At 44.8% G+C, this 126,523-nt stretch overlaps 1 protein-coding gene across 2 annotated transcripts; it reads right to left on the reverse strand.

Moving 5' to 3' along the window:
• Window positions 1-212: 212 nt before the first annotated feature.
• On the reverse strand, window positions 213-63,813 carry LOC129814094 (zinc finger SWIM domain-containing protein 5-like). Of its 2 annotated transcripts, none has more exons than XM_055866880.1 (13): window positions 63,236-63,813; window positions 15,336-15,692; window positions 14,225-14,373; window positions 13,281-13,431; window positions 10,232-10,357; window positions 9,754-9,930; window positions 9,141-9,287; window positions 8,744-8,881; window positions 6,534-6,791; window positions 5,660-5,795; window positions 4,438-4,595; window positions 4,096-4,259; window positions 213-3,973 (listed from the first exon to the last, which is right to left on the reverse strand). In XM_055866880.1, the coding sequence occupies exons 1-13, from the start codon at window positions 63,732-63,734 to the stop codon at window positions 3,029-3,031; spliced, it is 3,405 nt and encodes a 1,134-aa protein (XP_055722855.1). In that variant the 5' UTR covers window positions 63,735-63,813; the 3' UTR covers window positions 213-3,028. The 2 variants fall into 2 exon arrangements, with proteins under 2 accessions (XP_055722855.1, XP_055722854.1); XM_055866879.1 differs by having other exon boundaries at window positions 10,181-10,357.
• Between the last annotated feature and the right edge of the window lie 62,710 nt (window positions 63,814-126,523).

Here is a 126,523-nt window from a genome sequence, read left to right on the forward strand (position 1 = left end):
CTGGAGACGTGCTGCCTGCCTCTCACACACACTTAGGATTCTTTATGACCTGATTCACAGGTTTAGCTGCATGAATGCCCTAATGAATGAGAATTGCAATGAGATAGATGAGAGAGAGTCTTATTAGAGGATAAATCACAACTACACTGACAGGAATAGAGTGGCACCTAAAGTGAGAGAATTCAGTTTTTAGAAAGTAGCAGGAGTCAATATACGTGTTTCACACTTTATTCATAGAAAAGCACTGAGATTCCAACACAAATGATATAAAATGGTAGTAGCGTTACATAAATAGTAATAAATTGTTTTATAGACATTAGCTCAAGAGGTTGCACAAACAAACTGTTGATAAACTATACTTCTGTGGCAACAAATACTGGATACCTTTTTTTATTAATCAGTAGCACAAAGAGGCAACAAACACTTTCCCTTAAATAAAAAAAAATAATCAAACCGTAGATGAACTAGTGAACAATCTACCAGCGATTATTATTACTTCCTTCTAAATTCTAGTGACAGGTCAAAACACTGGTACAGTTAACACAGACACAGAGTATGGGAGAGAGAAATGAAAAGCCAGAGGAGTTTCCCCCCCCACTTTTTTTGCAATGCCGTAGAACCAACTTCTTCAGCGACAGAAAATGCTTGTTGTTTAACGTGTGTATATAACAGACAGGTTTACATTAAACTGCAATCTTGTTTTGTCCACTCGTTGTAACTCACAAATCTCAGATTCAAGTAGTGGTTAATATTTGTGGCAGCTAGTGAATGACAAAGCAGAGGAGACTGCCGTAGGTTGGTTTGGAAAGCAGGTGTTATGTCGTGGTGCATATGGCACTGGTACAGGCAGTGCTGCAGTCTTACTGAATCCTGGGACTAACGTTTGGGAGGAAGTTAACAAAATCTTTTTAAAAGAGAAGGAATAAAGACCGGCGATGGATGGAAGGAAGGAGCAGAATAACTCAGCTGCTCCGTAGGGGTTGTAGAGAATGGTTAAGAGCATGGCCATGGTCGTTCAGGTGAAGGGAACTGAATAGGCTTAAAAGCATGAAGAAATACAAGGGAGGACGATGGGGGTTGGCAAAACAGACTCCCCCATTCATATTATCTGCCAGTTCCTTATTTTGCGTGGGGCATGCAGGGTTTTTATTTTCATTTATTTTGGACCATTGTTCTCCTTAAACTCTCGTTACCATGTCAAGCGCTGACACGGGTACTTTGAGAAGACACTAAAGGCTTAAGTCCAAAGAGAGAAATTGTACATTAAAATTGGTCAAAGGCAACGTCCGTCCCAATTTGCAGCATGTGCAGGCTACTTACAAATACAAACATGCCGTGTCTTGCCTCGTCTGTTCTCTTTAGGATAGTGGCTAGCCCCCCTCAGACATTCGTCTGGGTGACTCCAGAGAAGGGGACCAAACCACCAAGTGGTTTCTGCATAGTCAGGTTGCTTTCTGTTCATAATGGTATGCCTGCTTTTCTAATTTCGAAATAACATGCTTCCTCTTAGAAAACACTGCAAAAACTAAACAAAACATACAAATAAAAAAATTGACTCAAAATTCAGAGAAATGTACACAGGAGCACCTGAGAAATGTATTTCCATCTAACTGCCCTCACATTCCCAGCCCACAACACATTCAAGTATCCCACAAAAACATACAGTTATCATAAATAATTATAACTTTACAATTTTCTTAATTGACACTTTCATATTTACAATATCTTAAATGCTTATGCTACTACTTTTTTGTTGTTTTTGTTTCTTTAAGTGATTCCCTGAGAACTGAGTTCAGCGTCTCTTTTCTCTTTTCTGTCATTGTTTCTTTACTGTACTACGTCAAACAGACGTACTTCTGTGGCCTTAGGTCACCTGGAATGTGGAAGCTGACATGGAACGCTTTTCATAGCCTCAACATTTATCCTCAAATGTTTTTGTCTAATATTCCTATTTTTGCATGTTAAATATAGTTATGCTGTTTGTATTCCTAGTATTCATTCACACACAGATTATTCTAATGATCGATAAATAATTGCTCAAGCAGACAGAATGGTGTTGAGTACATGACATTTTTTTAAGTGCTTGTATAACAATAGTACTACGGCTAATATAAAACTTTTCCCACAGGGTCTGAGAGGTTGATAGTTATAGTTAGGCCTGTATGTGGAATACTAACCCCAACCGGCTACACCAAGGCATGTTGTCAAAAAGTACACGTTCATACACGTTTTGCTTTGAAAGATACAAGATGTTTTTCAGCAATGGTATTTCCACATGTTATAAACCCAAACTCTGACAACACAAGCCACTCCTCACAGACCCAAACCCACAGTGGCAGTATCACTCTCAGGCCAGTCAATCCAGCTTTCCGTGATCGAATCCAAATACCAATCTGCCGCAACCTGTCTCTCTCTCTGTACATCTGTCTCTTTTTGAAAGGTACCTTCACTAGAAATAGGATATACCAGACAAATCGATCAGGCTACACTCAGGAAAGGTGGTAGAGAATATGTGAGAGTGTGAGTGGCTTGGTCAAGTCAGAGGACTCAGTATGTACCTGATGAGTCTGGCATATTTAGGCTTGGCTTCTGGACCTGACACACCCAAGTTCAGCATTCCACCTCCCCCACACATAATGCCTTGAAACGAGACCTTTTAACAGGAAAAGTTTAAAGCTGACCCTTGGAATACGATTGCGGTATAACAGTAAGTCAACGCTATGTGCGTCAGTGTTTTTGGAATGACAGGTTTTCTTTCCTTCAAAAACCACTAGTATCTCACCACAGCAGACATCATTCCCTGGCTCAAAATACCCTATACATCATTTGGTTTTTCATTATTTGCCAATGTTTTTTCATCATTATCATAATCTTTTTCAAACGCTTTTGTATTCGGATCCCCCCCCCCTCCGGACAAATATAGAATTTGACACGTAAATGACAAATGAAATGGAAACTTAAATAATTGATTAAGTGGAAATAAAAGGAGTTCCCCATATTGCGTGTCCTGTTGGGGCAATCCCAGGGGTCAGCCGAAGCGTTCCCGTACCAACATCATGAGTTTCTTCTTGCCCTTGTAGATCTGTTTGAGGTTGTCTATAAACTGGGCAAACTGGATGTGTCCATCCTGGGCCAGTAGGAAGGTCTCTCTGGCCTTACTGAGGAACTCTATGAACTCTCCGTAGTGTCTGGGGCTGATGTGAGTGAGGCGGGAGTGGGTGGTGTTGATGTAGGCGCTGATAGTGGCGTCCAGCAGCTGCCGGAGCGGAGCCTTGTCCGTGGACATGAGCTTCCCAGAGTTCCGTCGCCCGGGGATACCGGCTAGGCCCGGGGCCGTCATGGTGCAGCGGCGCAGGATGTCCGAGAGCACGGTGGCGCAGTGCACGCTCTTCACCACCAGGGGGATGATTGCGGCCAGCTCGTTCTTGCCCAGCGAGTGGGACAGGGCGCAGGCCCAGAGCACGTCGTTGATGGCCGGGTGGGTGTCCTGGTTGTAGGCCAGGTTGAGGTGGGTCATGGCCAGCGAGGCCAGCTTGAAGGCTCGGAGCGGGTAGCCGCGGTGCTCCATGTAGCGGGCGATGGTGAACAGTTGAGAGTACGTCATGCCTGTTGATGCTGCGTCGATAACGATCTGGTAGGCCGTCTCGAAGGCGATGTGGTCCTTCTCGCAGAGCGTGAGGGCCGAGAGGGCGCAGTTCTGGGGGTCCTTCATGGCACACTGCAGGGCCAGCGTCCGGGCGCAGCTAGCCAGCTCCTCTCTCTGGGGGTAGTCCAGGCTGAGGCGCAGGATGGTGTTGTGGGACATGACGGTGGCTGCGACGATGCTGGTGGCCTCGGTGGGGGTGAACAGGGTGTACCAGCTCTGGAGGATGCTCACCAGCGCTCGCAGACCCACCTCTGTAGCACAGGTGACCAGCCAGCGCACCATCTCCCTGCGTCTCCAGTTCAGAGTGGACAGAGTCATCCTCATTACCTGCAGAGAGAGACATGTTGAAACATGTCAGACAAGGCAGAGTGCACAGTAATTCAACACCCACCCACCAGCACATTTTTTCAATGTCACACACTGCTTACTATCCATCTAGCCATCAGTACCTGCAGGCCCAGCTCCAGAGCTACATTGAGCAGGGTGATGTCTGGGGGGTTGTCAGCCGGAGTGGCGATCTTGAAAGCATCCTGGGCCAGTTTGAAGATGAGGGAGGAGGAGTGGATGTTCTTCTGGATGGCCTCCAGCACCGTCCTCAATCTCAACATATCTCCTGGAGGTACAAACAATAGAGTACTAGATTGAAAAACAACATTTGTCATCCAACAGTTTGTATGTGTACTGTGGTGTTCTGTAGTGGTGGACAAGGCCTTGGGAGTGTTTATCTGGTAGTGGCGTGGTTAAATGTTTTGGGTGTCTGTGCGCATTCTGGTAACTAGAGCTGAGCTAACCTTTGGCTGCGGTGAGCATGGTGGAGGCCAGTTCACACTGCTGAGACTCCAGGTGGCCCAGGGTAAACCAGCGCGGGTAGCGGCTGGGCACCATGCTGATGCCATGGTGGGGGTGACCCAAGTCTCCCGAGGGACCAGTCGACTCTAACACAGGGAGCCTAGCGGACACACACAGAGAGAGACAGGGAGTGATGAGATGAGTTATGATAAAGAAAAAGTTTCCTATTCAAAATTGAACTGAAAAAAGGTTTCCAAGGCTACAGCATTATTACACTGCCTCGTCCCATCTCAAGTCTATATAGCTACATTAGAGCTTTCTGAAACACACACCAGTCTGTATAGCTGCATTAGAGTTTAGAGAATGTGTGTACATCCGAGCTTGCACGTGTGTGCTTGTGTGCAGCCCTAAGCCCCGTGATGGATTTTGTATTAGCCAGGACCCTGAGGAGTCTCAGTAGAATAATCACACTGCAGTACAGATGGGGATTATTCAGTCATAGGGATTCATCATCCAGCCTCTCAATATATAGATACAAGTAGAGGGAGGGAGCCCCCAGTGTCCGGTCTGGTGTGTGAAGGCACGGGCTCGGCTGGTCGGCTAATGCGTAGCAACCTAGCGGTGCCAAAAGCCCTGGTCTGCCCTAAAAAGCCTATATAAATGATGATCGCCAGAACGGCCCAAACAAATCATTTTGACGGCAGTTTTGGGCTCTAAAATATATTATTACGTTTGATGCCCACGGTGAAGTTTCTACAAATGGAGATATTTCATTAAATAGTGATCCATTCTGACTACTACATTTGTCGTCACACAAGACCACGTGCTGACACAGACCAATCACGGGCCAGGCAGGCTACGAGGAGGCCCCCGGTTGACCCCGGCAGGATTAAAACGACTACGTCGACCATGACTCTTTGCTAGTTACGATCAAATTCAAATCGCCCTCGGGACTTTTCTATAGGAGTTGATGTGGATGACGTCAGCGCTATCACTATCTACTGGTTTAAATATCTATGACTCTGACACTGTGACGCAGCCAGATAGACGCATCACATTATGTTGACAATAAAACATGATACGTTTCTAAGTGTTAATAGTAAAATGGTGTGTTCTTTTTGTAATAGCTAAATGCTTTTGAATGCCGGAGTCACATACAGGTGCTTGAAACAGAGCAATGAGCCTGAATAGGGTTGGATATGAATGTAGGTTGGGGGATCTTACCTCATGGCGCGCAGTGCTAGTTTGTAGGCCAGGTCTGTGTCATGGGGCAGCAGGGCTGAAAACAGGTACTTGGCAAAGGTGTGCATGGGAACGCTTTCCCTGTGGATGACTTCACCCAGGCCACTGAACGGACCACCTGAACACACAGAGAGTTGTCACTGTTTGATGTCACAAAGTACATCAGAATTGTCACTGTCATTCATATCTTGGAGTCCAGCCACACACACTTATGATTTGGCTCAGTTTTTGGTGAATATTCAAAGTATACCAGTATAAACAGCTAATGGCTCAAAGTAGAGCAGTGAATAAAAGCAATATTAGGTTATACCTCTTCCAACCTGATGGGGGCGACAGAGCAGACAGGAAACCATACACTCACTGCCCATTGGGTATTAACCAAATCTCTCCTCCCTAGCAGCGACAGATGTCTGCTCTAGGATTACACAGCTAACATTCCCTAAAGCCCCAGATGGGGGAGGGCTATAGCATAGCTAGCATGGGGAAGCGGGAGAAAGAGGGTTAGACAGTGTTAAAAGGCCAGGGTTGAGACCCCTTTTCAGCTGGGTGTTGCAAGGCAGGACCAGTGGAGGGGAGCCAGGTGGGAGAAAGGGATGGGATGGGACAGCTAAAGAGAAAGGGTGACATGAAAAGAGATAGAGGCAGGGAGAGGCGGAAGGAGAGAGAGAGGAAGGAAGAAATAGAGTGAGGCAGCAAGCAGGGCAGATAGAGAGAGAGATATGGAGGGTGAAAGAATAGAACGGGACAGCGAGGGAGGATAAGTTAGTCAAAGAGTGAGAGAGATTGAAGGCAACAGAGAAGCGATAGACAATGAAATGAGACGAGTAGAGGACAATAATATAACTAGCCTTCATACCTTCCAGTAGGAGGATAGCCTGTTTCCTCAGCGTCTGGACCAGCAGATCATCCAGTTCCATCTCCTGCAGCTTGGCCACGATCTGCTCCTCATTGCGACACACCTTGTCCTGGGCATAGAGGCCTTCAGGCATCACCCTCTGCTGCCCCATGCCCATCAGCGCCACCTCCAGGGCCAGTGCCAGGTAGGACTCCCCACCATCCGGGCAACCCCATACGGGCACATGATGGTACACAGGTGGCTTGGGCTCTCCAGAGTCTGAAGAGACAAAGAGAGATTTTTAGTTTACACGGATGGTCATGGAAGTGAGACTTCATTCTACTAAACCTTTATTCAAACTTTTAGGTCAATTAGAACCAATTCTCAATTGCAACAATGATCTAGCGGGATTATGAGACATTGCTAGAAGCTAACACTAATTCAAAACGGCTGTCTGGTTTCACATTTTTTTTGCCTGAAAGGTGCTGGGTGTGGAAAGCAGCTGCCACAGACAGGAACCTCTCTCTAGCTCCACATCTACAGGAACCTCTCTCTAGCTCCACATCTACAGGAACCTCTCTCTAGCTCCACATCTACAGGAACCTCTCTCTAGCTCCACATCTACAGGAACCTCTCTCTAGCTCCACATCTACAGGAACCTCTCTCTAGCTCCACATCTACAGGAACCTCTCTCTAGCTCCACATCTACAGGAACCTCTCTCTAGCTCCACATCTACAGGAACCTCTCTCTAGCTCCACATCTACAGGAACCTCTCTCTAGCTCCACATCTACAGGAACCTCTCTCTAGCTCCACATCTACAGGAACCTCTCTCTAGCTCCACTTCTCCCCCCCCCAGGCAGCTGTGGATGCCAGGCAGCACCAGAGGGAGAGGTGTCCCTGAGGTCCCAGAAAAACACTAACATCTGCTGACAGGAACTAAGATCCAACCCACGGCCAGCTTACGCTTAAATCCCCCAGGCAAATTATCCCTCCCCCCTACGACAATCCTGTTTATTAGAGAGGATATCAGTGATTTTCCCCTTCATGCCGCTGGATCAAAACAACCTCTAGTCACCAATGGAGAGTCCAGGAGCTTTTCAATAACACGCCGCTTTGTTGTCATACCTCTGGAAATATTTGACCTCTCGTACTACATGTAGGTCTGACCCATTTACGCTGTATATGTACTGTACCCCTCTACTTAAAAAAATATACAAACATGTTTTAGGCAACACTGGATAGATGCTATAGAACTTCTTTGTCCGCAGGAGTTGCTAACTAGATGTGAAGGAGGTTTGATATGAGTGGACGTAAGCCTTGGGCTTCTAGGTTTTTTGGCATGTGTTGTGTGAGGTCAGTGCCAAGGTGTATTTAACCATGTGGAATCCCGGGCGACCTGGGTTAGTTCTCATACGGCAACCACAGTAGTTAGCCTCCATGTTTCCCTCCCTCCACTGTTATGGCTCAGGCTCTGCTGGCCAGCTGCTTCTGCTGCTGCTGATGTGTAAAGACTGTGGACAGCTGCTCCCTGATTGGTCAGAATTCAAGTTAAGTCCTGCCTCCATACCAGATGTTTCCAGCTACTCACCAGAACCAAACAAAGGACTGTGATGATGACGGCCCTATAAGCCATAAACCACACACTTCCTCGCTCCCTCTCTTGGTCTCTCTAACACTCTCTCACTCTCTAACACTCACACACTCTCCCCCTCTGCCCACCCAAATCACCATACCACTCGCCAGGATTGTTCCGGCACACAATGCCTCCCTGTAGGTTTGTCACAATAGGCCGTATCAAATCCCTGCTCTCTGTTTGGCTGGGCAAAAGAATGTATGGAATGCAAATGTTGTTGGACTTGATCCATTTTCCACCACTGTGTAGGCTGGATGACCTTTCTGCAGCACAGCCATTCATCTCAGGGCTGCTTACAACAGGACTATGAGGGGGGTTATAGACCAGGACTGGATTGGATGGGTGACTTTACAATCTGATGGCCTTGATTCGTTTTGGGACAACACGAGATGGTTGACTGATACAAAAAATAAAACATTTTGACCGGTTTGGTTTAAGTTGAGTGAAATGGTTGCTGGTTGCCTTGGCCAAATTGTATGTGACTGTACTGTATGGGTGATCAGTTATGGTTGCTGGACTGACACCATGTTGACCAGTTCGATTGAAGTAGAATGTAAACGTTGCCTGGGTAGGCCTGGGCCTGGCCAGATGCGTACCTCCAGTGTCCATAGCGTTGTCGTCCTCTACCCGGCACGTCTCAGTGAGGGTGGTGAACAGACAGCCGATGGGATCCAGGGGGTGTCCCACCCAGCCCTCCAGGTTAGTAGTGCTGGTCATCCCCTTCTGGAGCAGCTCTGACACACACAGGAACAAGATCAGACCGCATCATACTATACATCTTATCACATGAACAAAAGTAGAACAGTATTCAGGTAGGGCTAGGATATTTTCCTAACCATATTAAAACGCAGGGCCCCAATAATAGGCTACACAACAAGATGACACCAACATACTGTACATTGTATTTTAAAACACATTAATTCTGTTACGTATGGCCCAGAGGCTCACCTAATGAGAACAGTGAACTGTCTCCAGGCAGACAGGGGGCACTACCTTTCTTTTGGTGCTTGTAGATGTCCAGCTGACGGTGCTGCTGCAGCCGGAGGGTGTTGATGATGGCCACGCCCAACCGCAGTGCCTCGCGGGGGTAACCATGGGAACGCAGGGCATCGACCCGCGCGCACGCCGTGGGGACGTGATCTACGGCACAAATCACATGACACGGGCTTAGCACAACACAATGTCCAGGCAGGCTGACAGGCAGGATGCAGCCTCAGCAGAAAGAAACCCACTACTCTGATACCCAGGCTTAAGTTGCATAATGAGGACAAATCTTCCCCCGGAACTTGCTTACTCCAGCTCCAGGATTCAGTGGAAGTGGAATTAAAGGAGGCTTAGAACACTAAACAGGGGTGGTGTTCAGAGAGGAACATTTGAGCCCCAAACCCAAGAACTGGCACTGAACAAACGGACCACTATCATGGCACAGAGCTTAAACTGCCGGGAGCTGGGCCTGTGTGTGAGGTTGTATGTGCGTGTCTGTGTGTATATGGTTTAAAAACATATACTGAGAGGGCCTTCCAGTACCATCTGGAATTGATATAACATCCAGTGCTAAGACTGTGTACTGTGCAGACCAGATTAAATCTGGTCGTGTAATTCTCACCTAGCCATAGAGGCAGGCCCTGGGGGTTGAAGAGCAGACTCTCTCCCTCTCTCTGGTAGGCTGGGGACATGTAGTAGTCACAGCTGATGATCCTCTGCAGGTGGCTGTCCTGCCAGTGGAGATCACAGGCCTCCATGGCCCGCTTGAACACTGTCCGTCTGGGTCGGGCCAGGGAGTCTGGAGGGGTACATGCAGGGAGGGAGACAGAGCACAGTGCAAAAAAATACCTTTTATTAGTCATATTTTGAGTTGAACTACTTTTACTAGAGACAACCAAATCAGAAGACAACAAAAACAGTGCATCAGAACCATGGTTTGGGACAGGGAAGGGATGTAGCTGTAACTCAAGTGGAAGTGTACAGGCCCAGTGTGAGTACTCTATGTGTAGGTATACCAGTGTGTGTTATTGCTACAGACTGCGACTGACCCTGGGCGAGGTTGCTCTGTGGTAGAGCGTTGGTAATGTTGGGCAACTCACTGCCGTAGTTGCCGTCCTCCAGGGGACAGATGTCCATGTCGCCCCACTTCTTCAGCTGCTTCAGCCAGCCGCTCTTCTCCTCGCTCTTACAGTGCGGGTTCAGCACGATGCACACCCACAGGGCACCTGGAAAATGACAAAGGTCAGGGGGCAAAGGTCAATGGGAGAATAATCATTGTTTGACTACCTGGGTATGGAGAAGGAGCCATAACTGCAGTTAATTAACCTATGTTAATGTATATTTGGGTATGGAGGAGTGAGGAGTCGAGAACCTATACAATACAGAAATCATATTTAATCCAGCATAGAGTCCTCCTATGCTAATATTGCACGTGAGCCATAAAAGTAATTTGTAACCCAGGTAGGACTGTATTAAAGTCTCATTTTTAAATCAAAAGGCCCAGGGTATATTGGGACATGTGACAGGTATTTAGTATAGCCTAAGGAATGTGAGTGGTAAACTAGTTTAGTTCTTTTCACTACCCCATCACCAGGTAATACATGACCAGAATTCTCCCCCTTCTGTTTGCTTCCTTTTAAACCCTCGTTTCACAGCACTTTGTTAGGGTGCTCACTCCTGATCACACTGACAGCTTCTGGCACTAACAGCCCGTTACTGCAGCACGGTCGCTTTAAACCCTCCAACACCACCACCACCTTTGATTGGGCACTTTGGTGATCATGCTGACAGCCTGTGGCAGTCCTAGCCAATCAGAGAGCCCTGTCCTGTCGCTCCCCGGTAACTAAACATAACCCCTGAGCCGGGGTTTATCCTGCGGAGGAGAGGGGCACAGCAAATCTCTCTCTGCTCTACTGTTGCTCTCCAATGAACTTCCTCAGGATGTGTAGTGTGCAGTCATCGACCCCTTTAAAATGCCCCGATCAATACCAGGGAGGTTGAAAACCCCATTGATCCCAGCCCTTTTTCATGCAATCCCAATCGAGGTGAGTGCTTGGCCATGATGTATGCACTGCTGCACAGTCACCGACTGACCCACTGATGTGGCCACACGCATGGGGATTTAAAGGGCAGGTCGCAGTGCACACGCACACACACACACACACACACACACACGAGAGAGATACCTCACATCACATGTACCATGGTGGCTTTACAGTTAGGTAATACACTGCTCAAAAAATAAAGGGAACACTTAAATAACACAATGTAACTCCAAGTCAATCACACTTCTGTGAAATCAAACTGTCCACTTAGGAAGCAACACTGATTGACAATAAATGTCACATGCTGTTGTGCAAATGGAATAGACAAAAGGTGGAAATTATAGGCAATTAGCAAGACACCCCCCAAAACAGGAGTGATTCTGCAGGTGGTGACCACAGACCACTTCTCAGTTCCTATGCTTCCTGGCTGATGTTTTGGTCACTTTTGAATGCTGGCGGTGCTCTCACTCTAGTGGTAGCATGAGACGGAGTCTACAACCCACACAAGTGGCTCAGGTAGTGCAGTTCATCCACGATGGCACATCAATGCGAACTGTGGCAAAAAGGTTTGCTGTGTCTGTCAGCGTAGTGTCCAGAGCATGCAGGCGCTACCAGGAGCCAGGCCAGTACATCAAGAGACGTGGAGGAGGCCGTAGGAGGGCAACAACTCAGCAGCAGGACCGCTACCTCCGCCTTAGTGCAAGGAGGTGCACTGCCAGAGCCCTGCAAAATGACCTCCAGCAGGCCACAAATGTGCATGTGTCAGCATATGGTCTCACAAGGGGTCTGAGGATCTCATCTCGGTACCTAATGGCAGTCAGGCTACCTCTGGCGAGCACATGGAGGGCTGTGCGGCCCCACAAAGAAATGCCACCCCACACCATGGCTGACCCATCGCCAAACCGGTCATGCTGGAGGATGTTGCAGGCAGCAGAAAGTTCTCCACGGCGTCTCCAGACTCTGTCACGTCTGTCACATGTGCTCATGTGCTCAGTGTGAACCTGCTTTCATCTGTGAAGAGCACAGGGCGCCAGTGGCGAATTTGCCAATCTTGGTGTTCTCTGGCAAATGCGAAACGTCCTGCACGGTGTTGGGCTGTAAGCACAACCCCAACCTGTGGACGTCGGGCCCTCATACCACCCTCATGGAGTCTGTTTCTGACCGTTTGAGCAGACACATGCACATTTGTGGCCTGCTGGAGGTCATTTTGCAGGGCTCTGGCAGTGCACCTCCTTGCACTAAGGCGGAGGTAGCGGTCCTGCTGCTGAGTTGTTGCCCTCCTACGGCCTCCTCCACGTCTCCTGATGTACTGGCCTGTCTCCTGGTAGCGCCTGCATGCTCTGGACACTACGATGACAGACACAGCAAACCTTTTTGCCACAGTTCGCATTGATGTGCCATCGTGGATGAACTGCACTACCTGAGCCACTTGTGTGGGTTGTAGACTCCGTCTCATGCTACCACTAGAGTGAGAGCACCGCAAGCATTCAAAAGTGACCAAAACATCTGCCAGGAAGTATAGGAACTGAGAAGTGGTCTGTGGTCACCACCTGCAGAATCACTCCTGTTTTGGGGGGTGTCTTGCTAATTGCCTATAATTTCCACCTTTTGTCTATTCCATTTGCACAACAGCATGTGAAATTTATTGTCAATCAGTGTTGCTTCCTAAGTGGACAGTTTGATTTCACAGAAGTATGATTGACTTGGAGTTACATTGTGTTGTTTAAGTGTTCCCTTTATTTTTTTGAGCAGTGTAGTTACATAGCTATGCTGATCGAAGTGGTGAGGCCACATTCCGTTTGGAATTGCTCTTTGAGTAGCAAGGTTTTCCAGCTGTGTTTCAGGACCTGCCAGTACCCACAGTGCTTTGGACAAGGTTTTAAACGGAAGCAAATCAATAATATCCAAGCAGCAATAAGACAGTTGGTCAGTTACCATTTCTATAAATACCCTCTTCATAACGCATTATGTATGCATGTATAGTCTTCTGCAATGCATTATAATGCAAAACATTGGGGCTAATAGCCGCTCATAATCATCTAGAACTGTGTTCTGTGTGATTTGACCTCTACACTGTACATTTAAGAAAGTGAGAGGGACTTACCCAGTTCGTCCCATAGCTGCCGGCACTTGTCCGTCATGCCTGTCCCCTGCTGCCGCCACAGAGCGAGGCGAGGGTCGGCCATGAACTGTTCAGTGATCAGGGTCAACATCCTGGCACCGTTAGAGTCACGCATCCGCAGCATCTCCCGCACCTACAGAAAACATGAATTAATAGACAGTAATATACAGTGATATTTTTGTTTCTTTACCCCCTTTCTCCCCAATTTCATAGTATCCAATTGGTAGTTAGAGTCTTGTCTCATCGCTGCACCTCCCGTACGGAGGCAAAGGTCGAGAGCCGTGCGTCCTCTGAAACACAACCCAGCCAAGTCACATTGCTTCTTGACACAATGCCCGCTTAACCCGGAAGCCAGCAGCACCAATGTGTCGGAGGAAACGTAGTATACCTGGCAACCGTGTCAGCGTGCAGTGCGCCCGGTCCGCCACAGGAGTTACTAGTGCGCGATGGGACAAGGACATCCCTGCCGGCCAAACCCTCCCCTAACCCGGACGATGCTGGGCCAAATGTGCGCCACCCCATGGTTCTCCCGGTCACGGCCTGCTGCGACAGAGCCTGGACTCAAACCCAGAATCTCTAGTGGCACAGCCAGCACTGCGATGCAGTGCCTCAGACCACTGTGCCACTCGGGAGGCCCCATCCGGGATTGATTTTGATACTGAATGTTCAGACAGACAGCCAGACAGACAGGACAGCCAGGACAGACAGAGACAGACAGAGACAGACAGAGACAGACAGAGTCAGACAGAGACAGACAGAGTCAGACAGAGTCAGACAGAGTCAGACAGAGTCAGACAGACAGAGACAGACAGACAGAGACAGACAGACAGAGACAGACAGACAGAGACAGACAGACAGAGACAGACAGACAGAGACAGACAGACAGAGACAGACAGACAGAGACAGACAGAGACAGACAGACGTACCTTGGCGAACATGGAGTTGAGCTGCTTCCCAGAGCCGTAGTACCCTCCCTGAGACAGGAACAGTTTGACCTGCTCCCTGACCTGCTCCTCGTCCAGGTGCCAGCAGTTGTCATCATCGATACTGGCCCCTGCCGTGGGGTCCGGGGCCCCTGGGAAGACAAACAGAAAGACAAGGTCAGACCAAAGAGTAAATTAAACACATAACCAGAAGCTAGGCTCCAAAAACATGCCTTATATCAATCCCACCTCAAAACTAACCTCATAAGACATCAAACCAGGATTTTGTTAAATATTTTTCTAATTAAGCAAACACCTAAAGAACAGGAACAGAGGGTGAACCCTAGGTGTGTTGGCGTCCTATAGGTAACCCCAACACCCATTTGATCTGCCTAGAACTACCAACTGAAGTCCTGCCAAGGCACTGTTGCATCCGAACGTTCACATTCCACAATCAAAGCCCCAACTCATAGCATTGTCATGGGGGGCTCCCACTTCAACCCACTGACTCCCCACAGCAAACAACCTGGAAACTGGGAGATGGACTTCTTTGTTAAGAGGCTGGGGTTGGTAAATATTTAGAGAGTGATGTGGAGAGATGGCAGACTGCAGAGTTCCTCTGTTTTCCAGACTAGAAGGATAACAGGGGGGGGGGGGGGGGGGGGGGGGGGGGGTCATGCCAAGCTAGAGTAGTTAGCAACATTAGAACGTTGGCTCGGGGTCTGACTGACTTTCTTCATTTGACTCTTTTTCAGATTTTCAGAAATGCAAAGCACCAACAGGCTGGGAGACTCAGACATCAAACAGGCTGTTTGAAGCCCCGGAGTCCTCGCTGCTGCTTTTGGTACTGCAAATCAGGGCTCTGCCAGACTGGGCCCACCTTGCTGTTCAAGCCCACCAGAGGATGATTGGGGTAGAAACTAAGGAGTGTAAGGGATTGGCAGAGGCTCTGGGTGAAGCACAATATGTGGCCATCTTGTGACTTGTAGGTCCTATAGGCTCTGAGACCCTGGCGTTCCAGGTCTACACACCGGTGCTAAATGTGAACAAACTGGTCACCAAAACGTGAACAGAGGGACCTTACGTTACGTCCAACAACATGTGTCTTTCTTACCGTGGACCTGGTTGATCTCAGAGTTGGATGAGAGGATCTCGTCGGCCAGTTTCTGGGCGGTGGGCAGCACCTCTGTGTGGTGGGCTGTGATGAGGTACTGCACCAGCTTCTGTAGCTGGTCTCTGTTCATCTGGAACAGGGTCTCTGAGATGGGCAGCCGCAGCTTGACCTGCTCTGGCTTCCTGATGCGGTACAGGGACAGTGCCACCACATGGGCGCAGTAGAAGATGTCGCGGTTACCGCAGCCGCAGGTGACCGAGGTGATCTTGCAGCGGTCGAAGCTGATGGCCACCTTGTGGGTGACCTCAGGCTCCGACTGGGAGGCGGGCTCCATGACCGTGCCACTGAGGTGAAAACCTGGAGAGACAGAGAGAGAAGACTGGTGTCAGCAGACTTGATCAACATTTAAATGACAGCTGTGATTTCACACCTTCCCCTTTAGTTCAGATGAAGGACAGTTGTGACTCAGCACCCTAAAAAAAGTCACATGAGCAATGAAGGGGTTATCAAACCTGTCTGGCAACGTACCGACAAACCCATAGAAAGCATCCTGCGTAGCACTATGTGATAGTTAACCTTTACAAAGAGAGCACCAATGGAAAAAAAACAATCTACCCCAAAGCACTCTGGGATTGAGGTAGCAGTATCACAATCAGTTCACGGGAAGGTAGAAGTTCAAGCTACGTAACACAATGGTCTTAGAATAATAAAAAGAGTGTGGGCAGGTTACAGTTCATAAAGGGACTCGAAAAGAAACGTTGGATTATCTTATCAGTTAACTACAAAAAGGGAGTAGATAAGATAGTGAAGTAGAAAGCTGATACAGTAAAATACGTCTGGACCACATGAAAGAGCTTTTCAAAAGGAAATGCTCCTGCCTGCTAGCTGGTGAAATGCTCCTGCCTGCTAGCTGGTGACATATTTGTGGCTTGAAGTCAGTCATTGGGTCTGTGAGGGCCAAAGGGAGGGGAGAAAGGGAGTGCATGCAGCAGGGGGATGGGAAGGGGAAGTGTGTGTCTGATAGAAAGTCTGGCAGCTCACTTTGACTGGTAAATTATTAATGATGGAGGGAGGCCCAGAGAGGGGGCTGGGAGAACAGAGATGGATTACTATATCACAGTACCACACTAAACCATAGCAACCAGGCCTGCTACAGTCACACACACACTTCAGGGGTATGTTCTGACCTTAAACACACTCTACTCATGTCATTTCTATGCTCACTGGCTGCATGGCTATGGTAACATACATGACTACCCATAGTACACACAGGACAGAGGGTACACTACACACACCATTGATGATTTTATATATATATATATATATGTATATAAATAACTTAGTGAGGACAGCAAGTCGAGGCTTAGCTAATTAACGCCAAATGGGTTCCTGTCTGTCTGGCTTCAGAAGATCACTGCTATCATAGCGAGTGAACTGTAACAGACCTGGAATGGCTAACACACACAAACACACACACACACAAACACAATTCATTCTAGGGTTAGAGTAGTGAGACAGGGGTGCCTAATAAGCATGAGTAAAGCCTGCCGTTCTCTTGCCAAATCCCACAAAAGGCTTTTCCAGACGAGTTCTTCTGAGAAACTAGCCCCCCTCTTACCCAGTTCTTTTTTTCTTCTCCGGGGGAAGAAACGTCCAATTTACTGCCAAGCCCTTTCAGGCAGAGCCAAAACCACAGGCCCATCTGATTAAGGGGAGTTTATGGTGATGTCTGTTTTCATTTTGATAAAAGAAAAGGAAAGCAAAGGGGCTACCCCTATGTGTTGCAAATTACTCGCAGCACAATGCAGAGTTCAAAGTGAATTTGGGGAAAGACAACGATGCATTGAAACTTCCCGGTGGAGAAAATGGCGGACTTGTGTTTACCGCGTACATTTTTCTTCGAGGCATCAGCAATCAAATCTTGTACTGTACAAGTATGCTCTTGTCTATTTCCAAGGCAGTCTTGTAAAATTGGTGCCGTATATCAGTGTGACAGAAACAAGGTACAAAGGAACAAAGTAGCGAACTAGTAAGATGTGGGACACTATTCTTTCTGATACTCTGCGTTTTTCAGCAGATGAATAGACTCAACTGGAGAATGACAGTTCTCCAGTTGTAAGGATGTGACTTATTTCACAGCAGACCTACAGCATGTATGTCATAACCTTAACCTACCTAATAATATTGGAAACATATGCTAAAACATTGCAACAATCCTAATGAACCCACCAGAGACTAAGGGGAAAAACTTGTCATCTCTGTTACTAACAGGACTTTGCTCTCCTCATGTCACCCCTCATGTCAACTCCGTTACTGCTCATCACCATGCTCCTCTATGGCAGCTCTGTTTGATGTAACAGTGAGCAATCGGAGTGGACAACACAGAGAAGCGAGAGGTGGCGACTAATGCGTTTTAATTCTCTGTCGTACAGCTCTGAAGAGATGGGATCTAGCTCCCAGATAGCTGATGAGAGGAAAGAACCTCTGCACTGAAAGGTTTTGTTTACAGAACAAACGTGATCTTGTGAATTGAAACACGTACATGGAATACTGCTGACGGCCATCACTGTCTTTGGCAGTTGCACAAGAAGAGACGTGCATGGGGTTCAGAATCATATCAAGAGGTCTCTTTAACTAGGAAAAAAAACAAGGCCTGACAACTATAAGTAGAGTACCGCTACAATGTTCCACCTATGCAGGTCTTCTACAGAGTCATTAGTTAGACCCAGAGGCCTCTCTCACCTCTGTGGTCAGTCAGTGTATGCAGAGTGGGTGCAGACTGCAGTAAGGGGCCTGTGCTGGGGGTGATGATTAGGAGGCCCCATCTCTGTTCTGCAGTGTGTCTGAATCTGACAGTTGCTGCAGTGCCACAGCCTGCTGCTGGGGTTATGAGGGGCAGGTAGGGTGGCTCCTCATCTCCTTTCACACTTCTCCCTTCAGTAGAGAGCCAGGCATCTGTCGCTGATGGACGTGAAGGGTCCTCCTCGCCTTTCAGCCAGGGGCTCCCGTTCCAACCCAGCCACCCCAACCCCCGCCCCCTCGGCTCCTCTTTTGTTGGCCAGCCACGATGCTGAATGTGATCCTGCCGTCCCTTTCCGCTGCTCTTTTCTTCATGGTCCTTCTCTAGAAGCTCAGAGAAATGGAATCCCCCTCTTCTTTCAATCCTCCTTCCTTCTGCACTGTGTGTATGTGTACTTCCTGTACCTGGCCCAGACCTTGTAAACACTGATGCTCTTCTAGATGAGGTGTGTATGTGTATGTGTATGTGTATGTGTGTGTGTGTGTGTGTGTGTGTGTGTGTGTGTGTGTGTGTATGTGTGTGTGGCCTGAGGAGGAGGGTCTGAGTATCGTCAGCAAAAGGAGTGTAGGTGACAGTTCAGTCACACGGCAAGACACTGCTGCTGCATCAGTCAGTCAGTCAGTCAGTCAGTCAGTCAGGGAGTAGTAATCAACACACTGCCACTGCTAATATGGGTCAGACTGTCACTCCGCAGCAACTATCAATTGGCTCCTTGAAGAGTCCCAAGCAGGATGCCATGGCCAGCCAGGCATAGAAGAGGACAGCTGATTTTGGAGGTTGGGGAGGGCGGATGAGGAGCGGGAAGAGGTGAGGGGGAGGAGGGACCATGTGCCAAAATGTTTAACGTATACAAGCTTGTGCGGGCCGGACCAAAACAGCCCGGAGAGAGAAGTGGCTATAGAAAAACAGGCGAGGCCTGCGTCAGAGACCGGGCCAGGGGTAGCAGAGTGCAGATGAATTAGCGTGGCACCCGCCCTAGTCACTGCAGCACTAACTACAGTAAGAGGCTCTTGGCACTGCAGTGTAAATCACCAGTTCCCTGAACCTCCCTTTTCTCTTTTCCAGAACACTACTGGGGCTGTGATATCACACGATAGACGTCCCTACCCTTCTCACCACACTGGCTTTGTTCATTATGACAGCGATATGCAAAACCATCACAGCAACACAGTTAGATATAGCATTTTTTATCTTTAGTTATTCGGTACTGTTGTAATCGAGGGGCCGGGTGGGTAACGCTCCTAAACAGATAAATTAATGTATGGTTCTGGGAGCGCTGCCAGCCCCACAAAGCTGATTTGATCCTGAGCAGAAGCACATGGCTGTCTGCCCCTGGGGAAGAGCTGTGAGGTGGGGGAGGAGCTTGTAGGATGCAGCCTGCATGGATGCTACATGAACAATATGACTGAGCCAGGAGAGGGAGGGGGTTCCTTTCATGAATCTTACTCTACACTTTATACTATCCATCCATCCATCCATCCATCTCAAGCGACTTGTTTTAAGCCTCTATAGGTAAAACGAGTCCTGATATGTCTGAGTAGGAACTAGGCGGAGTTAGGCAGTAAGACATTGAGACGTCGGAGATCAGCTCATTGATCCGTATGCTGCAGTGTCTAATAGTCATAATTAATCTGAGGGGATGCTGCTACTGCAGCTCCCTCAGCCTGGGCTAGCCTGGGCTTTTAGACTCATCCACCAACCATCTGTCTACTGCAGCTCCCTCAGCCTGGGCTAGCCTGGGCTTTTAGACTCATCCACCAACCATCTGTCTACTGCAGCTCCCTCAGCCTGGGCTAGCCTGGGCTTTTAGACTCATCCACCAACCATCTGTCTACTGCAGCTCCCTCAGCCTGGGCTAGCCTGGGCTTTTAGACTCATCCACCAACCATCTGTCTACTGCAGCTCCCTCAGCCTGGGCTAGCCTGGGCTTTTAGACTCATCCACCAACCATCTGTCTACTGCAGCTCCCTCAGCCTGGGCTAGCCTGGGCTTTTAGACTCATCCACCAACCATCTGTCTACTGCAGATCCCTCAGCCTGGGCTAGCCTGGGCTTTTAGACTCATCCACCAACCATCTGTCTACTGCAGATCCCTCAGCCTGGGCTAGCCTGGGCTTTTAGACTCATCCACCAACCATCTGTCTACTGCAGATCCCTCAGCCTGGGCTAGCCTGGGCTTTTAGACTCATCCACCAACCATCTGTCTACTGCAGATCCCTCAGCCTGGGCTAGCCTGGGCTTTTAGACTCATCCACCAACCATCTGTCTACTGCAGATCCCTCAGCCTGGGCTAGCCTGGGCTTTTAGACTCATCCACCAACCATCTGTCTACTGCAGCGATGGCTGCTCGCTGGATGCAGCGGTGAGGTTACACGCGTAGGCCTTCCATAGCAGGTGAGCAAGGAAGGGAACGAAAGAGATGAGGGAGAGAGAGAACCCCCTCGTTTGTATATATTAAGGATCCTCATCAGCTGCTGCCAAGTCAACTCTTCCTGGGGTCCAAACAAATGAAGGCAAAAACAAAAACAATAAAACAGTAGATAACATTATTACACCACAATCTAACATACAACATTTGTAATACGACCATTCATATGTGTGCTCCCTCCCTCACCGCTCCACTCACTGGGTCTGCACCATCTGCCACTCCGCCGGCCCTCCCACGCGGGACCCGCCAACCAATCAGAGGGCAGTCCCTCCCCACTCTTAAACCATTAACCTCTAATCAGCCATGGAGGCTGAGCTGGAGATCTATATGGCAAGCAGGCAGGCAGACAGGGAGCTGGGGCAGGGCCAACAGCACACACAGTACAGCCTAGGACCCCCCTCTCTCTACCCAGCCTACCCCAGCACCCCCTCCATCTGTTCCAGCAGCAAGGAGGTTAACACAGCCACCCCTGCCCCCCACCAGTCCATCTCCACATAACACGCATGTATATGTACATTCAGCATGACACAAGGCCCCGGCTCCGCTGATCAGATAAAGGCCTGATTGATTCATTTGTGATTTCCCAACAGCACTATCATGGCCCCAGCACTGGGAGCCATGTGGGGAATGCTCTACTGGAAGTGAAGATGGCGTGTGTGTGTGTTTTATGATCATGTTTTGTAATTGAAGTATTTTGTGATGATGTGTGTGTTTGTATTGTGCAGGGCTCATTGGGGAAAAAAGAGAGACTTGGTCTCAATGGCACCCTGTTCAAATAAAAGGTTAATATTACAACTTTGTCATGATCACATTCAATTTATTTCTGACTCGCTGCAATTATATGGCATGGAACAGAGGAGGGAAAAATGTTTCATCAACTCCCTTTCACTGGGCGTCCCTTAAAACATAGGCACTGACGTCTATGGAAATCTAAGATAAGATGCCTCAGCCAATTTCCAATTACCTTGTGATGTGTATTAAGCTTGTAGGCTAGTCGTTGTGTTGGTAGCATTAGCTAGCAACGCAGCACAGGGGAAGATCAGAACAATTGTTCAGCACCTGATGCCAACCAGACCTGGCTAAAGTCTATTCTACTGCTGATCATTCATAGATGCAGGCAGGAGAGAAGTCTTAGAGGAAGAGAGAAATATGAGAGCTAGAGGGAGGCAGGCAGCCTAGTGGTTAAAGGCAGGTAGCCTACTGGTTAGAGGCAGGTAGCCTAGCGGTTAGAGGCAGGTAGCCTAGCGGTTAGAGGCAGGTAGCCTAGCGGTTAGAGGCAGGTCGCCTAGCGGTTAGAGGCAGGTCGCCTAGCAGTTAGAGGCAGGTCGCCTAGCGGTTAGAGGCAGGTCGCCTAGCGGTTAGAGGCAGGTAGCCTAGCGGTTAGAGGCAGGTAGCCTAGTGGTTAGAGGCAGGTAGCCTAGCGGTTAGAGCGTTGGACTTGTAAACGAAAGGTTGCAAGATCGAATCACTGAGCTGACAAGGTAAAAATCTGTCGTTCTGCCCCTGAACAAGGCAGTTAACCCACTGTTCCCTAGGCCGCAATTGAAAATAAGAACTTGTTCTTAACTGACTTGCCTAGTTAAATAAAGGTAATTAACTTTCTTTTTTTTATAAGAAAAGAGCAAGCGAAGTTCAAGGTCTTCATGCCTGCCATACAAAATGCAGAGTTGAGAAAGCATATATTCAAACCCCTTTCCCCAACCAAGTTAAGACACTGTAGTGGGGCAACAACAGTGAAGGTTCCTTGTGTGTTGGGGGTAAATTTAATTCCCCTTGAATGGCGCTGTGCAATCAGAGAGCAAAAGGGGAAAAAATGCAGTTTATCCAATGTTCCTCGGAAACAAACACCTGGGTTGTTCCAATCAATGCACAGTACAGCACTTCCAGGGCCTTGGTGGTGTGTACAGAAAGCTGGCCAGCCTTCTCCTCCTCCTGTGTGTGTGTGAGCAAACCTCTTACCCAAGGCCAAAATAAAAAGATAGAGATCTAGTGTTTTGCAGCCTTTGTTTGCGTACCTCGCATTGTGCCTTGGCCTTGTGTGTGGAGGGACGGAGCCGCGGTCAGCTGAGGGGCAGCTAGGGTGCAGAAGAGAAGCTGACAGCTCCCAAAAGGTCACAAAGCTGCATTTATCCCCCAATTACTGATAGATCAGGCCAGCTCAGCCCCTCAACACTACCCTGCCACAATGCTCATGTCAACCGCCTCTAGTCTCTCCAATCTCTACAGAATGGCCGCTAAAGCACCCATCTAACGCTGGATTGCTCATCTTTTAAGGCACGTTGGCCTTCTGTCATGCATTCCCTTAAAATGTAAGGATTCCTGTTTACTACACAAGCACGCACGAAACCATCTGCCGCCATCTTGTTGTGATTGAAAAGGAGCAGTCAGAGCGGCACAATGCCTCTTTTGAGGCGTGTTTGTTCTTGAACCACGGTCTGCAGAGCTAGATAACTGAGCATTAAGAGGCTTATATTTCATAAAACAAAAGCAAAACATTGCCGTCAACGATGTGAAAATGTGCAAAGAATGGCAAGTGACTAAAGACAGAAACAGGCTCTGAAGTTAACATTTGTTCTGTTGACAAAGCAAAACATTTGTTGCGCAAATACACAGAGCAAAAAACGTAATGAACACCTTCCTAACATTGAGTGATGAACACCTTCCTAATGAACACCTTCCTAACATTGAACACCCCCCCCAAACCCACCCCACCCACCCCCACCCCATTTCGGGGCATAGACTCTACAAGGTGTCGAAAACCTTCGACAGGGATGCTGGCCCATGTTGACTCCAATGCTTCCCACGGTTGTGTCAAGTTGGCTGGATGTGCGTTGGGTGGTGGACCATTCTTGAAAAACCCAGCAGCGTTGCAGTTCTTGACACACTCAAACCGGTGCGCCTGGCACCTACTATCATACCCTGTTCAAAGACACTTGAGTATTTTGCCTTGCCTATTCACCCTCTGAGTGGCACACATACACAATCTATGTCTCAATGGTCTCGTGGCTGAAAAATACTTATTTAACCCGTCTCCTCTACACTGATTGAAATGGATTGAACATCAATAAGGGATCATAGTTTTGACCTGGTCAGTGTATGTCATGGAAAGAACTGGTGTTTCTAATGTTTTGTACGCTCAGTTTTATCGTCTCCATTTCTAACAAAAGTTAGTTACCTTGAGTTGTAAACCAGTCTCAGATGGAAACAAACAGAAGTAAACTTCAAGGAAGGACAAGAACCTTATAAGAAGCTTAGAAAGTCTAAATATACCGGGAGATTGTCGAGACTCCAACCTCATCCTCACCTCACACGCCAAACCATTTCTCTCGCACAACAACGGCCATAATGACACGGCAGTGAAGAACAAATGTATGACTGAGGTGAGATGACATCTCCATTGGTCCAATAACAAGCTAGCAATCTCCGATCCGCAATTGGGCTTCTGGTCGAATTCATAAAATGCTCATCAAGCCAAGCATAGCATATGGACAATGACAAAACCAGAGGGCCTGAAAACAAAGGACGGAGCTTGATGTGAAGCTTTGTCTTGCATGCATTATGATGCTGCCTGGGACCTTGAAGGTAAGTTGTGTTCTGTAAAGACAGGCTTCAGATCAGCAGAAGCGAGGCAATGTAATGGCGGCATCTCTAATTACCACTCCTCCCCTTATTCCCCCTCCAACTCAAACCCCTCCATTGTCTGCCCCCTTCTCTAGGCCGTCTTCTTTCACCCCTCCCTTCCTTTCTTTCTGGGGACTGCCTTGCCTTGTGAGCTGGCACGCACCCTGAAAAAAGCCCAATGATGCGCTCGCTCCCCGCTCCCCTCCACATGCACACAGTGCAGTCTTAATCTCACTGTGACCTGCTTTATTCCCCCTTCACCGGCTGCCCACTGGGCCCAGGATTCACAGGGACCCTTTGTTCTCGCCGGGTCTGTCTAGGCCTCAGGCAGAGGCCTGGCCTGCCATTGTTGCCCACAAAGCCTAAACAGCGGTTAGCAGGCGTCAGCTTGGAAGCAGGGCCCTGGAAACCACTGCTGCTGCCACTGAGATGCTGCATAGCAAAGAAAGAGAAGGAGGAGGAAGAAGAACAGAAATAAGATATGAGGTGCCAAAGGACATTGATGGCGCTCGGAACACAATCCCCCACGGTTACCTAGCACTGCGGTGAAACATTCCAACAGTAATTCCGCAGTCACTACACCGCCCTTACATCTTGTTGGTATGACGCCAGTTTAGGTAAGTGAAATATCAGTCTCTCTTCGGCAGAAAACACGGAGTCCACAATGTAAAAATGAGAACAGCGAACTTGTCTCTTGTCAGTTTATTTTAGAGTCCAAAAAACAAGTCAGCTCAATAACCTGGGGGACACCAGCTCATTCAGGCCCGCACCAAATAATGTCAAGCGTTCACACATGCGCATGCAGCCAGAATAAAAGGCTCAGTAAACAATACCACAATGCACTTTGGCTCTGCTATGTTTACAAAGAAAAGGCCCAATCCCTAGACAGCCATGATTCATTCACATGGCCCTGACACTCTGAAAAGAGCAGCTCACCAGTGACAGCCCCTCTAAGGCAAGCGCTGAGAGACACATAAAGCCAGCCCACTCAATGGACCCAGATTCTAAAGTACCAAATTCCATCCAGACAGAGGGACGGCCATTAGTAGAAACTAGCCTGCATGGAGACAGAATTCTCTGTCTACCTTTGTGTCCATCTACAAAGTCCTGTGGAATCTTTCCTTCAATTTACCCATTTTCATACTGACCCAACATTCAGAAAACATTGTGAACCAAAGTACATGAGACATGGATGAGGAACCTTACAACACCCACAGAGCGCGTGAGCCTGAGCCATGACACGAGTGTTGGGTGGTATGTTGTCTAGGTTCTGCTTACTCTTTCGTTCTCTGTCCTCCTTTCCACATAGGGCGCCTCTGCTTTGTAGGCGGTCTATGGGTAAATAGAGGCTTTCCATGGCACTCCATTCACGGCAGACAGAGGCATCAGGGGTGGCAGACCGAGAGTCAGGGGGTGGTGTGCATTCAGTGCCCATTAGGCTGCAATGCCTGTATTGATAGGCACACCCCAAAAAACAATAGGCCAGTGGAGAAAGACAACTTCAGACTAAACCAACAATAATGCAAGCTTTATAATTATGGATGTATAGACAATGGGTGCCAGTAAAAACAAGCATGGCCAGTGTTGAAATCCAAGAGCTGAGCAGTGTGTATCATGCTGCAGTGTGGAAGGGAGGGACGGAGGGAGGGAGGGAGGGAGAAACATCATTAGAAAAGCTAGAACAAGTGCCTTTTATCATTTGAGTAATTCAAATATGCACTCTCGACAATACACACCCAGCACCTACCATTCTCCATTCTCTCCACCCGTACTCCAATGTACACACAAGTATGTGGACACCCCTTCAAATTAGTGGATTTGGCTATTATTTCAGCCACACCCATTGCTGACAGGGGTATAAAATTAGACACACATTGGCAGTAGAATGGCATGTACTGAAGAGCTCAGTGAGTGTCAAAGTGGTACAGTCATAGAATGTCACCTTTCCAACAAGTCAGTTCGGCAACTTTCTGCCCTGCTAGAGATGCTCCGGTCAACTGTAAGTACTGTCATTGTGAAGTGGAAATGTCTAGGAGCAGCAACGGCTCAGCAGTGAAGTTATAGGCCACACAAGCTCACAGAACAGGACCGCTGAGGGCTGAAGTGCTTAGCACATAAAAATCATCTGTTCTCTATTGCAACACTCACTACCGAGTTCCAAACTGCCTCTGGAAGCAACGTCAGCAAAATAACTGTTTGTCGGGAGCTTCGTGAAAGGGGTTTCCATGGCCGAGCAGCTGCATACAAGCCTAAGATCACCATGCGCAATAACAAGCGTCGGCTGGAGTGGTGTAAAGCTGGACTCTGGAGCAATGGAAACACGTTCTCTGGAGTGATAAATCACACTTTAGCATCTGGCAGTCCAACCCGACGAATCTGGGTTTTCAGGGATGCCAGGAGAACGCTACCTGCCCCAATGTATAGTGCCAACTGAAGGTTGTGGGAGGAGGAATAATGGTCTAGGGCTGTTTTTCATGGTTTAGGTGATTCTGTGCTTCCAACTTTGTGGCAACAGTTTGGGGAAGGCCCATTCCTGTTTCAGCATGACAATGCCTCCGTGTACAAAGCGAGGTCCATACAGAAATGGTTTGTCAAGATCAATGTGGAAGAACTTGACTGGCCTGCACAGAACCCTGACCTCATTCCCATCCAACACCTTTGAGATGAATTGGAACGCCGACTGCAAGCCAGGCCTAATCACCCAACATCAGAGCAGTGGTGGAAAAAGTACCCAACTGTCATACTTCAGTAAAAGTAAAGACACCTTCATAGAAAATTCCTCAAGTTAAAGTCACCAAGAAAAACACTACTAAACTATTTGGTTTTAAATATACTTAAGTATCAAAAGTAAAAACTAATTTCAAATTGCTTATAATAAGAAGATCAGACAGCACAATGTTATTTTTTTTACTGATAACCAAATTAAAGTATTTTGTGTTCAGAGAGTCCTCCAGATCAGAGGCAGTAGGGTGACCAGGGACGTTTTCTTTCCTGTCCTGCTAAACATTGAAAATTGAACTTTTGGTGCTTTTGGGTGTCAAGGAAAAATGTATGGAGTAAAAAGTACATCATTTTGTTTAGAAATGTAGTGAAGTAAAAGTAGCCAAAAATATAAATAGAAAATATACCTAATTTTCTATTTTTTTTAACGTATTTTCACGCCACTGCATCAGTGCACGACCTCACTAATGCTCTTGTGGCTGAATGGAAGCAAGTTCCAGCAGCAATGTTCCAACATCTAGTGGAAAGCCTTCCCAGAAGAGTGGAGGCTGTTATAGCAGCAAAAGGGGGACCAACTCCATATTAATGTCCATACTTTTAGCCATGTAGTGTATCTCATTTAAACTGTACGTGAAGAGAATGGACATTGATACAAGTGCTTTAAAAATGGCCTTTGGCTTCATCCAGCAGGAGCGTTTGAGTAGCTTTTGGACCAGCCGCAGCCTTCTCTCACAAAGAGAGCTTGATTAATAAGCATGGCTCCTTTTCCGGAGAGCAACAGAAAGGAAAAAGCCGTCTGAAAGGCACTTAAAGACAAATTATGTAGATTTAAAACACTGCCTTGGTCACCAGGGATGCTGGGGTGAATATTCATAAAGTAGCACTCCAGACTGGTTAAAGAGCCTCGCCTACCAGAGGACACCGCACAGAGAGACAGCCAACCAAACAACTCCTCTGAGTTGGCTTGAACCCGCCTCCTCTCCACTGAATAATTAAATAGACAGAATGGCAGGAGAAAAGTTTGTCTCTTTAGCATGTAATAACCTCCTGTGCTTAAAGACCCATAGTGATCATACTGCAGTGGATGGAGATGTTTTCCAGCCAGTGTCACACAGACATAATCTAACCCCAAAGGAAGTGGCATCAGAAACGCTGAGGACTTTCATGTTATTGAAAGGTTAGGCTATTACTAGTCCTCATCCTCTTTTTTTAAATACTTAAGCTGTCTGAGGACTAGTAACTAGTAATAACCTTCACTAGCAGGCAGTAGCAATGTGGTTTCCTTCCGGTGCCTTAAACCACAGTGGCTCATCTCATCAACATGGCTTAGTTACAATACAGGCTGTTGGGTTCACCTCCTCCCAGTCCCTCCTTCCCTCCTCACATCAAGGTCGTTGCCATCACAAAAAGACAGTGAACGCTAACAACAATGTTTGCCGTGGACTGAATACTGAGCATGGTAAAACAAAAGCATGGGCAAGCGCCAGCTGGACCCGCCTGACCTGGCACACGTCACTGTCCGTCCTTGATTGAGTTAGCTGGGCAATACAGCAACAACTCTCCAGGTACATAAAAGCCTGCTTTCAAAAGGGTTCTCACTCAAATAAACCTTTTCTTATTTTCCTTTCTTGTGAGAAGTGAGGATGTTTTTCAATTATACATTTTTTTCTTTACCCAAGTGAATGAATAGGAGGAAGTCAAAACAGAGGCTTTCGTCTGGGCTCTGGGCTGACTAGCTGCCCCTTTGTTCAAAACAGAGGCTTTCGTCTGGGCTCTGGGCTGACTAGCTGCCCCTTTGTTCAAAACAGAGGCTTTCGTCTGGGATCTGGGCTGACTAGCTGCCCCTTTGTTCAAAACAGAGGCTTTCGTCTGGGCTCTGGGCTGACTAGCTGCCCCTTTGTTCAAAACAGAGGCTTTCGTCTGGGCTCTGGGCTGACTAGCTGCCCCTTTGTTCAAAACAGAGGCTTTCGTCTGGGCTCTGGGCTGACTAGCTGCCCCTTTGTTCAAAACAGAGGCTTTCGTCTGGGCTCTGGGCTGACTAGCTGCCCCTTTGTTCAAAACAGAGGCTTTCGTCTGGGCTCTGGGCTGACTAGCTGCCCCTTTGTTCAAAACAGAGGCTTTCGTCTGGGCTCTGGGCTGACTAGCTGCCCCTTTGTTCAAAATGGAGGTTTTTAAACCTCAGACTAGGACCTGGCCGGCAGTTAGCCAAACACTGGCCTCTCCAGTAAACACAACAAAACACAGCTAATAGTACTACACACTACTACCAGCACCAGGCAATTAAACGCACCACACACACACACACAGTAGAGTACTATGCTCACGAATGTGGTCGTGAACGTAGATTATGAAACAACTTTATCCTGCGGGGTAACGAATGCCAGGAAGCTCCACCTTGAACAGATTTTCTGTCTGTTCAGACATATCGCCTGGAGAGGAGAGCCAGGGTAGGGTTACTATGTGAAATGAAGGAGAAAAGGTTGATCCCACAACTAGATTAAACATCTGCTATTTCACAAAAAAGATATTGACTTATGGGTTGGGAAAGAAAAAATTGAATTTGTTTAAAGGGGGAGAGATAGACAGTCTGAACTACCACACCACATGGGGCATGGAGGAGTGTGGTAATGAAAGTGATTGTTTCATCTTTCTCCTGTCCCCCCCCCACAGCCCTCCAGAATAGAAAATGATGGGCATGGTTGTAGCAGCAGCAGTAGCTGCCTATCTATTTAGCCTGACTACAGACAGAGAACAAAAGAGATGCTCTGTTCCTTACTCAGCAGGAGCTGTCTGCCAGGGACCAGTGGAGTCAGGCAGGGGGTAGAGGGGATGCAGGGTGGTGGGACACCCCCCTACCCAGGGCCACGTGCCAAACACAATGACCTACAGAGCTGCCAAGGCACTGGTTGGGTGGGTGGTGGGTGGATGTCTCCTGGGCGTGTGCATGTGTGTGTAGGAATGTGCATGCTTGCATTCCAAAGAGGTATGCTGCCTCCCTTGCCACAGCAACAGCGAGAGGAGAGTTTGGACTTTGCTGAAACCGAGGGAGCGAGGGAGGAAACAGAGCAGAGTAGGGAGGGAGAGAGAGACATCAATGGATGAAACTGGGCACTGAGCCAAGATCCGGCATTACAATACAAAGAAGAAGAAAAACGTAGAGAGGGAGAGAAAGGGGCAAGAGGCAGTGTTCTAGTCTGTTGTGTATCAGGGGGTGAGGGCAATTCAATCATCACTAGTCGGAGGTTAAGGGTTGCTCTCTGGTGGGCTATAGGGGACGGCTGGCAACACAGCCCCTCTACACAGAGAACCAATAGGGCCACGACTGGAATAGGAACAACAAACTGATAAAGGAAATACAACAGAATAACAACGTACAGTACAGAGTACACCATTCTAAAACTACCTTGCACCACAACCCAATGTTTCAGTATTTTGACCCAAACTCCTTTGTGAAAACACAGTAAAGATCATCTCAGCCAATCTCTCCACCAGGCACCATGGCAGACAGTCAGTTAGCCTCCTCCAGTAACAAGTTGTTGCAGTAGCTATTAATTGGCTGCTCTTTCCCCCCGTGCCAGGCATTGGAAGGCAGGGAGCAGGCAGCGGTAGCGCTAGTCGAACTGGGTTTCATTAGCCTCTGCAGTATCTGACACTTCAGATGTGCTGACATCAAAACCACACAAGGGCTAGCTACAGCTGCCTGCCAGACCTGGCCAGCAGCACACAGAGGCATGTGGGATAGTAGACTAGAGAGCGGCTCTATCTGCTGCAATCAGGTCAACCCTGGCTCTCACACTTAAGACACAGACCTACACACTCGCATATTCTAGGGGGGAAAAAATTGAATCACGCCACAGGCCCAACTAAAACCAGTTTAGATGTGCTACACACCTCTGAACAGACAGACAGACAGATGGTGAGCAATGGTCAGACCACTAGACTGACAAGCATTGACATATAGCTTTGGAGGAGGATTATCCTACCTACTGCTGAGCCCTTCAGCACCTCAGCCCATACACTGAGAATCTAAGTAGGCCTTCTTAGAATGGGCCAACGTCTAAGAATAAGCTTTAGTCCTAGAAGTGCAAATCACCCTCCAAAAATAGGGGACATTACATGTCTAATTGGGTTGCATATCGTCAATTACATTATCAGTCCCCGGTCTGTCTACTAGGTAGGCCTATTCTTTGAACTTGTGGCTAACCAGCCACAAGCAGAGACTGACGTACTTCATCCCAAATGTATGCGTTGGAGCTGGCAAGCCCAGAAAGCTAGGATCCAAGCCATGCAAGAATGATTGGACTTGGCTCAAAGAGTAAGCTCGTCTCCTCCCACACTCCTGAAGAAAGGAGAAGAGTTTATCGTGGTTGGCAGCGCAGGTCCCATCTGGCCTGCACATATACACAGGAGATCCCTCCTTATCTCCTAGCACTGGGACTGTGTTCCTGGCCTCATTTAGCAGCTACACACATACGCACGCATACCCAATGTCTCAACCATTGTCTGCGGGAGGGAGCTTCACTTTTACAGTAAGAGGAGGGGAGCGCCTCTCTTTACACTGGCTCCCAAATACAAAGACGACTAATCCTGTTATACACGTCCAAATAAGAAATGAATGAACAGCCAGCTTCATCACAAAAGGGGAGGAGGCAGCAGTGGTGCTGGGCTAAGTGGGCCTGGCGGTTTGGGTGTCACAGATTCAAAAGTCATGGGCGTCTAGGCTAGTCAGCAACCCAGTGTGCTTTAGGTCTAAGTCTAATTTGTGCAGGAGTTGTTCCTTTAAAGTGGTCCCGGGGCCTTTGGGAAGGTTCTAATCAGTGTGTGAAAGCAGATCCATCAGATATGCTAATCAGAGATCTTACCTGATCAAATATCCTCAAGAGCAGTTTCATCCATTTTAATTGGTAGAGGGCTCGTTAATAATGCAGGCTATGCAGGGAGGGGAGGCTGGGGGGAGCTCTGCAGATATTAATAGAGGGATACTGCCAGTGTGGTTTTATTTCTAAAATACACAACATTCATATCGAGAAACCACAGTAGCCTAACATGCTGACCACAATATCAATTTACACATACAGGTTATTCAATCATTTCATCCAAACTGCTTGCGCTCTTTCCCCCCGTGTCAGGCATTGGAAGGCAGGGAGCAGGCAGCGGCAACGCTAGTCGAACTGGGTTTCATTAGCCTCTGCAGTATCTGACACTGCGTAGCCAGGTGCTAAACTAGAACTTAGTTCTATTTTTGACTCTTGATGCGCTGCAAGTCCTGCCTCTCCCATTTCCTCATTGGTTTTTAGGAGCATATACCCACATGGATGATTGAAAGATGAAATGAGGTCCACACTCCAGTCCAGTTGGTGGTGGTAATGCACCTTAAAGTTGGTTGCCAACTGACATATAAAGTCCAAAGAGGTAGAAGAAGACTGAAGGAGGAGATATTACTAGAAACAAACTCAGTTTACCCTTTTATCTGTGGATTAACTGTCAGAGTAGAGAACCTTGTGGTAAAATAACAACCCAATGTATATATCCCAGAACAAATTAGCTAGCAGCAGCAAAATGGCCAGCAGCAAATGGCCAAGCTAGCTAAATGGCCATGAGTATTTCATGGCTTTTGACCTGTCCCCAAAAGAATATATTCAGAGTTCTTTTTGATATTTCATCATACGTGTCCTGATCACGTCTGGTGTGGATGGACAAAATCAACACGCGGACGATGGCGCACACGTGCCCTGGTCTTGTCAGCATGTAAGTCTACAAATGGAGACTGGCGTTTACTACCGCTGATGGGGGTGGAAATTAGCCTAGCAGCATCAAAAGGTCAGTTAGTAAATGGGCAGCTGAGGTTGAACATTCACTTGCAAATCCTTCAGAAAGTATTCACACCCCTTGACTTTTCCACATTTTGTTGTGTTACAGCCTGAACTTAAAATGGATTAAATTGAGATGTTGTTTCACTGGACTACACACAATGCCAAAGTGGAATTATGTTTATTAGAAATGCTAACAAATTAATAAAAAATGAAAAGCTAAATTGTCGAGTTAATAAGTATTCAACCACTTTCTTATGGCAAGCCTAAATACGTTTTAAAATGGGGCTCCCGAGTGGTACAGCGTTCTAAGTCATTGCATCTCAGTGCTAGAGGCGTCACTACAGACCCTGGTTCAATTCCAGGCTGTATCACAACCGGCCGTGATTGGGAGTCCCATAGGGCGGCACACAATTGGCCCAGCGTCGTCCGGGTTAGGGTTTGGCAGTCATTGTAAATACGAATTTGTTCATAACTGACTTGCCTAGTTAAATAAAGGTTAAATAAAATTCAATGAAAAGTTCAGGAGTAAAAATGTGCTTAACAAGTCACATAATAAGTTGCATGGACTCTGTGTGCAATAAGTGTTTAACATGATTTTTTAATAAATACCTCATCTCTGTAACCCACTCAGAATTATCTGTAAGGTCACCCAGTTGAGCAGTGAATTTCAAAACAGACTCAACCACAAAGACCAGGGAGGTTCTCCAATGCCTCGCAAAGAAAGGCACCTATTGGTAGATGGATAAAAAAATATAAAAAAAGAAGCAGACATTGAACATCCCTTTGAGCATAGTGAAGTTATTAATTACACATTGGATGGTGTATCAATACACCCAGTCACTACAAAGATACAGGCGTCCTTCCTAACTCAGTTGCCGTAGAGGATTTCACCACAAGGTTAAAGTCAATGGTGACTTTAAAACAGTTGAGTTAAATGAAAACTGAAGATGGATCAAAAACATTGTAGTTACTCAACAATACTAACCTAATTAACAGAGTGAAAAGGAAGCCTGTTCAGAAGAAAAAATATTCCAAAACATGCTTCCTGTTTGCAACAAGGCACTAACGTAATACTGCAAAAAATGTGGCAAAGCAATTCCCTTTTTGTCCAGAATAAAAAGTGTTATGTTTGGGGCAAATTCAATACAACTCATTACTGAGTACCACTCTCCATATTTTCAAGCATAGTGGTGGCTGCATCATGTTATGGGTATGCTTGTAAATCTTAAGGACTGGGGAGTTTTTCAGGATAAAAAAATAAATGCAATGGAACTAAGCACAGGCAAAATCCTACAGGAAAACCTGGTTCAGTCGGCTTTCCACCAGACACTAGGAGAGGAATTCACCTTTCGCGAGGACAATAAAACGAAAAACACGAGGCTAAATCTACACTGGAGTTGCTTACCAAGAAGACAGTGAATGTTCCTGAGTGGCTGTGATACAGTTGACTAAAAATGTATACTGAACAAAAATCTAAAATGCAATATGCAACAATTTCAAAGATTTTACTGAGTTAAGTTTATAAGGAAGAATCAGTCAATTGAAATACCTTCATTAAGCCCGAATCTATGGATGTCACATGACTGGGAATACAGATCTGCATCTGTTGGTCACAGATTTAAAAAAAACTATTTAACTTCTTTGGGGTACCCATTTCCTGTGACAAAGGGCACAACGACGTCTCCCTACTGTGCCCTTTTTGCCCTGAGGCACATTTATGCCTGCAGAGATGAATCTGAGCAGGTGAACACCACTGGTTGGAGCAGAAGGTGCTGCAGTGGACTTGCTGTAGCTAGCAAGCTCCTGGATGAGCAGCTCCCTGGAGGCTAGCTGTGAGATGGGGGGGCTGTCTGTATCAATTTCCTCTATAATTTGGGTTAAATCTGTATACATAGACTTTGTTTTAGCTTTTCCTGATTTATTCGCCATAATTTAAATATATAAACTTGTTGAAAATGCTATTGAATATGTACTGCTATGCGTAACACTCGTGGCTCCGTCAAGTAGAATTTGCAATGGCGAATGAACCTCTTTTACGCCAGAGTTTACGACAAAGGCTGGTCTTCAAACGTATAACCATTACATATTGCTGTTTACCTCAGCTCATTGGCTATCTTCCAAGCTAGATTTCTAGATGATCAGTGGCCATTGGGCCAAAATACAGTCAATCAAAGATAGACCGGTCCTACCATTGGTGCGCAATGAGGTCATTGATTGGTGTCTTCAAATCGGTTTGTTTCGGTCAATACGTCCCGGGAAAAGAGCCATCATGTATGGTTGTGTTAGTAACAACCAGAGGATTGCAATGAAACCAACAATGGCTGGATAAACTTTTGTTTAGTGTGTGTAATTACCACGAACGCTTCGTCCAAAGTTGAACGAGACGGAAATCACGACGCAACCGGTTTACAAATGTTTCGTGTTAGGCTATAAAAATTGATTTTATCAAACAAAACAAACATTCACTGTGTAGTTAGGACACTTGGCATTGCCACCAGAGCAAGATCTTTAATGGTAAGCGATTTATTTGATTGTTATTTCTGACCTTCGTGATGTTAATGCTTGGTTGGAAAATGCTAGTAATACTTGTGTGTGTGTGGGGCGCCGTCCTCAGAAAATCGCATGTTTGCTTTTGCAGTAAACCTTTTTGAAATCTGACACAGCGGCTGGATTAATAAGACGTTCATCTTTTAAATGATGTAAGATACTTGTATTTACAAGAATGTTAAATACAACGAATGGTGTATTTAAAATGTTAGCTCTCTGCAGCTTCGCCGGATGTTGGCCTGGTGGGACGTTAGCGTCTCACCTACCCCAGAGAAGTTAAAGGTGGGGGCGTGGATCAGAAAACCAATCATTATCTGGTGTGACCACCATTTGCCTCATGCAGGACAACATCTCCTTCGAACAGAGTTGATCAGTCTGTTGATTGTGGCCTGTGGAATGTTGTCCCACTCTTCCTCAATGGCTGTGCGAAGTTGCTGGATATTGGAGGGAACTGAAATACGCTGTAGTACACATCGATCCAGAGCATCCCAAAAGGCTCAAGGGGTGAGATGTCTGGTGAGTATGCAGGCCATGGAAGTACGCTTCCAGGAATTGTGTACAGATCTTTGCAACATGGGGCCGTGCATTATAAATATTGAAACATGAGGTGATGGATGAATGACACAACAATGGGCCTCAGGATCTCGTCACGGTGACTCTGTCCATTCAAATTGCCATCAATAAAATGCAATGGTGTTCGTTGTCCGTAGCTTATGCCTGCCCATACCATAACCACACCATGGGGCACTCTGTTCAATAATGACATCAGCAAACCGCTCACCCACACAATGCCATTTTTAATTCCTTTATTTTTATTTAACTAGACAAGTCAGTTAAGAACAAATTCTTATTTACAATGACGGCCTACACCGGCCAAACCCGGATGACGCTGGGCCAATTGTGCACCGCCCTATGGGACTCCCAATCTTGGCCGGTTGTGATACAGCCTGGATTTGAACCAGGGTGTCTGAGATGCAGTGCCTTAGACTGCTGAGACACTCAGGGGCCATACACGGGCCATACACATGCCAGGGGCCATACACGGGCCATACACGTGTTCTGCGGTTGTGAGACCTGTGTAATGATCATGCTGTTTAATAACGTTCTTGATATGCCACACCTGTCAGGTAGATGGATTATCTTGGAAAATGAGAAATGCTCACTAACAGTGATGTAAAGAAATGTGTGCACACAAAAAAGCTTTTTGTGAATATGGAACATTTCTGGGATCTTTCATTTCAGTTCATGAAACATGGGACCAGCACTTTACATGTTGCGTTTATATTTGTGTTTAGTATACTTGAAAAACTATGATAAGATCTGAAAATGTTTGTCTAACAACAATCAACAACTAATTTGACAGAGCTTGAAGAATTTAGAAAACAATAAAAAGTGTGCAAATTTTGCACAATCCAGGTCTGAAAAGCTCTTGGAGACTTACCCAGAAAGACTCACAGCTGTAATCACTACCAAAGGTGTTTCTACAAAGTATTGACTCAGGGGTGTGAATATTTACGTAAAGGAGATATTTAATTTTTCAATAAACTTGCAAAACCATGTTTAGACTTTGTCATTATGGGGTAGTGTGTGTAGATGGGTGAGAAACAAAGCAATTTAATTTAGGCTGTAACAACAAAATGTGAAATAAGACATGGGGTATGAATACTTTCTGAAGGAACTGTATGATATAAACCACAGACATTACTATAATAGGAATCCAGTGTTCCATAACTGGAGGGAAACTACATACTTTGAACAAGGGGTTGGCACAAAGGCTGCCTGATGTACAAAAGAGGTTTCTCGGTTTTCAAACTGGGGGAATTTGAGAAGCAGGCGGCCATTGTAGGAGCTCAATTGACTTCAAAGCTCGGGGAGTGTTTATCACACATGTGCACCATTTGAGGCGGCTTTAACCTCTATTGGAAGTGAGGACCCGAGGGAGAGAAGGGAGACAGGCAGGGAAAGCCCCTTTTCCCTAGACAGACATGACCAGGAAGACTACTAGCAATAAGAGGTTGAGAGATTAACTCACACATTAGCTTTGTCTTACTTCAAGCTCAGATATAGCCTCCTGGACTAGTGTCCATGGTCAGACAGTGGTACTGAATGGAGATACAGTTGAATGCGGAAGTTTACATACACTTAGGTTGGAGTAGTTCAATCTTGTTTTTCAACCACTCCACAAATTTCTTGTTAACAAACTATAGTTTTGGCAAGTCGGTTAGCACATCTACTTTGTGCATGACACAAGTAATTTTTCCAACAATTGTTTACAGACAGATTATTTCACTGTATCACAATTCCAGTGGGTCAGAAGTTTACATACACTAAGTTGGCTGTGCCTTTAAACAGCTTGGAAAATTCCAGAAAATTATGTCATGGCTTTAGGAGCTTCTGATAGGCTAATTGACATAATTTGAGTCAATTGGAGGTGTACTTGTAGATGTATTTCAAGGCCTACCTTCAAACTCCGTGCCTCTTTGCTTGACATCATGGGAAAATCAAAAGAAATCAGCCAAGAACTCAGAAAAAACTTGTAGACCTCCACAAGTCTGGTTCATCCTTGGGAGCAATTTCCAAACACCTGAAGGTACCACCTTCATCTGTACAAACAATAGTACGCAAGTATAAACAGCGTGGGACCACGCAGCCATCATACCGCTCAGGAAGGAGACACGTTCTGTCTCCCAGAGATGAACGTACCTTGGTGCGAAAAGTGCAAATCCATCCCAGAACAACAGCTAAGGGCCGTGTGAAGATTCTGGAGGAAACAGGTACAAAAGTATCTATATCCACAGTAAAACGAGTCCTATATCGACATAACCTGAAAGGCCGCTCAGCAAGAAAGAAGTCACAGCTCCAAAACCGCCATAAAAAAGCCATGCTACGGTTTGCTACTGCACACGGGTACAAAAATTATACTTTTTGGAGAAATGTTCTCTGGTCTGATGAAACAAACATAGAACTAGTTGGCCATAATGACCATCGTTATGTTTGGAGGAAAAAGGGGGAGGCTTGCAAGCCGAAGAACACCATCCAAACCGTGAAGCACAGGGGTGGCAGCATCATGTTGTGGGGGTGCTTTGCTGCAGGACGGGCTGGTGCACTTCACAAAATAAATGGCATCATGAGGGAGGAAAATTATGTGGATATATTGAAGCAACATCTCAAGACACCAGTCAGGAAGTTAAAGCTTGGTCGCAAATGGGTCTTCTAAATGGACAATGATCCCAAGCATACTTCCAAAGTTGTGGCAAAACGGCTTTAGGACAACAAAGTCTAGGTAATGGAGTGGCCATCACAAAGCCCTGACCTCAATCCGGTAGAAAGTTTGTGGGCAGAACTGGAAAAGCACATGCGAGCAAGGAGGCCTACAAATCTGACTCAAGTTACACCAGCTCTGTCAGGAGGAATGGGCCAAAATTCACCCAACTTATCGTGGGAAGCTTGTGGAAGGCTAGCCGAAATGTTTGACCCAAGTTAAACAATTTAAAGGCAATGCTACCAAATACTAATTGAATGTATGTAAACTTCTGAACCAATAGGAATGTGATGAAAGAAATAAAAAGCTGACATAAATCACTCTACTATTATTCTGACATTTCACATTCTTAAAATACCCACATCCGGTACCACATACCCACACCCACATCCGGTTTGGAGCGAGCGGTCGCATTTGCATTCGCTCTGCAGGTAGTATAACTTTTCATTACATTTCATTACATTTCATTATAGTACAACGGTTTAATTTGTCTAACCTTAGCAATTTCTTCTTGGCTAGCTACTTAGCCGTCTGTGTATAAAAGATAATTGCGTAATTATCGTATTTCGTCGCCTATCGTAGTCCACACTGCTATCTGCCCAGCAGCTAGCAAACGTCCACCGTCTACCGAATAGTAGTATAACTTTTCATTACATTTCATTATAGTACAACGGTCTGATTTTCATTTTCATTACAGTACAACGGTTTGATTTGTTTGATCTTAGCTAGCTACATAGCCGTCTTTGCATCAAACATAATTGTGTAGTTATTGAGGTTCGCCAGCCAGCTATTTTCGCCCTAACGTAACGCAACGTAGCCAACACTGCTAGCTAGCCAGCTTGCCACCGAATAGCAGCATTGTAGAAACGAGTGCATTACAACGGAACGACTTGATCAGTGTAGTGTTGGCTGACTACACAGTTGTCTTTGCTATCTTTGATTTGTATTTGTTCGATCTTAGCTAGCTACTTAGCTGGCTACATAGCCGTCTTTGTATCGGTGATAATTGTGTAGTTATCAAGGTTCGCTGAGGTTCGCTAGCCAGGTATTTTCGCCCTAACGTAACGTAACGTAGTAAACCCTGCTAGCTAGCCAGCTAGCCACCGATTAGCAGCACTGTAGAAACGATTACATTACAACGGAACGACTTGACTTGTGTAGTGTTAGCTAGCTACATAGTTTTCTTTGCTATCTTTGTATCTAAGATAATTGTGTAGCTTTGAGTAATTATCGGTTAGCTAGCCAGCTATTTTCGCCTGCCGCGCTGCCGTCCTCCTACCTAGCCAACACTGCTAGCTAGCCAACTTCTACCGAATAGCAGCACTGTTGAAACTTACATTACAACGGAACGACTTGATTAGCGTAGTGTTAGCTAGTTGTCTTTGCTGTCCTTGTATCCACGATAATTGTGTAGTTCAGAGAAATTTAGTGAAATTGTCGAGGTTACCTAGCCAGCTTCACTTTCAACAACGTAGCCACTGCTAGCCAGGCTACTTCACCAGCCAGCAGTACTATATCATTTTAGTCAATAAGATCTTGTATTTTATTTTTATTTTTTTGCAACGTAAGCTTAACTTTCTGAACATTCGAGACGTGTAGCCCACTTGTCATTCTAATCTCCTTTGCATTAGCGTAGCCTCTTCTGTAGCCTGTCAACCATGTGTCTGTCTATCCCTGTTCTCTCCTCTCTGCACAGACCATACAAACGCTTCACACCGCGTGGCCGCGCCCACTCTAACCTGGTGGTCCCAGCCCGCACGACCCACGTGGAGTTCCAGGTCTCCGGTAGCCTCTGGAACTGCCGATCTGCGGCCAACAAGGCAGAGCTCATCTCAGCCTATGCGTCCCTCCAGTCCCTCGACTTCTTGGCACTGACGGAAACATGGCTCACCACAGATAACACTGCTACTCCTAAAGCTCTCTCTTCGTCTGCCCACGTGTTCTCGCACACCCCGAGACCTTCTGGTCAGCGGGGTGGTGGCACCGGGATCCTCATCTCTCCCAAGTGGTCATTCTCTCTTTCTCCCCTTACCCATCTGTCTATCGCCTCCTTTGAATTCCATGCTGTCACAGTTACCAGCCCTTTCAAGCTTAACATCCTTATCATTTATCGCCCTCCAGGTTCCCTTGGAGAGTTCATCAATGAGCTTGATGCCTTGATAAGCTCCTTTCCTGAGGACGGCTCACCTCTCACAGTTCTGGGTGACTTTAACCTCCCCATGTCTACCTTTGACTCATTCCTCTCTGCCTCCTTCTTTCCACTCCTCTCCTCTTTTGACCTCACCCTCTCACCTTCCCCCCCTACTCACAAGGCAGGCAATACGCTTGACCTCATCTTTACTAGATGCTGTTCTTCCACTAACCTCATTGCAACTCCCCTCCAAGTCTCCGACCACTACCTTGTATCCTTTTCCCTCTCGCTCTCATCCAACACTTCCCACACTGCCCCTACTCGGATGGTATCGCGCCGTCCCAACCTCCGCTCTCTCTCCCCCGCTACTCTCTCCTCTTCCATCCTATCATCTCTTCCCTCTGCCCAAACCTTCTCCAACCTATCTCCTGATTCTGCCTCCTCAACCCTCCTCTCCTCCCTTTCTGCATCATTTGACTCTCTATGTCCCCTATCCTCCAGGCCGGCTCGGTCCTCCCCTCCCGCTCCGTGGCTCGACGACTCATTGCGAGCTCACAGAACAGGGCTCCGGGCAGCCGAGCGGAAATGGAGGAAAACTCGCCTCCCTGCGGACCTGGCATCCTTTCACTCCCTCCTCTCTACATTTTCCTCTTCTGTCTCTGCTGCTAAAGCCACTTTCTACCACTCTAAATTCCAAGCATCTGCCTCTAACCCTAGGAAGCTCTTTGCCACCTTCTCCTCCCTCCTGAATCCTCCTCCCCCCCCCCCCCCTCTGCAGACGACTTCGTCAACCATTTTGAAAAGAAGGTCGACGACATCCGATCCTCGTTTGCTAAGTCAAACGACACCGCTGGTTCTGCTCACACTGCCCAACCCTGTGCTTTGACCTCTTTCTCCCCTCTCTCTCCAGATGAAATCTCGCGTCTTGTGATGGCCGGCCGCCCAACAACCTGCCCGCTTGACCCTATCCCCTCCTCTCTTCTCCAGACCATTTCCGGAGACCTTCTACCTTACCTCACCTCGCTCATCAACTCATCCTTGACCGCTGGCTACGTCCCTTCCGTCTTCAAGAGAGCGAGAGTTGCACCCCTTCTGAAAAAACCTACACTCGATCCCTCCGATGTCAACAACTACAGACCAGTATCCCTTCTTTCTTTTCTCTCCAAAACTCTTGAACGTGCCGTCCTTGGCCAGCTCTCCTGCTATCTCTCTCAGAATTACCTTCTTGATCCAAATCAGTCAGGTTTCAAGACTAGTCACTCAACTGAGACTGCTCTTCTCTGTATCACGGAGGCGCTCCGCACTGCTAAAGCTAACTCTCTCTCCTCTGCTCTCATCCTTCTAGACCTATCGGCTGCCTTCGATACTGTGAACCATCAGATCCTCCTCTCCACCCTCTCCGAGTTGGGCATCTCCGGCGCGGCCCACGCTTGGATTGCGTCCTACCTGACAGGTCGCTCCTACCAGGTGGCGTGGCGAGAATCTGTCTCCTCACCACGCGCTCTCACCACTGGTGTCCCCCAGGGCTCTGTTCTAGGCCCTCTCCTATTCTCGCTATACACCAAGTCACTTGGCTCTGTCATAACCTCACATGGTCTCTCCTATCATTGCTATGCAGACGACACACAATTAATCTTCTCCTTTCCCCCTTCTGATGACCAGGTGGCGAATCGCATCTCTGCATGTCTGGCAGACATATCAGTGTGGATGACGGATCACCACCTCAAGCTGAACCTCGGCAAGACGGAGCTGCTCTTCCTCCCGGGGAAGGACTGTCCGTTCCATGATCTCGCCATCACGGTTGACAACTCCATTGTGTCCTCCTCCCAGAGCGCTAAGAACCTTGGCGTGATCCTGGACAACACCCTGTCGTTCTCCACTAACATCAAGGCGGTGGCCCGTTCCTGTAGGTTCATGCTCTATAACATCCGCAGAGTACGACCCTGCCTCACACAGGAAGCGGCGCAGGTCCTAATCCAGGCACTTGTCATCTCCCGTCTGGATTACTGCAACTCGCTGTTGGCTGGGCTCCCTGCCTGTGCCATTAAACCCCTACAACTCATCCAGAACGCCGCAGCCCGTCTGGTGTTCAACCTTCCCAAGTTCTCTCACGTCACCCCGCTCCTCCGCTCTCTCCACTGGCTTCCAGTTGAAGCTCGCATCCGCTACAAGACCATGGTGCTTGCCTACGGAGCTGTGAGGGGAACGGCACCTCAGTACCTTCAGGCTCTGATCAGGCCCTACACCCAAACAAGGGCACTGCGTTCATCCACCTCTGGCCTGCTCGCCTCCCTACCACTGAGGAAGTACAGTTCCCGCTCAGCCCAGTCAAAACTGTTCGCTGCTCTGGCACCCCAATGGTGGAACAAACTCCCTCACGACGCCAGGACAGCGGAGTCAATCACCACCTTCCGGAGACACCTGAAACCCCACCTCTTCAAGGAATACCTAGGATAGGATAAAGCAATCCTTCTGCCCCCCCCCCCCTTAAAAGATCTAGATGCACTATTGTAAAGTGGCTGTTCCACTGGATGTCATTAGGTGAATGCACCAATTTGTAAGTCGCTCTGGATAAGAGCGTCTGCTAAATGACTTAAATGTAAATGTAAATGTAAAATAAAGTGGTGATCCTAACTGACCGAAGACAGATCATTTTTACGAGGATAAAATGTCAGGAATTATGAAAAACTACGTTTAAATGTTTTTGGCTAAGGTGTATGTAAATTTCCAACTTCAACTGTATGAGCTGGTTGTAGTCTATGTCAAATGCATTCTTCAAGCCTTGAAACACATAGCCAAGGCAAGCAGTAGCAGAACAGGCCTCTTTTCACTAATAGTGGCCTAGCAAAAGCACCTAGCAACAGACAAACGCTCTTCTATTTCACTAGGCCGTTTCCAGTAGCAATAACTACATTTGTTCAAGAAAAGGCAAGGTTAGTACCGCAGTTAGCTAGGTGTTTGGCTGGCTGGCCCAAATATGTTGGACTTGACAGAAACCCAGGGAGGGAGGAAGGAAGGGGTGGGACTTGACAATTGAGAAGGTCTGATGATAGTTCAAGGTTTGCCACAAAGCTCCACTATTGACCCCAGACTGCAGACTGAGTTCCCTGGGGGAGTTTCCAGCATGACTGCTTTTGTTCCAGGAGTGGATAGCATGGCACAACTTAACTTTCAAAGCCTCAGTCATCACAGCTATTTCAGCTGCAATACTGGACCAGCCTAGAGGCACTAGTGCACATCAGTTGCCATTGGAGGATGACTGTTCTGATACACAAAAGAACACCACACTAAAATAAGACTTGATTAGCCATAATTAGATTTGCAGATGTGTTATTGTTTTGCTTGTTGTTGAGCGTGTTAATGCAAGTTGAATGTGATGAAGAGATAATCTACTCAAAATGGAGCATATTAGCCTGTTTCTTCAAGTTTGGGTTTGTGTGACAAATAGGACAAAAGTAGATGGAGAAACAGATTAAAGCACCAGGTGAGACGAAATCACCAGGCAACCACAGAGAAAGTCACACTTCAATTTGCATGGCTTCCGTTAAGATGGTCAAAATGCTGTTTACCGAACAAAATTTAAAAACATTTCATTCTGAAAGCAGGAAAGAACTGAAAACAAACCCTAAAATCAACTCTAACTGCAACTATTGTGCACGTGGTGAGCTATACCATCAAGATACATCCGGAAGTGTCTTCCTGCTAACTCTAATGTCAGAGCCCAGTCATGATGGACAGAATACAGTGGTGATGAGGGGAGGAAGCCATGGAGAGGACAAAGGGGCCAGGGTGAGGGCAGCCAGGTATAGCAGAGTGAGAGAGAGAGAAGCGGTCTGCCGGGCATTTAGGCATGGGCATTCCTTCTCCTCTCCCTGTTGGGCAGGGCTAGTAATGAGAGCCTGAGTCTCCAATCAAACGGAATTATCCAGGAAAGGCCTCTTCAATCACCCACTGATTTACTTGCTGAGGTTTCTTTTTCCCCTCTTTTTACTCCTTTTCACGGCCCCCGGATTCAAGAGATGAAAAACGATGAAAGGTAGCGGTCATGAATATTATCCCCCCAAAAAATTGCCCTCCTTCAGTGTGAAAACTCTTCTCCCCAGCCCCATGCAGCCACGATCGGTCATGGAGGAACACCTGTTTTCAGCCAGGTTTAGTTGTGTGTGTGATGAGCAAGGCCACAGCTATAGCCTTTATTAGCCAGCCATTGTGTGGCTCTAGGGTAATCCACCCTTTACTGCTGATGAAAACAAAAATGTGTATGGGGATGCTTCAATGCATACCCGGATGGATCACCTCGATATACGGAATGTACTGCCATAGAAAAGTATAATTCTGAAATGTTCTCTGTATAGGTTTCCATGAGGACTAATATCACATTTAAGTCAAAGTAATGGCTTTTCACTTGGACATAAAGGTAAGCGATTGCAGAACAATTCTAAAGCCCACACACAAGCAGTGGCACACACACACTAGCATTGAAGGTTCTGATCTGGCCTCCACAGCATCAGAGGAACTCAGAGAAAGGGTAAATGATTGGTGTGTGAATTTACATTCATGTGTTCTCTTGATCACTGCATTACTATTGTATGAAATATGTTCCAGAGCTCACAGCCTGGTCCTTTCATCAAGACATTTGTCTTACCTGCCAGAAACTCTCCCCACTACCACTATGGCTCAAGAGGATGTGGAACACCTTATAAGAAGAGGTGGAACTTCAGAAATAAACTGCCTTTCTGAGGTAATCTTATCAGATAATGTTTAATTGCTTCTTTCATCCGTTGTGCTTTAATCCTATTGTTGCAGCAGGCAGTTTCCTCCCCAAGATAACGCATAACACTTTCAACACTGATTTACATTTTCCAGACGCACACTGGCTGCTTCTTTCTGCTGCCGCAGCACAAAAAGTGCTTAGCGTGCCCCTCCCTCTTTTGAGGCAAAATTAAACTAAGTAAAAATTTGAATTTAAAATCAAAAGTGGTGGTGGAGGAATAGAGTTTGGGACTGCATGGGGATGAAAATAGATGGGGAAGTCATAAGAAGATATCGCTTCTCTTCTACCCTCAAATCCACCACAGCAACAGTGTCAACGGAACAAATTGGTCCACTGTATTTAGCTGGCTACTTACACGCCACGAAACAAACAGGCCGCTCAGTGCTCACATTCCACCATTGATTAAAACGGCTGCGTGGCCTCATTGTTCAAATGATCCTACAGCTGTGAGTAACTACTAATGGTAGTTATTAACCACGAACATCCATATGTCTAATTTAAATAAGCGCCTGTGGAGTGTAGCTGATGAATGATTGGCTAGTCTGTTGTTGTAGTGCTTGCTCAGCACTTCTGACATCATGAGACCAGAGACGGTCAGTATTGTATACAACAGGCGTAGCACATTTCTACTAGGCCTAAACCTTACCAGTCAACTAAAAGCTAGGGACCAAGGTGTATGTAGTATCATTTTTTTAGAAGCATGCTTATAAAACACCAATATCATATCCACTGCTAGTGCTTTTCATAATACCACTATGCTAAGAAAAAGGGGCTTAGGCAGTGAGGTGGTGGTAGTGTGTGTGTGTGGGGGGGGGGGGGGGGGGGGGGGGGCAGCCTGATCCTGTTAGACCATGACATCTACCAGAATCTCTCCATTCAAACACACACTCACCCGGGTGGGTCGACTCCCCTTCACCTCTGGCCATCAGCAGCGCTGGGCAGGCAGACCAGGGCTTTCCATGGTTGTCTATCCCCTTACTCCACATACATGACTTCTGTACAGTGCAGACACTCTGGAAATGCAGTGTAAAATGAAGGACAGGAAACTAGACACACATTGGGAGCAGAGGGGGAATGTTCTCAAGTACCAGTTCGGTATAATGACAGGGGAATACCAGTACCATTTATACATGTCCAAAGGAGTCACTATACTTTGAGCTCAATTTATACAGCCAACCTTGTGGTTTGGTTTCCCGGTATTTGTGGGGGGAACAAGAGGTGAACTGAGCCAAGCCAATGACTGTTTCTGAAATTGCACCTTATTCCCTATTAAAGTGCACTACTTTTGACCAGAACCATTTATGTGCACTATGTAGGGAATAGGGTGCCATTCAGACACAACCAGTGAGTTCCACCTCCGTCTCCTTTCAATGCAGGGCAGCTAGGCTGCATTCAGAGGCCATATTGGATTACAATTCCATACTGCGTCTTCAGTGGCACCACCTTTGTTAGTGAGCCGAGCGACCGGGGAAAGCTGGGACGTTGGCCTGGAGGAGGAGGAGGTGCAGCTTGAGGTTAGGGGGCTGTGAAAGAGAGCGTGGGGGCTAGGGGTTCAGACGCAGCCCACAACCCCGCGGCTGTTGCCCACATTAATCATGTTGCAGGGTAGGGCAAGAGGCGTACTGGCTGTTCTGTCCGTGTCCCCTCTCTCTCTCTGCATGTTTGCGTGTCCCCTCTCCCTCTCTCCCCCGCTCCCTCTCTCCGTGGCATGCAGTGTGTCAGTCAGGGTTGTGGGAGACTAATGAGGTGTCTCTGACGCCAGCTTCCTTCGCCGGGGTGCCGGAGCTTTTTTTGTCACCACTGGTGGGGGAGGTGACAGGTTGCTTATTTACTCTGCATTTCAGTTCTTTTTTTTCCCTTACCCCTCCTCCTCTACCCTCCACCCCTTTTTCCTGCAGTCATCTGTTCATTCAGCTGCCTGGCTGTGAGAACCAAGTGCCTAATGGGCCGTATCAGCAGAACCACTGCAGGGAAACGCAGCCCTGTCATTAGCCCATATTGAAAAAGAGAGCCGGTAGGCAGAAGGAGAGAGAGAGAGGAGAGAGGAGAGACCAGAGCAATTGGTATTTATATTGTGTTCATTTAATAGACAAGCTTGAGTAATGAGTAGCAGCCCCACAATACAATTATGCACCATTTCTACTTAGCCAGGCTTTAGCTTGAGGAGGCTATCAATATTTAACAGGGAGTACAATTTTTCAATGCAAAAACAGGGACTGATTATAACTGCTTTGAATAACTTAGAGCTAGATATTCACTCCCCCGTCTCTGGTGTAGGCCTAATAACTGACAATTGAGCGATGCTGGCGTAGAGTTACTGCGTACTTGTGTTTGTTCATGGACAGGTGTGGGCATGTATCGGCTGTGGTGGTTGTGTTGTTTCTGTTTCTTTGTGTTTATAAATAGAGTTGCTAGCCGACCCTAATGCTCTATGACAATAATAAGACCTCACTTACATGAACACCTATGAACGCAGAGAGGACACAGTCGGCTTGGACAAATTACCATTAAAACACAAGACAACAGAGGTGGAATGTCTTTTTATTCCCGCTCACTTAACTATCAGCAATTGTAACGCTGAAGAAGCTAATAGACATTTTCCATGACAACTGGAAATGGCTTAACAGAACGTCATGCTAATGTGCTCCACAATAAGGAGCTATGGGCTGCAGTTACTGTCTTGCTTATAGTAACAGCACCCCATTGTCGAGGCCTGCTGTTCAACACGTGACCATTGCAATAGCAACTGCCGGTTTTTGAGTGAAACTGACTTTCTGACCAATATCTGTTCAAATGACTACAAATAGCATTACCCACTGCCTTTCAGGTCTGGGGGGAAATTGTTTCATTTCTATGGAAAGGTTGAAGAGTTACCACTGTAACGGCCCTAGGTCTGTGACATTGACATTTGCTGTTCGACACAGAACAAACAATGGTGACCAAACACAGCTATAATGGACAGAGTTAAAAGGCCAAATCTAATTGGCTCAGAAAATCCTTGATGCTCATCTTGAAATCTCTACCTCATCCCAGGCTGCACCCCAAATGGCACACTATTCACTACATAGTGCACTATTGAGTATAGGGTCCCATTTGGGGCAGCGCATCAGTCTCTAGAGCAGTACAGAGACAGGGTGATACTCTGATACATTTATATGGACAGCAATTACAGGACATATCCCAGGCAGAAAAAAGGTCATCAGGTGGCTTCGGAAGAACAAAATGTGTGCAAATGCGACCTCCACTTTGTGGCCATACCATGAATTTTATAGTAGAGACGTGCTGTGGTTGAATCGTTTAGTTTACATCAATATTCAGAGCTGTTAAAACAACCCATTAATTCAATGAAATACGAAAATATTGGCTGAAGAGAAATTACATTTTTTGGTCAATAAAATTAAGAATGGATCTTAAAGTGCACCGCATCAAAATGATCCCTTGGTGATCCGGACGACGGGGATCACGCTCTCCACAGCCGATGTGAGGAAGACCTTTAAACAGGTCAACATTCAAGGCCGCAGGGCCAGACGGATTACCAGGACGTGTACTCTGAGCATGGACTGACCAACTGGCAAGTGTCTTCACTGACATTTTCAACCTCTCCGTGTCAGAGTCTGTAATACCAACATGTTTCTAGCAGACAACCATAGTCCCTGTGCCCAAGAACACCAAGGTAACCTGCCTAAATGACTACCGACCCATAGCACTCACGTCTGTAGCCATGAAGTGCTTTGAAAGGCTGGTCATGACTCACATCAACACCATATCCCAGAAACCCTAGACCCACTCCAATTTTCATACCGCCCCAACAGATCCACAGATGACGCAATCTCTATTGCACTCCACACTGCTCTTTCCCACCTGGTCAAATGGAACACTTACGTGAGAATGCTATTCAATGACTACAGCTCAGCTTTCAACACCATAGTGCCCTCAAAGCTCAGGACCCTGGGACTAAACACCTCCCTCTGCAACTGGATCCTGGACTTCCTGACGGGCCACCGCCCGGGTGGTAAGGGTAGGTAACAACACATCTGCCACGCTGATCCTCAACACGAGGAATCAGGGGTGTGTGCTCAGTCCCCTCCTGTACTCTCTGTTCACCCATAACTGCATGGCCAGGCACGACTCCAACACCATCATTAAGTTTGCCGACGACACAGTGGTAGGCCTGATCACGGGCAATGATGATACAGCATATAGTGAGGAGGTCAGAGACCTGGCGCCAGGACAACGACCTCTCCTCAATGTGAGCAAGACAAAGGAGCTCATCGTGGACTACAGGAAAAGGAAGACCGAGCACGCCCCCATTCTCATCGACAGGGCTGTAGTGGAGCAGGTTGAGAGCTTGGTGTCCACATTACCAACAAACTATCATGGTCCAAACACACCAAGACAGTCGTGAAGATGGTATGACAAAGCCTATTCCCCCTTCAGGAAACTAAAAAGATTTGGCATGGGTCCTCAGATCCTTAAAAAGTTCAACAGCTGCACTATCGAGAGCATCCTGACTGGTTGCGTCACTGCCTGGTATGGCAACTGCTCGGCCTTCGACTGCAAGGCACTACAGAGGGTAGTTCTTACAGCATAGTACATCACTGGGGCCAAGCTTCCTGCCATCCAGGACCTCTATACCAGGCGGTCAGAGGAAGGCCCTAAAAATTGTCAAAGACTCCAGCCACCCTAGTCATAGACTGTTCTCTGCTACCGCATGGCAAGCAGTACTGGAGGGCCAAGTCTAGGTCCAAAAGGTTTCTTAACAGCTTCTACCCCCAAGCCATAAGACTCCTGAACAGTTAATCAAAGGGCTACCCAGACCCCTCTTTTACACTGCTGCTACTCTGTTTATTATCTATGCATAGTCACTTTAACTCTACCTACATGTACAGTTGAAGTTAGAAGTTTACATACACTTAGGTTGGAGTCATTAAAACTCATTTTTCAACCACTCCACAAATGTCTTGTTAACAAACTACAGGTATTGGCAAGTCGGTTAGGACATCTACTTTGTGCATGACACAAGTAATTTTTCCAACAATTGTTTACAGACAGATTATTTCACTTATAATTCACTGTATCACAATTCCAGTGGGTCAGAAGTTTACATACACTAAGTTGACTGTGACTTTAAACAGCGTGGGAAATTCCAGAAAATGATGTCATGGCTTTAGAAGCTTCTGATAGGCTAATTGATATCATTTGAGTCAATTGGAGGTGTACCTGTGGATGTATTTCAAGGCCTACCTTGAAACTCAGTGCCTCTTTGCTTGACATCATGGGAAAATCAAAAGAAATCAGACAAGACCTCAGAAGAAAACTTGTAGACCTGGTTCATCCTTCGGAGCAATTCCAAACACCTGAAGGTACCACCTTCATCTGTACAAACAATAGTACGCAAGTATAAACAGCATGGGACCATGCAGCCATCATACCACTCAGGAAGGAGACACGTTCTGTCTCCTAGAGATGAACGTACTTTGGTGCGAAAAGTGCAAATCCATCCCAGAACAACAGCTAAGGACCTTGTGAAGATTTTGGAGGAAACAGGTACAAAAGTATCTATATCCACAGTAAAACGAGTCCTATATCGACATAACCTGAAAGGCCGCTCAGCAAGAAAGAAGCCACAGCTCCAAAACCACCATAAAAAAGCCAGACTACGGTTTACAACTGCACATGGGGACAGAAATCATACTTTTTGGAGAAATGTCCTCTGATCTGATGAAACAAAAATAGAACTGTTTGGCCATAATGACCATCGTTATGTTTGGAGGAAAAAGGGGGAGGCTTGCAAGCCGAAGAACATCATCCCAACAGTAAAACACGAGGGTGGCAGCATATTGTAGGGGTGCTTTGCTGCAGGAAAGACTGGTGCACTTCTCAAAAAAAATGGCATCATGGAGGAAAATTATGTGGATATATTGAAGCAACATCTCAAGACATCAGTCAGGAAGTTAAAGCTTGGTCACAAATGGGTCTTCCAAATGGACAATGACCCCAAGCATACTTCCAAAGTTGTGGCAAAATGGCTTTAGGACAACAAAGTCAAGGTATTGAAGTGGCCATCACAAAGCCCTGACCTCAATCCTGTAGAACATTTGTGGGCAGAACTGAAAAAAGTGTGTACGAGTAAGGAGGCCTACAAACCTGACTCAGTTACACCAGCTCTGTCAGGAGGAATGGGCCAAAATTCACCCAACTTATTATGGGAAGCTTGTGGAAGGCTATCCAAAACGTTTGACCCAAGTTAAACAATTTAAAAAGCAATGCTACCAAATACTAATTGAGTGTATGTAAATTTCTGACCCACTGGGAATGTGATGAAAGAAATAAAAGCTGAAATAAATCATTCTCTCTACTATTATTCTGACATTTCACATTCTTAAAATAAAGTGGTGAACCTAACTGACCTAAAACAGGGAATTTTTTTACCAGGATTAAATGTCAGCAACTGTGAAAAAGTGAGTTGAAATGTACATACACCTTAGCCAAATACATTTCCGACTTCAACTGTACATATTACCTCAATTACCTCGACTAACCTGTGCCCCTGCACATTGACTCTGTACCAGTACCCCATGTATATAGCCACGCTACTGTTATTTACTGCTGCTCTTTAATTTGCTATTTTTTATTTCTTTCTTCCTCCAACTTATTTTTTACCGAACACTTATTTTTCTTTAAACTGCATTGTTGGTTAAGGGCGTGTAAGTAAGCATTTCACTGTAAGGTCTACATCTGTTGTATTTGGCTCGTGTGACAAATACAATTGTATTTGATTTGATCAATGCCAGACTAGTCACTTGAGCAGCAAGCAAAAAGAAGCGCATCTACTGTATAAGAGAGGATTTTTACATAGCCAAAGCATCTTAACAACAATCTGAGTCTCCCCATTAGAAATGTGCATAATGTTTCACACATAACTGACTGCCACAGAGGCCTCGCTCTCATTCTTTCTCTCTCCCGTTCTCCTGTTTCTACCCTCTGGCAGGATATTTGACCCCTTCTTCAACACATTAGCCTTCCCTGCAGTCCAGATGGAGAAAATTAAGTTTCCATGTGAACTGGCCACAACTCTCAGCACACAAAAGTCAGCTGGATAAAAGGCTTGTATGGGAGAGGCTGGTTGCTCTGTGGCTGCATTTCCTCCTCTCCAAGTTTTATGTTACATTCCCAGTGCCGATGCCACTCTCTCTACATTTGAAGACTTTGACAGAAGGGAAGTCGGAGGAGTTTTTGCTTGGCTTCACACAATCCTTTAGTAGCCCAGGATATGGGTTGATTAATGATCTCTCCCTACTCTCTATTCCATGTGTGTATCCCAACCACTTTTTCCATTCCTTGGGCTGATTTGCGTCTCTTTCCATGGCCTTTTTATTACCCCTGGTGATATTTTGCATTTCAAATCAAATTACATTTTATTTGTCACATTTTTGGTAAACAGCAGGTGTAGACTAACAGTGAAATGCTTACAGACCCTTCCCAACATTGCAAAGAGAAAGAAAATAGCAAAACAATAGAAAAGTAAAACAAGTAACGTTAACATGGCTATATACCAGGGGTACCAGTACCGTGTTAATGTGCAGGGGTATGAGATTGTGGTAGATGTGTACATATAGCTAGGAATAAAATGACCGATAGTAAACAGTAGCAGCAGCATGATGAGTCAAAAAAAGGTTGTACAAAAAGGGTCAATGCAGATAGTTAACAAAATAGATAGACTAACTATTTAGCAGTCTTATGGCTTAGGGGTAAAAGCTGTTCAGGGTGCTGTTGGTTCCAGACATGGTGCCTCGGTACTGATTGACGTGCAGTAGCAGAGATAACAGTTTACGACTTGGATGGCTGGAGTCTTTGACCATTTTTAGGGCTTTCCTCTGTCACAACATGGTATAGAGGTCCTGGATGGCAGGGAGCTTGGCCCCAGTGATGTTCTGGATCGTCCGCATTACCTTCTGTAGCACCTTGCGGTTGGATGCCAAGCAGTTGCCATACCAACCTGTGATGCATGCTCTCAATGGTGCAGCTGTAGACATTTTTCAGGACCCGAGAACCCATGACAAATCTTTTCAGAGTCGTTCCACCTCTAAAAGCACAAGAAAGAGGATTTTGACCCCCACCATCTCAGATTGTTCTGAAATTTTGTCTGTGGTTAGAAACAGATAAGATTAGCATTCCTGCAACATTATTTTTTGTTGAAATAAATTTGATCTCTTAGAAATTAAGTTAAAAGTATTGCACCCAAATCGATCATTTTACATTTATAGGATTCCTATAAATATAGAACCTAACATCCGATTTGTTCCAAACATGATTAAGACATGAGGAATCCAAAGAAATTGTGAAAGGCCACCCACAGACGCCAATCCCACCCCAACAACCAGTATTAGCTCTGTAATAATAATCTCCAAGCTGGCCACAATAAGTCACATTGCAGCAGCAGCACCTTGTGATAACAACTTTATAATATATACCTGCTGGTGTAAGAACTAACAGGATAACTCACCACTGACGCATGATGGCTTCAATAGGAACTAACTTTTGCAGTCATTCTCCTTGACCCTGTGTTATGGCTTTGAGCAGGGAACAGTGTATGTGTGTGCTACAGAAAGCTGTTAGCTCCAATAAAACACGGATGAAAGGCGGAATGGTTAGTGACTGACGCACATGACCCACCAGCAGGTATGTGCATGGGGCCCTCGGCGCCAGCCAGGGAATGGAGAGGAGGAGGACCCTGAACATTACCACTGGGCCCAACCTATCAATATGGTGGAAGCTAGAGATCAGTGATAGACAGTGGAATGAATAAACCCATTATCTCCCTGTAGAACAAGCAGCATATTCTTCCACAAGTCAGGTCTGTAAAAGTGTGGGATCTGGGCTGAGCAGTGTGTATTACTGATAAAGTCAATCAGAGGGTATTGCTGGGCAGGAGGCGGGCAACAAATGCAAAGGGGGCAAAGTCACATTGATTTTCAGCATTTGAGAATGCACCGAACCCAAGGTAAATCATTGTTATGAAACCCCTACAGACAACACACGTTATATGAGAGGGGTGGAATGTGAATGGTGCTGTAGCTGGTTATCATCTTGTTCCAGTGTAAACATGAAAACAAGCAGCAGTAACTGGGGACTAGATCTGAATCCATGTGGCACATGAGAGGAAGAAGCATGGCTATACAGTCAGTCAGCATGGCTCCTCTTTACATGGTCTGTCCTCAGGGTCAGTCACTAAAGCTTATATAAACACATTCCCACAACTTCACAGCAACATTGTGTTGGCCTAGCAACTATAGAGGCTCTCTGTGTGTGTGTGTGTGTGTGTGTGTGTGTGTGTGTGTGTGTGTGTGTGTGTGTGTGTGTGTGTGTGTGTGTGTGTGTGTGTGTGTGTGTGTGTGTGTGTGTGTGTGTGTGTTCACCTTGCTTTATCAGAAGGAGCATTTTGTACTCTCCCCTGATTAATCCTTTTGCATACTTAAGCCCCCCCTCCCCACCACTCCCTTCCCCTGACCAAATTAATTTCTCTCCTTTGATAGAGACAGAAAGGGATTTTAATGGCTGTGCCCTTCAAACCTGAGAGTTCTAATAAGTGTGAAGAGAAGATCTGTTTGGCTGATTGTCTTTAAGGCTTGCAGGCATGGAATTAATTGTCTTGATTAAATATTGTCTGTCTGGGCGATGAGAGACGGAGCAGAATTCGTGGTCCCCTTTAAAAAACTTGTATAGGTTCTGAGTAATATTTGACCTAGAATACAAAGACCACAATGATAGTTACCACTCTTAAGACAAAGACCTTCAGAAATATCCACCTTGTTCTCGAACGCTTTTATAACATGGAAACTATGCAACGACTTCCTCTGCACACTCACATTGTCATAATTCATATGCGTGCCACTAGGAATCCCTGCATTAGCAGGTTTCTGTTATCTGATAGATCCTGAGAAAATAACCCATATTACTGGCATGCTAAAGTGCCTGGACCTTGTAGGCTAAATTGACGACAAAAAGAAGCATAACTGATCCAAATGACTGCCCAATTAGGCAGGCTAGAAGCAGTTATTTCTAAATGAATATGCATTCAAAACGCTGGGCTTATGAGCGGTTAATCAAATGACATAAGCTATTCCCTGTGGTTTACAGACTAGAGTTTAACATTCTGCATTATATTGTGTTGTTGTAGCCTAGGTAGGATACATTTATTGTCCCTAAAAAACAGAATCAATATGGTAGCTTTTCGAGCTGCGTGCCCAAGGACTGGAGTTCACATAACGAAATAATAGGTAGCCAATCTGATCACTTTTTTTTCTTCTTCCCCCCACAGTGTAAATTGACATGATATATTCTCTTTATAAACGGATGGGTTAATATGCATACGCTTCTAACTTACATGGAACCCAAACCGGCTGCGCGCGTGCGCCATTAGTAAATAAATATATTTTGTCCCCCCACGCCAAGCGCGATCACGACACGCAGGTTAAAATATCAAAACAAACTCTGAACCAATTATATTAATTTGGGCACAGGTCGAAAAACATTAAACATTTATGGCAATTTAGCTAGTTAGCTTGCACTTGCTAGCTAATTTGTCCTATTTAGCTAGCTTGCTGTTGCTAGCTAATTTGTCCTAGGATATAAACGTTGAGCTGTTATTTTACCTGAAATGCACAAGGTCCTCTACTCCGCCAATTAATCCATACATAAAACGGTCAACCGAATCGTTTCTAGTCATCCCTCTTCCTTCCAGGCTTTTTCTTCTCCTGACTTTATATTGCAATTGGCAACTTTCATAAATTAGGTGCATTACCGCCACTAACCTCGTTCGTCTTTCAGTCACCCACGTGGGTATAACCAATGAGGAGATGGCACGTGGGTACCTGCTTCTATAAACTAATGAGGAGATGGGAGAGACAGGACTTGCAGCGCGATCTGCGTCAGAAATAGAACTGATTCCTATTTTAGCCCTTGGCAACACAGACGCTCGTTGGCGCACGCAAGTAGTGTGGGTGCAATAATTGAATATCATAGATTTCTTAATTTATTTTGCAACGCTCCCGCACGCGACGAGAGTGGTGTCATCAGCCTGTTAGGCTATACGTCTCGAGTCTGTCTGTCTTCATTGTTCTGTTGCGCAATTACACAACTGGCCTCTCCACCGCCTCGGCTATTCCTCTTAAATCTTGTGCAGTCCCAGGAAAAACAGAGTACAAAAGCTTGTTGGACACTTATTTCCACATATTTTATTCACCGAGAGCCTATTGGAGGACAAATGCACTCTTGCTTGCGGAATGTAATCACGTGGGTTGTGAGTCAGCCAGGCTAGCAGTTTATAGCCTATAGACAATAACTGTGTACTCACTTGTTAACAATGATACATTTCTCATTGCACTGTGTTGTTGTAGACCAGGTAGAAATAAATAATTTTCTTGTCTAAAAATGTAGGCCTAGGGCTAATCAATAGTGGACAGAGCCAGAACAAAATCAGTTGGAAGGGTTTTTATTTCTATAAGCAGGCCCGTTTTTTCCACAGGACCACGCATGCATGAATTTAACATTTTAAATGATACTCCAGATACATTATCTTCACACATTTTAGATGCTTTTTACTGACAGATGCAACTCAGTAATCAACTAGGCCTATTACCACACGCGTTGCCCATAAAGCTGGCTTGACAAAAAGGCATAGGCCTATGCAGTTGTGATTTGAAACAATCCACAGCTGTTTTTTTTAAATAAGCTAAATGGTCCTCTGTGGCCAAGTCAAACTCTCTGGTAAAGTATTTTGAAGGATTTTATTAAGTAATTATTATACACATTTTGGCAAAACATCAATAGACTATAGAGGAAGCCAGCATCCAAACAGTGCATTGTTCACCCGCCAACTTTCCTTTTTAATTCGCAAGTGCCTGAAACCAGAGATCTGTATATAATGATACGGTGATCATGTCTCCTCCCTAACAACGCAAGTCGTTGTTCCAAAGCCGAGAATGCAGGCCACAAGCTTAGGTCTGCATATTATGCACATAGAAACGCATTGTGCTTATTCAGAGCAGATTTTGGCAAAAGTGGGTTCTCTCGCTTCGTCTCTTCCTCTCTGCTGAAACTGGAGAGCAACAGCACCCCTTTGTCTTACTATAAGTGGCCCATGTATCTGATGCTGTCTGGCCAGAAAAAGTATGACATGCCATACTATTTTTGTCCAGACAGCATCAGATTCAATACATTGTCTACACCAGGGGAGGCTGAGGAGGGGAGGACAGCTCATAATGGTTGGACCGAAGGGAATGGAATGGCATCAAACACATGGAAACCATGTTTATTGTGTTTGATAACATTCCACTTATACAACTCCAGCCATTACCACAACCCCGTCCTCCCCAATTCAGGTGCCCCCAACCTCCTGTGGTCTACACATACTGAGACAGAGGGGCACTGTTTCGCTCACGTGGATGCTTAAATCCGAGATAGATTAATCTTTGTCGGCATGCGTCTCGGTCAAATAAATAATAAATATTTCTATATTTATTTGGACGGGCAAGGGGGTCCGGTAGGGCGGGCCAGGCCCCCTAGGGCCCGCACATAACGCCGGCCCTGATAGTGGAGCAGACTTGCTCTTGCTGATTGTAAAACAAGCCTACAGCAAATTAAGTGTCAGGGAAAGTTGAGGAGAGAAAGTGCATTGGTGTGATCACTTTTGGCCAGTTATGATAACATTGTTGCACTGATGCATTGCAATTTGCAAATAGTTGCACAGGACAGACAGAGAGATGAGCACAGTAAAACAAGACCCAAAGGACTTGACAAGCATTAGAAAAATGGAAATCACTTGCAAACCATTTGAGCAACGAGGCAATATTGACATGCTGTAAAAGATGTGCAGGCTAAACGGCGTCATTTAAATACGAGTTACTATATTATTTTTCATTAGGCCTACACATGTACATTAAAGTAGCCTATTATTATCAGTTGTCAATATGACAAAAAACACACACTGAATGGACTTACTACCACCTTATTAATAGGCAGCATGCAGTAGGATACATTGATCAGATGAATGCAATGGTGGAAAAAGTATACTTGAGTAAAAGTAGATACCATAATAGAAAATGACTCAAGTAAAAGTCAGTAAAATACTACTTGAGTACAAGTCTAAAAGTATTTGGTTTTAAATATACTTAAGTTTCAAAGGTAAGTGTAAATAATTTCAAATTCCTTATATAAAGCAAACCAGATGGCATAATTATTATTATTATTATTATTATTATTACGGATAGCCAGGGGCATGCGCCAACACTCAGACATAATTTACAAACGAAACATGTGTTTAGTGAGTCCGCCAGATCAGAGGCAGTAGAGATGACCTGGGATGTTATCGTGATAAGTGTGTGAATTAGACAATTTTCCTGTCCTGCTAAGCATTCAGGATGTAACGAGTACTTTTGATTGCCAGGGAAAATGTATGGAGTAAAAAGTACATCACTTTTTTAGGGATGTGGTGAAGTAAAAGTAAACATGATCAAAAATATAAATAGTAAAGTAAAGTACAGATACCCCCAAAAAACGACTTAAATCAAATCAAATGTTATTTGTCACTTGCGCCGAATACATTGGATGGCCTATATAAGTAGTACTTCCAAGTATTTTACTTAAGTACTTTACACCACTGGTTGATTGACAGGTGTAAGACTGTAGAACAATAAACTCTCCTCCAGTGTTAATACTCACAAACGTTTTATAGTTAGGCTACGTAGCCTATAGATTATCGTTACACTTATACATGTTTACTTTACTTTTATGCTCTATAAATTGATTCCTAATAATCTGCTCCAGCAACTTGAGGCAAGTTTGCCACCGGCGGGCTGCAGTAGGGAAGTAAAGTGGAAGACGATTCCATCACTTCTGTTGTTTGGCTGTCCCATAGCGACATTTGAAAATGTGGTGGATAGGGCTAACTATGAGTAGTGACATGATTGAGGAGTAACAAATTAATATCTGCCTCAAATCGAGCCAAGAAACAACCTCCAAACTCACTTGAGTTTGGGAAAACATACAGTAAAGGCCCGGAAATAAATAGAAGGGGTCTGCATCAAAAACAAATAATGGATAGCCTAAGTAAAGTCCATTAGTAGATGTACAGATTTACTAACTATACATATCCATTTTCTAATGTAGACTAGACACGATGGGTTAGTCATTAGGAAATGGGTAGTTTTCATTTTGTAGTAGGGAGGTAGCAGAGCCAAAATGTAACAGAATGAGAGGAGAGAAACAGACATTTAAACAGCTGTCTACCCGCAGCATTAACATGGCATCATCTAGTTTAAACGCAACTTATTTTGCCATGTGTCATTTCTAACGAAACCCCCAAACACACAAAAATGCCTTCCACAATACAGGTATTACAAATGAGATGCCAAGATGGAAAAACAAAAAGGCATGATCGTACTAGGCCCGCACCCTGCCACACAAAAATCCAAGAGGTGTGTGACTCCTGTTTGAGTCATGGCTGAGGTACATCATCGATGACTAGGAATGGACCTGACTGAGCTCAATCACTTCCTTTTACTTACACTTTAGTCATTTAGCAGAAACTCTTATCCAGAGCGACTTACAGGAGCAATTAGGGTTAAGTGCCTTGCTCAAGGGCACAGACAGATTGTTTTTCACCTAGTCTACTCAGGGATTCAAACCCAACAGGCCCAACAGTCTTAACTGCTAGGCTACCTGCCACCCTTAAACCCTCTCTTCATAGCAGAAGCCCCACATGACTTGAACCCCCCCCCCCAAACATTGTCACAGGAATCTCAAGAGCTAAATTGCATAATCCAGCATAAGCATGGCTTCGTCTCTAGTGGAAGTCGGTGAAGCTTCAAAGAGGGGGACCTATTTTACGGCTTTATGAAACAACGTGGTGAGGTAGAGAGAGGACCATGTTTATAACAATCCCCCCCACCACACACACAGACCCTCCTCCTCCCCTTCTGTGAACAAGGGCTTTTCTACAGCTGGGTAACAAAGCATGACCCAATAATCCTGAAGCCCAACTCAAAGCTGGAACCTCCTCTCTGAGGACTTTATAAGATTCTGCCTGGCGATGAGGAGACTGCTAGGCATGTGTGGGGGATTATACACAAACACACAACTAGCTTTGATTATTCTAATTATGACTAAAGCCCTGAGTAGATTATGAGCACAGGCTAATATGTGCAATGTGATGAGTTCACATGCAATAAGGGACTTTAGAGTTAAGTAAAACCAGACAAAGGCATATATCTGGGCCAAACTGGTATTCTTGTCTTCAACTGATTACGCACCTATACTAATTCATTTAAAAGATCCAAACAGTGAATTGAGTTATGCGCCACTGCATGCTAACTGTCCTGACTGCAGATGAGTTTGCCCCCATTGACACAAATAAAAAGCGCTGAGTAAGGACTTTTGGGCTTACTGTTGCAGCATGTGAATTACAATTCTGGTGAAAAGAAGTGGTGGGCCCATCCAGACATGAGGCAATGGAGAGAGAGAGCTAGCAACAGGCCTGCTCCTGTCCTGTTCTGACAGTTGGCTAAACGTCTCAAGGCAGGTAACAAGGTTTTGGATGACTAGGAGTGGAATGTTCTGTCTGAACAATCAAACAAGCAAGGAAGAAGTGCCAGTCGTTGAATCTAGACTCACTGAGTATACCAAAAAGTAGAACATAAACGGGCTGCATTCCCAAAGATGACATGTTCCTGGGTTTCTCCACAGCATCATATAAGCTGTTAGTTTATAAACAGCCCATCTGCTTTGCAGGCTGAGGCTGGCCTGGAGTACCAGACAGAACCCTCTAAATTAAAAATCACATGCCAGGAGACCCACAGCATGGTTAAGATACAGGGAGCTGGTTGGTTCTGGCAGTCACAGAGAGCAAGTAGAAAACTATCCTAAATATTTTGAAGGCACAAGCAACCCTCATCTGTAGCTGGTTTATACCATAGGAATGTATGCACTTTGTAGAAAGGCTTGGTAGTGTAAACAAAGTTAATGTACCGTAGTCTTTTTAAAACAAATATAAGGTTGGAGAGACAAGATGCACAAAAGAATGGCAGAAAACGATTTCATTTATACTTTATAGAAATCTCAGGGACCCATCTGTGAACATTTTCCCGCTTTCCATTTGGCTCATAAAAAGGTAAACACAGGCCTGTATTGACCCGGAGGGAAAGTACATTATTTACGGCTAACTCTGGTAAGTGTCTCTTTTGAGGCACATTATAGCCAAGGGACAACTCAGACTCCGCTGTGCTGATGTTAGTTGTTTTTTCATACTCAGCCACACATTTCCATAGCGAAATCACTTGAGTTCACAAATTGACTGTCTCTTGTCGGACACATATCTGCATAATTCATGTGGATTTTATATTTCTAACATGCTATCATATTTCCTTATGCCTTACTGAACTTTGGGATTTATCATCATGTTTTTAGAGTATAATATTAATATGGTGTGCTTTATTATTTTCAAGTAATATTGTACAGAAACAATATGAAATCAAAGCATTTCCACATAGGCCAGTCTTTGCTGTAACCTATAAAAACGTGTTCTAGGCCTATTCCGTTTCCAGTTGTCGGGATGTGTAAACCCACATGTTTATCTGGCTCCTAGCACTAGCCCCAAACAAAAGTTAATCAAACCCTCCATTGGTTTAGATAATGAGGATTTGATAAGTCTAACATTTTATGGAGGCAGACGCATGAATAAAACAATATTTCGTTAGAGAGGAGCCTCTGAAGTGTCCCTTGGTCTAAAATAACCCTCAGTGGTGGCTATTTTGCAGTGATCGCATTGGAAATGCGAGACGGATATTGATAATCTCAACTGGAAAGCTATTGTGCAGCAGAGGAGCTACCCTGAGACACATTTTCCCAGCACTAATATGATTTTGTAAAATTTAAGGCATCCGGATCTATTTTAATACTTCCAAACTTGCGTTCGATGCTTGGTTAACATTGAAAAAAAATGTCCATACTAGATTGGATACGAGTCCTTTGTCTTGTCCAACTAGCAAATAAACAAAAGATATAGGATTTGGATCAAAGCGGCTTATGTTGGCTTAATTATAATAAGATATCCAATAACCGCCTTTGTCTAACACAAACTACTCTTTATCTATCAAAAAGACACAATCGAGTTGTAAAAGAATAAAAATGTAAAACTGACTAAGGGAGATCCATTTTATTCGCGTGTGTTAGATCCCCTCAGCCGCCAGTCCGGCGCACGGAAAGCGTAGCCTTCCATACTGTAGCCCTAGACGACGAAAGAAAAGTGCTAAATGTTACCAACACATAGCTGGGTCGGCTCAATCGACTGAACGTAATGTGAAGCGAGTCAGTGCTATATTGAGGCTATGGAAATTATACTTTGTCTCAGTTCGTGTGGGTAAAACCACAGTCACATTTTAACAAACGGCTACAATAAAGGCTCCTCAACTGACAGCCCTTTAATTTATTAACAGCTAAACTGATACAGACCAACGTATCCTGCTTCCCAATGAAACAGAGTAGCCTAGCCAGACATCTGAATTTGCAAATCGAATGTAGATCATTCTGCACACTTAATTCGATCCGAACCAAATTAATATTGGCGTATGCTAAAATTGCATCAACATAGACCAGGTTTTCAATACTTTTGTTTGTATAGAAAAACTTATAATTCCTAGAAGCCATCCTACCCTGCCTTGACCGAGTTAGCTGGTACAGATTCATGTGAAAAGCTGTTTAAGAGGAGAAGAGGGACAAGGGCAAAGTGCTACTTTTGTTCCACTTACCGACTTGTAAGACATTTTCCACACAACCAGTCTCCAAAAGCCGTATGCCTCGGCGGAAAGGAAGTCCATCTCCGGTGCCCGCTGCCCCGGCAGCGGCCGTCGTATTGGTAACCCCTCCAGGGACAGACCCGGATCCAGCGGGAGCCACTGTGCCCACCGCCGGACCCTCTTCGCCTGCGACGCGGCACTGAAACGACGAATACATACATATTTCCCTTTCGTTCCTCGGAAAGGACCAGTACACTATACGGCGCTGTACTGGCTCTGGGATCCGCTCGAAGCGCTCCTCCACCCTCTCAAAGGCCCATTTCTCCGCTACAGCCTTCGCGGCACAGTCCAACAGAGATTCCGGGCAGCGAAACCGAGAGTTCGGAAAACCCGGACCAGGCCCCGGACCAGGCCCTCGGGGAGCCGGGCGCAAGCACGGTCGCTTGCTGGCCGCGGGTAAAGATAGATGAAGTGGCGGCTGAGGCGGTAGCTCTCCACGTCCCTCCGCCATGACGTCCAGAAAAACACTGAGAACAGACGACCAGCTTCAGAATTGCACAAATGAGACACTGCACAACCAGAGAGGAGGGAGTGGGTTTGAGGGGGTGTATACGTCACCACCAATAACAAACACTCCCCAATCGCGATACTGCACTGACAACGCGCCACCGCTACCGGCCTCTTGGTGTGTGTGTGCAGTGCCGCCTCTAGCCTTCTGGGGGCCCTAGGCGAGATTCTATCATTTTTGCCATGGTGAGAAAGTTTTGAAGCAATTGTACACATTTTGCCATGACTTATGCCATGTTCATATGATATCTGTTTGAGAGTAACTAACAAAAGCAATGGGGCCCCCTGGAGGTTTAGGGCACCTGAGCACATGCCCTGCATGCTCGGTTGGTAATTTGGTAATGAATAGGCCTACTACGAGATTTAGATAGCTGGCTAGACTACCTTACCTAGCAATTGAAAATATTTAGCTGACATTTGCTAATTGGGTGACTAACATAACAACTGAACAACTGCTGATGCACTAGCAAATTCCGAACTTGCACCCTGTGTATTTATACTTTTATCACTCTCAACAGTAAACTGACACTCTGACTGAGTTCATAAACCGGACGCAGTGCGTAGTCTGCCTGTTGGTTTGGTTGGTGTATAGGAAGAGACGGCTCTGTGTGTGTAGTCCGTAACAAGACAGACACATCATGCTCACCTCAACTTCAACCTTAGTCTATATATTCAAATTATGAATGACAACCAAAATAACCACATTAGTGTCCAATAAATCATAAAGAATGTTTGAAATAAACATGACATTATGGAAATAAAATGAACACATCCAAGTAGTGAAAACTCTTCCCTCCAGTAATCACTGCCTATGCTGCATAGACCTATTTTACTAATAAGTATCTTTCTTTAAGTTGTATTACAAGCACTGACTTGCTAATCAAATTTACACCATTTACTTCTAGAACAAATGTCAGTGTTTCCAATGCAGCAAATACATATCTTCAGAGTACTCATTAGGTGTCAGATCTGGTGAATTGACAGACCGTATTCACAAACATTTACAAATATGCCAGCACTGAGAAGAGGACATATATTCAAACATGTAAATTAGTTAGATAATATCAATAATAATATTCACCAAGATACAGTGCATTTGAAAAGTGTTCAGACCTTTTCACTTTTTCCACATTTTGTTACGTTACAGCTTTATTCTAAAAATGATTAAGTCGTTTTTTCCCCCTTCATCAATCTACATACAATACCCCATAATGACAAAGCAAAAACAGGATATAACAAAAAAAAATGAAATATAACATTCACATAATTATTCACAGGCTCTTTACTCAGTACTTTGTTGAAGCGCCTTTGACAACGATTACAGCCTCAAGTCTTCCTGGGCATGACGCTACAAGCTTGGCGCAAATGTATTTGGGGAGTTTCTCCCATTTTTCTCTGCAGGTTGGATGGGGAGCGTTGCTGCACAGCTATTTTTAGGTCTCTCCAGAGATGTTCGATTGGGTTCAAGTCCGAGCTCTGGCTGGACCACTCAAGGACAATCAGAGACTTGCCCTAAAACCACTCCTGCATTGTCTTGGCTGTGTATTTAGGGTCGTTGTCCTGTTGGAAGATGAATCTTCGCCCCAGTCTGAGGTCCTAAGTGCTCTGGAGCAGGTTTTCATCAAGGATCTCTCTGTACTTTGCTCCGTTCATCTTTCCCTTGACACCTGACTAGTCTCCCAGTCCCTGCCGCTGAAAAACATCCCCACAGCATGATGCCAGGTTTCCTCCAGACGTGACGCTTGGCATTCAGGCCAAAGAGTTCTGAGAGTCCTTTAGGTGCCTTCTGGCAAACTCCCAAGCGGGCTATCATGTGCCTTTTACTGAGCAGTGGCTTCCGTCGGGCCACTCTACCATAAAGGCCTGATTGATGGAGTGTAGCAGAGATGGTTGTCCTTCTGTAAGGTTCTCCCATCTCCATAGAGGAACTCTGGAGCTCTGTCAGAGTGACCATCAGGTTGTTGGTCACGTCCCTGACCAATGCCCGATTGCTCAGTTTGGCCAGGCAGCCAGCTCTGGGAAGAGTCTTGGTGGTTCCAAACTTTTTCCATTTAAGAATGACAGATGCCACTGTGTTCTTGGGAACCTTCAATGATGCATAATTCTTTTGGTACCCTTCCCCAGATCTGTGCCTCGACACAATCCTGTGTCGGCGGTCTACAAACAATTCCTTTGACCTTATGGCTTGGTTTTTGCTCTGACATGCACTGTCAACTGTGGGGCCTTATATAGACAGGTGTGTGCCTTTCCAAATCATGCCCAATCAATTGAATTTAACATACAGTAGGTGCACTCCAATCAAGTTGTAGAAACATCTCAAGGATGATCAATGGAAACAGAATGCACCTGAGCTCAATTTCGAGTCTCATATCAAAGGGTCTGAATACTTATGTAAATAAGGTATTTTTTTATATATGTAAGTGCATATATATTTTTTCGCTTTGTCATTATGGGGTATTGTGTCTAGATTGATTAGTGAAAACAAATATTGAATACATTTTAAAATAAGGCTGTAACGTAACAAAATGTGGGGAAAAAGTGAAGGGGTCTGAATACCTTCTGAATGCACTGTATGTAAAATACTCATATTGTATATACAACTGGCACATTATAGTCAATACCGTATGTGGCGTGAGTAACTACCAATGTAAAAATAACCTACAGTATGTAGTCTAAAACCTCTTTAGCAGACTAATACACGGATCATTTAGGACTACCTCTTGTGCACTCTTTTCTTTGAAAATGTAATGGGTGCGTGTTGGTAGCAGGGAAGTCAGGCGCAGGAGAATCGAACTTGGTATAAACGGAGTTGTTTAATCAGTTCTTCACAAAACTCCAAAACCAAAATAATAAAAAGTGGGTACAAAACCCGTCGCGCACCAACACATAATACACAAACATACAATCAAAAAATCTCCGACAAGGACCAGAGGGGAAACAGAGGGTTAAATACACAACATGTCATTGATGGGATTGGAACCAGGTGTGAAGGAAGACAAGACAAAACCAATGGAAAATGAAAAATGGATCAGTGATGGCTAGAAGGTCGGTGACTTCGACCGCCGAACATCGCCCGAACAAGGAGAGGGACCGACTTCGGCGGAAGTCGTGACAGAAAACTGAAAACACTGGTAAAAATAAGCATGGTACATAATCAGAAAGCCCTGAATAAGTATACATATTATCTCCAGTAATGAAGTTTAAATCAGCCAGTGTCTCTGATCAATCATGCAGACCTCATTTAGAGACAGTGACAAACATTATCAATGCTCGATTAAACCCAGACTGAGTGACTGAGTGGTATTTGCTCCAATTAACATTGTTATGAATAATTCATACAACGGGAATTCACTAACTGTACACACAAAATGAGGCTGTGTGTGTTTGGGAGATTCATAACATTGCCTTGGCTTGTCACAATGATATACTTTTTAAAACTTTTTTAAATCATCATTTTAGTCACCCAGGACTAACTAGGTGAATAGGGAATAGGGAATCATGAATCAAACACCTTTTTTGTCAGTCTGTGTACATGAAAAATAAATATGTTCATATACACTGCTCAAAAAAATAAAGGGAACACTTAAACAACACAATGTAACTCCAAGTCAATCACACTTCTGTGAAATCAAACTGTCCACTTAGGAAGCAACACTGATTGACAATACATTTCACATGCTGTTGTGCAAATGGAATAGACAAAAGGTGGAAATTATAGGCAATTAGCAAGACACCCCCAATAAAGGACTGATTCTGCAGGTGGTGACCACAGACCACTTCTCAGTTCCTATGCTTCCTGGCTGATGTTTTGGTCACTTTTGAATGCTGGCGGTGCTCTCACTCTAGTGGTAGCATGAGACGGAGTCTACAACCACCACAAGTAGCTCAGGTAGTGCAGATCATCCAGGATGGCACATCAATGCGAGCTGTGGCAAGAAGGTTTGCTGTGTCTGTCAGCGTAGTGTCCAGAGCATGGAGGCGCTACCAGGAGACAGGCCAGTACATCAGGAGACATGGAGGAGGCCGTAGGAGGGCAACAACCCAGCAGCAGGACCGCTAACTCCGCCTTTGAGCAGGAGGAGCAATGCCAGAGCCCTGCAAAATGACCTCCAGCAGGCCACAAATGTGCATGTGTCTGCTCAAACGGTCAGAAACAGACTCCATGAGGGTGGTATGAGGGCCCGACGTCCACAGGTGGGGGTTGTGCTTACAGCCCAACACCGTGCAGGACGTTTGGCATTTGCCAAAGAACACCAAGATTGGCAAATTCGCCACTGGCGCCCTATGCTCTTCACAGATGAAAGCAGGTTCACACTGAGCACATGAGCACATGTGACAGACATGACAGAGTCTGGAGACACCGTGGAGAACGTTCTGCTGCCTGCAACATTCTCCAGCATGACCGGTTTGGCGGTGGGTCAGTCATGGTGTGGGGTGGCATTTCTTTGTGGGGCCGCACAGCCCTCCATGTGCTCGCCAGAGGTAGCCTGACTGCCATTAGGTACCGAGATGAGATCCTCAGAGCCCTTGTGAGACCATATGCTGACACATGCACATTTGTGGCCTGCTGGAGGTCATTTTGCAGGGCTCTGTTCCATTTGCACAACAGCATGTGAAATGTATTGTCAATCAGTGTTGCTTCCTAAGTGTACAGTTTGATTTCACAGAAGTATGATTGACTTGGAGTTACATTGTGTTGTTTAAGTGTTCCCTTTATTTTTTTGAGCAGTGTATATTTGAAGTCACTCTAATACTATTCTGGATTTTCACCCATTGAATTTCTCAGCCAGCTTTTCACATAAATATGTTACATTAAACTGTGAAAGTCGAGTTATTATTCTTCATCAGTGATGAAGAGCATAGATGTCCTTGGGATCCTTTCCAGACCTTAAAAATATATAAATGCATCTCAAGGGTGAGAGGGATCAGAATGAGAAAGGCCTCTTTTTGAAGAGAGAGGTACAACTTTTACACACAAAAAAATAAATAAAAAGAGATTGGCATGAGGATGATTAGCAACTCAATGTCTGTCGTCAGGCGATAGCAGCTCCTCTCCTCCCGACATGCCACCCCCTGACTGTTTGTGATGAAATATAATAACGTTTCAGAAAGTTTTTCACTAGCTAACAATGTCACACACACACACACAAAAGGCAGAAAATGCAATTGTGTGTGTGTGTTTTGAGGCCCTGGCCCCTCACCTTATTCCCCTGCAAGGACAGGGACACTTCTGGAGGCTGCTGTTGTCCCTTCTCTCTCTTTTCTCTCTCCCTTTTCTCTCACTTCTCTTTTCTTTGAGGAGGTCGTGTCTCTTTGAGGCTCCCGGCCAAGGAGCTGTTTTGTCAGTCAGTGGAGATGAGATTGCCTGGCCTCATTGTGCTTTGAAGCTCACAGGGATCTATAAAGCCTCTTTCTATCTTAAATACTGCCAGTTCTGGAGTCCAGCTGAGAGCTGTGGGAAGGGTGTGAAAAGGGAATCAGAAAGGTTCTTCCAACATGGGTGGCCCCCAGCAGTCCATCCAGCCTGGTGCAACTCTCACCAGCTCGCTGACTGACGCACTGGTGTTGCTCCTTGTAGGCAAACACCCACAGATACTACATATGGGCCATCCTTGTATAAGGAAGATAATGTTTTAGCACAGGCTTAGCTGACTGGACGGTGATAGTTCATGAGGGAGATCAGACATTTTGTGGCGTTTGAACGGGGAAAACGATGACAGCTCTTTCCACGGCAATGATAAGAGATGACAGTGATACAGGAGGATGTTTTGGGTAAACACAGTGTATGTTTGTTGGTGTGTTCTTAGACAGAGCAAACAGCAGGTATGAGAGTAAGTAATGACAGGACTCCCAGCATGCCTGCTACGGTCCAGTCGAGTGTATGGAGGGAAAGATAACAGGATGACAGCCCACCACAGAGACAGGACACCATCTAATGCTCTGCTTGTGTTTGTGTGTGTGTGTGTGTGTGTGTGTGTGTGTGTGTGTGTGTGTGTGTGTGTGTGTGTGTGTGTGTGTGTGTGTGTGTGTGTGTGTGTGTGTGTGTGTGTCCGCTTGCACAGCTCTTCCATAATCCTCCCCTCATATTTGTTCTGTCAGGACACTATTCCTTGCAGTGTTCGATTGTGATATTGATACAATTGAATGACAAAAAAATATCTATTTTTTGTCCATGTACTCCATTTCTACCTAAACATTGTTAGAACAAGTACTTGGAACCACCTCATTCTCTATCGCCCTCCACCACATCCCTGCTCTCTTTGTATACGTCTGTGTCCCCTGTCTCAAAGAATCCCCTTTTGGCGCATAATTACATCGAACAATGGCCCAAACCCAATGGTGGATGCAACCAGTTACCAAGGCAACGATTATGATAAATTAAGGGGAGACAAGACAGGTAATTGGAAAAAGATTGATAGGGGACAAGGGAGTGGAAAAAGCCTATCAAAGGATATCTCAGAGGGAATTACAATTGCATAATGACAAGGCTTCTCTTCTTCCAAGCTGATAGGCCCTCGTTCGTCTGCCACAAGATAAAGGCCAGAACTGCTCTCTTTGTCATTCTCCTGCTATATTGACATCCACAAATATAGGCTTAGTGTTGTTTGATGACTTAATGGCAAACAAGGAATATTCAAATCAGGGTTTGAGGTATAAGTGATCTCTCAGGCAGGTGAATGTGCTATTATGGTGTGGTTAGTGTGTAATGCACTAACCAAAGCATTGTGTTGTATTCTACAGACGTATCTACAATACATGACATCTGTAATGATGTATAGTCTTATTCAATCCCCTTTTTTCTAATTCCATTATTTTTTTCTGACCACCATTTCCTCTTTCATTCTCGCAAGAGAGAGAGAGAGAGAGAGAGAGAGAGAGAGAGAGAGAGAGAGAGAGAGAGAGAGAGAGAGAAATGCAGATATAGTTTCCTCCTCCTCCGCAGGTTTGGTTTAGACTTGGCCTGTACACAACATAGACTGGGGTGTTGTTCACTCTCTTCTCTGACTCTCACCCTAAGAATGCACTTTATGTGGCTCGGGTGGCGTCAGCGGAAGTCCCTATCAATTTACCTGTCTCTCAGTGTATATAGCTGCATGGGCGTAGCTCGGATATAGACTTGGAGAGAGATATGGAAAGAAACATCAGAGAATTCCCCTGGGACGCTGGGGTGGAGGACGGTGGTGATAGCCCTTCGTCTTCTGCTCGGTGACATCAGCAGTTTGTGGGCAGGTTGGGGCTTTGCACAGCGGCCGTTGATGTACAGCAAACAATGGCTGTGTTGATAGAGGACCCAACACTACCTGTAGGGCCTAATTTCTATCACAAAGACAGCAGAGAGAGGCCCTCCTCAACTCCATCCTCAGGGCCAGAGCTGTCAGCAACCTATCAGGAAGGCCCAGACAGCCATCAATACGACCATGTGAGTCAGATTTAAGTGGACACTGAGGAGCACAACACCACTACTCACCCGGTGTGAATAGGGAATTACCCATACAACCTTTTATTTCACTATGACTCGACTAAAAGGGAACGTACGTAGCTGTGGAATGGGCTAGTGTTGCCATAAAATACTTTTGTCTCTAGGAAGGAACATCTTTTTTTTGCACTCTACTTAGGTGTTTGCGTATTGGCACGACACAGCTCCATAAAAGGCACAAGACATGGAGGTGATTTTTACAACAGATCGCTCTTCTCAAGTGTACCTCGCTCACCTTGGAGGACTTCCTCCCTTTGCCGCTTGATCCCCCAAGCCCCCCCAACTAGCCACACTTCCCCAGTCCTGGTTGGATGATGAGAAGTTAATTAGTGGAAGTAGAAAATAGGCTACCCCCTCCTCCATGGCAGTGCGCCCATCATGTACCCCCGAACACCAAAGGTGGTAGAAGCTCTTAGCAGCCCTTCAAGTCTCTGTCCCCCTGGTCTGCACCCTTACTACTGCAAGCAATGGCTCTGACCACTTCACTGCAGTGGCTCTGACCACTTCACTGCAGTGGCTCTGTCCTCTGTCCACTTTTTACTCTGTATTGTACTCCTCCTCTCTCCTAATCCCCACCCCTCAGTCTCTTCTCTCCCTCTCTTTTCTCTCTCCTCTCTTTTCTTGAGGCCCTTCTCTATTGTTGTGGCCCAGAGGGTATTTCCAGCAGGAGGAGGAGAATGGACGTTGGTCTCTGGAGAGGCCTAAACACAAACACAGGGAGTGACCGGCCACTGATCTGGCTTGAGTGATGGGTGTTATCTAAAGGACACTGGTTTTTATTTTGGGATTCCAGTCAGATGACCGAGAGGCTCTATGGTTACGGCTGCAAAATGCTCAGCAGCAATTTAAGTAAAAGGGGGAAATGTGTCCAAATTGAGGCCATTTACTTGAATTCTTTCTCCAGTAATATCTTTCCCTGCAATCCATCTGTTATGAGATGCTCTCAATGTGTCTCTCTGTTCTCGCTCCCTCTGCTATGAACTGAAGAAGCAGGAAATGACCAGTCCCCCCTCTGTTCTTGTCTAAAATGCAGCATTCCACCTCGCCTCAGCTTAATTGGATGAAAATGGCATGTGTTGAAATGGCTGTTGCCTGTCTCAGGCCTATGGTGTCTGATTGGTGGGATATCTCTAATGGTGTTAGGGGGTGATTTCATACCCAGCAGGTCTCCGGGCTCCATCAGCCTCCATGCTGGCAAAGTGGCCTATGTGAATAGTGCGGTTGTGGGGAGGGGGGGAGCCACCCTTTATGGTGATAGGCAAGATGGGTGTATTTGATCAAGGCTGATGCCCAGGTCCTCATTTGCATGTCCAAACAAGATTAAATATATTGAAATCAACTGAAATAAATACCACCCTTTAAAGATAGACAAATAGAAGAGATTAGCTAAGGTGATGTAGATGTAGATGTAGATAAGGCATCATCATGGAGAACATTGCATTACAATTTAGACTTGTTTTCCCCCCATATTTGGCAGTGCAATGACAGCGGAATAATATAATGTGTGGCATTTCTGTATGAAAAGGTTTCTTTTACCCTTCACCCTCGCATAGCTACTGTGTACTGACATTTCCTCACAATTTGACATGATGGCAACCAGCTTGCTTTTATTGCACATTTTAGTATAATGGTCAGTGTTGCTTCAGTGGAACAAATTGTGTGGAAATTTGAGTTCTGAACTGATCCTGATGTACTTGCTCCAGTGTTTGTGCCTCAGTAATAGTCACTGATATGTGTAGACATTACACACGCAGACTGCAGCAGACCAAGGCCCTGCCCACTGCTACCATGTGATGACTAATACACAGGTCATGTTCCATGCCGACTACATTGCAGACGTGACATGCATCTGCAATGCACTCGGTCTGGAACGTGGCCACAAGCAACGAGTGGAGCCTTGCCATTTCTCTAGTTAGCTTTCTGAGGCCCTTGGTTAATCCTGATGATGGAGGTGAAGTTATGGGCGGCGTGACTGGTATGGGTCCACCCACTGGTTAGGGATAGGAAGGACAAGGAGGGTTGGGTTTAAGAGCGCCCCCAAGAGGAGAATGTTTGCTGCTGGGAGACAATTCCCGAAATATGCCTGTTTGACTTGTTCCCACCCACAGCATGACACATCTGTTTGGTGTAGGCTATGCTTTCTATAGTGTTCTATTCTGAATCTATTTTTTACAGCATCTGAAAGCAAAAGGCTATTCTTTATCAGATGATTTGGCAACATTTTAAATGTGTGCCATAAATTGTCCAACAGGATTCTGTGTCCTTTTGCTTTTGAAGTTAATAGCCATATATAAGCTCCAGAGTCATTAATATTGAACATTAACAGACATTTATGTTGGTACGAAGTCTCAAAAACTGTTTCGAAGGTACAAATTTCATGATCTAGTCTACTGTTTTTTTTTGCTCTGTTTAATTGAAGACAATAAAATTAGAAAATAACTTGCTTAGAAACCCCCAACAGGTCATCAACAGGTAGTGGCAAAGTTCTGTTGGGCAAAACTATTTGGTTTTGTTACCATCCTGACGCTGCATTGAAGGTAACCCTCAGTTTACCGTCAAAAGGGTCCCAGAGATAATGGTAAAGAAATTGTTAAAAGTGAAAAATATACTGTACAGGCCTATGATGCAAACAATGCTACTTGAAATGATCCATTTGCTCAGAAAGTTATTATACTGTTGATCTTCATTTCCCTTTTTCATGTATTTCAGTCGATCAACAAAAAAAACATGACTTCAGAATCCGTTTGTGACAGTCTATTCAAACTGTTGTTGACGAGCCTTATATTTACACATAACTTTATTTGATGTTCTTGTCATACGGAAACAAAAATAATTATTCACATAGTTGCCCTTTACATGGCCCTTTACATGGTCCTTTACATGGCCCTTTACATGGCCCTTTACTTAGTCCTTTAGATGGTCCATTACATGGTCCTTTACATGGTCCATTACATGGCCCTTTACATGGTCCTTTACATGGTCCTTTACATGGTCCTTTACATGGTCCTTTACATGGTCCTTTACATGGCCCTTTACATGGTCCTTTACATGGCTCTTTACATGGTCCTTTACATGGTTCTTTACATGGTCCTTTACATGGCCCTTTACATGGCCCTTTACATGGCTCTTTACATGGTCCTTTACATGGTCCTTTACATGGCCCTTTACATGGCTCTTTACATGGTCCTTTACATGGTCCTTTACATGGTCCTTTACATGGCTCTTTACATGGTTCTTTACATGGTCCTTTACATGGCCCTTTACATGGCTCTTTACATGGTCCTTTACATGGTCCTTTACATGGCTCTTTACATGGTCCTTTACATGGTCCATTACATGGTCCTTTACATGGTCCTTTACATGGTCCTTTACATGGTCCTTTACATGGTCCATTACATGGTCCTTTACATGGTCCTTTACATGGTCCTTTACATGGTCCTTTACATGGTCCTTTACATGGTCCATTACATGGTCCTTTACATGGTCCTTTACATGGTCCTTTACATGGCCCTTTACATGGTCCTTTACATGGTCCTTTACATGGTCCTTTACATGGTCCTTTACATGGTCCTTCACTTGGTCCTTTACATGGTCCTTTACATAGTCCTTTACATGGTCCATTACATTGTCCTTTACATGGTCCTTTACATGGTCCTTTACATAGTCCTTTACATGGTCCATTACATGGTCCTTTACATGGTCCTTTACATGGCCCTTTACATGGTCCTTTACATGGTCCTTTACATGGTCCTTTACATGGTCCATTACATGGTCCTTTACATGGTCCTTTACATGGTCCTTTACATAGTCCTTTACATGGTCCATTACATGGTCCTTTACATGGTCCTTTACATGGTCCTTTACATAGTCCTTTACATGGTCCATTACATGGTCCTTTACATGGTCCTTTACATGGCCCTTTACATGGTCCTTTACATGGTCCTTTACATGGTCCTTTACATGGTCCATTACATGGTCCTTTACATGGTCCTTTACATGGCCCTTTACATGGTCCTTTACATGGTCTTTTACATTGTCCTTTACATGGTCCTTTACATTGTCCTTTACATGGCCCTTTACATGGTCCTTTACATGGTCTTTTACATTGTCCTTTACATGGTCCTTTACATGTGAGAAGCAGTGTATTCACAACCCTTGACTTTTTCTACATTTAGTTGTCTTACAGCCTGACCTACAGACAATACCCCATAATGTCAAAGTGGAATTATGTTTTTTCTAAATATAAAAAAATGACCCCACCCATGAGTTTACTCATCCAGAGCTAAGCTTTAGAAACGTTGCTAGTTATCCATAGGATATAGTGTATTTTAAATTTTAGGGGTCTATCGCTTTAGCAAATGTATGATGAACATCAATTAATATACAGTACCACTCAAAAGTTTGGACACACCTTCTCATTCCAGGGTTTGTCAGAATTTTTATTATTTTCTACATTGTAGAATAATAGTGAAGGCATCACTATTTAAGAGAATGAACGAGATGTATTAATTTATTAAAAAGATACATAAAAAATACCTTATTTACATAAGTATTCAGACCCTTTGCTATGAGACTCGAAATTGAGCTCAGGTGCATCCTGTTTCTATTGATCATCCTTGAGATGTTTCTACAACTTGATTAGAGTCCACCTGTGGTAAATTCAATTGATTGGACATGATTTGAAAAGGCACACACCTGTCTATATAAGTTCCCACAGTTGACAGTGCATGTCAGAGCAAAAACCAAGCCATGAGTTGAAGGAATTGTACGTAGAGCTCTGAGACAGGATTGTGTCGAGGCACAGATCATATTTTTGCAGCATTGAAGGTGTCCAAGAACACAGTGGCCTCCATCATTCTTAAATGGAAGAAGTTGGAACCACCAAACTGAGCAATCGGGGGAGAAGGGCCTTGGTCAGGGAGGTGATCAAGAACCCGATGGTCACTCTGACAGAACTCCAGAGTGCCTCTGTGGAGATGGGAGAACCTTCCAGAAGGACAACTATCTCTGCAGCACTCCATCAATCAGGTCTTTATGGTAGAGTGGCCCGACGGAAGCCACTCCTCAGTAAAAGGCACATGACAGCCCGCTTGGAGTTTGCCAAAAGGCACCTAAAGGACTCTCAGACCATGAGAAACAAGATTCTCTGGCCTGATGAAACTAAGATTGAACTCTTTGGCCTGAATGCCAAGCGTCACGTCTGGAGGAAACCTGGCACCATCAATACGGTGAAGCATGGTGGTGGCAGCATCATGTTGTGGGGATGTTTTCAGCGGCAGGGACTGGGAGACTAGTCAGGATCGAGGAAAAGATGAATGGAGCAAAGTACAGAGAGATCCTTGATGAAAACCTGCTCCAGAGCACTCAGGACCTCAGACTGGGGTGAAGGTTCACCTTCCAACAGGACAATGACCCTAAATACACAGCCAAGACAACACAGGAGTGGCTATGGGACAAGTCTCTGAATGTCCTTGAGAGGTCCAGCCAGAGCTCGGACTTGAACCCGATCAAACATCTCTCGAGAGTCCTGACAGAGCTTGAGATCTGCAGAGAAGAATGGGAGAAACTCCCCAAATACAGGTGTGCCACGCTTGTAGTGTCATACCCAAGAATACTTGATGCTGGAATCGCTGCAAAGGTGCTTCAACAAAGTGCTGAGTAAAGGGTCTGAATACTTATGTATATGAGATCAGTTTTTTATCTTTAATAAATTAGCAAAAAATTCCAAACACCTGTTTTTGCTTTGTCATTATGGGGTATTGTGTATAGATTGATGAGAAAAACAACAACATTTTAATCCATTTTAGAACAAGTCTGTAACGTAACAAAATGTGGAAAAAGTCAAAGGGTCTGAATACTTTCCGAATGAACTGTAGTATCTCGAAATTTAGACTTTTGAGATTAGAAGTCTGAAACTTGGGTAGGACCTATATTTGGTGCGGTGTATGCTGTCTGACAAAATCACTATTTGAGTAGTTCTTCAAAATAAATAAAGCATACTTTCATGACTGCTAAATACCAACTATCAATCACGTAGATCATGTATTTTCAGGAAAAGATACCTCGCGAAGCAACTGCTCCATCCCTCTTGATCGCACATTCTTCTCTCTTCTCTGTCTCCAAGCACGTACAATGGATTATGGTCATTGTAGTTATTAATTACCTCTTTTTATGTGCTAATATGTAGAATATTGGCCTGTTGGAAACTACAACTCCCTACCACATCATACAGTTCGGGTTTGATCTGATTTATCTACTGAGCTATAATAGAGTAACACAGTGGAGGTGTCATAATACCCATAAAACCTAGCGGTCAAACAGGAAAATGGTTCCACTCGTTTTTCCACCATTCACATTTCCCATAAGCCATTTTAGAAACACTTAAAATAAGGGTTGTGTTTCATGTAGGCTTACCCTGGCAAGACATTTTGATAACCATGTAAATCTCGGACAAGGTGACTTTTATCAACATATTTGGCTCTATTTACTCTCAGATTCTAAAATGCTAATTAGCATGAAAGTAGACATCATGCAAAAACTACAAATCCCTGCGATCTTGCACAAGACAGTTCACAGAATTGTACATTAAAATAAATGTAGCCTGTTTGTTCATTACTACATTTAGCAAACATTAGATAGTTAATCCAGAGATTCTTACCTTTGCCTCGATTCAGCAGTCTCGTCCAGATCATCATGGTATTGTAGTTCTTTATGATAGCCACATTAGCATCTAATTAGCATTTCATTTTTGGTGGGTACATATAGGCAAATATGTTGATAAAAGTCACCTTGTCCTAGAGATATTTGCCTGGTTATCAAAACGTCACGCCAGGGTAAGCCTGCACGAAACGCAGCCCTTATTTTAAGTGTTCCTAAAAATCCCTTATGGGAAAAATTAATGTGGTGGAAAAACAATTGGAACTCTTTCCCTGTTTGACCGTTAGGTTTTATGGGTATTATGACTCATACTGTGATATTATATAGAACTAAAGACAGCCTCCAAGATGGCCAACCATTGTTTTCAACATAATCACAGTTGCATACGCTGCCGATTCATGGGGGCTAATATTTTGCTAGTTCCGGTTTCAGGAGCCCATTTAGAGGCTACATGTGGATCTTTCTATATATAATTGTGCCAATGTGTGACATTGGGATCAACATTTCGAAATTATTTGAAACAAAATTAAATGGATTTTCATGCAGTTCCACATGTGTACTTAGAGGAATAAAAGTGAATATATGCAAATTGGCCCATAACTCCACTTATACAACATAGCCCTAGGACTATACATCATTTAAGCAGGGCTCATCCAGATATTGGCAAATGAAATTCAAGGTATTTTCTGGGACTTTTCAAGCACTTAATTGTAATTTTCAAGGACCTCAAAGTTATACAATTGTATAATTTATATAATTGTACATATAGGGCCTAATATAGAACCCCCCCCCAAAAAACATGCAAAATTGTCAAAAAAAGTAGGCCATTACCCCTTTAAGAATTAGGTTGTTCTTTTTTGGCCTTGGCAATGCATGATATTCAAATATTTATTACCTTCTAAAATAATGTGGACATTGCCTGACTAAATAGATTGGATGCATGCATGGCGATTTTTCTTTAACCTATGTGGCACACATTAAATCCATGAATAAGTTTAAGTTTTGGCTGACTTTTCTTAGGGGATGTACAATCATCACAAATTGAATTATGGGGCGTTTCAGGCCACGAAGTGAACATAATTGTACACTCGCAAATTAGGGCTGAGGGGCTTACTTTGAGAAGTTCCCTTATTTGGCTAATAGTTTGGACCGATGGCCAAGATGGTGATGGGGATTCCCCCAAGGGCATTAGGCCCCAAGGGCATAAGGTAAGTGGGGGGGTGTGTCTTTTATGAGTTTGAAACGCAGCCTATGACACCAACACACTGTGTGGTCTTAAACTTACTTTCCCCCATCCTGATGGGAACTTCTACAGTTTACCCTCCTGCTGAACTTGCCTCCTGTGGACTGAATCCCTGTATGTCTGATGTTTAATTACGTGGAGCTAAGTTTTGTGGTCTATTATGTATCATTGCTGTGTGTTGGGCTTGTTAGCTAACTCACGCTCCCGCTAGCACTACTGTTAGCATATTGCATTATAATGCCTGATAGTTTTATCATGACTGTTACGGATAAGCCATTTATTAGAATTGCTACTTGCTCACATATTGTGCTAGGATATTTTCTAGGCTGCATTTCAAACTCATGAAAAACACACCCTCGTCCACTTACCCTCGCCTTATGACCTTGGGGAAACCCCCGTCACCGTCTTGGACGTTGGTCCAAACGATTAGCCAAACAAGGGGAGTTCGCAACGTAAGCCCCTCAGCCCTCATTTTTGATTGAGTTTGCGAGTACACAATTATGTTCACTTTGGGCCTGAAACACCTCATAATTCAATTCGCGATGATTGTACATCCGCTAAGAAAAGTCAGCCAAAACTTAAAACCTCAACGTCAATATGGATAAGTCAACATACAAGCATAGGTAAAAACAAATGTAAAATGGTTAGAAGTTCTACTAATGCACATGACGGTACAAACACGTCTCGTAAAAGTAATGATGTTTGGTTTGCTTTTAGAAATTGTAGAAATTGTGTAAAACATTTTCCTTCTTCAGAAGTTCCAGCTAGGCAGACTAACGTTATTGTTATGCGGAGCGAACACAGGGGAACCCAAGAGCGTACTCAGATGCGGAAGCAGGGATAAATTAACCAAAAAGTTTATTGTACACAGAGAGATGTGGAGTGCAGAACCGGGGTAGCTCAGATGAGTGGCAGAAAAGTGTAGAGTGAGGTTGGAGTTGACTGAGTTGAACAGGGAAAACAGGTCCTGAGGGGAATCCAAGGCAATGGTGGTGAGTGAAGTCCAGAGCAAGGTGGTTGGTGGTGCGATGTGGTACAGGAGCCAGAGACAGAGCGGAAACTGCAACGAGAGGACAAAACGGTGTGAGGCAGGGAAACAAGCACAGCAGAGCAATAGGATCTTGAGAACAAACAAAAGGCTAGGATAACACTGACAGCAGAGATTACAATCTGGCAGGAATGAGTAAATGTAGGGGTCTTGATTTATGGGATGATTTGCAGCTGGTAGGAATCTTCTTTGACTCCAGCACACCTGTCTCCAACCACACCAAGAGAGAGAGAGTATACAGGGGGAGAACTGCAGGTTAGCAACAACCTGTGGAATAGTTACAGGGGAGAGCAGGGGGATGAATGAGCCAATTGTAAGCTGGGTTTGATTAGGTGACCGTGATGGTATGAGGGACAGCTTGGGGATTTAGCCAGGACACCAGGGTTAACATGCCTACTCTTACAATACGTGCCATGGGATCTTTAATGACCTCAAAGAGTCAGGACACCCGGTTAACGTCCCATCCGAAAGACAGCACCCTACAGAGGGCAGTGTCCCCTGCCCTGGGGAATTTCTTTTTTTAGACCAAAGGAAAAAGTGCCTCCTACTGGCCCTCCAACATCACTTCCAGCAGCATCTGGTCTCCCATCCGGGGACTGACCAGGACCAACCCTGCTTAGCTTCAGAAGCAAGCCAGCAGTGGGATGCAGGGTGGTATCATAGCATGAATAAGCCCAGTAGGCTACAGTATGCAATTTGTTGTCATTATATCCAGAATAACTAATAGGAATAGCATTGGGCGTTGCGCAATACACTCTTAGAAAATGGGTTCTTCGGCTGTCCCAATAGGAGGATCAACCAATCAAATGTATTTATAAAGCCCTTCTTACATCAGCTGATGTCACAAAGTGCTGTACAGAAACCCAGACTAAAACCCCAAACAGCAAGCAATGCAGGTGTAGAAGCATGGTGGCTAGGATAAACTCCCTAGAAAGGCCAGAACCTAGGAAGAAACATTGAGAGGAACCAGGCTATGAGGGGTGACCAGTCCTCTTCTGGCTGTGCCAGGTGGAGATTATAACAGAACATGGCCAAGATGTTCAAATGTTCATAGATGACCAGCAGGGTCAAATAATAATAATCACAGTGGTTGTAGAGGGTGCAACAGGAGTAAGTGTCAGTTGGCTTTTCATAGCTGATCATTCAGAGTATCTCTACCACTCCTGCTGTCTCTAGAGAGTTGAAAACAGCAGGTCTGGGACAGGTAGCGCGTCCGGTGAACAGGTCAGGGTTCCATAGCCGCAGGCAGAACAGTTGAAACTGGAGCAGCAGCACGACCAGGTGGACTGGGGACAGCAAGGAGTCATCAAGCCAGGTAGTCCTGAGGCATGGTCCTAGGGCTCAGGTCCTCCGAAAAAAAAGAATTAGAGAGAAAAAGAGAGAATTAGAGAGAGCATACTTAAATTCACACAGAACACCGGATAGGAGAAATACTCCAGATATAACAGACTGACCCTAGCCCCCCAACGCTTAAACTATTGCAGCATAAATACTGGAGGCTGAGACAGGAGGGGTCGGGAGACACTGTGGCCCCGTCCGACGATTCTCCCGGACAGGGCCAAATAGGCAGGATATAACCCCACCCACTTTGCCAAAGCACAGCCCCCACACCACTAGAGGGATATCTTCAAACACCGACTTACCATCCTGAGACCATCCGAAGACAAGGTCGAGTATAGCCCACGAAGATCTCCCACACTGCACAACGCAAGGGGGGGTGCCAACCTGGACAGGAAGACCACGTCTTGTGACCGTAGCGTACGTGTAGGTATGTACGGCAGGACCAAATCGAAAAGATAGCTAGGAGCAAGCACATTTCATGCTTTGTAGGTTAGCAGTAAAATCTTGAAATCAGCCCTTGTCTTAACAGGAAGCCAGTGTAGAGAGGCTAGCACTGGAGTAATATGATCAATTGTTTTGGTTCTAGTCAAGATTCTATCAGCCGTGTTCAGGGAAATATGGCTAGGGAAACCCTTTATCACCCAGTAACTCTCCCTATGACCATATTCTCCTCCTTCCTCTATGCCCCCAGGCACAGAGAAGAGGGATCACCAGCTCAGCTCAAACTGTCCAATCTCTGGAGGGGACAACAAACGTTACTCAATCTGTGCAATGTTCGGCTCATGTGCCACTCATCCGAACGGACTAATGTTTTAATGCATAAAGCCTTTAGCTATTGTATTTGAGCATTTTGTATGTATTTCATACAAGCTTTCAGGTTGTGCTATTATTGCTTTGTAACTCTCAAACAAATCTGCAAATATACCCTGTAATCGTGTCCCTCAGGGCAACAATGTTAAATGTCAAACGGATGGACAGTGGACCATCAGCAGTCAGTATGTAACCTGACACCACTGGAGGTCTTGACGGTATTTGTGTAGAAGAAGAAAAAAAAATCAAGTAGGAGGCCAGTACAAGCAGACAACTTTAGTGAACTATTTACAAACGCCATATGTAAAAGAATACAAATAAGTTGGCGCAGATCAGCCTATAGTTCACAGTAACATGAACGTAACTATATACCTGGCCAACGGCAGTAGCTCAGACAGTTCCATCCCAACGCTGATGTCCACTTACCCCAGAACTCTCTGATCCACATTCCACTTCTCCTCCTCCATGCCCCTAGGAGGACCCAATGAAACTCCCTTGTCTTGTCCTGCATCACCCCGGGGTGCTGGTGGAGGGCTGGCGGGCCATCCAAAATAGACAAAGTAATGAAATTTGTAAACAATGTGCTTATCACATTTGTTCAGGGTTTGGCACTGGTTAAGCCATCCTCACGTAAAACATAATAGCCCTGGCCCATTTCTGCGTGACAGAGTTCATTTCACCCTTTTGGGAAATGATATACAGTGGCAAGAAAAAGTATGTGAACCCTTTGGAATTACCTGGATTTCGGAATAAACTGGTCATAAAATTTTATCTCTTCTTCATCTAAGTCACAACAATAGACAAACATAGTGTTCTTAAACTAATAACACTCAAATTATTGCATTTATATTTGACTATATTGAATACATCATTTAAACATTCACGGAGTAGGTTGAAAATATGTGTATGTCAACCCCTAGGCTAATGACTTCTCCAAAAGCTAATTGGAGTCAGGAGTCAGCTAACCTGGAGTCCAATCAATGAGACGAGATTGGAGATGTTGGTTAGAGATGCCTTGCCCTTAAAAAACATGCTCCACTACAGCCCCGTTCGATGAGAATGGGGGTGTGCTCGGTCCTCCTTTTCCTGTAGTCCACAATCATCTCCTTTGTCTTGATCACGTTGAGGGAAAGGTTGTTGTCCTTGCACCACACTTCAGGTCTCTGACCTCCTCCCTATAGGCTGCCTCATCATTGTCGGTGATCTGGCCTACCACTGTGTCATCAGCAAACTTAATGATGGTGTTGGAGTCGTGCCTGGCCGTGCAGTCATGTGTGAGCAGGGAGTACAGGAGGGGACTGAGCACCCACCCCTAAGGGGCCTCCATGTTGAGGATCACCGTGGCAGATGTGTTGTTACCTACCCTTACCACCTTGGCACGGCCCGTCAGGAAGTCCAGGATCCAGTTGCAGAGGGAGGTGTTTAGTCCCAGGGTCCTTAGCTTTGAGAGCACTATGGTGTTAAACGCTGAGCTGTAGTCAATGAATAGCATTCTCACATAGGTGTTCCTTTTGTCCAGATGAGAAAGGGCAGTGTGGAGTGCAATAGAGATTGCATCATCTGTGGATCTGTTGGTGCGGTATGCAAATTGGAGTGGGTCTAAGGTTTCTGGGATAATGGTGTTGATGTGAGCCATGACCAGCCTTTTAAAGCATTTCATGGCTACAGACGTGAGTGCTACGGGTCGGTAGTCATTTAGGCAGGTTACCTTAGTGTTCTTGGGCACAAGGACTATGGTGGTCTGCTTGAAACATGTTGGTATTACAGACTCTGACACGGAGAGGTTGAAAATGTCAGTGAAGACACTTGCCAGTTGGTCAGTCCGTGCATGCTTTGAGTACACGTCCATGTAATCAGTCTGGCCCTGAGGCTTTGTGAATGTTGACCTGTTTAAAGGTCTTGCTCACATCGGCTATGGAGAGTGTGATCCCACAGTCGTCCAGAACAGCTGGTGCCTCTCATGCATGCTTCAGTGTTGCTTGCCTCGAAGCGAGCATAAAAGGCATTTAGCTCGTCTGGTTCGCTCGCTTCACTGGGCAGCTTGCGGCTGGGTTTCCCTTTGTGATCCGTAATAGTTTTCAAGCCTGCCATATCCAACGAGTGTCAGAGACGGTGTAGCAGGATTCAATGCCATGGGATGAATCACTGAACATATTCCTGTCTGTGCTAGAAAAACAGTCCTGTAGCGTAGCATACGCATCATTTGACCACTTCCGTATTGAGAGAGTCACTGGTACTTCCTACTTTAGTTTTTGCTTGTAAGCAGGAATCAGGAGAATATAATTATGGTCAGATTTGCCAAATGGAGGGTGAGGGAGAGCTTTGTATGTGTCTCTGTGTGTGGAGTAAAGCTTTGTTTTCCTTTGGTTGCACATGTGACATGCTGCTAGAAATGAGGTAAAACGGATTTAAGTTTGCCCGTATTAAAGTCCCCGGCCACTAGGAGAACCGCTTCTGGATGAGCATTCTCTTGTTTGCTTATGGCCTTATACAGCTGGTTGAGTGTGGTCTTAGTGCCAGCATCGGTTTGTGGTGGTAAATAGATGGCTACGAATAATATAGATGAGAACTGTCTTGGTAGATAGTGTGGTCTACAGTTTATCATGAGGTAATCTACCTCAGGCGAGCAATACCTCGAGACTTCTTTAATGTTAAACATCGCGCACCAGCTGTTATTGACAAATAGACACACACCCCCGCCCCTCGTCTTACCAGACGTAGCTGCTCTGTCCTGCCGATGCATGGAAAGCCCAGCCAGCTCTATATTATCCTTGTCGTCGTTCAGCCACGATTCTGTGAAACATAAGATATGTGACCCCGATTCAGGAAACTAGGCGTATGTTGCAAGTCACGACTTCACAGGAGAGCCGTTTGAACGTAATGGCTTTTTTAAATCAAAATGCCTTAATAACTTGTGCCCCAATAACAAACTTGTATGCCATCTGTAAATACGAATAAAATTGTTAAACTACGATCCTTGTTGGTTAAGCCACAGAAAAAGGAAGCAACCTTCCCACTAGGCTGAGATAATGAGTGGGCTGGACATGCAGAGAGAGGAGTTTGGATTGGTCTGCCATATTGAAGGCTTCTGTCTATTTGAGCTCATCAGTCTGTGTTGGTAATCCTGTCGAACACAGCTTTAAAAAAAATGTATTGTGTAGTTGAGCTGCATATGTGTTGCTCTCCACTTTCTGGAAGATCAAGTTTTGAAATCGGTGGAATTAGAGTATGCTAGCTAAAGAGATGGAGAAAACACCTGTCTCAAGATTACATCTTCAAACTAAGGGCAACCGTGGTATGGCATTCCTGAGAGGGAGATGCGTCCATCATGCATGATGATGTATACAGGTAAGATAGTCAATTGTTAGCTAGCAACATTTTCAGATATTACACATTTCTAATTTTGACAGAAAGTGGTTTCATTTCAAGTTAAAGTGTACTGTTAGCTGGCTGGCTCCCTATCTGACGTTATTATTCGTTTCCCAGAGCCGTTGCTTTTCTAGTTAGAGCCTAATGTTAGCTAGCTAACATTGCAACTGGTTGGTTAGCTCCCAGCACTGTGGCATTGTTGGCACTTTGTTCAATTTTGTTTAACTAGCTAACGTTAGCTGGCTGGTTGTTCGCTAACGTTACATGACGTGTGTGATCTTAAATGTTGCTTACCTACCAAGGTTCATTGTTTACCTAGCTAGTTAGCTATATGTCTTAAGCTAAAGTGTACTGTTAGCTACCTAGCTAACGTTAGCTGGCTGGCTCCCTAGCGGACGTTATTATTAAAGCGTAATGAAATTGTTGCCAACAGAGTTGATTAGGCTGTTTTCATGTTATCCAGAGGTAAGTGTGCGTCAAGTGTGCGCTCCAAGAGCGAAATGAGACGGATGGGGCTAAAGCTTAAGAGGGTGTGAACAATGCTGAATGGGTGTAGACAAAGAAGAGCTGATCACCAGATACCAAAACATTCAAAGGCGATTTTCTCAAAGTGAGTTTACAAGTTGATCAACTTACAAAGCAGAATTACTTTCCCATTGTTCCTCAAATGCAGTGTATGATATACTTTTTCGTAAATCTTTGTCTCTACTTTTATCCAATGTAAGAAATACCATTTCACATTTTGGTACATAAGAGTGAATCCAGGTGGTGAGTCACATATTACAGTTTTGAATGTCCCATTGGTAGGATAGTCTTAATCACAGATCATCCAGGTAATTTTCCAATGATTGCACGTTGGCCAATAGTACGGATGGTAGTGGAGGTTTACTTACTCGCCTCCAATTTCTCACAAGGCACCCCGACCTCCGCCCCCTTTTATTCCATCTTTTCTAACGCTAATGACGGGGATTTGGGCCTGATCTAGAGAAAGCAGTATATCCTTCGCATCGAACTCGTTAAAGAAAAAATCTGTGTCCAGTTTGAGGTGAGTAATCGCTGTTCTGATGTTCTGAAGCAACCACAACTTACTTTTGCAGACCGTGAGAGCGGCAAGACAGATAAATAACAGCGCACATAGCTTCTGATGTGATCAAGCAAAAATGGCCTGCCTATATGAAAGCAAATATGATCAAATGCATGGTTGTTTCTAATTGAGGTAAACTACAATTTAAGTGTCCTGGCTGCGTATCAGTTCAAAAAAGAGACGAGTGACCTCCTGGGACTGTGTGTGTTTGCCTGCCAGCTTTGCTTAAGCAGCAGATGCAACTGAAAGACGTTATAGGCCAATGAGAGGATTGCATGAAATATTATGCTAAACCATGCATGCTTATGATTGGACAAAACAGATGAAAAGGAGATTTCATGTCAAGTTGAATGTCCATTAGTCTCACATGGAATTCTCATCTCGTTACACTTGTCAACTAAAATGAAAAGTAATTTGTAATAGTAATTGTTTTTTCCAGGGCATCTCATCTTGTTATTGTCATTATTTTTCGTCAGGAAAAACAAGTATGATGCCGCCAGGTGATGTCATCAGTGTCTCCGGATGATGTTATCGGAAACAGTTCTCTCTGATTCAGAGGGGTTGGGTTAAATGTGCAAGACACATTTCAGTTGAAGACATTCAGTTGTACAACTGACTAGGCATCCCCCTTTCCCCTTCCTTTCTTTCTTTTATCTTTTTGACTACAAAACATAGAAACCAACCATTTTTACAAATGTTGATCTTGGCACGTTGCTGAAGATAATACTTTTGATGGGGGCGGCAGGTAACCTAGTGGTTAGAGCATTGGACTAGCAAGCAAAAGGTTGCAAGATCAAATCCCTGAGCTGACAAGGTACAAATCTGCTGTTCTGCCCCTGAACAAGGCAGTGAACCCACTGTTCCTAGGTTGTCATTGAAAATAAGAATTTGTTCTTAACTGACTTGCCTAGTTAAATGAAAAATGGCAATGTGCACCTTTTAATAATAGCTTTCCAATATAAGTTCTGCATAAACATTCAGAACGTTTACATATTTAGTGCAAGTGAGACTTTCCTCACATTCTGTTGGCCACATCTCAATTGTAACCTAGGAATCCAAAGGGTATCTATACCTGAAACACAGGGTTAGGGTCAGACCTGAATTAAAAAAGACATGTCATTCTTGTGCAACATTATATTTTCAGTAGACTAGTTTTATATATTTTGTTGTAATCTAAAATCTACACACATACTCAATAAATTCTGCCAACTCGTATCTGCATGCTGCCCTCACCCGTCTTTATGTCCACAGAACTGCAGGTGACCTTTGACAAATTCCACCTCTGTGTTGATATTGACATTGTCCAACCCTGTCATTTACAAAACAGGAATACAGTTGAAAGTATCATACAATTGTAAACTTTTTTCTTGACGTTACTTTCAAAAGTTATTGTAAAAAAGGATATAGACATTCCTCTTTTGAAGGGATCCTCCATGTTTGCCACATACTGTAAGTAATAAAATCACCTTCTACAATGGATTCGATTTTTACCTTGGAGGCCGAGAGAAAAGACAAACAATAGCCTGAAATGGATCTTCCTGAGTTAGGGCTCTATTCAGTCTGTATCGCTGAAGCATTACAGATTGCGTGATAGAAATTTGAAGGTCATTTCAAATTGAGCCGACATATTCAGCATGTACCGTGAATTCAGTCTCTGCTAACACGGGAACATTGCGTTTCAATTTAAATCACGTTGTAACACTGAATTTCCGCATTATGGATTGAATAAAGCCCTTAGACTCTTTCAAGCCCCTCGACTACAGAGGTTTGCATTGTTTAAATTTTGATGTAATTGACACAGTCTACTGCCCAAAATACACTGAACAAAAATATAATATATACAATGGAACAATTTCAAAGATTTTACTGAGTTACAGTTCAATTGAAATACATTCATTAGGCCCTAATCTATGGATGTCACACAACTGGGAATGCAGATATGCATCTGTTGATTACAGATACCTTAAAAAAAGTAGGGCCGTCAATCAGAAAACTGGTGTGACCACCATTTGCCTCATGCAGCACGACACATCTCTTTCACATAGAGTGGATCAGGCTGTTGATTGTGGCCTGTGGAATGTTGTCCTAGTCCTCTTCAATGGCTTTGCGAAGTTGCTGGATATTGGCGGGAACTGGAACGCTCTGTCATACACGTTGATCCAGAGCATCCCTAACATGCTCAATGGGTGATATGTCTGGTGAGTATGCAGGCCATGGAAGAACTGGGACATTTTAAGCATTATCATGCTGAAACATGAGGTGATGGCGGCTTATGAATTGCACAACAATGGACCTCAGGATCTCGTCACGGTATCTCGGTGCTTTCAAATTGCCATTGATAAAATTAAATTGTTTCGTTGTCAGTAGCTTATGCCTGGCCATACCATAACCCCACCGCCACCATGGGGCACTCTGTTCACAACGTTGACGTCAGCAAACCGCTCGCCCACACGACGCCATACATGCTGTCTATAATCTGCCCGGTACAGTTGAAACCGGGATTCATCCATGAAGAGCATACTTCTCCAGCGTGCCAGTGGCTATTGTAAGTGAGAATTTTCCACTGAAGTCGGTTACGATGCCGAACTGCAGTCAGGTCAAGACCCTGGTGAGGACGACGAGCACCCAGATGAGCTTCCCTGAGACAGTTTCTGACAGTTTGTGCAGAAATTCTTCTGTTTGCAAACCTACAGTTTCATCAGCTGTCCAGGTGGCCGGCCTCACACCATCCCACTGGTTAAGAACCCAGATGTAAAGGTCCTGGGATGGCGTGGTTACACATGGTCTGCGGTTGTGAGGCTGGTTGGACGTACCAAATTCTCTAAAATGAGAAATGAACATGAAATTCTCTGGCAACAGCTCTAGTGGACATTCCTGAAGTCAGCATGCCAATTGCATGCTCCCTCAAAACTTGAAACATCTGTGACATTATGTTGTGTGACTGCACATTTTAGAGTGGCCTTTTATTGTCCCCAGCACAAGGTGCACCTGTGTAATGATAATTTGTTTAACCCTTGTGTGGTGTTTTTGTTATTCACCCAATGTTATTCACCCAATGTTGGCGGGTCTGATGGACCCACAACATTATTGGGTTTCTAAAACATTACAGCCATAACAATTTACGTAAAATACAAGCATACTTGGACAGCATACTTGGTTAATATTTGCCATTTACCTCTGCTAGATCACATTTATCAATAAAAGGTTTTTTTGATCATTCGTTTTTTTTGATAATGTGATTTTTGTAAACAAAAATCTATTATAATCAAGACATGGGTGGAATAATTCATGTTTATCTTGAACAAATTATAAATGAAACAAGGTTTTCATCACTATTGATGTTTATTGCTATGAACTGAACAAATTGGAAGGACAAATACAGTACAGTATTTTATGGAAATTATAAATGAGCCCCATTGAACCACAAATTAAGGCCGGTCTACACACCACATGAGGGACAGAGTTTTACTGTGTGTGTGTTGCAAATGTATTATATTTCTTGCACTGCATGCATGTGTACTGTGTCTTCCTGTCCTTCTTGGATCCACACACATCGTAGCGCTTCTTCTTGTCACTACCGGCTGCAATCTAGAATGATGAAAAAAGTTTGTTCAGAAATTTGACTAAATCTCACTCACTCACATATGTACTGTAGCTACAGCAGGCCAGACACGCACACATGCAACATCATCACTCACACTTACTTCCGGTATTGGAGTTGTTGGTTCTGTGGGTCGGGCGGATGGGGCACCAGCATCCTTCTCCTGAATCCTCCTCACGATGGCTACAGAAGCTCGAGTCCTTGGGATATGTTGCCTCCTCTGGATTTGAGGTCTTACCAATGCCTTGCCCAGCTCCTCAAGAAAGAGCCGTCTCCTCTGGAGCTTCCCTCTGTCCCAATCTGGGTTCAACCCCAACCAAATGACAAACGCGTTATATGCCGAGATGTCCAAGATGTTGAAGAATATCACCAGTGGCCAGTGTAGGGTTCTTTTTTTGCAGCTCTAGTCAGACACCAGCTTCTCTAAATTATCCACCCCTCCTTTTGTGGCATTCTAATCCAATGTAATTTTTGTTTTTGATGATCCTGGCCACAGATTCTCCCATCCCTATGCAGCATACCACGTTTGCCTTTTTTTGGCATGTAGGACACTATGGACGTGTCGGCCGTAAACACAAACTTAGAGGAATTTTCGTACTGTTCCTACCATCGTCAGCTTCTTCTTGGGGAGATCCTGTCCCAGCTTGTGTGAAGTAAAAATGTGATGTTGTGGCCAGGACAACACGCATCCCTTGGTTCTTCTCAGGGGCTCCTCCATCTGGCTTCTCCGTATACACTTACAAGTTCCACACATATGATGAAGCAGCATTACAGGTAGCCCAGATCTTGATTCCATATTTTGCGGGTTTAGACGGTATGTACTGCCTGAAGGGGCAGCGGCCCCTAAACGGAATAAGCTGCCCATCAACAGGAACGTTTGGCCCAGGGTTGTAAAACAGGGGAAGGCGGTCCACCCACTTGTACAACACTGACCTGATTGCAGCTAGATTGTCTCTCTGCCGCCAAGATGGTCTGGTGTCTCGGTTATCGAAGCGAATAATACTGGAAATAATGTGGAAAAGTTATCTGCCAGTTTCTGCATCCCACAGGGATTCTGTGGATTCCCCATTGGATCTGAAAACACCAGCAAGGATATGAACCCCAAAGTATGCATGTAAATGAGTTTGGTCCATCTCCTTCCATCTCTCTCCAAAAACACGCATTCCCTCTAAATTAGTGCAGTCCAGAATGATTTCCTGGATGGTGTCTGGGATGAACAGTTCAAAAGAAGAATTTATGTCCTGCACATGAATAACCGCCATCCGTGTCGGCCCTAGTTGCATCCTTATCACATTGGCAGCCATGCGGGGTGGCTCATTCCTTGGGCAAGAACACCATTTAATATCTTTTTTTTTTTTTTTTTGACATCCATATTTCTCCTCCTGCAGGCTGCTGATGAGCTGGTTGCTGACGGGCTGGTCCTGGGGCTGACTGAGGGTCAATCTCAGCCTCTTCTTCCAACTCACTGTCAGACTCCAGATTGACAGAGACATGATCCTTATATTTGGAAAATTCTTCATCTTCCAAAGTGTAAGACGCTCCCTCCACACTACTGAGCTTGTCTCTCTGCAAAAATGATTTCTAAGGCCCTCTGGGCAGAGATTATTTTTGCCATACTGATTGATTGTGGTAAGGAGCCATACATGCAAAGCTATTTATTTGATGTGTCCCTCTCCCAATTTGCACCTGGCTGGGGTAGAGTGTGGTAAAATACTGCACTTTTTACAGTGTATTGAAATAATATATTGTAATAACAGTGTGAAGGTTCCCGCAAGATATTGTGTAGTTTCACACACTACAAAGGGTAAATATAGAGTGCAAGAAATACAGGAGACAGGCAGACAGGCAGGGAGGCAGACAGGTTATTGGTGCTATGTTGAAACAGCAGGCCCAGGGAGGAGAAAGACAGAGTGAATGCACACAGCAAAACGTTTTGATAAATGTGTGCTTGTTTTCACCTACACACAAACTTTTCCACACTTTTACTACCCTCGGGTCCAGTGGACCCGGACACCACATATGTAATATAAATGTGTAGGGGGATGCACAGTGTGCACTCAATGAAAATGTGTTCTTTTACATGTTCTTCACAGAAAATGAGCCAAGGCCAATGAGTCTCAGGTTGAAAAAATTATTCATTGCATTGAATTGAAAATGAGGCCTCTGTAAACAAAAGCACAACAAACAAGAAAACACTTAGTCAGCACTGTGAAATTGCATTTACAAGCAAATACACGCTGACAGTCAGGGAAAGTTATTCCAGAGAGATGGTCTGCATCTGGGGTAACTGCCACAACCAGACAGGGCATTAGCGGTGAGGAGCGACACACGGCACCTCCGGCCCCTCATGATTGCCATTGGTAGCTAGATAACTAGCTAAATTGGTTGCTTGGCAACAAAAATCTTCAGAAGATTCGTAAGAAGAGTTTTGAGAAGTTCGTAAGAAAATCATTAAATCATAAGATATTGTTGAGGAATTACGAACTATCTAATAAAGTTCTTTTTTTCTTCTTAATAAGAAACTTCTTTAGTTTGTGCATAAGAAGTGTTTTGTGAATCTGGGCCCTGGAGGCTGGGCTTGAGAGGTGGCGATAGGTAAAGGGAGGAGAAGTCATAGCCTACGTCAGTTCTCTCCAGCGATCTATTGACCCTCTGAGCTACACCAGGGACGCTTAACATCATGCACTTGGAAGTGCAGTAAATGAATTATCCTAAATCATACACAATTCACGAGAGACTCACTAGTACATCCTGCCCCATCCCCCCCCCCCCCCCCCCCCCACCCCCCCCTCCTACCTCACCCCCTCCCCTGTTAATGGAGAATAACAGTAGCATGGTTCTGGAGGGGGCTGGAGGGGCTAGAGTTGCCTGGTCCTGTCAATGACCAGTGGTGGGGGGTTACTGATTGAACACAGTGTTCTGGACCACTGCACCCAATGAAGGTACCCCCCCCCCCCCCCCCCCCCCCTCAGCCCCCCTCAGCCATTTCATATGAGACCATTGTTTGTTGAATATACCACCAGATGGTGTGCACCAGATCGGTGGAGGTATCAATTTGACAAGGCAACCTATGTGGGAGGTAGCGTAGGCCCAGCTAGCAGAATGCAACTGGAGAGTAGTAACACATCCAGAGAAACAGGATAGTAGAGCTGTGTTTTCCTTCCTGGAATTCTATCATTGTTGATTTCAGTATTGGGGATTATTCTCTAAGCTCCCTTATTCAGCCATGCAACCATCCCAGGTATGGGGTGTAATATTAGAGGGCGAGAAGGAGAAAAGGAGATGTGTATAAGGAGAGAGGCAATCCACTGTAGCACAGGGTCACAGCCTCTCATAATCTGCTGCACTCTCACTAATGACTGATAACACGAGTCGACCAAGGTGTGTCAGCCTTCATCGCTCTTTTTAATTAGAGATTGCGTACACTCATTCTGTTTCCCTTGAGCCTGCCTTCTTTTTTCTCCACTCTGCTACACAAACCTCGAGTCAGCCAATCACTCAGCAGCATCACTCAGCCTGCTATTCAGCTGAATGAGGACCCTCCCCCCTCTCCTCTCATATGGCATGGAGACCACACGAGCTATTAGATCTGTGTTCTCAGTCCCACCACGCAGCATCAGGGCCTCTGTATGGCTCATCCATAGCCCAGGTTGGAACATATGGGATAGGCAATATGAAAGCTTTAGCCGGTAGATAAAAACATACACATTAAGGTAGTGGTCTCAGCTATTACTCTTTTCTTCCTCAATTCCACCAGTTCCTGAATTCTATAAACTCTGATCTACAAACCAGATGACCTGTCACTGTGTATCCAAATCACTGATTAGGCCTACATTGCATGTGTGTAGCAACACAGCCAAGCCCTCACTACTGCTTACATTCACTGACACACACCCCACTTAATGAAGGGAGCAGAGGAGAGTGAGCACAGCAGGGGGGGGGGTATGGAGAATTTTATTTGATATAACCTTTATTTAACTAGGCAAGTCAGTTAAGAAGAAATTCTTATTTACAATGACAGCCTACCGGGGAACAGTAGGTTAACTGCCTTGTTCAGGGGTAGAATAACAGATTTTTACCTTGTCAGCTCAGGGATTCAATCCAGCAACCTTTTGGTTACTGGCCCAACGCTCTAACCACTAGGCTACCTGCCACCATCATTCATGACTGAAATAGAGTGTTTCTTTTAAGCTAGCTGGCTGAACATAGGGAATCAGAATATATGGGAGGGGGTAGTGCATCATGGGGTCAAAACCCAAGTCAACCAGTGGCTGGGGTAGTGCCAGGTCTTCAAGTGAGCCTGTATAATGTAGTGTTTCTAGTGGTGTGTAATAATTGTCATAAACAAAACCAGATAGCCTGACATTGAAACCTGGCATCCTTTTCTGTGGGTAGTATCTTAAAAAAACATCATTGATTGAGACAGAGAGAGAGAGAGGCCAGGAGGGCACAGTCATGCAGTTATGTGGGTAGATAATATTGATACAAACCACAATCCCACCACCATGACAGTCTGAGCTAGACAGAGAGACAGAGACCAGAGAGACAGAGGCCTGGCTTTGGCCCAGCTGTTTCATGGCACCATCTTCACTACCTGCTCTCTGTTGAGACTCCTCTGGTAACAAACATAAACCAAGTGCCTGGCTGAAAAATGTATCTGGGCTTTAACAATAAACAGCCACCTCGGCTGAGAAAGAGGAAGAGAGGTCCACATCCATCAGCTGTGATGAAACAAAGTATTCTGGCACGGCCGAGTCAGAGGACTGTGAATAGGGCTGTAGTGATGAACCTGATCACCTCTGACCTGCTGAAATGACAACGTTACTGAGACATTTGGCATTTGTCTGGAGAGGGGAGAGACTAGTGTTTGTTACCACGATAGTTTTGTCTATAGAGTAATGTAGCTTTGACATTATTTGTGCAAGGCCTTTAGTTAGCTGTTGGGGGTGGAAGAATTGGAAAGTTCAAATTAGTTGTAATTTGAATTTAGTCGCAATCAGCACTCCTCGAACCTCTGCACTTCTACTGTGTATCATGTGAAACTCACTTTAAAATGATTTAATTAAGTATAACCCATTGCTGTGTAAATAGACTCGATCCATTTTGGGAAGATACGACCAACGGTTTGCTGAAAATCACAGGCCTGCTACCTGGAATGAGAGCTGACATTGTCCAAATACCTCATCACATTGTGTTGCGCAGACGGTGGGTAATTTCATGGTACTCAAGATATTAAAGTCAAAATTGTTTTGTTTACAAAACAAAGGATGAAAATGATCATGGCCGCAGTGACCAATCATAGATAATTATGAAAGCTTTTGCTCTTCCATAGTCCATATTAAAACAAGTGGGGAGCCTTTTTTCCCACAGAGATTCAGAAGAGGGCTTTTTTTAGCGAGGCAAATTTGGATTTCTCCCCTTAATGTCTTTCACAGTTTGTTTGTTAGTTGGCCAGCCATGCGGAATGCTCAGTAATGACACCACTGTGAGTGGAGACTGCAGGGATGATTAGCTAACTGGAGCACCAGCGACACCACACTCTGCGTGGACAGCTGTGGCATATACAACACACAGAAACACACACAAAGTCTCACACTCACAGACATGCATGCACGTAGAACACCCATGTAACCCTGCTCAAAGAAACTTTACAAAGAAGGTCCTCTGAAGTCACAGGCACTGCTTCCTCTCTCTCTTTCTATACAACTTCCCAAAAGCCAACATCTCACCATCCTTTTCCTCTCCCCCCATTGATTTCTGCAATGGGGGAAGTGCTTGTCTACATAGAGAGGGTAATCGAGCAAATTATTCAGGCACATTTGCAAGGGAGTAATTATTTCTGTGCTTGTCAATGGACAGAGAAATATTTGCACACAAAGTGGCCTCTCTCTCTCTCTCTGACAGTGCTAATACACACACTGCACTCCCTGCACTCAATGCTATCTCTACTACCCACACTACACTCCCTGTACCCTCTAGACCAGTGGCATTCAAACTTTTTCAGCAGGGACCCAATTTTTGGGGCAGAATTTCTGGGGACCACATTTTTTTTTCGCCTTAAAATTAGTACATCAACAAATACATTTCCTCTCTTATCAAAATGAAAAGAAACCAATAAATACATTTACTCAATAAAGTAATTTTTTTAATGATCTTTCTCAAAAACGTTTGTATATTGTCTCATACAATAATCTGTACTCTTAATTTTTGAACCCCACTGCAGTTCTCTCACGACTCCACTAGGAGTTGTGACCCCTACCTTGAATACCACTGCTCTAGACCATAACCGCTACACACATGGCAGTGAACTCCCTGCACTGCCTCCCATCTCCGATGGAGATGAGGGGGAGGTTGTTTGCCCTTCAATTTGGGGTAGGAAGAGAGAGCCTTCTTTGCTGTGGTGGGTGACATGTTACTTTGTCTCTATGACAGTGTGTGACACAATGATGTCACATACCAGATGTACAATAAATTGGCAGGAGGCCATAGCAGGTGCCATTGGGAGCAGCTGTCACTGTAGAGGACACAGGACAAAAAAAATTGGATGCTGTTTGCCAAATAAAGCGACATCAATTCATATGCTGCTAGCCCAGTAGCAACGACAACGGTTTGTGACAGAGGCGCTGTATTATTTAAAAGTATTCTTTGTATTTGGAGTATTATTCACGGACCTCTCTCTCGCACAAGCACACTGCTTTGGCTTTCAACAACAGCCATGCATAAAAGAGGATAGGTGCTTACAGTCTAAAATGGCTTTCGACAGGCCCACTTGCAATGGGAGACAAAGTAGACGGTAGATGGGGAGAACATTTCAGTGGGTTCCTCCAAACAATGCTCCAACAGAGTGAGTGCTCTTGGTGCAGAGAGCTATTTGAAAGGATTCTCCGTGTAAATCTGGCAATCAAAGGACGATTCAAACTACAACACAAGCACTGGATAACAAGTACTGAGACATTCACCGCTCGATGGGCAGAATAATTGCGTTTCCTTTCAAAATAAGAGTTGTATCTACACATGTACCTCCTGAGTTTGATGGTAGTTTATCAGCTGCTCCCAATTCTCTTTGTAACCCTTGACATTTTTTTGCAATTTAGCAGACACTCTTATCCAAAGCAACACACTAGTGAGTGCATCATTTTTTTACTGCTTCATACTGGTCCACAGTGGGAATTGAACCCACAACCCTGGTGTTGCAAGCGCCATTCTTTACCAACTGAGCATCACGGGACCCCAACTTGATCCACCACAGCATTACTTATACCTATCCAGAATCTTCAGATCTGCAAACATCGAAGGGTTAGTGCCAAGACAGAGGTGTAAGGAGCGAATTGGAACCAACTCTGTCGGCCTGTGCAGAGTGGAGGGTTGTCAGGAGCTGCCAAGTTGTGATCTACGAGGCTGTGTTCTATTCAGATTGTAGTGCTGTTAGCGAGGAGCTGCCACATTACAATCCATGGGGCTGTGTTCAGACTGTAGTGTTTAGGAGCTGCCACATTGTGATCATATAGGGCTGCATTCAGACTGTAGTGTTAACTAGAAGCTGCCAGGTTGTGATCCATGGTGTTGTCAGCAGGGGAGCTGCGTCCTGCTGACAGATGTTACCCATGGATCACAGACCTGTTAGCCTGGCTCTGGGCTCGTCCCTCCACGCTGGGCTTGGCTAAGCAGGACTGCTAATATTCCCCTGCTCTTCACTTTGATTCTCAGTAGCAGCAATCAGCTCCTATCAATGTCCATGCTCATTCTTAGGCAAACCACAATTACTTTCCTGCTGATTTCATTTCTCATAATTCTTTCTTTTAACTCAAGATGATATTTTGGTTTATATTACTGCATAGATGTATTTTAGATGTTGTGCTAGCAGCTATAGACATGGTAATGGGATGTTGTTGGTGAGGCAGGTAATATGCAGAAACTGCGTGATCTCTCCAACTCATCCTCTATCAGGGTAGAGCACTCTCTCGCTCTACTATTTTTGTCTCTCTTTCTCTGTGTTCTGCCACTCTCTCTCTTAGCTCTGGGGCCTTTCATGTGCTCTTCACCTTTTTGCTCTTCACCTCTGATCGCATCAAAGGGCTGCTCTCCTCTGATTCTCTCTGAGCCTGCCCATCACCTGACATCACCTCACCACTGCTGGCTTGCTTCTGAAGCTAAGCAGGGTTGGTCCTGGTCAGTCCCTGGATGGGAGACCAGATGCTGCTGGAAGTGGTATTGGAGGGCCAGTAGGAGGCACTCTTTCCTCTGGTCTAATAAAATATCCCAATGCCCCAGGGCAGTGATTGGGGACACTGCCCTGTGTGTAGGGTGCCGTCTTTCGGATGGGACGTTAAACGGGTGTCCTGACTCTCTGAGGTCATTAAAGATCCCATGGCACTTATCGTAAGAGTAGGGGTGTTAACCCCGGTGTCCTGGCTAAATTCCCAATCTGGCCCTCAAACCATCATGGTCACCTAATAATCCCCAGTTTACAATTGGCTCATTCATCCCCCTCCTCTCCCCTGTAACTATTCCCCAGGTCGTTGCTGCAAATGAGAACGTGTTCTCAGTCAACTTACCTGGTAAAATAACGGTAAAATAAAATAAAAAAAATAAAAAATTCAGCCCTGAGAACACAGCTCCCCATACCTCATAACCTCTACCCTACACTGGTTCTCTCTTAAAGAGATTGCCCCCCCCCCCCCCTTCTTGTTCTCTTGTTCTCATTCTTTCATTCATTCTCGGTCCATCTGATCTCTCTTTTCTGTTCTCTTCCAGAGAACAACATCCCTCTCTTATTCTCTTTCTCTATCTCTCTCTCTAGCCTCTCACCTTCTATAGCCATGATCCCTTCTATAGCCATGATCACCTGCCTCCTTTCATGTTCCCTTCTCTTAAGTTACCTGTTATATAAACCCTCAACCTTGTTCTTCTTCTTCTTCTTTTCCAACATTCCACCTTGTCCCTCCCTCCCACCACACAATCTCCAATCCCCTCTCTCTCTCCCAGTGCCTGTCTTCGATACCCTTCTCCGTAGCCCTCTACCCCACATTCCCTCCTGCTGTTGCTCCAGATATTAAAACAAATCAGCCGTGAAATAAGCTCCTTCCTCCATCCTTAGTCTAGCTGTCGGAACTCATTCCTGTCCACATCAGAAACATTTACCCACCCACCTCTCTGGATCACCCTCGTCCCATCTCCCCCTCCCTCCCTGGGCTAACTTCCCTAACAGTCTATCCTCCAACAGAGCCCAGTATTTGTGTGCAATGCAGTGCCTTGTCAAAGCCTCACCTTTTTCATTATCTGGAATAATCACTGACCGTCAGGTACTGTATGTTATTTGTACATCTAACTATACTGCACATACAGTATAGCTAGACGTTCACTTTACAATCACACAGCTATGAACTAAACATATTTGAACAGAACATCTTGTCTCACCTGGCCTTAAATCCCTAAGAACACGTCAATAATTCTAATTAAGAACCTGTCCATCATCAGACTTGGTATTTAGTAGAAACGAGAGGTGCAGAAATAAATCCTGTGTGTTGTGGGCTAGTGTGGAGGGAAAAAGAGGAAGAAAAGAGAGCGTGGTCCTGGAGGGGGATGTATTTTCCGGTGACGGTTGGTTGGATCTGTGTGCACTGGTTAGTACATCCTGGTGTGAATGATTTGTGATGCCAGCAGCGGGTAAATGTCATATTTTGGAGCACGTCCTTGAGATTTGTTACAGCTCAGTGTCCCTCGGGGGATGTACTCCTACACCAAATTTCCATTAAACAAATCCTTTGCGGGGACATCATGGCCTAGCCTGAAGTGTCCGCTCCAATTCTTTTGGATGGGGGAACAACAGCGGCCAGGGGGCTCTGTCTCAGATTGTCCTTTTCCTCTCAGGGAACGGAAAAATACATTGTGTACTATCAGGTTTTATGTACCTTATTATCAGATGTTATCTTTTTTTACTGTGGATTTAATGTGGACAGTCAAATGTTACATGCTATGATATTATGGCATGTTTTTTTTTCAATTTTTTACAGCTTTAAGCCAAATTCCCAATTTTACGTACAACATCAACTGTTGTGTTTTCAAATAGCAACAATATAATTTCACTCCTACCATTGACCTTTCTTTCTGTCTTTTAAACATAAGTCTTGAAAGGATCCATCCTTCCATCCTTCACTGCCCCCACCTCACTCCAATCCAGATGCATTGACCCTTTACGTAGTAGTCTAATCCTGGATGCCAAACTGCATGTCTTTCAATCGGATCCTTAGGGGTGTAACAACTACCTTCAAGCACCTCTGTCTAAATCCATTGTCTGAAACTGCCATATTTAATGAGGGCTTGAGCCATATCACTGCTCTGCTCTCAATGGGTATGCCTGGGGGCGGGATTTGGAAACCATGGTGTAGAAGAATGGGTCTGTTAGCCTCGCAAGCTGCCTGATCTCGCGAGTTTACGTGAATGTTCGCTACCATGGAATCAGTCTGGGAGTTATAAGGCTATGGCACTGTGTCCCTCCCCACGAACTCTGCCTTCCAGGGGACCCATGGCTGCTCTGGGAATGTGAGGCATGACAGGGGAACAAAGACCTCCACTGTCCCCCAGGAGGAGGCTGGCCACTGGGCTAGAGTTACCAGCCAACCCTTGGCCCTGGTCAACAGTCCCACTGGGCAAATTTATGAGGGTGGACTACAACAGAGAGCTAAGTGGGGAGCTGTGATGGAGTGAGCGGATGGCCCATGTCCCTGGACGCGAGACGCCCGGCTGCTCAGAGGAGGAGGGGTCAAAGGACTCCGGGCAAGCATGGTAATAATAGAGAAAGCCTTGGTCTTACGGAGAAAGCATGGCCAGCTGTGGTGGGGTGGCGGGTGGGAGGGGGGTCAAACGATGAAAAATAGGCAAATGAGAGGAAAAACATGTTAAGAGAAAATGCTAGAAACAAGATTTGTCTCTCGTCTTTTCTAAATGTGCTTGTAGTGTCCAGCCAGGAACGAGTGGCACCTCCAGTCCAACCTTGAAGAAACAGAGATCACAGATGGAATGAGACCACTGTGCTTAGCAGTACGGGCAAGAAGCAAGAGTGGTGGTTATTGTTGAAAAGAGTGGAGTATAGTATGAAAGAGATGGAAGAGAACATTCCTACAGCAGCCTGTGGCCAATACCTGAAATACAGTGCTTTCGGAAAGTATTCAGACCCCTTGATTTTTCCCACATTTTGTTACGTTACAGTCTTTTTCTAAAATGGATTAAATAAAAACAATCTCAGCAATTTACACACAATAGCCCATAATGATTAAGCAAAACTCTTTTTTTTAAAACATTTTTGCAAATGTATTCAAGATTTTTTTTTAAACAGAAATAACTTATTTACATAAGTATTCAGACCCTTTGCTGTGAGACTCGAAATTGAGCTCAGGTGCATCATGTTTCCATTGATCATCCTTGAGATGTTTCTACAGCTTGATTGGAGTCCACCTGTGGTAAATTCAGTTGATTGAATATGATTTGGTAAAGCACACATCTGTCTACAGTTGAAGTCGGAAGTTTACATACACTTAGGTTGGAGTCATTAAAACTCGTTTTTCAACCACTCCACAAATTTCTTGTTCACAAACTATAGTTTTGGCAAGTCGGTTAGGACATCTACTTTGTGCATGACACAAGTCATTTTTCCAATAATTGTTTACAGACAGATTATTTCACTTATAATTCATTGTATCACAATTCCAGTGGGTCAGAAGTTTACATACACTAAGTTGACTGTGCCTTTAAACAGCTTGGAAAATTCAAGAAAATTATGTCATGGCTTTAGAAGCTTCTGATAGGCTAGTTGACATCATTTGAGTCAATTGGAGGTATACCTGTGGATGTATTTCAAGGCCTACCTTCAAACTCAGTGTCTCTTTGTTTGACATCATGGGAAAATAAAAAGAAATCAGCCAAGACCTCAGAAAAAAAATTGTAGACCTCCACAAGTCTGGTTCATCCTTGGGAGAAATTTCCAAACGCCTGAAGGTACCACGTTCATCTGTACAAACAATAGTATAAACACCATGGGACCACGCAGCCGTCATACCGCTCAGGAAAGAGACGCGTTCTGTCTCCTAGAGATGAACGTACTTTGATGGGATAAGTGCAAATCAATCCCAGAACAACAAACAGCAAAGGACCTTGTGAAGATGGTGGAGGAAACAGGTACAAAAGTATCTATATCCACAGTAAAATGAGTCCTACATCGACATAACCTGAAAGGCCGCTCAGCAAAGAAAAAGCCACTGCTCCAAAACGGCCATAAAAAAAGCCAGACTATCGTTTGCAACTGCACATGGGGACAAAGATCGTACTTTTTGGAGAAATGTCCTCTGGTCTGATGAAACAAAAATAGAACTGTTTGGCCATAATGACCATATTATGTTTGGAGAAAAAAGGGGGAGCCATGAGGTCAAAGGACTTGTCCGTAGAGCTCCGAGATAGGATTTTGTTGAGGCACAGATCTGCGGAAGAGTACCAAAACATTTTTGCAGCATTGAAGGTCCCCAAGTACATAGTGGTCTCCATCATTCTTAAATGGAACAAGTTTGGCCGCCCGGCCAAACTGAACAGTCAAGGGAGAAGGGCCTTGGCCAGGGAGGTGACCAAGACCCCAATGGTCACACTGACAGAGCTCTAGAGTTCCTCTGTAGAGATGGAAGAACCTTCCAGAAGGACAACCATCTCTGCAGCACTCCACCAATCAGGCCTTTATGGCCAGACGGAAGCCACTCCTCAGGAAAAGGCACATGACAGCCCGCTTGGGAGTTTGCCAAAAGTCACCTAAAGACTCTCAGACCATGAGAAACAAGATTCTATGGTCTGATGAAACCAAGATTGAACTATTTTGCCTAAATGCCAAGCATCACATTTGGAAGAAACCTGACACCATCCTTACGGTGAAGCATGGTGGTGGCAGCCTCATGCTGTGAGGATGTTTTTCAGCGTCAGGGACTGGGGGACTAGACAGGATCGGGGCAAAGATGAACGAAGCAAAGTACTGCTTCAGAGTGCTCAGGACCTCAGACTTGGGTGAAGGTTCACCTTCCAAATGGACAACAACCTTAAGCACACAGCCAAGACAGTTCAGGAGTTACTTCAGAACAAGTCTCTGAATGTCCTTGAGTGGCCCAGCCAGAGCCCAATTGAACATCTCTGGAGAGACCTGAAAATAGGTGTGCAGCAACGCTCCCATTCCAACATGACAGAGCTGGAGAGGATCTGCAGAGAAGAATGGGAGACACTCCCAAATACAGGTCTGCTAAGCTTGTAACATCATACTCAAGAAGACTCTAGGCTGTAATCGCTGCCAAAGGTGCTTCAACAAAGTACTGAGTAAAGGGTCTAAATACTTATGTACAGTTGAAGTCGGAAGTTTACATACACCTTAGCCAAATACATTTAAACTCAGTTTTTCACAATTCCTGACATTTAATCCTAGTAAAAATCCCCTGTCTTAGGTCAGTTAGGATCGCCACTTTATTTTAAGAATGTGAAATGTCAGAATAATAGTAGAGAGAATGATTTATTTCAGCTTTTATTTCTTTCATCACATTCCCAGTGGGTCATAAGTTTACATAACCTCAATATACACTTACTATTTGGTAGCGTTGCCTTTAAATTGTTTAACTTGGGTCAAACGTTTCGGGTAGCCTTCCACAAGCTTCCCACAATAAGTTGGGGAAATTTTGGCCCATTCCTTTTGACAGAGCTAGTGAAACTGAGTCAGGTTTGTAGGCCTCCTTTCTCGCACACGCTTTTTCAGTTCTGCCCACACATTTTCTATAGGATTGAGGTCAAGGCTTTGTGATGGCCACTCCAATACCTTGTCTTTGTTGTCCTTAAGCCAGTTTGCCACAACTTTGGAAGTATGCTTGGGGTCATTGTTCATTTGGAAGACCAATTTGCGACCAAGCTTTACCTTCCAGAAGGACAACCATCTCTGCAGCACTCCACCAATCAGGCCTTTATGGTAGAGTGGCCAGACGGAAGCCACTCCTCAGGAAAAGGCACATGACAGCCCGCTTGGGAGTTTGCCAAAAGGCACCTAAAGACTCTCAGACCATGAGAAACAAGATTCTCTGGTCTGATGAAACCAAGATTGAACTCTTTGGCCTGAATGCCAAGTGTCACCTCTGGAGGAAACCTGGCACCATCCCTCGGGTTAAGCATGATGATGGCAGCATCATGCTGTGAGGGGGTTTTCACTGGCAGGGACTGGGAGACTAGTCAGGATTGAGGCCAAGATGAACGGAGAAAGTACAGAGAGATTATTGATGAAAACCTGCTCCAGAGCATTCAGGACCTCAGACTTGGGTGAAGGTTCACCTTCCAACATGACAACGACCTTAAGCACACAGCCAAGACAACACGGGACAAGTCTCTGAATGTGTGGTTCTCAAACCTGCAACAAGTTTTTGGCCAGAGGGAGGTTATTTTCTGTTATTTTCACTGCTTTTAAAGTGTTTTAACTTTTGATGGTCATCCATTAGAAATTTTTAACTTAATATTTTTTTCTACAAAACATAGAAATGTGTGGTTTTCACTTATGTATACGCTGGTATTGTGCTGGAGATAATGAAAATGAGTTTTAAAAGTGATGGAATTGCCCTTTAAATTGAAATGTTTCATAATCCTTACAACTGCCATACCAAAGGTGCCAGAGGATGGAAGCACGCTTTTGACTACACCTACAGTATTGGTTATGTACTGCAGTTTAACTAAATCACGGCCGAGAAAGACAATTCCCATTGACGGATCCACAGAAAAGTCAATTTGAGAACAAAACATCCATTGAATTATTCAAATTATAATTGCAGAGGCCGATTTATTTTTTCATCATCACTTACAGCCAAAGATGTTAACATTTTATATTCATGCTCTGAGGTCATGACGCCAGCTAGCCAGGGAAGTGCTGGTTGGCTTGTTTTGCTGTACACATGCTCTGACAGAGTTCCCAGAGCATGTTCTCACAATACTGCTGTCTGTCCAGTGCGCACAGAGTGGTAGTACACAGGTGGAGTAATCCCAATAAGAAGGTTGGCAGCAACCACGAAGCGGCGTATGCGGACGTGAGTAGATTACGTTGAAAACAAAAGTTGGCCATATTGGATGCAGTCTAGTTCTTATTATACCTCAGTGGCCACACCAGTCAAATACACAGATAGCTAGGTTGTTAGAATACCCTTTTCTAGGCCTACTACTACTACTACTACTACTACCACCAACACCACCACTACTAGTAGCACTTCCACTGTTACCTCTCCTTGAAATGTGGAGAAAAAAAATATCCCAAAGGAAATTAAGAGATAAAAAACACTCCCAGCGTTGCATATATATCTTTATTTTTAGAGATGCCATTTTGGAAAATAAGGTTTTTTGCCTTGTGGGAGGACACCTTTCATGTAGGCATATTGAATGCTGTGCCAGTACAACACATGATTTCCATAGCCTATACAAGTCTTATCTGTGGATTAAGTTGGGATCTGATTCCTTTTCAAAAGAAAAGCATTTCATAATCATAACCCTCGATACTAATGGCCTTCTTTAATGCCAGGAGAAAGGATCATGTTGAGAGAACGCCACTGCAGTCCTTTGTGACACAAATAAATGGCCGCAATGCATACAATTATATATAAGTTAAACTGAGCAAGGACTAATTTCTGACTCCCTTTTTCCCCCAAACCGCTATTTCTGAGACAAGAGAACTTTATGGCAATTACTCGGTTACCATGGTTATTTATGCTCAAAGTGCCAATCACGTCGGAGCTTCATCTGTTCATTATCTAAGCCAGGTTATTTCCTCCAACAGCAGAATGATTTATCCTTGCACGATTGTAATCACAATTTGGAGCCTGTAGTTCATGGTAATTTGGAACTGTCTCTTTTGGGAGCGTAGATAGACACACTTGCTCATCAGAGAGACTGGGGCACAACAGCCTCTGTCTGACATTGTCATCATGGTCACCTACTGTAGCCTTGTGTGATACTATAAAATGATCTGTCTGTCTGTCATCACTGGTGGATCTATAGTAGCTGAGGCAGAGAATACAGGGCTGCTGGAAAATGGAACCATTTTGGACAGACAAACACATAGTGGGTGTATTTGGATGTCACTCTTCCTCTACTGATGTCAAGCTGCCAAGATGGAGGAGCAGAGAACCAATCACGACAGCAGAATAATGCAGTCAATCGGGTTCGCTTGTCTGCAAAGACAATTGGAGATTTCAGGCATATTGTAGCACTCACTGTACACTACAGTGTGCCTTCCCAAATGGGACTTCTGCTTGCTATTTGACAGCCTAATTTCCCAAGCATACAATGATTTGATTGTGTTGATGTGGCTATTGGGAAGTGAACCTTCCCATTAAACTTCAAAACAATATCCACCTTGGAGAGGGCTGCAGTCAGAGCAAATGTGTCCATGTTTAGTCTCCGGGATCATCTTAATCAGTCGGATGAGCTTTTTCCCAATGCAGCTTTGGTCTGGCAAATTGATTCCTATGTTTACCTTTCCCCATCTTATTAATTAACCCATAAATGAGGGATTGCTTGCTTTTAAGTTCCTTTGAGGTGCTGATGGAATGAGCTGGTTAATTAACTTATTGTGCCTTTGGCTGGAAGCCACGGATTAGGGAGATATTGCTATAGAGGCTGAGAGAAGACAAACGACTAGTTTGTCTGGCTTGTGGGGAGCCCCTGGTGACATCACCAGTGATCTCACAAGTATTTATTTTAGCAGCGGCGAAAGGGATGGATTTCTGATCACCCAGGCTATTGGCGAGCCAGTGATTCACAGATATGCATTGAAGGTTTAGGTGCAGTGGGATGGACAGACATAAACGTGAAGGAAAGGAAGACAAAGAGAGAGTGGCAAGGCAGGGAAAGTGAGAGTGAACTCTACACTATACACTTTCAAAACACATTCTCTCGCTCTGTATCTCTCTCTATTTCTCTTTGTTGCCCAACAGCAAAACACATTCAAAAGGTTTTGATGGAGTGTTCCTCAAGGGGTGGGTGGCTGAGAGAATGACCATGATTGATTGAGCAGAGCTGCAGAGTATGATGATAATTACAGGCTCAACAGAGAGAGAGAGAGAAAGAAAGAGAGAGAGAGACTGCTGGTATTGTCACACTGACTAGCTTCTGTGTTTATTCGTCTTTCTTCCCAGTTGAGCTCACCCTGAGGGGGAACCAGCACCCCCGCCCTACCCCCTTTCTGCATGCTTAGAAATCTCTGAAATTCTTGAGTCTCCCTGTCTCCCCCTCGGTCTAAAGCTACATCCGCCATAGCTCCCAGACTTGCTGTTGTTGCACAATGTAGAAATTCTGACACTGTAGCAATGTGCAAATACCAGCGGTGGCCCACCCATTAGGGCATTAGGGGCAGCGCCCCACTTGTGATTGGTCCTTAAAATATATATATATATATATATATACAGTACCAGTCAAAAGTTTGGACACACCTACTCATTCAAGGGTTTTTCTTTATGTTTACTATTTTCTACATTGTAGAATAATGGAGAAGACATCAAAACTATGAAATAACACATATGTAATCATGTAGTCACCAAAAAAGTGTGAAACAAATCAAAATATATGTTATATTTGAGATTCTTCAAAGTAGCCACCCTTTGCCTTGATGGCAGCTTTGCACACTCTTGGCATTCTCTCAACCAGCTTCATGAGGTAGTCACCTGGAATGCTTTTTCAACAGTAAAATATATATATATATACAGTGCCTTTTGGAAAATATCCAGACCACTTCACTTTTTCCACATTTTGTTACATTACAGCCTTATTCTAAAATGGATTAAATAAATAAATGAAAAAGTGAAAACAGGTTTTTAGAAAATTTTTGTATACCAAAAATTCAGACCCTATGAGACTTGAAATTGAATTCAGGTGCATCCTGTTTCCATTGATCATCCTTGAGATTATTCTACAACTTTATTGAAGACCACCTGTGGTAAGTTCAATTGATTTGCAAAGGCACACACCTGTCTATGTAAGGTCCCACAGTTGACAGTGCATGTCAGAGCAAAAATCAATCAATGAGGTCAAAGGAATTGTCCGTAGAGCTCCAAGGCAGGATTGTGTCGAAGCATAGATCTGGGGAAGGATACCAAAACATTTCTGCAGCATTGCAGGTCCCCAAGTACATAGTGGTCTCCAATATTCGTAAATGGATGAAGTTTGGAACCACCAAGACTCTTCCTAGAGCTCGCTGCCAAGCCAAACTGAACAATCGTGGGAGAAGGGCCTTGGTCAAGGAGGTGACCAAGAACCCAATGGTCACACTGACAGAGCTCTAGAGTTCCTCTGTGGAGATGGGAGAACCTTCCAGAAGGACAACCATCTCTGCAGCACTCCACCAATCAGGCCTTTATGGTAGAGTGGCCAGACGGAAGCCACTCCTCAGGAAAAGGCACATGACAGCCCGCTTGGGAGTTTGCCAAAAGTCACCTAAAGACTCTCAGACCATGAGAAACAAGATTCTCTGGTCTGATGAAACCAAGATTGAACTATTTTGCCTAAATGCCAAGCATCACATTTGGAAGAAACCTGGCACCATCCTTACGGTGAAGCATGGTGGTGGCAGCCTCATGCTGTGAGGATGTTTTTCAGCGTCAGGGACTGGGGGACTAGACAGGATCGGGACAAAGATGAACGAAGCAAAGTACTGCTTCAGAGTGCTCAGGACCTCACCTTGGGTGAAGGTTCACCTTCCAAATGGACAACAACCTTAAGCACACAGCCAAGACAGTTCAGGAGTTACTTCAGAACAAGTCTCTGAATGTCCTTGAGTGGCCCAGCCAGAGCCCAATTGAACATCTCTGGAGAGACCTGAAAATAGGTGTGCATCAACGCTCCCATTCCAACATGACAGAGCTGGAGAGGATCTGCAGAGAAGAATGGGAGACACTCCCAAATACAGGTGTGCTAAGCTTGTAACATCATACTCAAGAAGACTCTAGGCTGTAATCGCTGCCAAAGGTGCTTCAACAAAGTACTGAGTAAAGGGTCTAAATACTTATGTACAGTTGAAGTCGGAAGTTTACATACACCTTAGCCAAATACATTTAAACTCAGTTTTTCACAATTCCTGACATTTAATCCTAGTAAAAATCCCCTGTCTTAGGTCAGTTAGGATCACCACTTTATTTTAAGAATGTGAAATGTCAGAATAATAGTAGAGAGAATGATTTATTTCAGCTTTTATTTCTTTCATCACATTCCCAGTGGGTCATAAGTTTACATAACCTCAATATACACTTACTATTTGGTAGCGTTGCCTTTAAATTGTTTAACTTGGGTCAAACGTTCCGGGTAGCCTTCCACAAGCTTCCCACAATAAGTTGGGGGAATTTTGGCCCATTCCTTTTGACAGAGCTAGTGAAACTGAGTCAGGTTTGTAGGCCTCCTTTCTCGCACACGCTTTTTCAGTTCTGCCCACACATTTTCTATAGGATTGAGGTCAGGGCTTTGTGATGGCCACTCCAATACCTTGTCTTTGTTGTCCTTAAGCCAGTTTGCCACAACTTTGGAACTATGCTTGGGGTCATTGTCCATTTGGAAGACCAATTTGCGACCAAGCTTTAACTTCCTGACTGATGTCTTGAGATGTTGCTTCAATATATCCACATAATTTTCTAGCCTCATGATGCCATCTATTTTGTGAAGTGCACCAGTCTCTCCTGCAGCAAAGCACCCCCACAACATGATGCTGCCACCCCCATGCTTCATGGTTGGGATGGTGTTCTTCGGCTTGCAAGCCTCCCCCTTTTTCCTCCAAACATAACGATGGGCATTATGGCCAAACAGTTCCATTTTTGTTTCATCAGACCAGAGGACATTTCTCCAAAAAGTAAGATTTTTGTCCCCATGTGCAGTTGCAAACCGTAGTCTGCCTTTTTTATGGTGGTTTTGGAGCAGTGGCTTCTTCCTTGCTGAGCGGCCTTTCAGGTTATGTCGATATAGGACTCGTTTTGCTGTGGATATAGATACTTAATACCTGTTTCCTCCACCATCTTCACAAGGTCCTTTGCTGATGTTTTGGGATTGATTTGCACTTTTCACACCGAAGTACGTTCATATCTAGGAGACAGAACGTGTCTCCTTCCTGAACGATATGACGGCTGCGTGGTCCCATGGTGTTTATACTTGCGTACTATTGTTTGTACAGGTGAACGTGGTACCTTCAGGCGTTTGGAAATTTCTCCCAAGGATGAACCAGACTTGTGGAGGTCCACAAATTTTTTTTTGAGGTCTTGGCTGATTTCTTTTTATTTTCCCATGATGTCAAGCAAAGAGACACTGAGTTTGAAGGTAGGCCTTGAAATACATCCACAGGTATACCTCCAATTGACTCAAATGATGTCAATTAGCCTATCAGAAACTTCTAAAGCCATGACATAATTTTCTTGAATTTTCCAAGCTGTTTAAAGGCACAGTCAACTTAGTGTATGTAAACTTCCGACTTCAACTGTAAATGTGATATTTCAGTTTTTTTTAAATACATTTGCTAAAATTAAATAAAAACAGTTTTTGTCAGTATGGGGTGCCTAGATGGGGTGCCTAGAAAAACAATTTAATACATTTTAGAATAAGACTGTAACATGACAGGGCCTCCCGAGTGAAGGTGTGGTCTAAGGCACTGCATCGCAGTGCTAACTGTGCCACTAGAGATCCTGTTTCGAGTCCAGGCTCTGTCGCAGCAGGCCGCGACCGGGAGAACCATGGGGCGGCGCACATTTGGCCCAGCGTTGTCCGGGGTAGGGGACAGTTTGGCCGGCAGGAATGATCTTGTACCATTGCGCACTAGCGACTCCTGTGGCGGGCCGGGCGCAGTGCATGCTGAAACAGTCGCCAGGTGTACGCTGTTTCCTCCGACACATTGGTGCGGCTGGCTTCTGGGTTAAGAGGGCATTGAGTCAAGAAGCAGTGCAGCTTGGCTGGGTTGTGTTTTGGAGGACGGACGGCTCCCGAGTCCGTACGGGAGATGCAGCGATGGGACAGGACTGTAACTACCAATTGGAGACCACAAAATTGGGGAGAAAAAGGGGTATAAATAAAGTTTAAAAAAAAGACTGTAACGTGACAAACTACTTTCCGAATGCACTGTATATACTGTATAATTCATGGATTTGTATGTTTTAAATGTTAATGTTAATCAAAGTGTGGTAAATGTGTACATGTTTCTGTTTCAAAACAAGCTGTTCAGTTACTTACTACTCTGCTCCTTAGTGACTGCCAGCTAACGCAGCTCCGCCTCTGTGGGTGCATACGCCGTGCGAACATTGCTTGGATTGTTTTGCCAGCTGTTTGCTCTGTGGGGGAACTGCACCAATAAAATTGCAGGATTTCATATCATAAATTATAACAGCACAAAGTAAATGGACCGTCCAGGAGCATGCAAATGTTTGTCTGTTCAGTTAGAACTTCTGTGTGCTCTAGTCTCCTTTTTTAGATTTAGAGAGTTTAATTGTCATGTGTACAGGGTTGCAGATGTGATTACAAAGTACAGTGAAATTATTGCGCTACGAGCTCCAACAGTGCATGACAAAGTTAAATTAAACAATATAAATATAATACAAATTGTTTATAATAATACTGTATATAATGTTGTGTCTTTACTGTGGATTAAGTGATATATGACATGCTATTTTATCAAATCAATTCTCTGTAATTAACATTACCTGATTAAACTAATGATGTAAATGTAATTAACTAGGAAGTCGGAGCACCACGGAAGAATGTTTATAGAGCTGTTGTCTTCTGAATAAACTCACGAGCCTACCAGACGAGCTAAATCACTTCTTTGCTTGCTTTGAGGCAAGCAACACTGAGGCATGCATGAGAGCATCAGCTGTTCCGGACGACTGTCTGATCCCGCCCTCCGTAGCCGACGTGAGTAAGACCTTTAAACAGATCAACATACACAAGGCTGCGGGGCCAGACGGATTACCAGGACGTGTGCTCCGGGCATGTGCTGACCAACTGGCATGTGTCTTCACTGACATTTTCAACATGTTCCTGATTGAGTCTGTAATACCAACATGTTTCAAGCAGACCACCATAGTCCCTGTGCCCAAGAACACAAAGGCAACCTGCCTAAATGACTACAGACCCGTAGCACTCACGTCCGTAGCCATGAAGTGCTTTGAAAGGTTGGTAATGGCTCACATCAACACCATTACCCCAGAAACCCTAGACCCACTCCAATGTGCATACCGCCCAAACAGATCCAAAGATGATGCAATCTCTATTGCACTCCACACTGCCCTTTCCCACCTGGACAAAAGGAACACTTATGTGAGAATGCTATTCATTGACTACAGCTTAGCGTTCAACACCATAGTACCCTCAAAGCTCATCACTAAGCTAAGGATCCTGGGACTCAACACCTCCCTCTGCAACTGGATCCTGGACTTCCTGACGGGCCGCGGCCAGGTGGTGAGGGTAGGTAGCAACACATCTGCCACGCTGATCCTCAACACTGGAGTTCCCCAGGGATGCATGCTCAGTCCCCTCCTGTACTCCCTGTTCACCCACGACTGCATGGCCAGGCACGGCTCTAACACCATCATTAAGTTTGCAGACGACACAGATTAAACAAGTCATTTTTTAAATTTCACTTGACCAATTTCGACTATTTTGTGTATGTCCATTACATGAAATGCAAATAAAAATCTATTTAAATTACAGATTGTAATGAAACAAAATAGGAAAAAGGCCAAGGGGGTGAATACTTTTGCAAGGCACTGTACCTAAATAATCACACAGAATTACATGTACACAGGATGGATCATACATTGATTACTAATTATGTCATAAAATAAAATGCCCCTAGCAGATGAAACCGATATGACAGCTGGTTACACAAAGAAAGGGGGTTGGGATTGAATGGAAGCGCGGGAAGACTGAGAAACAAAATAATTGGGTCTCTATCGGACATTATGAAGCTATGCTATCGTAAATACAGAATCTTATGCATTCTAAATAACCGCCCATTCAGAAAAGGAAAATTCAAGAAATATATTTACTCTGAGCTGCGCTTCGATAGATTGGTCGAAGATGGATGGCTGGGTTGCCCGGCAGAGAGCTCCCTTGTCCTTTCAAGAATATTTCTGGGCGGATACTTTGTAGTCTGTCATCTTGTGGTAGAACGTATACGTTGTAGTACCGTTGTTGTTTGGTAGAACGGATATGTTGTAGTACCCTGTCGTTCTGAATAGATTGTCCGTCCTGTCCTAGGCCATGCACGTTTGCAGCTGCTGCTGATAACTCGATGTCTAGGCTGTATCACTTCTTTCGTGAATAAGAGCTCAAAGTTCATACCAAGTTGCCATACTATAAGCTCATGCTATATTCTGTCTGGTATAGTCGAACTTCAACCTTCCAGCGTGGTGATCGTCACCTCCATGTTGAAAGTCGCCCTTTTAAACGTATGGACATAAGTTCTTACGTCATCGGGAACACAATGTTAATTTCGTTAGGTTGTAGTCGTTCAACCGTTCGCAACCGGAGCTTATGCTGAGGATGGCTTAGTTCGCCGTGAATTGGGTCACGGTGGCTCTTATAGAAATGTAGAAAAGGGGTTGGTTCATCATTTACAACCAATGCCTATTCACGTAGGTGTGACCACTGATTGAGCATATTTTACTTATGAAAACAATTCTCTCATTTTAAAAACTAAAATTACATTTAAACTTTCACAAATAGTTTCATATTTAAACATTTAAATTGCACAACAATTCCATGTGAATCTGACTTTCCAAGATACAATTTATGACGTCCTATCATCAGTAATAATGTCTCAGACGACATCTGATATGACATCATATTCTTTAAGTACCACGGACACTTTCAATGGGGTTGGATTACATAAAGATAGTTCTTTTCCCCAACCTTTTGATGTTACAATACTCTCTCTATGCTAACGAAGGGCTTTCCAACAGTCCATTCTGTAGAGTGGAGAGAAAAAGGGGGAAAGGTATTTATGGGGGGGTCATAAACCTCCCCCAACAGGGCAACGTCATGACAATAACAATACTGTATATACATATTAACAACTGTGCACAAAGATACATTTCCAATGGGGTGGGGTCAGGGTAAATGTCCGTTGAGGGGGGTGGGAAATGTCCATAGGGGGAGCAGCAGGGGGGAGAAAGACCGGTAGGAAGTGTGGGGGAGTGGGAGGGATGGGGGACGGTGGGAGCAGTAGCTGGCTAGTGGTGGCTATTCAACATGACAATATTCAGCAGCCTGATGGTATAGGGGTAGGAGCTATTGGCCAGTCCTAAAGTTTTTGCCATGATACTCCTATACTGCCCGCGTCTGAGTAATGGAAAGGGGAGAACAGACCATGGCCCGGGTGACTGGGGTCCCTGAAAATCGTCTTGGCTTTCCTGCGAAACCTGGTGTTGTAGGTGTTCTGGAGGGCAGGCAGTGTGCAACCAATGGTGTGTTCGTCTGAGCGTACCACCCTCTGTAGTACCTTGCAGTCCGCCGTGGTGGAGTTTCCATACCAGGTTGTGATACAGCCCAACAGTATGCTCTCGATGGTGCTCCTGTGGGCCCTTGGGGAAACTATACATTTCTTCAGCATCCTGAGGTTGAAGAGTCGCTGTTGTGCTTTCTTCACCACAGTGTCCGTGTGGTTTGACCATTTCAGCTCCTCAGAGATGTGTACGCTGAGGAACTTGTAGTTTTTGTCCGTCTCCGCGGAGGCCCCATTGATGAGTGTTGGGGCGTGCCCAGCCTGGTTCCTCCTGAAGTCCACAATCAGCTCTTTTGTTTCTCTGATGTTGATGGAGAGGTTGTTTACCTGGCACCACACAGTCAAAGTGCCTACCTCGTCCCTGTAGGCCGCCTCGTCGTTGTTGGTAATCAGGCCTACTACTGTCGTGTCATCAGCGAACTTGATGATGGAGTTGGATATGTGTGAGGCCATGCAGTCGTGGGTATACAGGGAGTACAGGAGGGGACTCAGGACACACCCTTGTGGGGCCCACGTGTTGAGGATCAGTGTGGAGGAGGTAATGTTGCCTACCTTCACCACCTAGAGGCGGCCCGTCAGGAAGTCCAGGACCCAGTTGCATGGGGAGGAGTTCAGTCCCAGGGCTGTGAGCTTTGTGGTGAGCTTAGAGGGCACTATGATATTGAAAGCCAAGCTGTAGTCAATGAACAGCATCCTCACATATATATTTTTTGGTCCAGGGGGGTGAGGGCAGTGTGCAGTGCAATGGCGACTGTGTCATCCGTGGATCTGTCGGTGTTGGGGAGGGAGGAGGTGATGTGGTCTTTGACAAGCCTCTCGAAGACACTTCATGACGGCGGAAGTGAAGGCTACGGGTTGATAATCATTCAGTTCAGTTACTTTCCCTTTCTTGGGAATGGGGATGATAGTGGACATCTTGAGGCAGGTGGGGATAGCGACCTGAGCAAGAGAAAGATTGATCTCCACATGATCTCCACGTGCTCTGATGGCACGGCTAGGGATGCGAGGGTTAACAGGTTTGAATGACTTACACACGTCCTCCGTGGGGTCTATTAATATGTTTACCTCAGATGCTCTCCTCGGCCGCTCAGTAGTTGTTTTGCTCTAAGTGTGAGAAAAAGATGTTTAGCTCATCCGGAAGGGCGGTGTTGGTGGATGGCTTTCTTTTTGTAATCCATAATCGTTAGGAGCCCCTGCCACATAAGCCTTGTATCCGACCCGCTGAATTGCTCCTCCACCTTGTCCCTATACTTGTGTTTCGCCGTCTTGATCTATCTGCATTGGTTGTATTTGTATTGTTTAACCATACTACCATCCCTGGTCACCTTGCCGTGTTTGTAAGCAGCATCTCTCTCCTTCAGTTTCTTTTCAAGTCTGCCAACAATCCACAGTTTTTGATTCGGGTAAGTTTTGAAAGATCCTATAGGTATCACATCATCTATGCATTTCTTTATGAATCCGGTGACCGAGTCGGCGTATTCATTGATGTTATTCCCAGGGGCGACCCAAAACATATTCCAGTCCACGTGATAAAAACAGTCTTGGAGCATGAATTCTGATTGGTCGGACCAGCATTGTACAGACCTGACCACCGGAATTTCCCTCTTGAGTCTTTGTTTCTAAGCAGGGGGAAGTAAATGGAGTGGTAGTCAGATATGCTGAAAGTAGTCTCTTACGCCAGACAGTTTACTTCAATCTCGCACGTGAGACTAGATCTGCATTATCAGGCACAGATGGGGATAAAGTAAAAAGAAAATTGTAATTAACTTGTAAATAAATAATTATAGCAGTCATGGGAGCCTAGGAGCCGATAAACTGGACAACTACATCCAATAAGAGTTGAATGACAGAGGGATACACTAGCTAGAACCTTCTCATCGCCTATCTGATAAGACAACAAAGCATGGTCAATTTTATTGTTTCCCCCGGGTTCACAATGTTCTACTGTAGGTGACCGGGCAACACGTTGTGTGGACTAAAACAGCATAAAACCAGGTGTATCACAAAGCATGATCAAATTAACCAGTTATCTACCTTTGATAAGCAGCTTGCTAGCTATAGCTAGCTGGTAGCTTGCAAGCTAGTTAGCTTCCATGCCAATTTCAAGTATTTCTAAAATAATATCTGACTAACTTGGAAATATGAAGTTATTTCAGAATGAAAGTTAACTGGCTAGCGCATCATGCTTTGTGACATTATGTTAGCTAGCTATCCCCAGTTAGATCATGTGTTTTCACTTCATGCATCTACATGCTTGTTGCGTTCTCCCTGGTGCCCTTTTGTTCATCTGTTCAAATTAGTGGCAGGATGTGCAGCAGTGGTCATTCTTTTTGACATGCAAAAGTGAAATAGGTGTATTTATGCTGTTTTTCAAATGCACAGATCACATTATATATCTTCTCAAAGAAACTACCGGTAGTTCGAAAACTTAGCATCATATCAAAACTCCAACAACCTCACGCCCCGGGTCTTCAACCAATTAGCGGCTGCCACTGGCTAATACCACCGTGCAATTCCGAAACCCTTCCTGACATTTCTTCTAAGCCCACAGTAATGCATGATGCAGAGATAGACATGTACTGTGTATGTAGCTTTAAGAAAAACAAAAATTTGAGAAGCACTCTAGTTGCAGTTGCACTGAGAAACATGATGGGTTGAGTCCCATATGGCCCTCTATTCACTATGGGGGGAATTCCAACCCGAGCTAAGCATGCGTAAATGGAACATAATTCCCTTTTTAAGCACTTTTATCGCTATGCGTATTCTGACCTTGAAATTAATTAAGCATGAGAATATCATGCTATTCATCCGCTATTTGTTTGGGGTAGAGATCCAATGAATTGAAGACGGAGGTGTGTCTACAGATACGCCGTATTCTGACCTTGATTTAATTCCCTCATAATTCCACCAGTTTTACGCACAATGAAATGATGATTTTTTCCCCTATAGAAATAACACCATTTTCCAAGCACTGTAATTTACAAATTGATAAGAGCTATTGATAAGAGCTAGGTAAATGAGTAACCCATTTAGATAAGGGGATTATAAATATAAATGACAATTGTTTTAAATCGCTAGATCGCTAGACACAAATGTGAAACCAGTCATATGGCAGAAAACTGAAGCATTTCAACCTTTTCCACAAGTTTATGAAATGCTGGCATTATAACTTGCAGGGATGACATTTGGAGACCCAAGCTATAGGCTTCTGTAGCCATACGCAAATGACAGTTTAGTGCCAAACCTACCGAGTTGATTTATGATTTCTAGAAGATATTAATTATATGCACAGACTTTTCACTATATTTTTTGCAGATTTGTGCCATGCTAAATATTAGCCACTATCAGTAGCCGCCATCAGTTATACCCACAGACATTTAGAACTTGTCACTTTAGTATTAGTTTCCATACATCTTGGATCATTCCATTCCATTGTTAGTTTACCATTCTTTCCTCTGCGTTCTTGTGGTTGTTCCTGAGGATCGCTAGTGACGGTGGATCATATTAGGCTAACTGATCTCTCTTTTGACGAACATATCAAGATTGTTTCAAGGACAGCTCTTTTCCATAAATAAACTTCAGTTAGTGCTAAATACGGCTGCTAGAATCCTGACGAGAACCCAAAAACTTGATCATATTACTCCAGTGCTAGCCTCCCTACACTGGCTTCCTGTTAAGGCAAGGGCTGATTTCAAGGTTTTACTGATAACCTACAAAGCATTACATGGGCTTGCTTGCTCCTACCTATCTTTCCGATTTGGTCCTGCCGTACATATCTACACGTACGCTATGGTCACAAGACGCATGCCTCCTAATTGTCCCTAGAAATTCTAAGCAAACAGCTGGAGGCAGGGCTTTCTCCAATAGAGCTCCATTTTTATGGAATGGTCTGCCTACCATGTGAGAGACGCAGACTTGGTCTCAACCTTTAAGTCTTTATTGAAGACTCATCTCTTCAGTAGGTCCTATGATTGAGTGTAGTCTGGCCCAGGAGTGTGAAGGTGAACGGAAAGGTACTGGAGCAACGAACCGCCCTTGCCGTCTCTGCCTAGCCGGTTCCCCTCTCTCCACTGGGATTCTCTGCCTCTAACCCTATTACAGGGGCCGAGTCACTGGCTCACTGGTGCTCTTCCATGCCGTCCCTAGGAGGGATGCGTCACTTGACTGGGTTGAGTCACTGACGTGGTCTTCCTGTCTGGGTTGGCGCCCCCCCTTGGGTTGTGCCGTAGCGGAGATCTTTGTGGGCTATACTCGGCCTTGTCTCGGGATGGTAAGTTGGTGGTTGAAGTTATCCCTTTAGTGGTGTGGGGGCTGTGCTTTGGCAAAGTGGGTGGGGTTATATCCTTCCTGTTTGGCCCTGTCTGGGGGTATCATCAGATGGGGCCACAGTGTCTCCTGACCTCTCCTGTCTCAGCCTCCAGTATTTATGCTGCAGTAGTTTAAGTGTCGGGGGGCTAGGGTCAGTCTGTTATATCTGGAGTATTTCTCCAGTGTCCTGTGTGAATTTAAGTATGCTCTCTCTAATTCTCTCTTTCTCTCTTTCGTTCTTTCTCTCTCGGAGGACCTGAGCCCTAGGACCATGCCTCAGGACTACCTGGCATGATGACTCCTTGCTGTCCCCAGTCCACCAGGCCGTGCTGCTGCTCCAGTTTCAACTGTTCTGCCTGCGGCTATGGAACCCTGACCTGTTCACCGGACGTGCTACCTGTCCCAGACCTGCTGTTTTCAACTCTCTAGAGACAGCAGGAGCGGTAGAGATACTCTCAATGTTCGGCTATGAAAAGCCAACTGACATTTACTGCTGAGGTGCTGACCTGTTGCACCCTCGACAACTACTGTGATTATTATTATTTGACCATGCTGGTCCTTTATGAACATTTGAACATCTTGGCCATGTTCTGTTATAATCTTGCTGTTTGGGGTTTTAGGCTGGGTTTCTGTACAGCACTTTGAGATATCAGCTGATGTAAGAAGGGCTATATAAATTTGATTTGATTTGGATTTGATTGTAAGTTGTGCAATAATTTGGGACATGAAGCCTATTTGAATAATTATGGAACACAGAACACACATAGAAGTTTAAACCTGGAGCCTGGCGCACAGTCCAAAGAAACTGGATCGTTGTCATCACAGTTCCATGGTTAGTGAGCAATATTAGGGTAGACTTGTAGGACTACTGTTCAACCCCCATTGTACATTTTTCTCACCTTCCAATATTTCATGGATTTGAACAATTGAATATGGCAACTTTCAGGATGAATCAAACCTCTGCATTTTTGATTCACTAATATGTTTGATGTGCAAAGGCTCTCCAAACCTGTTTTTTATTATTCATAAATACTTTCCTAACCCTAAATAATATACAAGATCAGAGTATTTTCGTATCCACCTGAAAAGGAGAATAATATGCGACGTGTATTTAGGGGTCTTTCTTTCATTGATCGCTAAAATTCTGAACCGTTTTCTCCATAGTGAGTCTGTCGAGAAAATTCAAATTAAAGGTATACCATATTTAAAAGGATGTTTTTAGATGAATGTATTGAAACCCTATTGAATAAAAACTCAAAAAGAACATTTGTTGGCCAGCAAGAGCCAAAGCCCATGCAAGGGAACAGTAAGTCTGAATTACAACTACTGAGAAGTAAAAATGCATAAAAAAGGAATAGATTTCCTAAGTTTGAATCAGGCCCTATGTGTGTGACTTTTGACCAGAGCCCTGTGGGGAGTAGGATTCCATTTGGGATGAATACACAGAAGGAGGCTTGTGCTGTGAAGCTCCATTATTGCATTTTTCCTCTGAGTAGGGATTGTTATTAATGGCTCAGGCCAGACCTCCATCCCGCCTCCTCCCCCATGAAGAAGCCTGGTGGCTCTTGTGTCCTGGATGGCTCGACTGGTTTCTAGTGGGGATGTGGAGTAGCCTAATGTGTCACACCCTGATCTGTTTCACCTGTCCTTGTGATTGTCTCCACCACCTCCATGTGTCGCTTATTTTCGCCAGTTTATTTATCCCTGTGTTTCCTGTCTCTCTGTGCCAGTTCGTTTTGTATGTTTCCAAGTAAACCAGCGTTTTTCCCGTTCTTCTGCATTCTCATTTTTCTAGTCCTCCCGGTTTTGATCCATGCCTGTTTCTGGACTTTGTACCCGCCTGCCTGACCATTCTGCCTGCCTTGACCACAAGCCTGTCTGCCACTCTGATCTGGTTTTGACCTTTTTGCCTGTCCACGACCATTCTCTTGCCTACCCCTTTGGATTATAAAACATTGTAAGACTCCAACCATCTGCCTCCTGTGTCTGAATTTGGGTCTCGCCTTATGCCTTGATATAATGGTCAATGCAGCAGAGCAGTACTACTGCACAGAGAGGACAAATGAGGAGACCAAGACCATTCAACAACAAAAAATCATGTATTTAATTTGTTATTGTTGTCGCATTTCGTTCAACAGTGTATACCATGCGTATCCTGTACATCAGACAAATAAACTTGAACTTGAACAAAACACATGGCAGATTCTCTCTTCTCCTGTCTTGTCTTGAGTGGGAGGAGGGGATGGTGGTTGGAGCCATCATCTAATCAGCCTGCTACCCGGCCCCATTCACTTTCCCCATTAAGCCTCTCATGTGGAAAAGAAAGGGTAGGGAAAGAGAGATTCTTAAGGCAGATACGTTTTTTGTTTTGCGAGCGCATCATAAAAAGGGATTTGCCGGAGAAATTAACAAGAGCCCTTGATATGCAGATCAGTGCCCATTAATCAAAGAAATTAGATTAGGATTCCAAATGAGATGAAGAAAGGCTTCATTATCTTGGTTGAGTGTCATGTTTAATAACGTGGAACGGCTGTGTAATTCACTGGAGGAGTGGGCTGAGGAGAAGACGTAGCGGGTCCTTGGCGCGGTTATTTTAAGCGCTAGGTGACCCAGGGAGCAGGAGAACAGGGGGCTGGGGAGAGCAGGGGGCCAGGGGGAACCACTCTGCAGACAGTGGAGGGAGAGGGGGAAAGAGAATCAAAAGAATACGCTCCTATGGGAGCCAGGCGACTATGTGTGGTGCCTTTGATGTTAAAGTGTCTTGGCGTATTGTGGGGAGCGGGGTCTCCACAATGCATGAATAATGGTTTGTATAAATGTTGCCACTGCAATGCACTGTGACTACACTCATGCACCAGCAAACTCTGCTGCCATCTCTCTGTGTTGTTCTGGTCCGGGTAAGGACCGGGTAATACACACAAACAAAGATAAACATAAACACCCAGGCAAATGTTATAGAACAGACTAGAGCTTCATATTAAATAGCCCCCCATATATGAACAAAATGTGACATGTAACTGTAAATACTGTGCTGTTGCTGGGGCATCTCAATATTGATTTTGACAAACTTCTTACCTCTAGGAAAAAAAACTGAAGTCGCTGATGACTACAGAGCTGTACTCTCCCGCCCCTTGGTACTCGGGAGTCTGCGAAATTATGCTGGCATTAATATTTAATGTTACGAGGAAAAGGAGAGAAACAAATGTGCCGGGTCCTTTGTCTTTGTGTCAAGTGAAATATGCATGGGAAATCATTTGAAATGGAAGACATGGGAAATACAGCTCTGTAACTTGGCGTTGTGGCTCTTAATAATGTAGAGAAGGCCAGCCGGACCCGAGGTGGGGTGGTGAGTAGGTAGGCAAAGAGGGCCAGTTTAACACAGAAAATCTGCCCTACAACCAGAGAGGCCAACCGAACACTTACTGTTTTTTCATGATGAAATATGCAACAACCTTTGGCATGTGTTGACATGACTGAGCATCAAGTGCAAATTTGCAAAAGGTAATGTGTAAGTGCAAGTAGGAACTTACAGCCAGGGTCTCTGTACATGAATGAAATCCTTATATCTATTCTTAGTATAACTTTATACACATTACTGAGTAATCAACTGATCATTTGATGGTTAGATGGTTACTGGATAGTGGAAATTAAAGTGCTTATTTCAGACATCCAATCAAAACGAGTGTTTTCTCAGATCCTATCACACATAGGAGGGACAGTGACCCCAACTAACTGACTCTGTGTGATTCCACTGAAAATGAAGTGAAGGTCACAGCTCCCTTGCACGCACGCACGCACGCACACACACACACACACACACACACACACACACACACACACACACACACTTAGTGCTCTAAAGATGTCATGTAAAGCTATCAAGCCTTCGGACGGACCTTAGAATGACCTTGCAAGGAGATAGTACACAGAGATAGTATTCCGCTGAGAATATGTTGTGAAAGAACGATTTGATGTACAATCACAATGATATGGGTGAGTTTATAGTACTAGTTCATAATCAGGTATAGACCACTAGTCCAATTCCAATGAGCTTGGTATGGCCTCTGATCTCACTAGAGGGCAGTGATGCGATGCATTTCAGGAAAATGTTTACCAAATAAAGTGTTAATATCAAATAGGGCCCACTGTGTCTGTGGTATGAGGCATTGGTGTGTCAGTAAACCACAAAGTAGCTGTGTCCATCTTACGATGACTTGCTAAGTCTACAGGGTACATAAGGGCCCACTTTAAGAACTGTGAGTGTGTGTGTGTGTGTGCGTTTGTGTGTGCGTGTTTGCTATGTCTGTGTGTGTGTCTGTATATGTGTGGGAGTGTATGTGACAGGTGGGCTCTGCACATTGGAATTGAACCTGACAGCACAGCTGCTGATTACAATTTGAACACAGAGGGAGGCCAGGCGGTGTGCTGCATTACAGCACTACTGATAAAGGTCAAGTCATCTCTATATGAGACCAGAGAGCTAGAGAACATCAGTCACAGACAAACCATCCATTCAGCGCAGGCTAGATTCCTATTCAAACCAGATATTAGGTCGCTGGAGACTGGTGGTGGCTGAAGGTTATTAGTCTCACTCTTCTATGAGGGTTCTACAAAAGGTAAACAATGCCTTTGTAGCCCTTTGGCAGCCATTTTGTATTGTTCATCAGACACCATTAAAAGGTACAGCCTGGCAGCTACACAGTGTATTAACACAAATGTTGATAAGGTTTTCATGTTTCCTGATGAAAGTGGTCGTTCTTACCAGATTAATTATTCTGCACTCTTAGAAAAAAAGGTGCTATCTAGAACCTAAAAGGGTTCGTCAGCTGTCCCCATAGGAGAACCATATGAAGAACTATTTTTGGTTCCAGGTAGAACCCTTTGGAGTTCCATGTAGAACCCTTTCCACAGAGGGTCCTACATGGAACCTAAAAGGGTTCTACCTGGAAACAAAAAACTGGGAACATTTTGTTGGTCCCCACAAGTCAAATGCTATTTCTAAGGGGTTTAGGGATAGATAGAATTAGAGGGTTAAGATAGAATTAGAGCTAAGGTTAGGTTTAGGAAAAATAGGATTTTGAATGTTTATAAATTGAGTGTCACCACAAGGTTGGTTAAAAAAGAGAGAGAGAGTGTGTGTGTGTGTGTGTGTGTGTGTGTGTGTGTGTGTGTGTGTGTGTGTGTGTGTGCGTGCGTGCGTGTGTGCGTGTGCGTGCGTGCGTGCGTGTGTGCGTGTGCGCGTGTGCGTGTGTGCGTGTGTGCGTGTGTGTGTGTGTGTGTGTGTGTGTGTAGGGATATCCACACACGTTAGGCCGCTTCCATTAGGAACCAAATGATTAACTCTTGTTTCAACAAAACAATTTCCCATCCTTTCCTTCCATGTCTGTATAAACCTCTTCAGAACTCTCATACATACCTTACGCCCTGTACTGACCCCTTTACGAGTGCTAGCTGGTTGACTGGCTGAAACAAGAGGCTTCAATGAAAGCACTAGCTGAGATTGCTCACCCTCTTGTTAACCCTCTTTGTCTGAAACCAGTCGCTCACCTCAAGCACCATCATCAGCCGCTCGTTCCCCAGCCCCTCTCACTGATTCTGTGATTACCGACTGGCCGGCTAAGGAGGGCTCACCCCCACTTTAAGGGATTAGAAATTACAGTGTACAGACAAGGTGCTACTTGCTGTTACTGGGGAGACTACCAAACTAACTTATAAGTGCCTCTACATCATCACTTTCTCTTGTTATCAGTGGTTGTGTTTACTTTCCTTCTCGTTGCCATAAGTGGTGTACCTTTGTTGATCTGTGAGTCATTTTTAGAAGATAATGTCGCCATGTCTAGATGTGAGAGGGACTTGTGAACATGAGTTCTCATCTTGATTAGAGTTTAAGCTTTTAGACTGTACAACTAACATATCTTGTTTCATGTGGAAGAGTGGGTATGGGTGTTTGTCAGTATACCTAGAACAGCATAGAGTAGCTGAGGACTGGACACAAGTGATTCAAATGACCCCTTGCTCAATCCCAAACCATTTGGCACCAGCCACTGAAGGTAAGATGGATCCCTTAATATCAGCCACAACCACGACATGCTAAACTAAAGAAAGGAAGAAACAGAGGGGAGTTAGGGGAGCGATTCTCATTCCCTCCAACCTCTCTCTCACCACAAATTAATGTGCTTTCATCCACTTTCAATTCCCCTTATCAAATGGCAGCAGCAGAGGAAGCCTCCGATACTTAAAGTGACAGTGGCATTAAAGGATGGCCTTCATCTCCTGTCTCACAGGGAAACTGACATTTAACCACACACCCAGGAACCTGTCACTTGTTTATTACACAAGACAGTCAGTGGATGAACGTTGAGGAGGGGAGGCCCCTACTGTAAATCACTGTGGCTGTAGACCACTGCATTCTCCCAGACGAGTCACATTAAAAGACAAGTTCCAAGAGGACATCTTGTCAGATATTATGTGACAGGCTTAGAGAGCCAAGGAGGAGTGTCGGCTGTGTCAAACTTTGATTAAAATGAGAGTGGTGGAAAATACTGGCTATCATTTATTTATCTGGCATTTGTGTGAACACAACGTACAGACATGAAAATGTGCTCTTAGGAGTAAGGAGACTCAAGGGTTTGTTTTTATACACATCAGCACAGGCATGTGGTGTTGGATGGCTGGGATTGAAGACTGACAGCAATATATTGCTGGGAGAGGACACATGCCCCCAGAGCAATACTGCAAGCTGATTCCAGTGAAAAATATGTCCAAATGTGCATCTGGCAATAAGCTGTGGGGTATGAGATGTCACACTCATACTTGCGAGGAAAACAGCGGTCATCTCGCCAGCAGGATATGGTCTGTAACACTATTAGACAAAAGGGTTCCAAAAGGGTTATTTTGCTGTCCCCATAGGAGAAACCTTTTTGGTTCCTGGTAGAACCCTTTGTGTTCCATGTAGAACCCTTTCCACAGAGGGTTCTACATGGAACACAAAAAGGATTCTACATTGAACCCAAAAGGGTACTCTTATGGGGACAGACAAAAAACCCTTTTAGGTTCTAGATAGCACCTTTTTTCAATTTTATTTTTATTTTACCATTATTTTACCAGGTAAGTTGACTGAGAACACATTCTCATTTATAGCAACAACCTGGGGAATAGTTACAGGGGAGATGAATGAGCCAATTGTAAACTGGGGATGATTAGGTGACCGTATGAGGGACAGATTGGGAATTTAGCCAGGACACCACTACTCTTACGATAAGTGCCATGGGATCTTTAGTGACC

Source organism: Salvelinus fontinalis, chromosome 17 (assembly GCF_029448725.1).
Source record: "Salvelinus fontinalis isolate EN_2023a chromosome 17, ASM2944872v1, whole genome shotgun sequence".
Lineage (NCBI taxonomy): Eukaryota > Metazoa > Chordata > Actinopteri > Salmoniformes > Salmonidae > Salvelinus > Salvelinus fontinalis.

Bases quoted from the DNA above. Each gene is read 5' to 3' on its own strand.
- LOC129814094 (XM_055866879.1), bottom strand. From the start codon at position 63,734: ATGGCGGAGGGACGTGGAGAGCTACCGCCTCAGCCGCCACTTCATCTA. The intron at 8,882-9,140 runs GTAGTGCCCCCT...TGTGTGTGTCAG, and splicing joins CTACAAGCACCAAAAGAAAG to AGCTGCTCCAGAAGGGGATG. The intron at 4,596-5,659 runs GTAAGATCCCCC...TGTGTCCGCTAG, and splicing joins CTAGCACTGCGCGCCATGAG to GCTCCCTGTGTTAGAGTCGA.